At 37.6% G+C, this 144,179-nt stretch overlaps 5 protein-coding genes and 1 long non-coding RNA gene across 8 annotated transcripts; 2 read left to right on the top strand and 4 right to left on the bottom strand.

Annotated features, from left to right (window-relative positions):
• Window positions 1-69,132: 69,132 nt before the first annotated feature.
• On the bottom strand, window positions 69,133-70,551 carry LOC122017376. Its single transcript, XR_006121331.1, has 3 exons — window positions 69,957-70,551; window positions 69,432-69,582; window positions 69,133-69,342 (listed from the first exon to the last, which is right to left on the bottom strand). It is a non-coding gene; the product is annotated as an uncharacterized LOC122017376 (long non-coding RNA).
• A 1,797-nt stretch (window positions 70,552-72,348) lies between these two features.
• LOC121988767 lies at window positions 72,349-78,177 on the top strand. 3 transcript variants are annotated; one of them, XM_042542396.1, is made up of 4 exons: window positions 72,349-72,595; window positions 72,970-74,694; window positions 75,798-75,863; window positions 76,842-78,177. In XM_042542396.1, exons 2-3 carry the CDS (start codon window positions 73,203-73,205, stop codon window positions 75,827-75,829), a joined length of 1,524 nt encoding a protein of 507 aa, XP_042398330.1. In that variant the 5' UTR covers window positions 72,349-72,595; window positions 72,970-73,202; the 3' UTR covers window positions 75,830-75,863; window positions 76,842-78,177. The 3 variants fall into 3 exon arrangements, with proteins under 3 accessions (XP_042398330.1, XP_042398319.1, XP_042398311.1); XM_042542385.1 differs by lacking the exon at window positions 76,842-78,177 and having other exon boundaries at window positions 72,350-72,595; window positions 75,798-75,912; XM_042542377.1 differs by lacking the exons at window positions 75,798-75,863; window positions 76,842-78,177 and having other exon boundaries at window positions 72,350-72,595; window positions 72,970-74,960.
• Window positions 78,178-80,535: 2,358 nt separating this feature from the next.
• LOC121988759 (transcription factor MYB59-like) lies at window positions 80,536-81,731 on the top strand. The gene is made up of 3 exons (XM_042542364.1): window positions 80,536-80,780; window positions 80,905-81,034; window positions 81,146-81,731. Exons 1-3 carry the CDS (start codon window positions 80,672-80,674, stop codon window positions 81,534-81,536), a joined length of 630 nt encoding a protein of 209 aa, XP_042398298.1. The 5' UTR covers window positions 80,536-80,671; the 3' UTR covers window positions 81,537-81,731.
• A 19,148-nt stretch (window positions 81,732-100,879) lies between these two features.
• On the bottom strand, window positions 100,880-117,421 carry LOC121988750 (sulfate transporter 4.1, chloroplastic-like). The gene is made up of 17 exons (XM_042542354.1): window positions 116,998-117,421; window positions 116,256-116,304; window positions 115,971-116,172; window positions 115,667-115,835; window positions 113,737-113,802; window positions 113,531-113,638; window positions 111,783-111,890; window positions 111,637-111,702; window positions 110,246-110,306; window positions 109,995-110,122; window positions 105,218-105,259; window positions 104,464-104,580; window positions 103,523-103,574; window positions 102,333-102,471; window positions 102,113-102,201; window positions 101,465-101,541; window positions 100,880-101,376 (listed from the first exon to the last, which is right to left on the bottom strand). Exons 1-17 carry the CDS (start codon window positions 117,298-117,300, stop codon window positions 101,086-101,088), a joined length of 2,067 nt encoding a protein of 688 aa, XP_042398288.1. The 5' UTR covers window positions 117,301-117,421; the 3' UTR covers window positions 100,880-101,085.
• Window positions 117,422-119,313: 1,892 nt separating this feature from the next.
• LOC121988741 (ruvB-like protein 1) lies at window positions 119,314-128,644 on the bottom strand. The gene is made up of 12 exons (XM_042542342.1): window positions 128,441-128,644; window positions 128,003-128,191; window positions 127,487-127,618; window positions 127,189-127,338; window positions 126,643-126,798; window positions 121,652-121,786; window positions 121,463-121,528; window positions 121,277-121,383; window positions 120,739-120,838; window positions 120,536-120,627; window positions 119,703-119,772; window positions 119,314-119,621 (listed from the first exon to the last, which is right to left on the bottom strand). The coding sequence occupies exons 1-12, from the start codon at window positions 128,519-128,521 to the stop codon at window positions 119,532-119,534; spliced, it is 1,368 nt and encodes a 455-aa protein (XP_042398276.1). The 5' UTR covers window positions 128,522-128,644; the 3' UTR covers window positions 119,314-119,531.
• Window positions 128,645-130,639: 1,995 nt separating this feature from the next.
• LOC122017291 (probable membrane-associated kinase regulator 4) lies at window positions 130,640-131,986 on the bottom strand. The gene is made up of 2 exons (XM_042574896.1): window positions 131,865-131,986; window positions 130,640-131,658 (listed from the first exon to the last, which is right to left on the bottom strand). The coding sequence occupies exons 1-2, from the start codon at window positions 131,932-131,934 to the stop codon at window positions 130,859-130,861; spliced, it is 870 nt and encodes a 289-aa protein (XP_042430830.1). The 5' UTR covers window positions 131,935-131,986; the 3' UTR covers window positions 130,640-130,858.
• Window positions 131,987-144,179: the final 12,193 nt, after the last annotated feature.

The following is a 144,179-nucleotide window of genomic DNA, read 5'->3' as shown; positions in this document are numbered from 1 at the left end:
ATCAGTTTTCTTGAGTTGTCTGCACGCTCCAATCAGCAACACCCTTTTTGGTCAGAAACCCAAAATGAACTACTTCAGGTTGCTGTTCTCATGCGGCGTGGAGTGTTTCTTGGGCGACGACAGCAAGAAAAGGAGAGTTGTGAAGAATCTCAGTGGCTGGCATGGAGGAGACAACCGGCGTGCAGATTAGGGTAGAGAGAAAGGGAAACGGGGGTCACCGAAACAGACTCGGCGGCAGCACGATCGAATCTAGGGCACGGCTGGGATGCTCGGCTGGGCTCGTTTTGGGGCGTCGGTGAGGTGGCGGAGCAAAGTGGCGCCGTCAGGTGGTTTGTGCCGGCAGAGGGAGAGAAAAAGAAGGAGTGGAGGCTCGGTCAGGTTGTGAACCCAACCTAGGGCTCAGGAAATCGGCCAAATCAGGCGGCGATGGCTAGCCCGGCAGTGGCTCGTGCTCGCCGGCGCTTGTGCAGGGACAGAGGAGAAGGGAGAAGGGAAGAAGTAGAAGGAGAAGTGGCGATCGGGTTGGCTTGGGAGAAGACAACCGCAGGTTCGGCGAGGATGGGGAAAAGGAACGGGAAAAAGAAATAAAAGAAAAGGAAAAGAATTTAAAAAGGAAAATAAAACATTTCCTCAATTATATGGGTAACCTAAACAGACTTTCCCGGGGCCCAGTTTTTCATCCCCGTAAACTCGCACATAAGGTCTCCGAAAAATTCCCGAAAAATGTCCAAAAATTCCGGAAAATTCCCTTATTCATAATCGCATATTTCCGGTATTTTACATGATGTGACAGTTACCTCTTAAAATTTGACGGCCCAAATTAAGCCTCACTTTCCTAAACCCTTGATCAGACAACTATGATTAACCGCCGACTAAGCATTGAAGGCGCCTTCCATGAGTATGGAGGGCGCCCTCGACCTAGCCAAACTAGCCATTTGCAGTGGATAAAGTTTTGTCCACTGCGCCACGCTGGAGGCGCCTTCCAAGTCCTTTGGAGGTGCCCTCAAACTTCGGATGAGATTTCTCAGGGGCTATAAAAAGACCCCTGGACCTAGAAAATTAATAACAACTTGAGAACAACTACTGTAATCATTTCCTAATCTTGTCTAAGTTTTTCAAAGAGTGTAAGAGGCTTCTCCGCCTACAGAGAAGTAGATTTTTCTAGTAGAGCTTTGTAACTGTCTTGAATTAACAACCACCTAGGTTGTAACCAAGTCAAATCTGTTTGTCTCTTCTTTTTATTAGTTGTTCATTTTTGATATTATAACTATTGTGATAGTGCTACTAATCTTAGTTGGAAAAATAGAGAAAGGTTTTATTTTTCTTTTACAGATGTTGCGCCCTTTGACAGGCCATCACCACGCCAACACAGTCAACCATTCATTCAACTCCAATGTCCCAATCTAAGGGCTAGGCCAACTCAGAGCAGATTGGCTCAAGTTCACACAGGCATGTGACGACCATCCTTAGATTACCGACTGACGAATGATGGTACCCCGATGCCAAGCAGCCACACGTGCCTAAACATAAGATAAGGATTTAGGGTTTGCTTGCCCAGACCTAGGCAAAAGCCAGAGATAGGGCAGCTTCCATCCCTCTGGCTGAGTTGGTCGATCAGTTCAGCTAAAATTCTATGGGGGTAAGTGAGTGCTCCTTTCTGAATGGTTATATCTTCTGCTCGGCTTATCTTGAGCTCTTTCTTTGGGCATTAGTTTTGGGTGGATAGCCTGGCCCTGTGCCAAAGGTTAGCTCAGTTGGACCACGAGATCAAGCAGGCACAAACAACGGGCGATGATGCAGGTGCTTCCCAAGTCTTGATCAAGCACCTAACGGCGGTGGTGATGCAACTAAAGGAAGACTTGGAGAAGCAATCCAAGCAACTCCTCATATCCAAGCGGGCCTTGACTGTGGAGAAGGATAAAACCACGATCAGACCGTCAAGCTTGAGAAGCTTAGAAAACAAGCCCACAACTTTGAGGAGAAGATTAGCTCAACCAATGCTCGGAAGCTCAGAGCCATCGAGGACCTTCACATCAAGAATAAGGAAGCTCGAGCCCTATCGAAGAAGTTGGAGGAGGCAGAGGCAACCTTGGCCGTAGAGAAAGTTGGCTGCACGGCCGAGCAAGCGAGCCACAAACTCCAGCTCAGCAGTTCAAAAGAACAATTGGCAAGAAGGGCGCCGAGATGCTAGCAATAAAGGCCAAACTTGCTAAGTACAAGGAGGAAGAGCTCGGCCGATTGGAAACCTATAAGGTGGAGTACCTTTGCTCCCGGGATTTCAACCAGATGCTGATCGATCAGACCCTCTAACTATTCAGTTATGGCATTGATGGGACCCTTCGACAACCAAAGGAGGGTGGCTTTCTTGCGGCGGAGGTCCCGACAGCATTCATCAGGAGGGAGAAGATTGTGGAAACACTCCCTAATGATGTAGTTGTCGATCAAGCGTAGTTTTCTCTTTATTTTGTCAATAACTTCTTATAAATACTAAGTTTAACTCGATGCATGCTTGTTCTATGTTTTAGAATTCTCGCTCTATGGATGCGCTAACTTTTACCTTTCATCTTCGAGACTTAGCTTCTTCGACCCACTTAGTGTGAGAGCACAGCTCACTTATAACTCGACCGAATGGCACGAGAGTCTGGGACATTTAGCGCAAGGGGTTTGGTCGCTTATAACTCGGTCAAACAACGTAAGAGTCTGGAAGTATGAGAGCACATGCTTACTTATAACTCAGCCGAATGACATGAGAGTCTGGAGGCGTGAGAACATGCTCACTTATAACTTGGCTAAATGACATGAGAGTCTGGGACACTTCGTGTGAGGGCTTTGCTCACTTCTAACTCGGCCGAATGGCACAAGTCTGAAGACGTGAGAGTATGCTCACTTATAACTCATCTGAACGACATGAGAGTCTGGGATACTTGGTGCAAGGGCTTTACTCGCTTATAACTCGATCGAACAATAGGAGAGTCTGGAAACGTGAGAGCATGCTCACTTATAACTCAACCGAATGGCACAAGAGTCTGAGGGCACTAGGCACGAGGGCTTTGCTCACTTATAACTCGGTCAAACAGCACGAGAATCTAGATACGTGAGAGCATGCTTACTTATAATTCGGTCGAATGACATGAGAGTCTGGAGGGATAAGAGCATGCTTACTTATAACTCGACTGAATGGCACGAGAGTCTAGGACACTTAGCGCGAGGGATTTGCTCGCTTATAACTCAGCTAAACGGCGCGAGAGTCTGAGACACTTAGCGCGAGGACTATACTCGCTTATAACCGTCCAAATGGCACGAGAGTCTAGAGGTGTGAGAGCATGCTCACTTATAATTCGGCCAAATGACACGAGAGTCTATGAAACTTAGCGCGAGGGATTTTCTCGCTTATAACTAGGCCAAATGGCATAAGAGTCTAGGGACGTGAGAACATGCTCACTTATAACTCAGTCGAACGACACGAGAATCTGAAGGCATGAAAGCATGCTCACTTATAATTTGGTCGAATGACACAAGAGTCTGAGACACTTAGTGCGAGGGCTTTGCTCGCTTATGACTCGACCGAACAACCGAGAGTCTGGAAGCGTGAGAGCATGCTCACTTATAACTCGGCTGAACGACATGAGAGTCTAGGACACTTGGTGCGAGGGCTTTGCTCGCTTATAACTCGGTCGAACAGAATTGTGCGAGGGCTTTATTCACTTATAACTTGGCCGAATGGCATGAGAGTCTGGAAGCATGATAGCATGCTCACTTATAACTTGACCGAATGGAACGAGAGTCTAGGACACTTAGTGAGAGAGTTTTGCTCGTTTATAGCTCGGTCAAACGACGCAAGAGTCTGGAACACTTAGTAATTTTTCATTGAAATTTTCCTGTATTTATAGAACAAATATTTTTACAATTTACATAAATTCAATCATAAACTTACTACCCGGCCTGATAAGGCTCTTGATGGTTTGCGCTCTAAGACCGATCCAGATTCCTTCCATTCTCATCTTGCATATAATAAGATCCTGAGCTGAGCTTCTGTATTACTTTATACAGTCTGCACCATAGGGCCTCTAGCTTGTTGATGTCACCGATCGGCTTGATTATTTTCCATACCAAATCACCGACCTGAAATGATCTTGGAATAACCCTTCTGTTATAGTTTTACTTCATTCTCTGCCGGTATGCTATCAGCCGAGCAACTGCTTTATCTCTGATTTCTTCTATTAAGTTTAGCTCCATTAAACGTCGCTCAAAATGTTCTTCATCATACAGCCACCTCCGATCGAACCCCACTCCTATTTTGACTAGCACTACTGCTTCTCTTCCATACACCAAGTGGAATGGAGTTATGTTGATGGCCTCTCTGGGAGTAGTTCGATATGCCCATAGCACACTTGATAGCTCATCGACCCAACTTCCTCTAAGATGGTCGAGTCGAGTTCTGAGTCCTTTAATGATTTCTCTACTCGTAACTTCCGCCTAGCCATTGCTGTATGAATAGGCCATTGAAGTGAAGACTTATAGAATGTCATAACTGGCACACCATTCTTTAAGTCTCTGTACTTGAAATTGCCTTTCGTTATCAAAAACGAGCTCGTGAGGAATGTCAAACTAACACATGATATTTTTCCATAAAAATTTGATAACCATTTTCTTGGTTATCTTGGCAAGCAATTCACCCTCCACCCATTTAGAGTAGTCCATAACTACAAGAAAAAAAATTTCTCTGACTGGTTGCCATGGGAAAAGGTCTAACAATATCCATGCCCCACTAGTCGAACATTCAAGAGACAATGGATTCCTTCAGCTCTTCGATAGGTTGGTGAGATATGTTCTAGTGTCTCTGACATGATAGGCAAGTTGCTACTATCCGAGCGTCATCTACTTGCAAGGTAGGCCAAAAATACCCAGTCAATAAGATTTTCTAGGCTAGTGAATGACCGCTCGGGTGACTATCACAGGATTCTTGGTGTACTTTGTTAGGATGTATACTAAAAGTCTAGCTTTTTGTATGAACATTTATTTTAAATAAGAATCACATTGGTCAAATATCTGCATTTATGTTAAATGTAGTTGTCCATTTAATTTATATTGTAGATAACATGGTGTGTGGTGTTACACAGAAGATCATGTTATCAATTCCTTATAAATTATAAATAGTAGCTCACAACCAAGATGGATTGGGACAAACCATTGGAATGGTTGTAGTGTAATTTGGTATTAGTTTATCTTGACTATAAAATTACGCTAGTACACTATGAGTGTATTAAGCAGGACCATTTAAGGTTGTTCTTTTATACTGACTGCATAAAAGAACAGGACCTCTGTTATTATGGAAGTGTGTGCTCTTAATGTTAGTTAGAGTCCTAGAGCCAATCATTTGATGATTGTATGGACTCATGTATATCATATTCTTGTATATTAATAAAGGCTTTTGTTTGGTTATTATACTTATTTATATTAGTGCCAAATAGATTAAGTATAATAGCGTCCTTGAGTAGAAGGTTCATACCTATATCAATCGATTAGTTGAATCGATAGTGAGATGATATAGGGAACACTACTCTAAATCATTCCTAGTCGAGTATTAGCATTCAGGGACAATGTTAATACAATAAGACTAGCATGTAGGTCAGCTCGATGACTTGATCTCACAAGTCATGGATATAGAGATATCAAGCTGACACATAGGTATGCATTAGAGAATGTATACTGAATGACCCGCCATGAGAAAGTATCATGGATCGTTATATGAGTGTCATATACTTTCTCATGTGGCTATTAGTATGACTATTAGTCCTTAGACCTGAAGTCACCATGGATCCCTACATAAGGAGTTATGTACTTTGGTTTCGTCAAACGTCACCCGTAATTGGGTGGACTATAAAGGCGATTACTGGGTATATAACGAATTATGTAGAGGGATGTGAGTGATGTAGATGAGATCTATTCCTCCCATATGACGGGAGCGACATCGGTATTCTTGATAGAGTGAGACCACTAAGTGCATGGCCATGCCCAAATGAGTCAACATTAGATGTTGAGCTCATTTGATCGAGTGAGTCTACTTGGAGTTCAAGATTTAGATTGATTAGAGGATGACACGGTCTATGCCTCACATTGATCAATCTAGATGTCTAGGATAGAAGGACACTTGTCATTATTTTGTGAGTAGTCACAATTGGTAGTCACGAGGTGATGTCGGATCTCGACATTCTTGTAACTTGGGTAGTAATGATGTGTTGCTAGATACCGCTCATTACTTATGCTCCTAAATGGGTTTAGGGCATTGCCAATGTTACAAGAACCTATAGGGTCACGCACTTAGGACAATTAGGTGGAGATTAGGTTCATATGATGAACCAAGAGGATTAGATTCATTTGATGAATCAAATTGGATTAACAGTAATCCTAATTGGGCTAACTTGAGTTCGACTCAAGTTGATTCATGTGTTAAATGAGTCTAATTTAGATTATGACTCATTGAATCAATTTAATTTAATGAATTAGATTCATTATATTAAGTTGGCTCGAATCAAATGGTTGGATTAGATCCACCATGGTAGAGATTGAGTCAAGTTTGACTTGACATGAGAAGGAAGACCAAAGGTCAATTTTGACTTGACCTTTTGCCACCTCATTGGTGAGTTGGCATTAGGTGGACCAATAATGATGTTCCACATCATCATGGGTGCCACCTCATGGAAGTGACAAAGTCACTCTCTTAATGGTTTCATATTAATTGCAATTAATGCAATTAATGTGATTTTATGATTTCATATTAATTGCAATTAATGCAATTAATGTGAAATTTGAAATGTGGCCGGCCACTTTGTTTTGGGTGAAGAAATTCATTTTTCATTCACTTGTGTGCATCTTCCTCCTTCTCCCTCTCAAGCTCTCCCTCTCCCTCTCCTCCCTTGGCCGAACCACATAGGTGCTAGCACACCTTGGTTTTTGGTCATCTCCATCTAGTGTGTCCGTGTGGATACTTCTAGAGGACCGGCACTTGACGGTCTTGAGATCCGGCATCATTTGGACGAGCGGGAACGCGAAGGGCATCGCTACAAGGGTAAACACTTTTTCTCGTAGATCTAAGTAGTAGATCAGTTTTTGAACTCGTACAAGAAATAGTTTTTCGAATTTTGTATACGAATCTTTGCACGGATCTACGGCTTTGGGTCCTTCGGGGTTTCTGCGATGCGAAAAAACGGTTTTCGCGGCCCGAAGAACCCAACAGTGGTATCAGAGCCACGTGCAAAGACTTGTACGAGTTAGTTTTTGGTTTTTGGAAAACAAAACTTCTGTGATTTTCTGTAAAAAAGTTCAATTTTTATGTTTTTATGGGTAATTTTTCCTTATAGGCGAAGCACAAGTGTCTCGGCACTTGTAGGCTTCGGCTATCGGGAAGAATTTTCCCAAACGGCTTCGTTTCGACCCAAAATCTTTTGGGACAGCGGACTCGGGTGCCTTTAGATCGCAACGGAGAAACTCACGATGGTTAGATCGTGGGTAGGGGCGCTGCCCCTAACCCCGCAAGGGGATTTGCTCCGCGATCGCACCCGAAATCGCTAAAAACGAACCCGTCGGGAAGATTTTTCCGAAACGGTAATGTCTCGGCCCAAATCGTTTTGGGACAGCGGGTTTAGGCGCTGTTGGATCGCAAAGGAACCCTCACAATGGTTAGATCGCGGGTAGGGGCGCTGCCCCTGGGCCCCGCAAGGGGATCCGTTCCGCGATTGCGCCCGAAACCGCTAAACGGGACCGCCGGGAAATTTTACTTGTAAAATTGTAAAAAAATTATTTTTAAAATTACAGAAAATAAGAAAATATTTAATTTTGAATTATATATATTAATTTTGTGATAGTCATGGCCCAAAACCCAATATGATTGGTTGTGTTGTAATTCATAATACGGCCTGCGTGCCGTGATGTGTTTTAGCGTGTTGTATTTATTTTATTATTCGCGACCTGCGCGTCGTGCCTCGTCTTTTATTCTTGTTGTAAATTAGATTTAGACTCGAATGTAACTCGAGTTTCAAATTGTAATGTATAAATTGGAGCGGTGGAGGGTCCACACGAGACGGAGTTCCGAGGCGGGCACGAGCAACACAAGGTGGTCAAAGGGAGGAGCTTGGAGAAGCTGTTGACCCTAGGTTGACCATTCGATCTTCTCATTGGCTTGAGAAGATCGTAGTAGGGCCATGACTAAATCACAAATAGATTAATTAATTAATTATTATGTATCTGATGCATGTTTAATAGTTAATTAATTAATTAGTGCCTTAACGATTAGATTAGATCTAAGTCGTGCACATGATGCACCCTTGCGATTAGATTAGATCTAAGTTGTGCACAAGATGCATCCTTCTCGATTAGATTAGATCTAGATCGAACCAACTCTAAATGCCTAACCGTGCCGTGATACCTATCACTACCTCGATCACATGTATTGTTGAATCTGCCAAAGCAGAGCAATACATATTATCTTGGTAGGGTACGGAGGGACAATCTTGGTCCCGCCTATCAACGCATGGGTGAATACAAACTCAATTAGATTGAGTATTCCTAGTTACTCGGTTGGATCGAGTCAACTATAGGCATTATTCCAACGGTTGGAAAAGTTAGGTCAAAATCACATCTATATTAACTCTCGGGCGTATTAGCCAAAGCTAACTCGAGTTTTAATATAAATGCGGATATTGATTCTATAAACAAGAGTTGCATAGAGATGTAATTGGTAATCGTTACCTACCGATCATACTAAGCCTTGGGCGTATTAGCCAAAGCTAACTCAAGGGTTAGTATGATGTGGATCTTGTCCCACAAGAATTATAGAATTCAGTGGGAGCATCGTTTAATTAAAGGCCTAATTAAATGATTTTAAAGAATATGATATTTATTTCTGCAAATTTTCTGTTGTAGATAACCATGACGTCGAACACGAATTCCTTCTCCCTGCGATCTGTCCTTGAGAAGGACAAGCTCAACAGAGCAAATTTCCTGGACTGGTACAGGAACTTGAGAATAGTTCTCACCCAGGAGCGTAAGCTGTACGTTCTGGAGCAGCCCATTCCGGAGGCTCCTCCTGCCAATGCCCCGCGAGTCGACAAAGATGCTTATAAGAAGCATCAAGACGACGCATTAGATGTGTCCTGTCTAATGCTCGCGACCATGAACTCAGAGCTTCAGAAGCAACATGAGTTGATGGGTGCTTACGATATGGTTGAGCATCTTCGCCAACTATATCAGGGACAAGCGAGGCATGAGAGATTTGAGATCTCGAAGGCACTGTTTCAGTGCAAGATGTCAGACGGGGCTCCTGTAGGTCCTTATGTACTCAAGATGATTGGGTACATAGAGAACCTACAAAGACTGGGGTTCCCACTTGGCCAAGAGCTAGCCACTGACTTGATCTTGCAGTCCTTGCCAGATAGCTATAGTCAATTCGTTCTGAACTATAACATGAACGAGATTGACAAGCCACTGCCCGAGCTACTTAGTATGTTACGAACTGCTGAGATTAACCTTAAGAAGGTTAAGCCCATTCTGATGGTCCAGAAGCACAAGGGCAAGGGCAAGCCCAAAGGTAAGGGAAAGTCCCAAACCAAGGGCAAAGGCAAGGCACTGAAGCCTAAAGGAGGGGTCGCCAAGGATGCTACCTGCTTCCACTGCACTGGAAGAGGAACTGCAAGGTATACTTGGAGGATCTTAAGAAGAAGCGAAGTGAGACTTCCACTTCAGGTATATATGTTATAGAAGTCAATCTATCTATTTCTACATCATGGGTATTAGATACTGGATGTGCTTCTCACATTTGTACTGATGTGCAGGCGCTGAGAAATAGCAGAGCATTGGCAAAGGGCGAGGTGGACCTACGAGTAGGCAATGGAGCACGGGTTGCTACTGTTGCTGTAGGAACTTATCAGCTATCTCTGCCCTCTGAGCTTGTACTAGATTTAGATGATTGTTGTTATGTGCCTGCTCTTACTAAGAACATAGTTTCAGTTTCTTGTTTAGACAAGAAAGGATACTCTTTTATAATAAAAGACAAATGTTGTTCTGTTTATTTAAAAGATATGTTCTATTGTAGTGCACCACTAATAAACGGACTCTATATTCTAGACCTTGAGAGCCCTATCTATAACATTAGTACCAAGAGGTTCAAGTCAAATGACATGAACCAAACCTACCTCTGGCACTGTCGCTTAGGTAATATAAATGACAAGCGCTTATCCCAGCTCCATAAGGATGGTTTGCTGCACTCATTTGATTTAGAATCATATGAGATATGCGAGTCATGCCTACGAGGCAAGATGACCAAGACGCCCTTTAGTGGGCATAGCGAGAGAGCAACTGATTTGTTAGGACTCATACATAGTGATGTATGTGGCCCTTTCAATGTTGCTGCTAGAGGCGGTTATAGGTACTTCATCACATTTACTGATGATTTCAGTAGATACGGTTATGTGTACTTGATGACACATAAGTCGGAATCCTTTGAAAAGTTCAAAGAATTCAAGAATGAAGTACAGAACCAGCTTGGCAAGAGTATTAAGATACTTCGATCCGATCGAGGTGGAGAATACTTAAGCCATGAGTTTCGTGACTATTTAGCTGAGTGTGGGATTCTATCCCAACTCACTCCTCCTGGAACACCACAATGGAATGGTGTGTCCGAAAGGAGGAATCGTACCCTATTAGATATGGTACGATCTATGATGAGTCACACAGATCTTCCAACATTTCTATGGGGATATGCTCTAGACACGGCAGCTTTCATACTCAACCGAGTTCCATCAAAGGCCGTGATAAAGACACCATATAGGATATGGACTGGGAGAGATGCCCAGGTGTCTTTCATGAGGATTTGGGGTTGTGAGGCTTACGTTCGACGTCAAGTCTCAGACAAGTTAGGACCCAAATCCGACAAGTGCTATTTCATTGGATATCCCAAGGAAACTAAGGGATATTACTTCTACATTCCCAGTCAGCACAAGGTAGTTGTGGCAAAGACTGGGGTCTTTCTAGAAAGGGACTTTGTTTCTAGAAAGACTAGTGGGAGTACCTTTGATCTTGAAGAAGTTCAAGATGCGAACGATAGCACTGGAGCCTCGATGGAAGTTGAACTGGAACCACAAAGTGTTGTGGATGATGTTGTTCCACAAGGAGTTGAGGAACAACAACCATTTCAAGTAGACATACCTCTTCGCAGGTCTGATAGGGTACGTCGTCAGCCTGAGAGATATTCATTTCTCGTGTCTGACCATGATGATGTTGTGCTCATAGAGGATGAGCCTAACACCTATCAGGAAGTTGTGATGAGACCAGATTCTGAGATATGGCGGATGGATATCAAAAACCGCATTTCTGAATGGAAACATACTCGAGGATATGTACATAACACAACCTGAGGGTTTTTGTAGTTCCACAGCCATAGGATCTATCATGTATGTCATGTTATGTACTAGACCTGATGTCTCGTATGCTATGAGCATGACGAGCAGATACCAGTCAGATCCAGGTGAAAGTCACTGGATAGCGGTCAAGAATATTCTTAAGTACTTGAGAAGGACTAAAGAATATTTCTTGATATATGGAGGCGATGATGAGCTAGCTGTAAAGAGTTACAGTGATGCTAGCTTCCAGACCGACCAGGATGATTAAAAAAAAAAAAAATCGCAGTCGAGGTTCGTGTTTTGCTTGAATGGTAGTGCTATGAGCTGGCAGAGTTCACAGCAGTTCTACAACGTTTCCATCTCATTCGAGAGATTATCGATAGAGGAGATGTGAAGATTTGCGGAGTACCTACAGAGGCTAACATTGCAGATCCCTTGACCAAGGCTTTGGCACAGAGAAAGCATGATAGTCACACTAGGTCTTTAGGCTTTAGAGCTTATACTGATTGGCACTAGTGCTAGTGGGAGATTGTTAGTTAGAGCCCTAGAGCCAATCATTTGATGATTGTATGGACTCATGTATATCATATTCTTGTATATTAATAAAGGCTTTTGTTTGGTTATTATACTTATTTATATTAGTGCCAAATAGATTAAGTATAATAGCGTCCTTGAGTAGAAGGTTCATACCTATATCAATCGATTAGTTGAATCGATAGTGAGATGATATAGGGAACACTACTCTAAATCATTCCTAGTCGAGTATTAGCATTCAGGGACAATGTTAATACAATAAGACTAGCATGTAGGTCAGCTCGATGACTTGATCTCACAAGTCATGGATATAGAGATATCAAGCTGACACATGGGTATGCATTAGAGAATGTATACTGAATGACCCGCCATGAGAAAGTATCATGGATCGTTATATGAGTGTCATATACTTTCTCATGTGGCTATTAGTATGACTATTAGTTCTTAGACCTGAAGTCACCATGGATCCCTACATAAGGAGTTATGTACTTTAGTTTCGTCAAACGTCACCCGTAACTGGGTGGACTATAAAGGCGATTACTGGGTATATAACGAATTATGTAGAGGGATGTGAGTGATGTAGATGGGATCTATCCCTCCCATATGACAGGAGCGACATCGGTATTCTTGATAGAGTGAGACCACTAAGTGCATGGCCATGCCCAAATGAGTCAACATTAGATGTTGAGCTCATTTGATCGAGTGAGTCTACTTGGAGTTCAAGATTTAGATTGATTAGAGGATGACACGGTCTATGCCTCACATTGATCAATCTAGATGTCTAGGATAGAAGGACACTTGTCATTATTTTGTGAGTAGTCACAATTGGTAGTCACGAGGTGATGTCGGATCTCGACATTCTTGTAACTTGGGTAGTAATGATGTGTTGCTAGATACCGCTCATTACTTATGCTCCTAAATGGGTTTAGGGCATTGCCAACGTTACAAGAACCTATAGGGTCACGCACTTAGGACAATTAGGTGGAGATTAGGTTCATATGATGAACCAAGAGGATTAGATTCATTTGATGAATCAAATTGGATTAAGAGTAATCCTAATTGGGCTAACTTGAGTTCGACTCAAGTTGATTCATGTGTTAAATGAGTCTAATTTAGATTATGACTCATTGAATCAATTTAATTTAATGAATTAGATTCATTATATTAAGTTGGCTCGAATCAAATGGTTGGATTAGATCCACCATGGTAGAGATTGAGTCAAGTTTGACTTGACATGAGAAGGAAGACCAAAGGTCAATTTTGACTTGACCTTTTGCCACCTCATTGGTGAGTTGGCATTAGGTGGACCAATAATGATGTTCCACATCGTCATGGGTGCCACCTCATGGAAGTGACAAAGCCACTCTCTTAATGGTTTCATATTAATTGCAATTAATGCAATTAATGTGATTTTATGGTTTCATATTAATTGCAATTAATGCAATTAATGTGAAATTTGAAATGTGGCCGGCCACTTTGTTTTGGGTGAAGAAATTCATTTTTCATTCACTTGTGTGCATCTTCCTCCTTCTCCCTCTCAAGCTCTCCCTCTCCCTCTCCTCCCTTGGCCGAACCACATAGGTGCTAGCACACCTTGGTTTTTGGTCATCTCCATCTAGTGTGTCCGTGTGGATACTTCTAGAGGACCGGCACTTGACGGTCTTGAGATCCGGCATCATTTGGACGAGTGGGAACGCGAAGGGCATCGCTACAAGGGTAAACACTTTTTCTCGTAGATCTAAGTAGTAGATCGGTTTTTGAACTCGTACAAGAAATAGTTTTTCGAATTTTGTATACGAATCTTTGCACGGATCTACGGCTTTGGGTCCTTCGGGGTTTCCGCGACGCGAAAAAACGGTTTTCGCGGCCCGAAGAACCCAACACTTAATCCCGATATAATAACTGTTGGTTAGTCCTAGGAAGATCGTACCAGTTCCACTGTACAAAATTTTGTACAAGTGTAGAACCTATTCTAATAACCTATTGTGTTCTTTAGAAATTAAATTCGGGATCGCAAACGGAACTTAACATTATTGATTCCAAATTTAACTTATCTGTTCTTAATGATTTAGACTTGGATCGCAAACGATGCTTAACATTATTGATCCAAATCCACCTATGTTATAAATTCAATTAAATATTAATTTCAGAAATCGGCTTCCAGGTTAAACATGGCGAGGCACAAGGCCTTCTTAGATATGGGAGCAACCACCACTTCCTAGACAAAGCCTTTCAATGAAATCTAATATTTAATTTCCTTATATAACCCTAGGTTTAACCAAAAGGAACAATCGAATCACAAATTTGAAAAACAAAAAAAACACAAACTCGAATCACCAATTCGAAACCTAGAATTATATGTCTCTTGTGTTTGGAATTCATACAAAAAAAACTAGTATGATGCGGAAAATAATTACTAGTTATACCTTTCTTTGTATGCAATGACCTCTTGATCTTCTACCGTATTCCTCTTCTTATCTCGGACGTTGTGTGGGCAACGATCTACCGAGATGAGAACTACCCAAACCCTTCTTCTTCCTCCTTGCAAGTTTCGGCCAAGCTCCTCTCCTTGAGATGAAGAATTTTGGCCACACCACCAAGCTCCAAGGGATGCTAGAAACAAAACCTCCTTTCTCTCCTTCTCCTCCAAGCAAGATCTGGCCACCACCACAAAGCTCCAAGGGATGATGCCGCCGGCCACCACCAAGGAAGAGAGGGAGGAAAATAGAATAGAGTTGTTAGTTTCATGAAGGCACCCCTACCCCCTCTTTTATATTCCTTGGTCTTGGCAAATAAGGAAAAATTAAATAAAATCTTCCTTATTTTCTTTGCCATGAAAAGGAAAATTTAATTGATTAAAACCAATTTCCTTTTCTTAAATATCATGGTCGGCCACCTCATTGCTCCAAGCAAGGAAAGTTTTAACACAAAATTAAAACTTCCTAATTTGTTTCCGGAAATTTTAAAATAAAAATTTCTCTAATAATTTTTCCCTTCATGATTGGTTATAAAAGGAATTTTATAAATTAAAATCTCTCTATTAAAACATCTGGATGATTTCCAAAAAGAAAAGTTATCTTTTAAAATTAAAACTTTCCTCTCAATCTACAAATAAGGAAAGATATCAAATCTTTTCTTAATCTTTTGTAGAAACTTATAAAAGGAAAATTTATAATTTTAAAACTTTCTTTTAAATCATGAATATGGTTACAAAAAAGGAAAGTTTTCTCAAAATTAAAATCTTCCTTTCAATCTACAAATAAGGAAAGATATCAAATATTTTCTTAATCTTTTGTAGAAAGCTATAAAAGGAAATATTTATAATTTTAAACTCTCTTTTAAAACCATGGAATCCACATAAGAAAATTTTAAAAAAATTAAAATCCTTTTAATTTGATGTGGCCGGCCAAACCAAGCTTGGGTTCAAGCTAGGGTCGGCCACACAACTTAGCTCATCCTATTTGCTTGGCCGGCCCAAGCTTTGGTTCCAAGCTTGCTTGGCCGGCCACCTTAGGATATGTATAAAGGTGGGTATAGGTGAGTATAATACTTTATAAATAAGAGGCTACGATAGGGACCGAGAGGAGGAATTAGTTTTGGTCTCCCGATGAAATTAAGCTTCCCGTGTTCGCCCCGAACACCCAACTTAATTTCATCAATAATAATTCATATCACTAAAGAATTATTATTGAACTACCGCACCAATCCCAAATTATATTTTTGAGCTCCTTCTTATTATGAGTGTGTTAGTCTCACTGTGTTTAAGATGTCGAATGTCCACTAATTAATTGAGTTACTGACAACTCACTTTAATTAATATCTTAGTCCAAGAGTAGTACCACTCAACCTTATTGTCATGTCGGACTAAGTCCACCTGCAGGGTTTAACATGACAATCCTTATGAGCTCCTCTTGGGGGCATTTTCAACCTAGATTACTAGGACACAGTTTCCTTCTATAATCAACAACACATACTATAAGTAATATCATTTCCCAACTTATCGAGTCTTTTGATTTATCGAGCTAAATCTCACCCTTTGATAAATTAAAGAAATAAATACTAAATATATGTGCTTGTTATTATATTAGGATTAAGAGCACACACTTCTATAATAACTAAGGTCTTGTTCTTTTATTAAGTCGGTATAAAAAGAACTTACCTTAAATGGTCCTGCTCAATACACTTAGAGTGTACTAGTATAATTTATTAGGCAAGATAAACCAATAACTAATTACACTACGACTATTCCAATGGTTTGTTCCTTTCCATCTTAGTCGTGAGCAACTGTTTATAATTTATAAAGAACTGATAACATTATCTTCTGTGTGTGACACCACACACCATGTTATCTACAATATAAATTAATTGAGCAACTACACTTAGCATATAAATGTAGACATTTGACCAATGTGATTCTTATTTCTAAAATAAATGTTTACAAAAGCTAGGCTTTTAGTATACACTCTAACAAAAACAAGCGCATATACTTAGTATTTATTTCTTTAATTTTTCAATGGGTGAGATTTATTCAGTTGGATCAATAGGCCCGATAAGTTAGGAAATAATATTATTTATATGGTGTGTTGTTGATTATAGAAGGAAATTGTGTCCTAGTAATCTAGGTTGATGATGTCCCCTTGAGGAGCTCATAAGGATTATCATGTAAACCCTGCAGGTGGACCTAGTCCAGCATGGCAATGAAGTTGAGTGGTACTACTCTTGGAGCTAGATGTTAATTAAGTGAGTGTCAGTAACTCATTTGATTAATGGACATTCGATATCTTAAACACAGGGAGATTAACGCACTCATAATAAGAAGGAGTTCATAATGTAATATGGGATTGGTGCGGTAGTTCAATAATAACTCTTTAGTTGTATGAGTTATTATTGATGAACTTGAGTTGGATGTTCGGGGTGAATGCAGGAAGCTCAAGCTTATCAAAGACCAAAACCAATTCCTCCTCTCGATCCCTGTTGTAGCCTCTATAAATCCTTGTATCCATCAAATCCATTTCTTACCCAAGTAATGGGTCGGACACATCCTTGCTTGGAGCAAGGGGACCGGCCAAGCATCAACTTGGAGTCCAAGAGGTGGGCGGCCAAACCATGCTTGGTGTCCAAGCATGGGGTTGGCCACACCACTAAGATTAAAGGGAGATTTTATTTTGTTAAAATCTTTCCTTTTGTAATCATTCATGAAGGGATTTAAAATAGAAATTTTAATTTTAAAATTTCCTTTTATAGCCATCCTCATGGTTTTAAAAGAGAGTTTTAAAATTTTAAAACCTTTCCTTTTATAGCTATCTACAAAAGATTAAAGAGAGATTTTAATTTTGTTAAAATCCTTCCTTATTTGTAAATATATATAATGTTTAAAAGAGAGATTTTAATTTTTGATAAAACTTTTCTTTTTTGTAACCATAATTTAAAAGGAGAAGTTTTAATTAATCTTTCCTTTTTTGTAGTTGTCTATATGTTTTAAAAGAGAGAGATTAATTTTAAAACTTTCCTTTATTACCATGTACAATAGGAAATTTAGAAAAGAGAGATTTTAATTGTTGTTAAAATTCCCTTTTTTAAAGGGAGGCCACAAATAAGGAAGTTTTAATTATTTTTAAAATTTTCCTTTTTTTGCCATGACCAAGGATTATAAAAGAGAAGGAGAGGGTGCCTCATGTTACACACAACCTAAGCCTTGCCTCCTCTCTTCTCTTCCTTGTGGTCGACCCTATCCCTTCCTCTTCTCACTTTGTTTCTTCTCTTAGGCCAGCGACACTATCTTCTTCTCTTCCTTTTCTTCTTTCTAAAGTCGGCACCTATCTCATCTTGGTGGCCGAAACTTGAAAATAAAAGAAGAGATCCTTGGTGGCCGGTTGTTTAGAGGGGAAGAAGAAGAAGGAGGAAATTTCCTATTTTGACATCCCTTGGTGGCTCGAGTTTCTTGGAGGAAAAGAAGTGGTTCAGGTGGAGTTAGCTTGGTGGATCGTCACCCACACGATGCCCAAGAGAAGGAGAGGAATACAACAGAAGATCAAGAGGTCTTTAGCTACAAAGAAATGTATAACTAATTAATGGTTTCCGCTTTGAATTAATTAGTTAGTTTTTTTTGCATGGATTCTGAAACACCAACACAAGTGGCTAGCGATTTTATGTTTCAATTTTGTGCTATCGATTTTGTATTTCAATTTTACGTTTCGATCTTGTGTTTCTATTGTGGTTTCTGTAGTTAAACCTAGGGTTACTGTAAGAAGTTAAATATTCAATTTCTTTGAAAGGTTTTGTCTAGGAAGTGGTGGATGATCTCATAACCAAGAAGGCCTAGTGTCTCACCATGTTTAACCTGGAATCCAATCTTTGAAATAGATATTTAATCAACTTCTGTAATATGGTTTAACTTAGGAAGATCACATCGGTTAAACTTGAAGTAAAAATGTTAAGTATCGTTTCCAATCCAAGTTTAACTTCTGAAGAGCAACTTGGATTAATAATGTTAAGCATCGTTTGTAATCCAAGTTTAACTTCAGTAGAGCACATGGGTAGCTAGGTTAAGTTTTGTTCTTGTACAAATTTTTGTATAGGGGAAACAAAATGGAATCCAAGTGTAGCAACCAACAATTGGTATCAGAGCTAGGTGTTTGCCTCTGTGTGTTTGGTTTTCTGTTAATTATGCACTTTTCATACATAAGTTTAGGTAGGATAATAGTAGGATGTGCAAATAGATTAACTCTGTGGTTACAAACTCCAACTATTATGGCCTATTGTGATTGTGTGTAATTGGACCCTCGGACATGTCGAGGACATTTTATATGTGTGCATGATTGTAATTATTAAATACAGCAGGAGTTGTATTAGTTATTAGGATTTTACATTCTGCTCGATCTAGATTACATGTGCATTCTTTCGTGGAATATAGGATCGATAAATATAAAATTTTATTTTTATCGCGAATCGTATCCATGCGAGGCGTGGTACTGATTGAGCACCAGAGGCACATCGGAAAAGGAAGTATGATGGGCGCGATGACATAAACCCTTTGGTGGCGGCTAGGGTTGGTGGCATACGGAGGACAACATTGGATGAGGTCATAATAGTTTGAAAATTATTTTTCTTATTTATTGCCTTTTATGCTGTGTGTGCTTGTGTTTTGTGTGTTTGTGTGCATGTTAAAATTTCTCGTTCTAAATAACTAAGTGGGAGAGGAATTTAATTAAATTCTACGGTCTCCATTACTGGTTTGTAAGTGATGCATTCAAACTTACGTGTTGGCTCTGAGTGCCTTCCTCCACATCGGATGAGTTTGTTTGCGGATCACTAGATCAAACTTCCTTAATGGATGATTATAGGAAATTATTTAGGATGTGTGTGATCTTCTCCATCCAAAGGGGCACAATCCTATTTAGTGGGCTTAGTATCAAGTAATGGTATACACTTAGGCGCATTTAATATATCCTCCCCATCAGAGTCACTGCTATTATTTGTGTGACCGAAGAAAAACCAACTATTAATTTGTCATAGAGCTAGGTAAAACCCCCTCTTACAAATGATTGAATTTGTATACGTTCACACTATCGTGGCATACAAAATTTATTGTGTTTGAGGTAATTTTATTTGCTATAAAGCTAGGTTGACTAAATAAAATTAATGAGTAAAGCCTCCTCTTACAAATGATTGAATTTGTATACGTCCACACTATCGTGGCATACAAAATTCACGATGTTTGAGGTAATTTTATTTGTCATAAAGTTAGGTTGACAAGATAATTAATGGGTAAAACCCTCCTCTTACAAATGTTTGAATTTGTATACGTCCACACTATCGTGGCATACAAAATTCACGATGTTTGAGGTGTTGGTGAATTTAAATGATATTGTTTGAGGAATCAATATTATTTTAAATTCTAAAGTTTTGACCAAATATTTGATCAAAGACAGACCAACTATTAATTTTATTTGTCATAAAGATAGGTTGTCAAGATAATAAAATTAATAAAACCTTCTCTTACAAATGTTTGAATGTGTATACGTCCACACTAACGTGGCATACAAAATTCACGGTGTTTTGAGGTGTTGGTAAATTTAAATGATATTGAGGAATCAATATTATTTTAAGGTCTTGACCAAATATTTTGTGATTTTTAGGATTTCAAATGACTTTTAATCCCCTAGCTGTTATACACTTACAAGTCCCAATTATATTGATTGGAAACAAAAAGTAGACTGTCCTCGCAAAATTGAGCACAATAAAGGTGTATCTTATTCATTAGTTGTTGAAACATGTTTAGTGGTGTTATCTACCGGTTCCTGGTGTGTAGATACGAGAGTCACTGATCATGTCTGTAATTCATTACAGGAGTTCCAGGAAACCTGACAACTACATGAAGGGGAAATCACCGTAAGCATAGGCAATGCTACGAAAGTTGCGGCTGTTGTAGTGGGAGATGTTTATTTATCTTTTGATAGGACTAAACCATTGATTTTGAGAAATTACCTTTATGTACTAAGTTTTAGAAAGAATTTGATTTCAGTTTCTAAATTATTTAAGGATTGATATTCTATTTCTTTTGATGACAAAGTGGTTGTCAAGAAAAATAGGGAGATTGCCTGTTCTGGTACATTGGTTGGCAGTTTGTATACTCTAAATCTAATAACTCCCATGATGCAACAAATGGAAATAACACATCTTCTAATTCTAATAAGAGAAAGCAACCTTCGAAAATGAACCAAACATATCTTTGTCATCTAAGGTTAGGTCATATTAACTTGAGTAGGATTCAAAGGTTAATAGCCGATGGACTTTTGAGTTCATTGGTGGTGGAAAACTTTCCAACCTGCGAGTCTTGCTTGGAAGAAAAAATAACCAAGATGACCTTTTAAGGTTAAGGGGTATAGAGCCAAAGATGTGTTGGAATTGGTTCATTCTGATTTGTGTGGACCTATGACTATCCAGGCAAGAGGTGGTTTCGAATATTTCGTCTCTTTTATAGAGGGCAATTCGAGATACGGGTACATTTACTTGATGCGCCACAAGTCTAAGTGCTTTGATAAGTTCAAAGAGTACAAGGATGATGTGGAGAAACGTCATGGTAAAAGTATCAAGACACTACGGTCTGATCGTGGTGGCGAGTACCTCTTAGGAGAGTTTAGGAGTTAATTATCAGAGGCCGGGATTCAATCGCAATTGTCTGTACCTAGTATACCCCAATAGAATGGTGTGGAAGAACGGAGGAATATGACTCTTATGAAAATGGTTAGATCAATGATGAGTTATTCAGAATTACCAAATTCATTTTGGGGATATGCTTTGGAAACGACAGTGAACATAGTACCTTCTAAAGTCAGTACCCTCTATTCCCATAGAATTATGGAATGGGTATAAGCCTAGTCTGAAGCATATTCAGATTTGAGGTAGTCCAGCACATGTGCTAAAGGGAGACACTGATAAGTTAGAATTACGAACAGAAGTTCGCTTGTTTGTGGGTTATCCTAGAAGAACGAAAGGTGGTTTATTTTATAGTCCTAAAGATCAGAAGGTCATTAATAGTACCAATGCCTAATTTTTAGAAGAATACTATGTAATGAACCACAAGCCCATGTGTAAAATTGTTCTTGAGAAAATAAGAGAAGACACGTCTATTTTAGTACCAACAGTATGAGATGAGATACCACAAGAAACTGCAACACATGTCACAAATGGTGCACAATTACAAGCAGTGCCACGTCATAGTGGGAGGGTTGTTCGGCAACCTGATAGATTCATGTTTTTAGGAGAGTCTTCGGACTTGATCCCTGATGAACATGAACCTGATCCCTGCACATATGATGAAGCACTCCAAGAAAAAGATGCAGCATCTTAGCAAAGTGCATTGAACTCTGAGATAGAATCTATGTATTCTAATCAGGTCTGGGAGCTTGTAGAATTACCAAATGGAGTAAAAGACATTGGCCATAAATGGGTCTGCAAAAGAAAAGGAGGGATAGACGGGAAGGTGGAAACTTTCAAAGCAAGGCTTGTTGCAAAAGGGTATACTCAGAAAGAGGGAATCGATTATGACGAAACATTTTCGCCGGTGGCCATGGTTAAGTCTATCAGGATTCTTTTATCTATTGATACTCATATGGATTATGAGATTTGAAAAATGGATGCCAAGACAGCTTTCCTTAATGGAAGTCTTGAAGAAAACATCCATATGAAGCAACCAGAGGGATTCATTGCGAAGGGCAAAGAGCATCTTGTATGTAAGCTCAATTAGTCTATTTATGGACTAAAGCAAGCTTCGAGATCTTGGAACATCCAGTTTAATGAAGTTATCCAGTCTTATGGATTCATTCAGTGTCTAGATGAGCCTTGTATATACAAGAAAAGTGGCGGAAACATGGTGGTATTTCTTGTACTATACGTAGATGATATTTTGCTCATTGGCAACAATGTCAAAGTGTTGTCAGACGTAAGGGTATGGTTGTCCAAGCAGTTTGATATGAAGGACTTGGGAGAATATAGACATATTCTTAGGATCAAAGTAATAAAGGATCGCAAGAAAAGAATGTCGTCCTTATCCCAAGCTTCATACATCGATATTATCCTAGCTCATTTTAGCATACAAAACTCCAAGAAAGGTTTCCTACCTTTTTCGGCATGGAGTACCTTTATCTAAAAGAGATGTCTCCTAAGACATCAAAGGAGATAGAGGGCATGAAGGTAGTTCCTTATGCTTCGACTGTAGGGAGCCTAATGTATGCGATGTTATGTACGAGACCGGATATCTGTTTTATCGTGAATATAGTTAGCAGATATTAAAGTAGCCCAAGACAAGGACATTGGACTGCCGTAAAGCATATATTGAAGTACCTGAGAAGGACTAGAGATTATATGCTAGTTTACCAGGCAGATGATTTTCACACTGTGGGTTACACGGATTCTGACTTCCAATCAGATAGGGACAATAGTAAGTCTACCTCGGGGTATGTGTTTACTTTGGGAGGTGGAGCCATAATATGGAGGAGTGTTAAGCAGAAATATGTTTCGGACTCCACCATGGAAGCTAAGTGACAGCCTCTGAGGCAGCCAAAGAAGTTGTATGGCTCAGAAACTTATTGACGGACTTAGATGTGATTCCTGGTTTGCCCAAAATTATCATCGTGATAATAGTGGTGCAGTAACAAACTTGAAGGAACCACGAGCCCATAAGGCAAGTAAACACATTAAGTGCAAGTACCACCCGATACGAGACATCGTAAAACGAGGAGAAGTTGTTGTCGCCAAGATTGCATCAGCAGATAACCTAGATCCTTTCACTAAGGCCCTTCTGGTGAGAGCTTTTGATGGGCATGTTGAGGGGATGAGAATCAGATGTATGACAACATATATGGCAGCATAATCTTTTAGTATAAATGGGAGATTGTTAGGATGTATACTAAAACCCTAGCTTTTTGTATGAACATTTATATTAAATAAGAATCACATTGGTCAAATTTCTATATTTATATTAAATGTAGTTGTCCATTTAATTTATATTGTAGATAACATGGTGTGTGGTGTTACACAGAAGATCATGTTATCAATTCCTTATAAATTATAAATAGTAGCTCACAACCAAGATGGATTGAGACAAACCATTGGAATGGTTGTATTGTAATTTGGTATTAGTTTATCTTGACTATAAAATTACACTAGTACACTATGAGTGTATTGAGCAGGACCATTTGAGGTTGTTCTTTTATACTGACTGCATAAAAGAATAGGACCTCTATTATTATGGAAGTGTGTGCTCTTAATCCTGATATAATAACAAGCACATATACTTAGTATTTATTTCTTTAATTTATCAATGGGTGAGATTTATTCAGTTTGATCAATAGGCCTGATAAGTTGAGAAATAATATTATTTATATGGTGTGTTGTTGATTATAGAAGGAAACTGTGTCCTAGTAATCTAGGTTGATGATGTCCCCTTGAAGAGCTCATAAGGATTGTCATGTAAACCCTGCAGGTGGACCTAGTCCGACATGACAATGAAGTTGAGTGGTACTACTCTTGGAGATAGATATTAATTAAGTGAGTGTCAGTAACTCATTTGATTAATGGGCATTCGATATCTTAAACACAGGGAGATTAACGTACACATAATAAGAAGGAGCCCGTAATGTAATATGAGTATGAGTTATTATTGATGAACTTGAGTTGGGCGTTCGGGGCGAACACAGGAAGCTCAAGCTTATCGGAGACCAAAACTAATTCCTCCTCTCGGCCCCTGTTGTAGCCTCTATAAATCCTTGTATCCACCAAATCCATTTCTTACCCAAGTAATGGGTCGGGCACATCCTTACTTGGAGCAAGGGGACCGACCAAGCATCAACTTGGAGTCCAAGAGGTGGTTGGCCAAACCATGCTTGGTGTCCAAGCATGGGGTCGACCACACCACTAAGATTAAAGGGAGATTTTATTTTGTTAAAATCTTTCCTTTTGTAGCCATTCATGAAGGGATTTAAAAGAGAAATTTTAATTTTAAAATTTCCTTTTATAGTCATCCTCATGGTTTCAAAAGAGAGTTTTAAAATTTTAAAATCTTTCCTTTTATAGCTATCTACAAAATATTAAAGAGAGATTTTAATTTTGTTAAAATCCTTCCTTATTTGTAGATATCTATAATGTTTAAAAGAGATATTTTAATTTTTGATAAAACTTTCCTTTTTTGTAACCATGATTTGAAAGGAGAAGTTTTAATTAATCTTTCCTTTTTTTGTAGTTGTCTACATGTTTTAAAAGAGAGAGATTAATTTTAAAACTTTCCTTTATTGCCATGTACAATAGGAAATTTAAAAAAGAGAGATTTTGATTGTTGTTAAAATTTCCTTTTTTTAAAGGGAGGCCACAAATAAAGAAGTTTTAATTATGTTTAAAACTTTCCTTTTTTTGACATGACCAAGGATTATAAAAGAGAAGGAGAGGGTGCCTCATGTTACACACAACCTAAGCCTTGCCGCCTCTCTTCTCTTCCTTGTGGCCGACCCTATCCCTTCCTCTTCTCACTTTGTTTCTTCTCTTAGGCCGGCGGCACCATCTTCTTCTCTTCCTTTTCTTCTTTCTAAAGTCGGCACCTATCTCATCTTGGTGGCCAAAACTTGAAAAGAAAAGAAGAGATCCTTGGTGGCCGGTTGTTTAGAGGGGAAGAAGAAGAAGAAGGAAATTTCCTATTTTGGCATCCCTTGGTGGCTCGAGTTTCTTGGAGGAAAAGAAGTGGTTCGGGTGGAGTTAGCTTGGTAGATCGTCGCCCACACGACGTCTAAGAGAAGGAGAGGAATACAACAGAAGATCAAGAGGTCTTTAGCTACAAAGAAAGGTATAACTAATTAATGGTTTCCGCTTCGAATTAATTAGTTAGTTTTTTTGCATGGATTCTAAAACACCAACAAAAGAGGCTAGTGATTTTATGTTTCAATTTCGTGCTATCGATTTTGTATTTCAATTTTATGTTTCGATCTTGTGTTTCTATTGTGGTCTCTGTAGTTAAACCTAGGGTTACTGTAAGAAGTTAAATATCCAATTTCTTTGAAAGGCTTTGTCTAGGAAGTGGTGGATAATCCCATAACCAAGAAGGCCTAGTGTCTCGTCATGTTTAATCTGGAAACTAATCTTTGAAATAGATATTTAATCAAATTCTGTAATATGGTTTAACTTAGGAAGATCACATCGGTTAAACTTAGAGTAAAAATGTTAAGTATCATTTCCAATCCAAGTTTAACTTCTGAAGAGCAACTTGGATTAATAATATTAAGCATCGTTTACAATCCAAGTTTAACTTCAGTAGAGCACATGGGTAGCTAAGTTAAGTTCTGTGCTTGTACAAATTTTGTACAGGGGAAACAGAACAGAATCCAAATGTAGCAACCAACATACTTCTTGCAAGATATATTGAATGTTTTCTAATCTAATACATTTGAGCAATGGCTTTGAGAAAGCTCTCTTGTATAAGTGATCTCCTATTAATGTGAACCGCCCAGCTCTCTTTTTTATCAGCCGAGCCTACTCCTAGTAGTCTGGCATGTTGCCTGATCAGAGGAACTCAATCAAAGGCGTCCTCCAATCACTTGGTGCTCTAATTTTAACCGCTCTCTCGATATGGGCTACTAACATCACCTACTCGATCGGCTTGTCCAGCGCTACTAGGCTCAAAGAACTCGCTAGCTTGGCTAGCTTGTCTACATATTGGTTATCCACCCAGGGATCTTTTGCACGATTACCTCTTGGAATCCTGCCTTTGACTTTTCGAAAGCCTCGGTATATAATTTCAATATGGCATTATTTATTTGAAAGTACCTGAAAGTTACTCGGCTGCCAGTTGGGAATCCAAGTGGATAAGAACCCGTGTGGCTCCCACATGCTTGGCTGCTTGCAGATCGGCAATCAAAGTCTTATATTCTGCCTCATTATTTATGGTCTGATAGTCCAACCAAACCAACAGTTGCATTCTGTTTTAACGTGGTAATATTAAGAGTGTGCCCACTCCATTGCCCTACCGAGTGGAAGATCCATCCACATAGACTCTCTATATTTCCTCTAGCTCGGGGTTTTGTATATTTCCATCACAAAATCGACTAAGACTTGTGCTTTGATAGCCGATCTAGGTTGGTACTAAATATCAAACTCGTTTAATTCCGTTGTCTACTTGATCAGTCGTTCGGATGCCTCAAGGTTGAGAAGAACTTGGCCTAGCATACAGTTAGTTAATATGATTATAGGATGAGAGAGGAAGTATGGGCATAACTTCTGAGCGGCCAAGACTAGTACGTAAGCTAATTTCTCAAGACAGGTATAGCGGCATTCAGCATCTTTTAATAAATGGTTCAGGAAATGCACCAACTGTTGTTCATGGTCGTCCTACCACACCATTGCTGACCTGATGGTCCGCTCTATGGAAGACAAGTATATCCAAAGCGCTAGCCGGCGATTGGCTTTGCAAGTATAGGTAAAGATAATAAATAAACTTTGAGCCCTTCCAATGTCTCATCGCATTTGGCGTCCTATTGGAATTTAGTGGCTCAGCGTAAAATCTTCAAAAATGGCTTTCTCTGATCAAATGATTTGGAGATGAATATTGACAAGGTCGTAATTCATCCAGTCAAACGTTGAACTTCCTATAGATTGTTTGGAGGGGGCATGTCTTGGAGTGCTTTCACCTTACTAGGATTTGCTTCGATTCCCCGCTCGGTTACAATGTATCCGAGGAATCTTCCGCATTTGGCTCTAAACAAGCATTTGTAGGGGTTCAGCTTAACTCCGTATTTTCTTAAGGTTTGGCATGTCTCCATGATATCTACACAAAGATTAGTAGCCCGGAGATATTTTATTAATATGTCATCAACATATACCTCCATATTCTGACCGATCTGCCGCTAGAACACCTTGTTTATAAGTCTCTGATATGTCGCCCCAGCATTCTTTAGTCCAAACGTCATGACATTATAGCAGTAAGTCCCATTGGCCATGGTGAAACTGGCTTTTTCTTGCTCCTCCTTGGTGAGCTGCTCCTAATGATACCCTTGATATGCATCTAGCATGAATATCAACTCGTAGCTGGTAGTAGAGTCCACCACTTGATCGATGTGTGACAATGAGTAGTAGTCTTTAGAGCAAGCCTTGTTTAGGTCTCTAAAATCAATGCACTTGTTCCCTGGCTTGGATACAACACAACGTTGGCCAGCCAACTCAAAAATTGTACCTCCTTGATATGTCTAGCCTTGAGCATCTTTTCCACCTCCGCTAAGATGATTTAATTCTGCTCTGCCTCGAAGTCCTTTTCTTCTGCTTGACCGACCGAGACATGTAGCTCATGTTGCGCTATTGATGGGGAGATACCTGGGAACTCGTGAGTCATCCATATGAATACATCGTGATTCTATTTTAAGCAGGCTACTAGCTCGGACTTCTTCTCAAGGCTCAGGTAGGCTACGATGAAAGTGGTGGTGTCCGGTTAGCTAGGATGAATTTGTACTTCTTCCTTTTCTTCATAGACCAGACCCGGGCAGCCTCCCAAATTGTGTTAATCTCAAGTCACTGAGCTTTCCGAGCAGCTCACGGCTTGGCTCTTACTACTTCCACATAGCATTTGCGCACCACCAATTGATCGCCTTTGACTTCACCGACCAAGTCATCAACTAGAAACTTGATCTTCTGGAAAAATGTAGAGACGACGGCTCGAAATTTATTCAGCGCCAACCGGCCAAGAATTGTATTGTACGCGAAAGGCACACCCACCATGATGAAGTTCGACCGGCGATTCCTCATGAGGGGTTCTTCCCCCAGAGATATGGCCAACCGAACTTGCCCGATCAATAATACTTCGTTACCTGTGAAGCTGTACAATGACATTGTCATGGGTTGGAGTTCACTTCAATCGATCTGAAACTAATCAAATGTCTTCTTGAAGATAATATTGATCGAGCTACCTGTGTCAATGAAGGTTCAGTTGATGTTGTAGTTAGCAATCACGACCTTGATAATTAAGGCATCATCGTGAGGGACCTCCACTTCCTCCAAATCTCAGGGACCGAAACTAATTTCCGATCCTTGTTCTTTTTCTTCGCTGCATTCGACCACATGGATTTCCATCCTCATGGCATATGACTTCCAAGCCTGATTAGAATCAATGTTGGTCGGGCCTCCCGCTATCATGCCGATGTCACTTTGGGCAGCATTGTCGTGATTCTCTTCCTCCAGGCTTAACAGGCGTGGCCGCTCGATAGGTACTCGAGCAGGTCTCTGATTATCTCTCTGCTCTGGTTGTGGTCGGTGCTGCTCAACAGATGCTTGGAAGTGATCATGTTGTCTGTCCAATACGCGGTAATGATGGCGATCGATTGAGGGTGATCAATGACAGATTTCTTGGGGAATCGATCAGCGCAGCTTTGGGCTAAGATGGTAACAATCTTTCGTGTTATGAGTTGTTGAGCGGTGATAAGAGCAGAAGAACTAGTTCACTATCAGAGCTTAGCGAATTTTATCTGCTCGGCCTCCACATTCTGGACAGCATAGGCTCGGGGCTCCTAATGTTACTGTGTCATGCCCGCTCGAGGCCCTTTTTGTGGTGGATGGGCATGGGCCACTCGGCATTCTGGGATAGTCGTCATCTTAGGAATCACTTCTTTTTTCTGACCTAACTAGACCTCCTCAATGTTGATGTACTTCGTGGCCCACCTAAGCAGATGATTGAAGTCTCTTGGAGGCTTCTTGATAAGTGAGCAAAAGAAATCGTTATCTGTAAGCCCTTGGGAAAAGATACTTACCAAGATTTCATGAGTGGCTGATGAGACGTCCATGGTCACTTGATTGAATCTCTTAATGTATGCTCATAAGGATTTCTTAGACCCTTGTTTGATCACGAATAGGTTCACATTCATCTTCTAATAATGGCAACTGCTAGCAAAATGCTGAAGAAACGCCGCTTAGAAATCTTTGAAGCTGTAGATGGAGTCGATCGTCAAGCATTTAAGCCACCTCTAAGCCAATCCAGAGAGCATGGTAAGGAACACTCCACACTTGACTCCGTCAGTGTATTGATAGAGTGTGGCTATGTTGTTGAACTTGACTAGATGGTCCTCGAGGTCAGTTTACCTTATATACTCTCCGATCATCAGAGGTCTATGATGAAGGATCCATAGAAAGCGATAGAGGGGGTGAATATCGCACGTTAAAAATTCTTTCTTTTCGTATCGTAAAAACAAGAGCAGTGCAGCGAAAAATGAAATACACGTTTCAATTACTTGGTTCGGAGTCTAGTTCGACTCCTACTCCAAGACCCACGATCCTTGATCGCACCGTTGAGCAATCTACTAAAACTCTTCTTTCTGAAATCCTTCGGAGAGAAGCAATTCGTATAGATACAAAGTATAAGATAGTAACAATCTACTACCTTATTTTAATCTAAGTACAATGCAAGCTAATAAATAATAATTATACCCAACAAAAAATATCGATGAAGTTTGTCGACATTGTGTTGGAGTAGTAGCTTGCTTGAAGGTGCATTGCAGAATAGTAGCATGAACAGATCCTTTGCACAGAGGTGAATTGAAAACTGATAATAAGCCTCAGACCTCGAGCTTCACTTTTATAAGAATCGTCACCGTTTGGTCGACTGATCCTCTGGTTCGGTCGACCAAACGCGCTTTCTTCCTTCTTCGCTGAGATTCGATCTTCGGGCATTGATGACATTTAATGGTTCGATCGACCGATCACTTGTTCGGTCGACTGAATAGTGAATTTCCTGTTCACCGAGATTCACACTTAATGTTGCTTTAATGAGATGATCTTTCGGTCCATCGATCCTCTAGTTAGGTCAACCGATCATCCAGGTTTCCTTCTCTTCTTTGGCTCGGTCAGATTTATGCCACATCATCAAGGTTCGATTGACCGATCTGCTGGTTCGATCGACCGATCGCTGGTTCGATCGACCAATCATACTTTGATCGCTCTCTGCTCTGAACTAGTCTCTGATATGAGTTAGCCTTGTTCGGTCGACCGATCCTCTGGTTTGGTCGACTGATCAAGTTGTTCTCTGTAAAACAAAGTTAGACTCTATATTCAGGCAAAACAGAGGTTAGCGTAGTAATATAATAAGATGCATGAGTAGTAATAGACAGTAAGAATGTCTTGATCTCAACTTGGAAACCTTTCCAGGTTCTTCAATTAGATCAATGACCTAGGGTTTATTCCTCTCTGGAACACGTCCTCACTATCGCTCTTCTCCAGTTACTTACCTCAACCTACCTGCCAAGCATTGGTCCTCCAGACCTATTTGGACTTTGCCCTTAGCAACAGATCGGCCCACCAGGACTTTTCCTCGATTTTCGGTCCTCCAAATCTATCGAGCTACCCTGCCAAGTGTCGTGTCCTCTCGCCTCACTTGGACTTTCTACCTGGCTTCCACGATCTGCTAAGACTTTCTCCAGGTTGAGTAAACAGTCTGTACACTCGGTCAACTTGTTAGATCACAACAAGATTTAACTTGAACCTTTAATAATATCAAAACTTAGGTTCGATTCTGATGCGCCCTGCACCAACAGTATGAAGTGTGGTGGCAACTGATCGTCGAGGATTTCTTGGGAGAACTGCTCGTTGATCCACTCGGGGGAGTCATCGAGTCATAGTGCTTTGCGTTTCCGCGTATTGCGGACGGTCACATTCTCGGAAGATGATCCTTGCATCCTTTCAATTCGGCTATGCTCTTCCGAGTGAGTGTGGAATAATGCCTTGTGGTACAAGATAAATGTGTTTGGTGCTTGCTAGAAGGTGCCAGTCGATTAGTGGTTCGGCTTACGGCTAGCAGAGTCTTCCACTCGGGTTCTTTGGTCGGCTCACTAGCCTGTCGTCGATATGGCTAGGTCGTTTGACGCTCGACGGTCGGCTACCATCTCCTATTGTTACTGCACCATCTTTGCAGCTCGAACATTTATTAGTATCTCTAATTCTTTTTGGGTTAACGTCGCGGTGGTGAATCGTTCAACGTCTTCCATCTTCACGTTTAGATGCAGGTGAACTTCCCATAGACGACGCCAAATATTATCCTGTCCGAAAGATGAGAAGATGGTTGGCTGAGAACATATCTCTGGACTGAATGAAGACTCTATGGTGGCTCTGATGCTGACTAGAAGAAAACTCTGCTTTGTCCTACAAAACTAAGAGCATTAGTATCAGGCCAGGGAAGAGATCCCCGACGTTGGCCCTCCGACGCTCAAGTCAGTGATCCGTGTATGAGGAGAAGAACAGTAGGTAAACTGTAGCAAAGAGCGTGTTCAAATATGAAGCATCACATACCTCGACCTATGAATGAAGACCCCCTTTTATAGTACCACTGTAGCGTATGTGCATGCATTCTAAAGTATATGCACATTTTTCAAAGTATCCTAGAACAAGATAACTCGAAAAGTGTCTCTAACACCTTTCCTTAAACCAGCATGTAAATCTCTGATGTGACAGGCTAGAAGCTTCCAAAGTATGATTTACCTGCGAGATATTCCCTGTCCTTTTCGGCATAAACTTCCATAAAAGTACAACATGATAGCTGTACAAGTTCTTCTGTAAGACAATTGGTCTCTGACCGGTCGGGAGGACACTTGTTCAGTCTTTTAGGGTGTAGCAATTGACTCAATGCTCACTCAACATATCCCTAGAATTGAGCAAACGAACATTGAGCCCTGTCAGCCTTGAGGCCCGATCGACCTCGACTGCAAATCAAGGAATTCACTATTTATTGATGAGGATAGCTTGCTGGTCCCAAGTCACTGTGTTAAATCCGACCAAGTTGGATGCCCGACCGAACATTCATGTTCGACCGGCCGTGTAATCCGATCGGGCATCCCATAGTGTTACCGGTACCTTAAGGCCTCCTATTAACTTTTAATGCCACGTCAGCCGGTCTCCACTACTTTGACCCACTTTTGGGGGCCCATCTTCATCATCATATCAATATCTAAACGAGAGCAAGGCCATTACATGGAAGTTTGTGAATAATCATGAGATTTTAATAGAAGGATTTTTTTTTTTCCCATCAAAAGTATTAGTGACACTACCTCATTGAATTTGAAAAAAGAGATATCAATTGTTCTTGTTTCTCATGACCTCCAAGTTAAGAAAATCAGAAGCTAAGGATATGATGGTGCAAACAATATGCGAGGTGCATAGAATGGGCTATGGACACTGTTTCTCAGATATTGGCCCTATGCATACTATGTTCGTCGTTATATTTTATTTGCTACTACAATGCCAATAGTCGATTGTTGGCACCCAACAATCGACTACTAATATAGCAAAACATCCTAAACTTAGTTACTGTAATTGCTGGAACCTCAAGGTTATTTTGATGTGATCAAACAAGTTAAGTTAGGTCCTGTTGGTTTTTTATCCTTGTGTCTAAGTGTACAAGAGCTTAGGAGCACAGGAAGTCAAGCGGAAGACGCGGCTAGCGAGAAGGACGGCACAGGAGAGAGCTGACTGGCTTGGTGTGTCTGAGGGACGAGGCACCGCGGAAGAGTACACTGGTGGACAAAAAGAACGTGCGCGACATTCGAGGGACGAGAAACCAGAACAGAAGTCTCCTCGAGGAGAAGGCTGAAATTGGGTTCGGGTGTGTTGGTTGGTCCTAGGAATATCATACCGGTTCCACTGTACAAAAATTTTGTACAAGTGTCGAACCTTTCCTAACAACCTATTGTGTTCTTTAGAAATTAAATTCAGAATCGCAAACGGAACTTAACATTATTGATTTCAAATTTAACTTATCTGTTCTTAGTGGTTTAGACTTGGATTGCAAACGATGCTTAACATTATTGATCCAAATCTACTCATGTTACAAATTCAATTAAATATTAATTTCAGAAATCGGCTTCCAGGTTAAACATGGCGAGCCACAAGGCCTTCTTGGATATGGGAGCAACCACCACTTCCTAGACAAAGCCTTTCAATGAAATCTAATATTTAATTTCCTTATATAACCCTAGGTTTAACCAAAAGGAACAATCAAATCATAAATTCAAAAAACAAAAAAAAAACACAAACTCAAATCATAAATTCGAAACCTAGAATTATATGCCTCTTGTGTTTGGAATTCATACAAAGAAAAACTAGCATGATGCGGAAAATAATTACTAGTTATACCTTTCTTTGTAAGCAACAACCTCTTGATCTTCTACCGTATTCCTCTACTTATCTCGAACATCGTGTGGGTGATGATCTACCGAAACGAGAACCACCCAAGGTAGCTCCTTCTTCTTGTGAGTTTCGGCCACCACAAGTATTCCAAGAATAGATGAGGTTCGGTCACACCACCAAGCTCCAAGGGATGCTAGAAACAAAACCTCCTTTCTCTCCTTCTCCAAGCAAAATCCGGCCACCAACAAGCTCCTTGAGAGTTGATGCCGCCGGCCACCAATAAATAAGAAAAGGAGGAGAGGAAGAAGATGAGAAGGGTCGGCCACCAACCAAAGAAATATAAGAGAGGAAAACTAGAACATAAGTTGTGAGGTGAGGCACCTCTACCCTCTCTTGTATATTCCTTGGTCTTGGCAAATAAGGAAAGTTTTATAAAAACTTCCTTATTCTCTTTGCCATTGAAAGAAAATTTAAACAATTTCCTTTCCTTAATCAATGTGGTCGGCCACCTCTCATCCTTCAAGCAAGGAAAGTTTTAACACAAAATTAAAACTTCCTAATTTGTTTTCAGAAATTTTTAAAATAAAAATTTCTCTTAAAAAATTCCCTTCATGGTTGGTCATAAAAAGAAACTTTTATAAATTAAAATCTCTCTATCAAAACATGTGGATGATTTACAAAAAGAAAAGTTTTCTCTAAAATTAAAATCTCCTTTCAATCTACAAATAAGGAAAGATATCAAAATCTTTTCTTAATCTTTTGTAGAAACTATAAAAGGAAAAATTTAATTTTAAAACTCTCTTTTAAAATCATGAACATGGTTTCATAAAAGGAAAGTTTTATCAAAAATTAAAATCTTCCTTTCAACTACAAATAAGGAAAGATTTCAAACATTTCACTTAATCTTTTGTAGAAAGATATAAAAGGAAAGATTTAAATTTTAAACTCTCTTTTAAAACCATGGAATCCACATAAGAAAAATTTTAAAAACTAAAATCTTTTTAATTTTATTGTGGTCGACCCACCTAGCTTGAGTTCAAGCTAGGGTCGACCACACTTCATTCCATCCAAGCCTTTATTGTTGGTGCGGGAAGCATCCGACGATCGAACTTGTGTTTTGATAATGGCAAAGGATTCAAAGTTAAGGTGTTTTGTTTTCTAACAAGTCTACTTGAGGATTTCAGGAAAGTCCTAGCTGCGGTTAGGCAAAAGAAAAAAACCCTAGGGGGTGGTAACTCTAGGTCATAGGGGGTAGTAACCCTATGCAGAAAGCCTCGGTAGGTCGACGTCTTCAGGCAAAAGTCCTAGGGGTGGTAACCCTAGGTGGAAAGTCCTGGTGTCGCGAACCAGGTGAAAGACTGGACTGGCAGGGAAGCGGATGTCCAGCAGAAAGTCCGGAAGCGTCGAGTGCTGAGCAAAAGTCCAGTCGATCTGGAGGATCGATTGACATCAGGTAAATCTCCTGAGTGGAGTAGGTGAGGACGCGTTCCCCGTAGAAGGAACTGTAGGCGTCAGGTCGACCTAGGGTTTCCGGTTGAAAATCCGAAGTCAGACCCGGACAGTCCGGAGACTGTCTTAAACATTCTTTATTATCCATACTGTTATTTTGTGCTAACTTTGTGTTGCAGGATGTTGTTTGGGACTAACATGTCTTGCAGGTACAAAATAACGAAGATTTGCCTCGGATGAACAGTGTCCGAGGCGCCTCCATGGGGCTTGGAGGCGCCTCGGGTTCAAAATCCTGAGCTGGCGCGAGGAGCAGGCTTAAGGCGCCTTGGAGGGGTTTAAGGCGCCTTGAATGCTTGGAGGCGCCTTGAATGGGTTTAAGGCGCCTTCAGGTCGCGGCAGTCAAAGGATTATCCCAGCGAGCAGAACGGGATAAAATTCAGGCTTAAGGCGCCTTGAAAGGGTTTAAGGCAGCTTGAACACTGTTTATAAAGGGGGTTCGACCAGCAGCTCAAGGCAATGAATTCCAAGTCTTCTTTCTTCAACGTGCTGCTCCGAAAGACTCCCGGAAGTGCTGCTACAAGTCTACGACGGCCCAGAGCTCCAAGATTCCTCTTTTTCGTCGTCGGTATAGATTTCTTTTATCACATCTCTTGTAATACTTAGTCTGTAATAATCGAGCTTATAGTTGTTGCCCACCGGAAGCGATCAAGGATCGCGGGCCTTCGAGTAGGAGTCGCCTTAGGCTCCGAACGAAGTAAAATCGACCTGTGTTCTTGTGTGCTTGCTTTTATTCCGCTGCTTTATTTACTCTAACGCTGTTTGCGATCCCGATACATACGAAATAGCCACAAGCGCTATTCACCCCCCCCTCTAGCGCGGTCTCGATCCAACAATTGGTATCAGAGCGGGGTTGTTTTGAATTGGTGCAACCACCATTCAAAACGTTTTTTTTCGTGGTATTTTGTTTCGGAGTCAATTAGAAATTAGCTAATTAGCTAAAGTTCTAATTTTTTTTGTGTTGCTCAAAGTTGGTTAATACCACCTGAGCTCGTTATTTTTTTTCCTCCCGCACTACTAATCCAAGACACAGTCTTGGAATAGATCTTTTTGTCTTTTTTCTTATTTAGGTCTAAAATGACTCAACAAGAGGGATATAGCACTGTTCGTCCCCCACTATTTTCCGGAGAAGACTTCAGATATTGGAAGGGGCGAATGGAGATATATCTAAAGATCCAGTTCGACATCTGGATGATCGTCAAGACAGGACTGCAACTACCAACTGATACGGACGGTAAGCCTACATCCTGTGAGAACTGGGAGTCAGCCTTCATCAAAAAGGTGGAAGCCGACGCCAAAGCTACCTGCACCATTCAGTGCGGTCTTACCAAGGAGGAGCTCAACAGAGTCGGCCCCTTTTCAACCGCGAAGGAACTCTGGGAAAAACTGATCGAACTTCACGAGGGCACCTCGGAAACCAAGGTAAGTAACCATGATTTGTTACTTAATAAACTATACAATTTAAAAATGCAGGAAGGCGAGACGGCAAGTTCGTTACACGCTCGAATTCAAGATATTCTGAATTCCCTTCATGGAATCGGGCAGAAGGTAGAAAACAGAGACATAATAAGGTATCCTCTTAACTCGTTTCCAAGGAGTACATTGTGGGCATCAATGGTAGATGCCTACAAGGTCTCCAAAGACTTATCTTCTTTAAAGTTAGACGAGTTATTTTCTGAATTTGAACTTCATGAACAAACTAATGCACAGCCATCCGAGAAGGGTATTGCTTTGGTTGCAGGTACGAGTCGAACACGGGAATCAAGAGTACGGCGAAAAATTGAATCGGAATTAGAAGACGAATCCGACTCAGAAGATTCAGAGGATGAACTGACCAGCGAACTCGTGAACCTTGTGAAGAAGCTCTACAAGAAGAAGAAGGGCTTCAACAAGAAAGATCTGAAGAAGGCAGTTCAGTCCAGGGAGGCCCAATCGAACTCAAAAGTAAAATTCGAAGTCACTTGTTACGGGTGCAACCAGAAGGGGCATATCAAAGCCAACTGTCCCAACCAAAAGGAGGCCAAAAAGCAAAGAAGAAAAAAGGCCCTAAAAGCAACTTGGGATGAATCTTCTTCAGAGGACGACGACGATGAACTTGATCAAACAAGTCTACTCGCACTGATGGCCCGGGACCAGATCATCGAGAGCGAGTCAGAAGCCGAGTCCGAGCAAAGCCACGGATCCGCATCCGTTTCAGAAGGGCCAGAATCCAATGTAAGTATTCCAAGGCTTAACAATTTATTAATTACTTACTTCGCAAACTAGCTAAATCAAACCTTAGGATTAAATCACTTCTAAAGGAAGTAGCTGTCCTTAGAGAAGTGCCAAACACTAATTCCTTACTTGATCAAGTTCAAACTGGAAATTCAACTCAAGTTCAAAAACTTGAGGAAGAAAACTCTAGCTTGAAAATTCAGGTAAAAGACTTAAAAAATATGTTAGAACGGTTTTCTCTGGGATCCAAGAATTTGGACCTAATTCTTGGAACACAAAGAGCCGTCTACAACAAAACTGGACTGGGATATAAAAGTAAAAAGAAATATAGATCTTATTTATCCTTAATAAACAAACAGGGTAGTAAACTAGTCCAAGCATGGGTCCCCGAGTCTAAATTAATCAATCAAGTTGAACTTGGCCAATACTGGGTTCCGAAGGATCAAATACACTACCTCGATAGATCAAATCGAGGCTATGATCCAGGGAAAGTTAAAAGGAAAACGATCTTAAAAACTTGAAATTAAATTATAAATTTAAAATTCAAAATTCAAAATCAAATTAAAAATTTGAAATTAAATTATAAATTTAAAATTCAAAATCAATTTAAAAATTCGAAATTAAAATTATAAATTTAAAATTCAAAATTAAAATTATAAATTTAAAATTCAAAATTCAAAATTCAAAATCAATTTAAAAATTCTAAATTAAATTATAAATTTAAAATTCAAAATTCAAAATCAAATAAAAAAATTCGAAATTAAAATTATAAATTTAAAATTCAAAATTCAAAATCAAATTAAAAATTCGAAATTAAAATTATAAATTTAAAATTCAAAATTCAAAATCAATTTAAAAATTCGAAATTAAATTATAAATTTAAAATTCAAAATTTGAAATCAAATTAAATTATAAACTTAAAATTCAAAAATAGATGGCGGATCCAAACTAGCTGGCACCTCCAACTGAACTACCCGACAGGGTAACTGAATCTAATTTACCCGAAATGGGTAAAACAAGAATAGATTACCCGGTAGGGTAATTTAGGCTAGTTTGAGAACGGGTTGAGTTTAACTTGAACCACAGTACCGGTGAAGTTTTTGGATGATAGTACGTTAGGGAAACTTGGGCATCGCATGTCTGGGAAGATATGGCTTCGACCTGGTGCATTTGGCCAAGTGGAACTGACCGAAGCTACCCTTAAATGGATCCTAACTAGTTAGACCAAGGATTAGTATTAAGTTCAATGGGTAGGACTATTTAGAAAACCTCGAAGGCATGGTTACTTTAATGAGCTCCGGGTGACTCACCATAGCCCAGAAGTTTATCCAAAGAATGCTTACTTGTTGAACCCAAAGCTAAACCTGAATCTAACACAAAGTTAAACCAGACCCTTAAATTCAACAATTCATCTCACAACAATTATAGGATTCCCTGATTGACAATCTAGATCGGGTGAGATGACTAATAAATTAAAATTAAATTAATTAAATTATTTTAACTTTAAAATTATTTTAAAAACTTAAATTTTAAAATTATTTTATAAACTTAAATTTTAAAATTATTTTAAAAACTTAAATTTCAAAATTATTTTAAAAACTTAAATTTCAAAATTATTTTAAAATTATTTTATAAAATTAAATTTCAAAATTATTTTAAAAACTTATTTCAAAATTATTTTAAACTTAAATTTCAAAAACTTAAATTTCAAAATTATTTTAAAAACTTATTTCAAAATTATTTTAAACTTATTTCAAAATTATTATAAACTTAAATTTCAAAATTATTTTAAAAACTTATTTCAAAATTACTTTAAACTTAAATTTCATAAATTTCAAAATTATTTTAAAAACTAATTTCAAAATTATTTTCAAAAACTTAAATTTCAAAATTATTTTAAAAACTTATTTCAAAATTATTTTAAACTTAAATTTCAAAAACTTAAATTTCAAAATTATTTTAACTTATTTCAAAATTATTTTAAACTTAAATTTCAAAATTATTTTAAACTTAAATTTCAAAAACTTAAATTTCAAAATTATTTTTAAAACTTATTTCAAAATTATTTTAAACTTAAATTTCAAAATTATTTTAAAAACTTAAATTTCAAAATTATTTTAAAAACTTAAATTTCAAAATTATTTTAAAAACTTAAATTTCAAAATTATTTTATAAACTTAAATTTCAAAATTATTTTAATTTTTAAACTCAATAAACATAAGTGTTTGCTAAATTACCTTGAATACAATAGAATAGAAAATCTAAGTAGTCTACTTCAATCACACTATCTTTAAATCCATTAAAAAGAAACAAATTCAACTACTTCATGTGTAGGAATTGGATCAATGGATGTTGGATAGTGGATGCTCCAGACATATGACTGAAGATAAGTTGAAGTTTACCAAACTCAAGTACAAGAGTCTAGGATCAGTTGCATTCGGCAACAACGGTAAACTTAAAGTAATCGGAAAAGGTAATATTGAACTTAGTTCCGATTTCATTATTCGAAATGTTTTATTGGTTGAAAATTTTAACTTTAATTTACTAAGTATAAGTCAATTGTGTGACGGCGGATACCTAGTCAATTTTGATAAATCTGGATGTCTAGTTAAAAATATTGAAAACCCAGAAATTAAACTTAAAGGACTTAGGAAAAATAACATCTACACAATTGACTTATCAACATCCTCAATAAAGTGTCTCCTGACACAACAAGAGGAAATCCAACTGTGGCACAGAAGGCTGGGTCACACTCACACTAGACTCATTTCAAAAATGAGTCAAAATGGTCTAGTTAGAGGTTTGCCCAAATTAAAATTTATTGAAAACTCAATTTGTGATGCATGTCAAAAAGGAAAACAAACCAAGTCAACCCACAAGTCAACCAACCTAGAAAGATCCAACACCATACTTGAGTTCCTTCACCTTGATCTATTTAGTAATTTCTAAAACCAATATTGCTTAGTAATAATCACTAAACAAGAACCAATATTGCTTAGTAATAATCGATGACTACTCTAGGTACACTTGGGTAAAATTTCTAAAAACAAAAGATGAAACCTATGAGATATTTAGTAATTTTTGCAACTTAACGGAAAATGAAAAAGATACTAAAATTAAAAGAATAAGAAGTGATCACGGAGGGGAATTTGAAAATCATAGGTTTACCCAATTTTGTAAAATAAATGGATACCAACATGAATTTTCATGTCCTAGAACCCCCCAGCAAAATGGACTAGTGGAACGTAAAAATAGAACATTACAAGAAGCAGCTAGGACTATGTTAAACGAATATCACTTAAATCATCAATTTTGGGCTGAAGCAATAAATACTGCAAATTATATTCAAAACAGAATTTTAATTAATAAATTTCACAATAAAACACCATATGAACTCTACTATCATAAAATTCCCAATCTAAACTATCTAAAAGTATTTGGGTGTAAAGTTCACATTTTAAATACTAAAGATTACTTAGGAAAATTTACACCCAAGTCTAACCAAGGAATATTCTTAGGATACTCCTCTACCAGTAGGGCCTTTAGAGTATATAATCAAAATACATCAAAAGTTGAAGAAACAACTAATGTAATATTTGATGAAGAAAACAGCTTACCTTATATAAATGAGAATATTGACATTAATCCAAGAGCTATAGACGATGATGAAATCCAACCTAATCTTAATGAGTCAGAAGAACCAGTTTCTGACTCACAGATAAGACCAACTAGAGTAAGCACCTCTCACCCACCTGACCAAATTTTGGGTGACCCAAACCTAGGAGTCAGAACTAGATCATCCTATAGAAACATTAGCCAGATTGCCCTTATTTCTAAAATTGAACCTAAGACTATAGAAGAAGCCCTGCCTGATCCAGACTGGATCATTGCAATGCAAGAAGAATTAGTCCAATTTGAGAGAAACCAAGTCTGGGACCTTGTACCTAAACCCGTAGATAAATCAATAATAGACACCAAATGGGTATTTAGGAACAAGTTGGATGATCACGGTGATATAATAAGAAACAAAGCAAGGTTAGTAGCCAAAGGGTTTAGTCAAGTCGAAGGCTTAGACTATGATGAAACCTATGCTCCAGTAGCTAGACTCGAGTCCATTAGGATGTTATTAGCCTATGCAGCAAATAAAGGATTCAAATTGTACCAAATGGACGTTAAGTCAGCCTTTTTAAATGGTTTTATCAAGGAAGAGGTCTACGTAAGCCAACCTCTAGGGTTTGAAGACATAGACTACCCTAATTACGTATTTAAATTAAAAAAGGCACTATATGGACTAAAACAAGCCCCTAGAGCATGATATGAAAGATTATCTAATTACTTAATATCCAAAGAATTTAACCAAGGACAAATCGATCCGACTTTGTTCGTGAAAACTATAGAAAAAGACATTTTTATAGCCCAAATCTATGTTGACGACATAATCTTTGGCTCAACTAATTCAAAATTCTTAAAAGAATTTGTCAAATTAATGGAAAGTGAATTTGAAATGAGTATGGTTGGAGAACTCAATTTCTTCTTAGACTTACAAATTAAACAAACTAAAGATGGAATCTACATTTATCAAACTAAATATGCTAAAGAATTAATTAAAAAATTCTGTATGGAAAATTCAAAAATTATAAATACTCCAATGGCAACCAACATAAACATTGACTCTGACCCTGAAGGAAAACTAGTTGACCCAAAATACTATAGGAGTGCCATAGGTAGCTTACTTTACCTAACTGCAAGTTGACCCGACATATTGTTTGCAGTAGTATGTGTGCAAGATATCAATCCTATGCAAAAGAGTCACACCTATCATACGTTAAAAGAATACTTAGGTATATTAAAGGAACTCTAAATGTAGGACTTTGGTATCCAAGAACTTGCACCTTTGACCTTTATGGCTATTCTGATTCAGACTATGTCGAATGCAAGTTAGACAGAATAAGTACAAGTGGTAGCTGCTAGATTCTAGGTCAGTGCCTAGTAAGTTGGTCAAGCAGAAAGCAACATTGTGTTGTTCTATCCACCACAGAAGCTGAATACATAGCTCTAGGAGAATGTGCATCTCAACTGCTGTGGATGATGCATACGTTAAAAGACTATCAACTAGAGTATAAACATACACAAATCTTTATTGATAATATCAGCTCAATTAATCTCACCAAGAATCCTATTCACCACTCCAGGACTAAACATATAGAGGTAAAACACCACTTTGTAAGGGATCATGTAGCTAAAGGTGAAATTGCACTCAACCACGTTGAGTCCAAATCAAATCTAGCTGACATCTTTACATAACCCTTACCTGAACTTGAGTTCAGTGCACTTAGAAGACAAATAGGAATGTGTTGGGTAGAGTAGGTGTCTCATTTTGTTGTCTTGTTCTTTCAAATTCTAGAAAAATTAATTTGTAAAATTCCCAATTTCCTAGATTGTTTAAAAAATTGAAATAGCCTAGGCTTTCCCCCTAGAAATCATGTTCCCCTAGAATTAAGCCAGAGCATCTCACAAGCACCTAGGTATACCTTGATTGTGATTGAAAAACATAGGACGGCGTGAGATGCATAGGGTATAGCCTGGACTCAAGAATGCTTATATTTGTGCATCAATATGAGTCTGGGCGTTAAATACGCAATATACATTAATCAAGTTAAGTCCTCCAGCTCTAGTCAAGTCTATCTGGACCAAAGTAACTTAACTTGACTAACCAAGTGAAAGCTATTGTCCTATAGGCAATAAGCAAGTAACTAAAGGTTAGACAGTTGGTAGAGGATACTCAATTTCTTAGTTAAAGATGTTTTGCTCTTTAGGGCTCTGATACCTAGTAAATCAATCTAGTGAACATGACTCATGCTTGGACTCAAGGACCAACTAAATTTAAATGAATAACCTTGTCCTAAAACTTAACTATTATTTAAGCTAAGTTCCAATCTTAACTTTCAAACCCTGTTGAACTTAGCTAACCTATTGAACTTACTAATTTCCTGTACAATTTTTTTTCAAAGACTAACAAACAATTTTTTCACTAACTTTTTAAATCTATCAAAGCGATACACTCCCCAACAGGTTTATAATGTTTTTCAAGTATCTATTATTGCCCATTTTTGATATATGGCAAAGGGGGAGAGTAGCAAATTAAAATTTAAAAATTCAAATTAATAGTTAAGGGGGAGCAAAAGTTAAGGGGGAGCAAAGGTTAAGGGGGAGCGTATAGGTTACTTTAGCAAATTTGCTTTGATCATCTTTGTTCATCTATACTTAGCAGATTTTCCTGTGTTAAAAATATTTATCTATTCGTTTGTTTTCTTAACTTTAAATTTGAGTTGTCATAATCAAAAAGGGGGAGATTGTTGGTGCGGGAAGCATCCGACGATCGAACTTGTGTTTTGATAATGGCAAAGGATTCAAAGTTAAGGTGTTTTGTTTTCTAACAAGTCTACTTGAGGATTTCAGGAAAGTCCTAGCTGCGGTTAGACAAAGGGAAAAAACCCTAGGGGGTGGTAACTCTAGGTCATAGGGGGTGGTAACCCTATGCGGAAAGTCTCGGTAGGTCGACGTCTGCAGGCAAAAGTCCTAGGGGGTGGTAACCCTAGGTGGAAAGTCCTAGTGTCGCGAACCAGGTGAAAGACTGGACTGGCCGGGAAGCGGATGTCCAGCAGAAAGTCCGGAAGCGTCGAGTGCTGAGCAAAAGTCCAGTCGATCTGGAGGATCGACTGGCATCAGGTAAATCTCCTGAGTGGAGTAGGTGAGGACGCGTTCCCCGTAGAGGGAACTGTAGGCGTCGGGTCGACCTAGGGTTTCCGGTTGGAAATCCGAAGTCAGACCCAGACAGTCCGAAGACTGTCTTAAACATTCTTTATTATCCATATTGTTATTTTGTGCTAACTTTGTGTTGCAAGATATTGTTTGGGACTAACATGTCTTGCAGGTACAAAATAACGAAGATTTGCCTCGGATGAACAGTGTCCGAGGCGCCACCATGGGGCTTGGAGGCTCCTCGGGTTCAAAATCCTGAGCTGGCGCGAGGAGCAGGCTTAAGGCACCTTGAATGCTTGGAGGCGCCTTGAATGAGTTTAAGGCGCCTTCAGGTTACGGCAGTCAAAGGATTATCCCAGCGAGCAGAACGGGATAAAATTCAGGCTTAAGGCGCCTTGAAAGGGTTTAAGGCAGCTTGAACACTGTTTATAAAGGGGGTTCGACCAGCAGCTCAAGGCAATGAATTCCAAGTCTTCTTTCTTCAATGTGCTGCTCCGAAAGACTCCCGGAAGTGCTGCTACAAGTCTACGACGGCCCAGAGCTCCAAGATTCCTCTTTTTCGTCGTCGGTATAGATTTCTTTTATCGCATCTCTTGTAATACTTAGTCTGTAATAATTTTGCTTATAGTTGTTGCCCACCGGAAGCGATCAAGGATCGCGGGCCTTCGAGTAAGAGTCGCCTTAGGCTCCGAACGAAGTAAAATCGACCTGTGTTCTTGTGTGCTTGCTTTTATTCCGCTGCTTTATTTACTCTAACGCTGTTTGCGATCCCGATACGTACGAAATAGCCACAAGCGCTATTCACCCCCCCCCCCCTCTAGCGCGGTCTTGATCCAACATTTATGTGGCCGGCCCTTGCTTGGGCTTCAAGCATGGCTTGGCCGGCCACCTAGGATAGGTAAGAAGGTGGGTATGGGTGAGTATAATACTTTATAATTAAGAGGCTACGATAGGGGCCGAGAGGAGGAATTGGTTTTGGTCTCCCGATGAAATTAAGCTTCCCGTGTTCGCCCCGAACACCCAACTTAATTTCATCAATGATAATTCATACCACTAAAGAATTATTATTGAACTACCGTACCAATCTCAAATTACATTTTGGGCTCCTTCTCATTATGAGTATATTAGTCTCCTTGTGTTTAAGATATAAAATGTCCACTAATTAAATGAGTTACTGACAACTCACTTAATTAATATTTAACTCCAATAGTAGTACCACTCAACTTCATTATCATGTCGGACTAAGTCCACCTGCAAGGTTTAACATGACAATCCTTATGAGCTCCTCTTGGGGACATTATCAACCTAGATTTTTAGGACACAGTTTCCTTCTATAATCAACAACGCACACTATAAGTAATATCATTTCCCAACTTATCGGGCATTTTGATTTATCGAGGTAAATCTCACCCATTGATAAGTCAAAGAAATAAATACTAAATATATGTGCTTGTTATTATATTAGAATTAAGAGCACACACTTCCATAATAACTAAGGTTTAGTTCTTTTATTAAGTCAGTATAAAAAGAACTTACCTTAAATGGCGTTACTCAATACACTCAGAGTGTACTAGTGTAATTCTATAGTTAAGATAAACTAATACCAAATTACACTACGACTATTCCAATAGTTTGTTCCTATCCATCTTAGTCGTGAGCTACTGTTTATAATTTATAAAGAACCGATAACATGATCTTCTGTGTGTGACACCACACACTATGTTATCTACAATATAAATTAATTGAACACTACACTTAGCTTATAAATGTAGATATTTGACCAATATGATTATTATTTCTAAGTAAATGTTTATACAAAAAGCTAGGCTTTTAGTATACATTCCAACAGGGTGAGCCTTATTTCGGTTGGCCGAAATCACCCAAGCTAGTGGAGCCAGAGCGGAAGACCCGGACTGAGGCGAGCAGCACCAAAGCAGAGAGCCCGGACCAAAAAAAGTCAACTTTGTTGACTTGAAGGGTCCGGGCGCCCGGAGTGATTTCGGGCGCCTAGAACCCGATTCTATCTAGATCACATTTGATCGCGATCTGTTGCAGAGGGGATAAAATTATATCCCCCTCCAAACGGCTGGAACCCTTCCAGGTGCCCCGACCAAGGCTATATTAAGGCTATAAATATAGCCTTGGTCCAAGAAGCTAAAAACAATAAGCATTCTTGCAACAACACTTGTACATGCTCTAGTTTTCATTTAGCTTCTATTTTTTTATGCTTACACTGCTGTAAAGAGGCTTCTCCGCCAGAAGGAGAGTTAGTGCATTTCACTTCCTTGGATTAACAACCTCGTCGGGTGTAACCAAGTAAATTCAGGTGTCTCTTTCTTTTTAGTTCATTTTCTATCTTTATACAAGTATTCTTTTAAGTCCGAGAAGGGTTTGTCTTTATTTTTGTAGAGCTATTCAACCCCCTTCTAGCCGGCCCAATGGTCCCAATAAGTAGTATCAGAGCTAGAACATTTCAGGAGGACTAACCGCCGATCAAAGCAAAGACGATGGTCGGACCAAGCATATGCCCGCCGGAGTTCGAGGGGGAGTTTTTTAGCTGGAAAAAGCGAATGCATGTATTCTTTAAAATTGACTTTGAATTACTTTTAATAATGAAGTTTGGTTTTATAGCACCTGAAGGTAAGGAAGAATACCAGTGGACGAAGAAAGAGCAGACCGACTACGTGGCAAATGACAAAGCAGAATTCCATCTGTTGAGCATCCTTCCGCCACAAGAAGTCAACCGAATCGATACCTACAACTCAGCAAAGGAGCTTTGGGAGAAGTTCCTTGAGCTACACGAAGGGACATCCGAGGCCAAGCTCACGAGACAAGACTTACTCCGCAACCCGCTAACAAACCTATGGCTTGAAGAAGATGAAACGATTGCACATCTTCACTCGAGAACTAAGGAGCTCATCACCGGACTTTCGAATCTCTGAGAAAAGGTAAGTAATCGAGATTCGCTAAGGTACGCTCTTAATGCATTCCCTAGGAATACCAAATGGACATCATTAGTAGATGCCTTCTATATCTCTAAGGACTTAGAATCTATTACCTTAGAAGAATTCTTTTCAACTTTTGAAGTGCATGAATCGAGATGTGCAGGTATGAAGGAGTCGAAGCACAACATCGCCCTCAAGGTAACAAGAGACGAACATGAGTCAGAATCTTCTCTCGATGACAAGGAAAAGGTGATGATAGTAAGACGTTTTAAAAGGTTATGTAATTCAAGAAAAACTAACCATCCGCAGGGTAGAAAGAAAAGGACAATTAGATGCTACCACAGTAACGAAGAAGGGCACGTCAAAGACAACTGCCCGAAGCTAAGAAATAAGGACAAAGATAAAGGAAAGAAGCTTGTCCAAACGAACAAGTACAAAACTCTAAAAATGACTTGGGATGATACGTCATTCGAATCGGAAGTCGAGGCTTTCTTCGGACTTGCATTAATGGCAAGTCATCAAGAAGATGATCACGAAGCAAGCTAGTCTGAAATGAGCATCGAGAGCATCGATGAAGGGGGAGCTACATCGGAAGAAAGAAGTAATTCAGGGGGAGCTATGGATAACGAGGTCGACAAGGTAAGTCAGGTACGATCTCTCCCACCTGACAAGTTGTTTAAGTTTGTAAAATTAGTAAACAAAGATTGTTGCAAACTTGAAAAAGAAATTAAAATTTTAAAATTAATTTTAGCAAAATCTTGCCCATTAGAAGAGTTTGACAAAATAAAATTAGAAAATGATATTTTGTAAAAAGAAATAAGTAACTTGAAAAACCATGCATGTTCATATAATACAAGTTTTAGAAAATTCAATAACCTAAATTGGTATTTTAGATATCACAAAGGATAAATTAGAAATATTTCAAAGAAATATGTCCCTAAGAAATACCTAATCAATCTAGTTGGCTAGAACCTATATTGGGCTCCCAAGTCTTGTCTAACTTGAACCTTATTTAGACTTAGAGCTTTCAGCGAGAAAATTAAACGTTTAATTTTCTTATGCGGCTTTATCTAGAAGTGGTTGATGATCCAATAACTAAAAAGGCCTAGTGCCTCGCCGTAGTTGGAAGTCAAATATTGAAATAAAATATTTAATTGACTAACTGATAAAGTGTTAAACTAAAATTAGATAATGTTTTAAAAAGTTTTCCAAACATTTTTTTCTCTACTCGGAAATTTCTTTAAAAAAATAGTTACTAAATTTGGGGGGGGGGGGGGATCCTCAAAATTTTTACAAATTTGGTTAACTTAAAAAAAAATTGTAAATTTGTTTAACTTAGGATTTTTTTTACTGGTAAAACATAAGAATTTTTTTTATTTTATAAATCTTGCTTTACCCAACTTTATTTTTACAGTGCATAATTTTTTTAAAAATTTTTCTGCTTGAAATTTTCTTACTTAGAAATTTTTTTCTGCAACACATAAAATATTCTAAAAATTAGTGCCAGATTTTTTTCAAAAACTTTTCTAAAGTTTTCCAAAATTATTATCCTTAGATTTTTCATGGTACCTCATTTTTATGTGATTAAAGGGGGAGAAGGAAAAGATTAAGTCTAGGAGAGGTAGATTTTCAAATTAAATAATTTTTTAAAATTTTTGTACTTTATTACAGAATTTTTTATTTTAACTTTATGTTTGTTTACTCTAGCTTAACTTGGGTTGCTCACATCAAAAAAGGAGAGATTGTTGGAACCCCAAGGTTATTTTGATGTGATCAAAAAAGTTAAGTTAGGTCCTGTTGGTTTTTAATCCCTATGTTTAAGTGTGTAAGAGCTTAGGAGCACAAGAAGTCGAGTGGAAGACGCGACTAGCGAGAATGATGGTACGGGAGAGAGTCGACGGACTCGGTGCGTCTGAGGGATGAGGCACCGTGGAAGAGTGCACCGGTTGACGAGAACAACGTGCGCGACGTTCGAGGGACGAGAAACTGGAGCGAAAGCCTACTCGAGGAGAAGGCCAAAATTGGGTTCAGGTGAGCCTTATTTTGGTTGGCAAAAATCACCCAAGCGAGCGGAGCGGGAGCGGAAGACCCGGACCGAGGCGAGCAGCACCGGAGCAGAGAGCCCTGACCGAAAAAGTCAACTTTGTTGACTTTAAGGGTCCGGGCGCCTGGACCCATTCCGGGAGCCCGGAACCCGATTCTATCCAGATCACGTTTGATCATGATCCGTTGCGGAGGGGATAAAGTCTTATCCCCCTCCAAGCGCTTGGAACCCTTCCAAGCGCCCCAACCAAGGCTATAAATATAGCATTGGTCCAAGATGCTAAAAACAACAAGTATTCTTGTAACAACACTTGTACACCGTTTAGTTTTCATTTAGCTTCTAATTTTTTGTGCTTACACTGTTGTAAAGAGGCTTCTCCGCCAGAAGGAGAGTTAGTGCATTTCACTTCCTTGGATTAACAACCTCCCCGGTTGTAACCAAGTAAATTCAGGTGTCTCCTTCTTTTTAGTTCAGTTTCTATATTTATACGAGTGTTCTTTTAAGTCTGAGAAGGGTTTGTCTTTATTTTTGCAGGGCTATTCAATCCCCCTTCTAGCCGGCCCAATGGTCCCAACAGTAATAAACCCCAAAGTTACTGTAACAATACTATAGAAAACCATAAAACACCTCAAATCCTAATTTCGAGGTTTATAGTCCATCAATCGATCGCTACACCATATCAATGAATTAATACTATTGTTTCAGTTTTACCGAAGATGAATTCTTGTCTTGTCTGGTATTCAATTAACCTCAACCTACCAAGATTTCATTTGTGCAACATTTGGTCGACCCTAATAAGTCTGGACTTCATGTGTCAAGCATTCGTTACCCTTGACCTATCAGAACTTCTCCTATGTTAAATATCTAGTCTTTCTTGCAATGTTTGGACTTCTACACTCACTATATTATCCGATTTTTCGTGACTTGGTAAGACTTTCCATATTTGCTTAACATCTAGTCTCTCCGGCCATTTAGGGCGTTCATCCACATTGCAAGTGTCCTGTTAAACTTGATCTAATTGGTTTTCTCTTCTCATACCAAATGTCTGATTTTTCATAACCCAAATATTCGGTCAACTGTGATCCACTTGAACTTTCGTCAGCTCTGATCACTAATATTCGATCAACCATGACTCTATTAGATTTTTTTTCTTATCAACTCTTTATTGGACTTTCAACTACCAAATATCCGGTCAACAATAATTCACTTGGACTTTTTACTTCTTGTAAATATCTAATTAATCTTAACTTACTTAATTCTTAATCAACCAACTAACATATTAATTAGGCATCTAAATCTAACTTGAGTCAAGAGGGATAGAACGGACCCAAATCAGTATATCATTAGGTTATTCTTGAAGTATGATAATTGATTTAAAAATTTTCTAAGTCTGCATGCGCAATTTCATAAATTCCCGTAAAATTAAAGTTCCCAAACTGTGTTGGATCTTGTTTATTACAATTATCAAAAACATTTTGTTATTAAATTAATAAAACAACATCTCAACCGTCCTAATCTATTTTTATTTTTAAAAATATTCTTATTTTTTAGGATATTATAAAAACTAATTAGTAATCATAATGGTACAACATACTAGTAGTTATCATCTCATAGCTATTATATAGTTATATTGATTTCATAACTACTATTATGGAAAAAGGCGAATACGTTCGTTCCCAGCGCCCCCGTTAATCTCTCCCAAGTTCAACACGGAGGAGGTAAATCACGGACGACTACTAGCCTTTGGAATAGTGACTAGTACATAAAAGAGATATTTACCTCAACTTTATTGAGATTCATAACTACTATTGTTATATATAATTATAATAGTATAATTCCATAATTAATACTATTGCACAAGTATGGAACTATAATCTTGTAAATTTTACAATATAATGCTAATCAAGCAGAAATAAATTATTATATTATAACAGTTATGATCCATGTATTATTCATATAGTTAACAAAGAAACACTACTAATAAACTTTGTTTATATTGTAGCAATTATAAATGGTACAATTATTAGTGTTTATGAGATTTGAAATATCTATATTGTAATAGCTATAATTACGTAGCTATAACAACAGCGCAATAAATAATAGTATTTTTTTAAAATAAAAATATATATTGAGAAAGATTGAGATATTATTTTGATAATAAACTCTTTTAATTTTTGCTACGTACATGCATTTTATTGAACATAATTTTATTAAAATAAGATAAAAAGTTTTTAAAAAAAACGTCTTTTAAAATTTCTAATTAATTATGTAAATTGAATTAAGAGTTTTAAAAAAATATTATTTTTATCTTAACTATGAGATGTAGTTGTACTATATTAGACTAAATATATTTTAAAAAACTCAAGAAAAAAATAATAAGGCTAACAGAATATCATCATGTAAATTTAAAATTTTAAATATAAACACCTTTTATTAGACAAAATAGCTATTAACGAAAATCACTATATCTTTGAGAAAGTTGGGGATTAATTTTAAGCTTAAAATTAAAGATGACCTCAATTATATCTTTGACATGTTAATGTAATCATCATGCATATATAATTTTTCTACCATATTTACAAGGCCATAAACTTTACTTCATATTTTTCATGAATATCGATGAGAAAAAAATACCAACTTTTATGAATATGAATGATAATATCAATAAAGATATTTTATTTTTATCATCTTTCACATTATTATCCATTTAAAACTAAGAGATTGTGTAGAACTGAAAATGCTCAAACTTCTTGATTAGTAATACTTACATTTCAATTCTTATTTTGTTTTGGCTATTATATAGTCTCATAATTTTCTCCATCAATGATGACACCACAAATATTGTTCTTAACATTATTGAAGGCTACTTGACCCTTATTATTTTCAAATAATTAATTAATAATTTTTTAAAACAATCATGCACCATCCTTTTTCACGCAAAATAATTTTTTTTATACAAATTAGCATATTAAGATGAATGTAGTTATATACATAAAATCAAGGAATATGGAATAATTAGCCTACACATCCTTTCGATCAAGGAATATGGAATAATTAGCCTACACATCCTTTCGATGTACACTCTTGAGCGATCCTCACATGTTCGAATGCTCAGAAGCACTCTTGGGTACTCCAATTCAGTTTTGAAAATCAAGCACCCGAACATGTATGTATATATCCTATGCGTTGTAGAGTGCAAAATTATATGTGTAAGATGATCTACGTTTTTATTTTGTTTTTATTTTTTTTAATTTTGGATTTAAAAATATTATGCACCCTAAATATTATATCCTAAATCCCAAATTATAAATCCTACATACTAAAAAAAATACATACCCCTAAGAACTATATCTTAAACACTAAACCCTAAATCTAAAATCATAAATCCTAATCCTAAAGCTTAAAAAAAAATCAAAACAAAAAAAAAATTATGCACCTTGAATACTATGTACTATATACCCTGTGAGGATCTAATTTTTTTTTTTTTATTTTTTTAGCTTGAACACTATAACTCAATCCTTGAACCTAAAGGCAAAATCTAATTGGCTTAACTCCAATCTAAAATAAAAAATAAAAAATAAACTCTCATAACAATTGAGGCGCCTTGAATGGATTGGAGGCACAGGGTTCAAAGATTTAGTTATAGTGTTCAAGCTAAAAGAAATTAAATTGAAAAAAATTTAGATGTCCATGCGGTAGTATATAGTATTTAGGATGCCCAATTTTTTTTGTTTTAATTTTTTTTTTTAAGTTTTGGGTTTAGGTTTTAGGATTTAGAATTTAGGGTTTACTATTTACGGTATAATATTTAGGGTGCATAATTTTTTAAAATAATTTTTAGGATTTAGAATTTAGAATATAATATTTAGGGTTTAGGGATATATATATATATATATAGCATTGTTATGGTACGGACCTTTGGCTGCGGAACGCTGCGGACTACCTTCGTGCAAATTCGCTTCAAATTTTTTTATTAAATACAACTTTTTCTCAATCCACGTCATTCTCCCTCACATCATTCTCCTCGCCGAAAGCCTCTCGCCGCGCCTCCCTCCCCATGAGGGTCTCCCTCGCCGCACAGAGCCTCACCGAGCCTCCCTCCCTTGCTGCAACGAAGTTAGGTTTCCCCCGCTGTGCCCTCTCTCGCCGTGACGAACTAGGTTTTCCGCGTGCGTCCCTCCGTTGTCGTACCAAGCTAGGTTTTCCCTCGCTCACCGATCCGTCGTTCCTGCCGACAAGTTGGTCTCCCTCGTCGCGCCATCGCCTCAACGTGTCAAGTTTTGTGAGTTCATGCGTTGTCGATTTCCTTCTCATTTGATGCATACATCTCAAAAATATAAATTTGGATTATCTATATCAACTTATTTACCATCCAGAAAGTTTTTTACATCTATCTAGTGGTGTTACAAATATATTTTTGTTATTTGTCTTGTCCAACTTGCTCTCTCTATAGATTTCAGATGTCATGAATTTCATAGATGAAATTTTGTAACTTTGTCTTTTTTTGGATGGATATGAGTAACAGAATGAGAAATTGCCCATGAAGATCTCTCTATTTGACTTTTTTCCAAGCCTTTTTTAATTACATTTTTATTTTATGGATAAACATCTATTAGCATATTATTTGGACAGCACGCCTTGGATTAACCCAAACAACTGGTCATATTAAACATTTGTCATTTTAATTGTTGTATCATGATAAATAACATAAGTTATTAGTTGCAGGATAATATGAATAGATTCTATAATGGTTTTTAATATTTCTGGTATCTATCTGCAAGTTACAGTATGTAATATTGTTATAAAAGCACAATATTATGCTAGCTGATTGTGATAAAAACACCACATGTAATTGTGTTTTTAGCCTAAAGCACTCCAGAAAGTTTCAGCCCAAGGACAGGCTATTCTCCCTATCATCAGTTACTTCACCAACGATATGTACCAATTTAAACTTTCTAATAGCTTATTTCTAGTGCAGTAGTTACAACAGGTTAAAGACACTTTAATCCAAGAAACTAATAAAAGGAGAAATTCTTTGAACTCTCTTTGTGCACCATGTTAGAGATGATAAGCTCTATTAATCTAGTTGAATATTACCTAGTATATTGTTATTCCTAGTGATAATAGGTCTTTTTGATCTCTGAATACATAAATCGTAACACCTTTTGATATATACAAAAAAAAAACAATTACAGCTTTCCTCTCAACTCACCATAATTTATAATTGCATGCATCCATATTCAAGCTTATTGCTTTAAATTGAGATTTTCCTCAAGGTACTGTGTAACTAGCTATAATGAAGATGGAGAGAAACAGATATTCAAACTTGTATTTGCTATATTGTTACATTTAAATCTAGCTAAGCAAAATGATTTCCTGGAATTTGATTAATGTAAACATATTAGTCATTTCAAAATTACTGATTGAAGTTCTTCACACGAATTCATTATCCATCCTAGTCAACTAAAGTATCTTTAAATTTTATTTAATTTTTTAAAGAAAAAGGTACTAAAATTTTATTTTGTTTTTAAAATTTTTTGAAGCAAGTTGGAAATCTCAGTCATTTGCCAACTCCTATAGGTAAATGGTAATGTAGACCGACAGAATCATTAACAGATTTGTCATAGTTACATTGACATACCTGAAATTTGTATTAGAATGACTATAGTTGCATGTATTTGTCATATTATATCCAATAATTTTTATAGTTGTCATTGTTTTATTCTCTCATGATATAGTTGGTAATCTGATTTGGATATTTTTTTCTATCAATCAAGTTTAAGGTTTAGTGTATCTGCCAAATTATTTGAAATTTTGAGTTTAAATTGAAATAAGTTGTAGATTTTATTTATTTATCTACTTATTTGTTCTCAAATATATTGTGATATTCCGTAGAAATGGAAGAAAATAGAGTTGATGATCAGGAATATATTCCAAAAGTTGTAGATAATCAAAAGTCAAAAATTGGGATGGAATTCTCATCACTAGATGAGGCATATTCGTTCTATAACAAATATACACGAGAAGTTGGATTTAGTTCAAGGATAAACACAAGCAAGAAAAATAAGATGACAAATGAAGTGGTGTGAAAACAAATTGTATATTTTAAAGAATGGCATACTGATCTAATGCGGAACGCTAAACATGCAAAAAACTGATCAACTAATAAGGGAAAGAGCACGTGGCATAGTTAGAACGGGTTGTAAGTCAAATATTGCACTTGTTAAGAAACAGACCGGACCTAATTGGGTTGTCAGTGACTTCATATAAATCCATAATCATCCACTCTCGACTCCATCAAAGGTACATTTGCTATGCTCACATCGTAATATTTGGCAGCAAAGAAAACATTAACTAAACAGTTTTCAGATGTCAATATATCAACTTGTCAACAAATACGATTATTAGAGATAGAATATGGAGGGCCTGAGGGGGTAGGTTGCACAGAAAGGGATATTAAAAACTTTAAGTAAACCTAAAGAGATAAATAAAAGGGTATTGATACTGAAACACTAATCGAGTTATTTACATCTGAGCAAGAGAAGAATTCATCTTTTTCTTTGATTATGAGACTGATTCAGATAACAAATTTAGTAGGTGTTTTTGGAATGATCATGTATCAAGGAGGGCATACAGTGTATTTCGTGATGTAGTTGTATCTGATACAACATATAACCCAACAAATATGGCTTGATTTTGACACCATTTGTAGGAGTTAATCATCATTATCAGACAATTATTTTTTGTTGTGGGTTTTTAAGTGATGAAAAAACTGAGTCTTTTGCTTGGTTGCTTAAGAAGTTTATAGAAGCTATGTCTAAAGGTCCACCAAATGCTATCATTACTGATCAAGATCCTGCTATGACGAAAGTCATTGCACAAGTTTTCCCTCAAATAGTGCATCGATATTGTTTGTGGCACATACTGAATAAATTTCCAGATAAATTAGACTCTTTGACTTTTCAAAACTATTATCAAAGTATAAAGAATGTCATTGCAAATTCTACAACACTTGATGATTTTGAGAAGTCATGGGAAGATGTTATCAAGTGTGCTAACTTGGAGAAAAATAATTGGTTTTCGTCGATGTATGAATTGCGATACAAGTGGGTACCGGTATATTTTAGGCATGTATTTTGTGCTAGAATGTGAAGTAGTCATATATCTGAAAGCTCGCATTCATTTTTCAAGAGGTATATCTTAAATAAGAACTCATTGATGGATTTTATCACCCGTTTCAATAGGGCACTGAGACACCAAAGATATAATGAGTTAGTTGTGGACCATATTGATATGAATGAGAATCCTAGGATTAAGGCAAACTACCCAATGAAAATTAAAATGATTAAGCTATACATGAAAAAGAAATGGCTGGAGTTTCAAAGTGAACTAAGCGAGAGTCATGGTTATTATGTGCAACAGGCATTTACAGAAGTTGATTCAGTGGTTTACCATGTGATGAAATTTCAAAATTGTTCTTCCTCCAAACCAAGGGTGCTCATACATGACAAACAGAGGGATTTCATATTGTGTAGTTGTACGAAATTTGAGTTTGAGGGCATTCCATGAAAGTGTATATTAGCTTTTTTTCATATCAACCAAGTGTTTCATTGGCCTAATACGTATATACTCAAACGATGGATAAGAGATGAAAAGGTTGGAGCAATATATGCTTTGGGGGAGAAAAATTTCATCGATGATCCAGATCCAAAAAAAAATTTAATGTCGAGACACTCGAGATTATCCTATAAAGCTTCAATATTAAGTGATGATGTATCTTTGACTGATGAGGGAACAAACTTCTTGGATGAACAATTCGATTGTATTTATAACAAAATTCAAGAGATAAACATTTGCAGAACATGTGATGATGGAAATCAAAGGAAGAGATCCATGGATGAGAGTCTCAGTATTATTGATCTTTCTCTAGTAAGAACAAAGGGATGTGGGAAGATATTGAAATCATCAAAGGAGAAGTCAACCTCAAAGTCTAGGATATGTCGTGGATGTGGACATCGAGGTGTGTCACATGACAAGCACAACTGTCCAATTTTATAACAACAGTATGTCTCGATTAATTCTACATTTCTATTATAATTTTACTTGCAAACTCAAATTTATTTTATTATATTTTATAAATATGACGATGTATCAATTGTCAGTTCAACTGAAGATAATCATCATAATAGCATTGACGACACATATGAAACAAATTTGGCAACTATAACTGGTACTATCAAAGTTTCATTTTATTAAATTATAGTTGTTCATTGAGAAAATGAAGTTAATAATTATTTTTATTGTTGCAGATTCTAACAACATGCGCTAGGATGTTTGCAATTATCAATGGTCGATATTCATCTATTTCCTTTGTTTGCACAATTGGAAAGTACATTTCATCTTACTTTTATTAAGCTAGTATAGTAATGCAAATATAATTTCTAACTTGCTCTTTTAAATTTTGTAAATAGCTGGCGTTTCACTTTTTGGTATTTTGTTGTCCAAATATAATTCGGTGGCTTGCTTAAAACTTGTATGTGGTATGACATTTTATCAACTTTGTTTTATTTTGATGTGTTAAAATATTCGAATATCTAATATTCAAGTACTATGCAATTGGAATAATGTTTGATGATTTCAGATAATGCTGGAAAGAATATACTACCTAAATTTCCAGGATTACCGACGGATATTTCCGTAGGTAATCCATCGCTAAAGGGCCTTAACGACCGATTTCCGACGGAAAGCAATCTGTTGCGAGAATATGCGTCAGGACTTATTTTCCCGACGGAAGTTATTTTTCCGTCGGTAGTCTACCGATAGAATTATAATTCCGTCGGTAAACCTACTGGATAGTTGGCGCCCATTTTCCGACGGAAGTAATATTTCCGTCGGAGCAGGGGGACTCTGATAAAAATGTTGTATCGTAAAATACCGACGGAAATGGTATTCCGTCGGTGATTACCGACGGAAATACCAATTCTGTCGGTAAATACCGATGGAAATGGTATTTCCGTCAGTATTTTACGATACGAAAATACCGACGAAATACAGATTCCGTCGGTATTCCGTCAGGAAAATAAAAAAAAAACTGGCAGGTGCTATTTGTATTCCCATTCAACCATGTATACAAATTATATATCCATATAAAACCAATCATACAATCACAGATACAATCACAGTTTATAAATAAACTAACACAATCACAGTTTACATATTCTAACAAACCATATATAGATATAAACAAACTAACACAATCCATAGATCGATATAGAAACAAACACTCCATACATATAAAAACATATAGAAACAACACACTCCATACATATAAAAACATATAGAAATAAACATAATATAAACAAAGCATTTCCGTGCTCAAATATATAAATCCATACCATGATAACAAATACTCCAAAAACAACTAATAGTGTAAAATCCTGCAAAAAGTAAAATATAATAAATTATGATGAGATTGATATCGATGTATAATTCAAAATATTACATAGATGTGTAATGAATTTTACATTTAAAAAAATAAATACCTAGATAGAAAGAAAATGATGATGATGATGATGATGATCGTGCTGAATATGTACACCCTGACGCCTAAAATATATAATAATGTAATATTTAGAATGAGTAGAGTAGAATAAAACAATCAAATATATTTTGCATGTAACTTGTATGATAAATAAAGATCTAAATAGTAGTTGAACAAACCTTGAAACATGTTAATCACCACGGTCTGATGGGTCTTGAGTCTCTTGTGACTCAAGACCATCTGACGTCTGGGTGCGAGCGAAATTTGCCACGATCTCTCGCATACTGGAAAAGAGAGTATCCTGGTCGGTCCTCCTCTTCTCCTCAGCAGCCCTCCACTGATCCATAGAAGCCATCCTCTCATCCATTGACTTCAGTTGAGTGCGCAATTCTTCATTTTCGCGTCTTAATGACTACACCTCACTAGAAGAAGATGAACTAGCACGGCCCCTAGGAGTCCTCAAATGATCAAATGCCACTTTGGCCTGGGAGCCAAGGCCATAGATGTTGGAACCCCAAGGTGTTTTGATGTAATCAAACAAGCTAAGTTAGGTCCTGCGTTGTCTAACCCTTGTGTCTAAGTGTGCAGGAGCTTAGGAACACAGGAAGTCGAGCGGAAGACGCGACTAGTGAGAAGGACGGCACGGGGAGAGAGTCGACGGGCTCAGTGCGTCGGAGGGACGAGGTGACCGCGGAAGAGTACACCGATGGATGAGAAGAACATGCGCGGCGTTCGAGGGACGAGAAACCGGGAAGGAAGACTGCTCGAGGAGAAGGCCGGAACTTGGGTTCGGGTGAGCCCTATTCTGGATGGCCGAGATCACCCAAGCTAGCGGAGCCGGAGCGAACAAGACCCGGACTGAGACGAGCTGAACCGAAGATGAAAAAGTCAACATCTGTTGACTTTGGGCTCCGGGGCGCCCGGAGCCCTCCGGGGCTCCCGGAACCCTTCCGAGCGCCCGGACCTGGATTTTGACCAGGATCGCATCAAACGTGATCTGATCGTTGGGAGATAAAATTTTATCCCCCCCAGGGCACCCGGAACCCCTTCGGGGTGCCCCGACTAGTGCTATAAATATAGCACTGATCTGCATAATTAAATCAGCGAACTTGTAATTCATTTCCTTCTGTGCTTTCTAGTCTTGTGTACTGTCAAAGCTGTAGGAGGCTACTCCGCCCAGAGGAGAATCAGATAGTACGCCATCTTTGCCTTGGATTAGCAATCCTCTGATTGCAAACCAAGTAAACTCTCTTGTGTCTGATCTTTTAATTTAGTCTCTTCTTTTTATTATTACAAGTGTCTGTTAATTAGTTGAATATCCGAGAAAGGTCAGTTAGGGCAATTCACTCCTCCCTTCTTGCCGGCCTCCAAAGGGACCAACAAGTGGTATCAGAGCAAGGCGCTTCAGGAGGACTAACCACCGATCGGAGCAACGAGATGGCCGGACCAAGCATCGTTCCACCAAAATTCAAGGGGGACTTCACAGACTGGAAGCGACATATGGAGGTATTCCTAAGAACTAATTTTGAAATTCGGTCTATTGTGAAGTATGGTTTTGTAGCTCCGATGAATCAAGACGGAGAAGAAAAAGAAGAGAGTCACTGGACAAAGAAGGAGCAGAATGAGTCTGTAGCGAACAGTCATGCGGAATATCACCTACTGAGCGTGTTGCCGCCCCAAGAGGTCAACACCATTGGAAGCTATTCATCTGCTAAAGAATTCTGGGAGAAGTTCCTGGAACTCCACGAAGGCACGTCCGAAGCGAAGCTCGCTAGAAGAGACATCCTCTAGAACAAGCTGATAAACATTCGTCTGGAAAAAGGTGAGAAGGTAGTCAGTCTCCATGCGAAGGTAAAAGAACTGATTACTGGTCTCGAGAACCTCGGAGAAACGGTAACAAATCGGGAAACAATACACTACGCACTCAACGCGTTTCCCAGAACTCCAGTATGAACATCAATCGTCGACGCCTACTATATTTTGAAAGATCTAGAGGTAAGTACTTTAGAAGAACTATTCTCCACTCTTGAATTGCATGAAACCAGGTGTGCAGGAACAAAGGAATCAAGCCAGATGATCGCACTAAACGCAACCAAGAAGGATGAACCCGAGTCAGATTCAGAAGACGATCAGGAAGCATACAGGGTAAGGAACTTTAAAAAGTTTTTTAGATCTAATAAATTCAAAGAAATGCATAATAAAAAGAATCCAAGAAATAGAAGAAGGATGCGTTGCTACCAGTGTCAAAAGGAAGGACACCTAAAAGAATATTGCCCAGAACTAAAGAAGGACAAAGGCAAGATTCCCAAGAAGCACAAGAACCTAAAAGCTACTTGGGACGACACTTCTTCATCTGAGTCCGAGATTCAAGAATATGCCGGGATAGCACTGATGACAAGCTACGAAGGATAAAGTACATCAGAACCCAACATCGATGAAGGGGGAGCGACCTCAGATGGAAGTAGCGAAGCAGGGGGAGATTCAGGCTTCAAGTCTGATATGGTAAGTGAGGTATGCCTCTTACCCCCTGATCAACTTTACTTTGGTATTAAGGCAATGGCTAAATCCATGTATAAATTAGAAAATAAAAATACCAAATTAGAAAATAAAATTTTAGAAACAAAAAGAATTTTGGCAAAATCATGTCTTATAGAGGATTTTGATAAATTGAAAATTGAAAATGAAAAACTAAAAGAAGAAATAGAAATATTGAAAAAATCTAATGGTTCAAATATTTCTACTTTTAGAAATTATAGAGGTTTAAATTGGTATTATAGATTTCATCAAAGTCAAATTAGAAATATATCAAAAGTCTATGTACCTAGGAAATACTTGGTTAATCCTGTAGGTAGGAACCTCTATTGGGTTCCGAAGACATGTTTAACTTGAATTTTAAATTAAACTTAGCATTTTTTTTTCAGCAAGGAAGTTAAACAGATAGTTTCTTTATAAGACTTTGTCTAAGGAAATGGTTGTTGCTCCAATAACCAAGAAGGTCTAGTGCCTCGCCACGACCTGGAAGCCAAGTATCGAAATGAAAAGTTTAATTGGCTAACTGAAAAAAGCATTAATTTAATTCACTTAATGCTTTAAAAGAGTTATTCAATTTGTGTTAGAAAATATTTAAAATTGATTTAAAATTTTTTCTTAGAAATTTTTTATTATAAAAATTGCCTTAGAATTTTTTTTACTTATGGAAATTATTTTTAAGGAAATGTTGAAATAAGTTTCAAACTTAAATTTTAAGAAATTTAAGAAAAAAAAATGTTTTACTTAATTTTTTTTACATTAAATTTTTTCTTCGAAAGAAAAATTCTGAACAGTGTCTTTACATAGACATTTTGCTTAAAAAAAATTTTCCACTTAAGATTATTTTTAGAATTTACCTTAGACTTGTTTATAACCCCAATTTGTATGTGATCAAAGGGGGAGAAGTATGTTAAGTAGTCTAGGGGGAGGTATTTATTGAAATATCTTTGGACTTAATTGCAAATATGTTGTTTTTATTGCATATGTTTACCCTAACTTAACTTGGGTTGCTCACATCAAAAAGGGGGAGATTGTTGGAACCCCAAGGTGTTTTGATGTGATCAACCAACCTAAGTTAGGTCCTGCGTTGTCTAACCCTTGTGTCTAAGTGTGCAGGAGCTTAGGAACACAGGAAGTCGAGCGGAAGACGCGGCTAGAGAGAAGGATGGCACTGGGAGAGAGCCGATGGGCTCGGTGTGTCCGATGGACGAGGTGACCGCGGAAGAATACACCGGTGGACGAGAAGAACGTGCGTGGCGTTCGAGGGACGAGAAACCGGGAAGGAAGGCTGCTCGAGGAGAAGGCCGGAACTTGGGTTCGGGTGAGCCCTATTCCGGATGGCCGAGATCACCCAAGCTAGCGGAGCCGGATCAAATAAGACCCGGACCGAGACGAGCTGAACCGGAGATGAAAAAGTCAACATCTGTTGACTTTGGGCTCCGGGGCGCCCGGACCTGGATTTTGACCAGGATCGCGTCAAACACGATCTGATCGTTGGGGGATAAAATTTTATCCCCCCCCCCAGGGCGCCCGGAACCCCTTCGGGGCGCCCCGACCAGTGCTATAAATATAGCACTGATCTGCACAGTTAAATCAACGAACTTGTAATTCATTTCCTTCTGTGCTTTCTATTCTTGTGTATTGTCAACGCTGTAAGAGGCTACTCCACCCTGAGGAGAATCAGATAGTGCGTCATCTTTGCCTTGGATTAGCAATCCTTTGATTGTAAACCAAGTAAACCCTCTTGTGTCTGATCTTTTAATTTAGTCTCTTCTTTTTATTATTACAAGTGTCTGTTAATTAGTTGAATATCCGAGAAAGGTCAGTTTTATTTTTGTAGGGCAATTCACCCCTCCCCTCTTGCCGGCCTCCAAAGGGACCAACAATAGAGGGTGGAGTTTTTTGTCCTTCCACCAACAACATCATAATATATCTCATTTAACGCGTCGGTGGATAGAGATTGTGACTCCTCTCCCTCTGATGGTGGCTGAGAGACCTGAGCCACTCTTTCTGTCATTTGCTCCTATGTTCAAAATTATAATATTGATCAATATTTAATTTAATAACAATTATTAAAGTTAATCAAAATAAAAATGCATGAACAAATATAATAAAGTTAATAATCTTACGTGTAGGGCCCGAGATCGAGAATCGTTAAATGACCCATCTTTCTTCTTATAGGTCTTCAAAAATACCTCCATGCATGTGGGTTGCCAAGCAAGACCATGCTCCTGCATACACAAATATTTTGGGATATAATTATACATACTAATGTGATAATAAAATAAAAAATTGTTAGAAATTATAGCTTTAAATTAAATTACCAAATCCATTGCATACTCAACAATAGATTTCGATCCTGATGTATGCCGGGTGATTCCGGTGCTCGGGCCACCTGGCTCTGTATTTCTATTAGATTGAGCATTTTCAGCATTTTCTCGCCATCTTTCTGCAGTCCAGGTGGTCGTCCATGCACTCCATGTCATCTTTGAAACATACGCTAGCCTAGTGCCCTTTTTCCTGATATAATACATGAGGTCTCTGTAAAGTTTAGCACAATAACTATTCCATGTAGCTTTAAACTGTTCTTCTTGGCTATCTTCCCATGTATATCTTTTCTGCAATTATAAGTATAGATTTTAGTATACGAAAGGATTAATATATTATTAAATACCAAATATATTAATTTTACTTACTACGAATTCATTGTAATAAAATGTCTTCATCTCCTGGTCTACATGCCTCCATGTAGTACCAGAAGTACCTACTCGTTCTTTAAATTTACTAGTAATATAAGAGGCTACCCGGTGGCCATCAGGAATAAATCTGCAAGGAAAAAAATAGATATGAAAAGTATTGAAGAAACCAATAAACTTGTTTTACTAATAACAAAAATGCATACGTATCTCCGACAACTCTAATAACCTTGTAGCCACAGGGTGCTATTGTCTGCTGCTCAGCCATAATAATATATCTGCACAATAACATAGCATGCATGTACTAGTAATAATATATCTACATAATATATCTACAAACATGCATAACATTAACATTAACATCAGAATACAAAAATATATATACACACATGCAGAACATTAACATTAGCAACACAATACAAAATTATATAGAAAATAATAGTTCAGACATCACATTAGCAACTAATTAATCAACATTAATAGGTTCCAAGTCTTCATCGCTAGACTTTGTTAGTACAAATTCATCTTCACTGTTGGACATCTCTCCATCATCTATCTCCTCATAAGTGACATTAACATCAACAAGTAATTGAGATGCTGATTCAAGTTGTGTATCAATTGAATGTCTCTCCACTTCGTTATTCTGAAATGCATCAATAGCCTGAGTGGTATTCGGCATTTCTATAATCGAGCGAGGCTTCATTCGACAAACAGAAAACTATTCACTGGGTCTTCTTCTCTCTGTAGGGTATTCAAGATAGAAAACCTGTGTTGCTTGTACCTCGAAAATAAAAGGTTCAAACTTGTTGAACCTTTTATTTGCATTAACCTCAACTAAATTATACTTTGGATGTATTCTGGTACCTATTCTTGGGGTAGGATCATACCATGAATATTTAAATAGCACACACCTCTTAATAGGTAATGCAGGATATTCAACTTCTATGATTTCCTCAAGTCTACCATAGTAATCATACTGAGTGTTATTGTTGTCCATAGATCCTTTGACGTAAACACCAAAATTATAGGTTAATCTCCGTGAATCTCGTAGTGGCACGTGGAATTTGAGGCCATTAACATAGAAACCAGAGTAGACCTTTATTTTACGAAGGAGTCCTAATGCAAGATTCATGATCCTATCATTTGTCACATTTGATATTCTATGGTCTTTAACCTACACAATTAGTAGACATTAGAACACTACTTAACACACATAAACTTAAATATTTGATAAAATCTTTAATTTACATATATTTCAATCCATAATGCAAATTCAACCTCTAACTTTTCAACTACGCCATCTGCATCCATTGATGGATTTTGTAGATATAGTTGTTGTTCATATAAGCTGGAAAAGAAGGTAATTTTAAGGTAAATGAGATATCAAGCAACAAATTGAACGGGGGATAATTTTTTAATTAGAGAAGTCAACTTACTTTATGTATGGTTTGACCTCTTTACAATTTAAGAGTATGTATGTTCTTGCAGCATGGTATTCTTCTGAAGTTAAGAATCTAGAAATAGATGCACCCATTGGTTTCCAGGAAACTTAAAAATAGAAAGCACCGAATGGTCTATTGCTTGAGCATCATCATAATTTCTAGGAACCTTGTGATGTCTGGTTTTGACATTATCAGCAAAATAATAGGAGCGGAAAGAAGATGCTTCTTCAACCAGATAAGCATTACATATTGAGCCCTCAACTCTTGCTTTGTTACGAACATTATTCTTTAATTTTTCTCAAAAACCGTTCGAATGGATACATCTATCTATATTGCACAGGACTAGCTATTTGTGTCTCATATGACAAATGTACCGGCAGATGTTCCATTGAATCAAAAAAACTAGGTGGAAATATGCGCTCTAACTTACATAATATAAGAGGAATGTCTATTTCTAGCCGAAGCATATCGTTCATCGTAATACACCTCGCTGTCAAATCTCTAAAAAATAGACTTAATTCTGTGAGAGCTTGCCAAACATTATACGGAAGTAAATCATGGTAAGCTACTGGAATAAGTTTTTGCATGAATACATGACAGTTATGACTCTTCATTCCAAACATCTTTAACCTATTCATATCCACACAATGAGCCATATTTGAGGCATACCCATCTGGGAATTTTACTTTCTTCAACCAACTACATAAAGTCTGCTTCCCGTCTTTGTCTAATGTATAACGAGTCTTTAGAAATTTATTAGTTGTTTCATTTTGATGCAACTCTGGTCTATTTAATAATTCTTTTAATTCTTCACGAGATTTTGCAGTGTCCTTAGTTTTTCCAGGCACATTCATCACAGTGTTAAAGATATTATCAAAGAAATTTTTCTCAACATGCATGACATCTAAATTATGTCGAATGAGTAGATACTTCCAATAGGAGAACTCCCAAAAAATACTCCTTTTTTTCCAACCACACTGGCACATCCTAACAATGTATCTATTTATCTCATCAGAACCAGATTAAGATACTGGTAGAAATCCATAACTATCTATTTGTTCAATGATTTCTTCACCTGATGTATGGAATGCTGGAGGAGGTTTTCTGACTACAACATTTTTTAGGAAATTTTTCTTATTCCGCCTGAAAGGGTGATCAATAGGTAAAAATTTTCGGTGATTATCAACCAGGATACTTTCCGACTACAAGGTAATAAAAAGGCATTAGAATCTGTCATGCAGTGTGGACAAGCTAATTTTCCCACCATGCTCCATCCTGACAACATTGGATATGCTGAAAAATCACTGATCATCCATAATAATGCAGCATGCAATCTAAAATTAGTTTTACTTGCAACATCATAAGTCACTGACCCTACATTACATATATCATTTAATTCTGCAATTAGATGTTGCAAGAAAACATCTATCTTCTCTTTGGTATTGGTTGGACCAGGAATAAGCACAGTAAGAAACATATATTCATCTTTCATGCACATCCAAGATGATAAATTGTATGGTGTTAATATAACTTGTCAGGATGAATATTGTTGTCCCGATTGACCAAATGGTTGAAATTCATCAGCGGAAAGTCTCAATCTCACATTACGTGGTTTCATTGCAAATAAGGGAAATACAGTATCAAGATGTTTCCATGCAGAGGAATCACAAGGATGACACATAATACCTCCTTCATGCTCATGTTCATGATACCACGTCATGTGACAAGCTGTAACGACAGATGCATACAAACATTGTAGTCTAGCAGTTAAAGGAAAATAATACATCACTTTCCAAGCAATATTTTTCTTCTTCTTCCCTGGTATGCGAGTACCATTCTTATAACGAGGGTGAGTACAGATTTTGCATTCACTCAGTTCGTTATCTTCATGCTAAAATATCATGCAGTTATTTACACAACAATCAATCTTCTCTACAGGCAAACCTAAACCTCTAACCAATTTCTTGGTATTGTAAAAATTATCTGTCATTATGTTGTCAGCAAGAAGTAACTTTGACATCAATTGACATATATCATCATAACATCTTTCAGAAAAATGATGTTCTGCTTTCATATTCAATAACCTTGTAGTAGCTGATAATTGCGAGTGACCTGAGGGAATGTCTTCTCACACTTCTCTTTCACTAGCCTTTAACATTTCATATAGTTGCTGATATTCAGGTGCAGGTCTTTCATTTATATTGGAATAATCAACTACGACATTCATTTCATCGTGAACCATTGATTGCATTCCAATATCATAAGTTGATGAGTCATGCGCAGTAAAAGTTGTGCCAAATAATGAACCACTGGAAGGCCCAATTGGTTCATACAAATAAAGTTCTCCGTGACAGTACCAATTGTAGTAATTTGGCACAAAATCATTCCTACATATATGCATTTTTACAGTATCTTCATCACGGAAAGCTCTATTTTGACATTTTTTATGATTGCACGGACACTTTAATTCTGCATCATTCATACATTCTGGATGACTTTTAGCAAAGTTACAAATTCTTCAACTTCAGCAATAAAATCATCTCTAATAAATCCATTTTCTAATCGATTGTACATCCAAGCTTTGTTCATAGACATTTTCACCTAAAACTAATAAATTGAGAATTAGAAATTAGCTTAGATTAACGTACAAACACAAAACAAACAAAAGAACGATATTATGTTACAGATTAATATATGAACATAACATATATCTAAATTAAACAATGCTAAATAATATAAAATACAATAAACTAAATTATACCTGAAGATGTGAAGGTCTACCGGAGAAGAGCAGCAAATGCTATCTGTTTACAAAATAAAAATAATTTAGCACAAAATTTATCAAAAAATTAACAAATAGAAACACGACCGGCACAGACCAGCACAACAGCATCCGACACACCCGTCAACAAGCTGCTGGCGGCATCCGACACAGCTAGGGCTAGCGTTCGGCACAACAGTGTCCGGTATAGCAGCGCCCGACACAGTAATGTCTGGCACAGCAGCCAGGAGGCCGTTGGTGGCCGTCACAGCGGCCAGCAGGGCGCTGGCGGCCACAGAGAGAGGAAGAGACAAACGAGGGGAGAGGTCTTACCAGCGAGATCGGGGAGGAGGAAGGAGTTGTCGCGCGCACGTGGAAAGAAAGGAAAGGGGCTAGGGTTTATTTTAGCCGACTTTACCGACGGAATCTAGATTCTGTCGGTAAAGCTATTTTTTTTTAAAAAAAAAATAAATTACTGACGGAAAGTATTTTTCCGTCGGTGTAGATTTTTTTTAAAAAAAAAATTACACATTACCGACGGAATTAAATATTCCGTCGGTAATGTCTAAAAATTACCGACGGAATTAAAGTTTCCGTCGGTAATTTAGATATTACCGACGGAAGATACTATTTCGTTAGTGATTTCGGATTACTACCGACGGAATATTTTATCCATCCGTAAGTCCGTCGGTAAAGCTGTATTTTTTTATAGAGCATCGATCTATCCTTCCTGCAAGTTTGGCATGTGTTGCGTTATGTCAATGTTGCTCTAGCTGCTGGTTCCATCGTGACAATACTCTGGATGAATGCTATGTTGTATTCACAAAATGAAATTTACAAAGCAACTTTATGTTTTATAAGCACTGTACATATCGAATGAATTTGTTAATGGTTGTGGTAAATTGTAAAGGCTTCTTTCAAGTGTCTGTATTCTGTATAATGTGTTATGTTTTTAATGAATTTCTTTGTTTGCTTGATAACAGAAACAAATAAATTTACTTCAGTCAGAGGAACATAATTTATTTGATAGAAAATTACATAAATGAAAGTCAATTTATTACATAAATGAATTATAACAGATACTTTGTAGTTATAAGTTCATTCTTGCACAACCCCACCAATCAATCACCCACAATCGATGTACTCAGCAACTCCATTAGATATCCTCTATGATTGGACCCAAACAAAAATATGTTACAACTATTATGTTCACTGAGAAGAATATTTTCTGACATTTCCTCTTTAGCAATTATCTTTCTTAGAGGATGATCCATGAAGCTGCAGCAGCAATGAGTTGCTAACGACGCAAATTGAGCTCGATGCCATCAATCCCCTTGTAAAATTGTTTTTAAAAAGAAAATTGACATCGCTTATGATTTTGATAGATCCTGGAGTACTATTTAATCTATGAACATGACTTACCAGAAAGAGATGGTGTCATGACAAAATCATATTTTGGGAGCAAAACGCCTACAGCAATGGGGATGGTGACTACATTGTATGCCACTGCCGATGCCAAGTTTTGGTGAACTCTTGCCATTGTCGCTTTGGCTAGTGATACAGCATCAACTATCTGTAAAATATCATCAGAGTTATATAAGTAGGATGGATTTACAGCCACAAATAGAAAGTTAACAAATCATGATAACTCATCTTATCTAGTCATGTTACTCCCAATTTTTTTTTATTTATACATTTTACACTAGCTGTCAAAACCTCTAAGGTAATCCTCAATCATCTGGATCATTATATATGTGGTCTATTCAAGGATAAAGGAAAGCTATTGTTTGCTTATTGGAATATGTAGTGGATCAGACCATAACAAGAGTGAATCAAGTAATGTTCTTTTGTGTTATCTGATCTGTCATTTAGAAATAAATCATGAGTTTAGGGCTCAAACGTTTTTCCAAATGGATGATTACTGAATAAGATTGGAAGATCTTATACCTGTGAAAGTCTGTAGCCTAAAAGAATAACTGATGCAGCATTAGACGCGACATTGTCTTCAGCAACTCTCACATCCTGCAACTCACTAACAAAGTTTTGGGAAAAAAAAAGTCAAACAGAGAGATCTCCATTGGCAATTTCTCACTCTGTTGCTCCTATCTATACAAAAAAATGAAGTTACAAAATTCCATCTCTGAAATTCATGACATTTGAAATCTATAGAGAGAGCAAGTTGGACAAGGCAAATAACAGAATGAGAAAACCTAGTTTCGTCGCGGCGAGGGAGGGCGTAACGGGAAAACCTAACTTCGTCGCGGCAAGAGAAGAGGCTCAGTGCGGCGAGAGAGACCGTCATGGCGAGGGAGGGCGCAGCGAGTAGAGAGAGCAAGTAGGACAAGACAAATAACATAATGAGAAAACCTAGCTTGGTCGCGGCAACGGAGGGCGCACGGGGGTTGTGTGGGAGACCGTCGCGGTAACGGAGGGGCACACGAGAGCGGCGAGGGAGATCGTCGCGGCAAGGGAGGGAGGCTCGGTGCTGCGAGGGAGACCATTGCGGGGAGGGAGGGCATGGCGAGAGGCTTTCAGTGAGGAGAATGACGCGAGGGAGAATGATGCGGATTGAGAAAAAGTTGTATTTAATAAAAAAAAATTTGACGCGGATTTTCCACGAAGGCAGTCCACAACGTTCAACAGCCAAAGGTCCGTAGCATAACAATTCTATGTATATATATATATATATACACATACAGGAACAACCACGTAGAGCGAGGGAGCTACCGTCATACTTGTTGGCGGTGAACACTAGCTAGAAGTTGGTGAGACTGGAGTTCTCGACCAAGCTCCAGCCCACTCCCATGCCCGAGTTCTGGTCGATGATGAGTGAATCGGTCTCGACCCCAGTCCCCAGCTCAGAGGAGGTTGTCATAGACGATGACGTTGCTGAAGCTGGTGTCAGAGGTGGAGCCCCGACGCTCGATGGCATAGATGACAATGACATCAAGGCCGGACCTAAGAATCCTCTCGTGGTTGTAGAAGTGCAGGTGCATGTAGCCATTGGAGTCACCAGCAACGAAGAACATCAAGGAGAGGAGGAAGAAGTACGAAGTAGGGGTGTAAATGAACCAAACTGCTCATGAGCTATTCGAAACTCGATTCGATAAAAGTTCAGTTGAGCTCATTTAATGAGACTCGTTAAGATAAACAAAGCAAGCTCAAACTTCACAATATTTGGTTCGTTGACTCGTAAACATGTTCATTAAGCTCATGAATCAACTTTTAAATAAAAAAATAATAATTTTAATATTGAATTTATAAATTTTACACTTACGTAACATATAGACAAATATATTAAATTTATTTATTAGAATAAAATTATAAATTTTAATAAGAATATTATAATTTTCTCTAAATATATAATTTAGTTTTTAATGAATATTTAAATTTATAATTTATATTTATTAAACTCGTTTAAACTCGATAAAAGTTCGAATAAATTCCTGAGCTATGAATATATTCGTTAAATAAAACTCAAATTCGGCTCAATTATAAACAAATTAAATTCATATATTAAAGAGTTTGACTCGACTCGACTTGACTTAATACGAGGGAACTGAGGTAGCTTCCATTAATTTATGAATTCTGGTGCAATAGTAACGTATTGCAAAGCTTATGAATGGGATTTGAGGTTTGTGTTTGGATATTGGCAGAGGTGCCCGCATGGCTATGTATATAGAGTCGTGCTGTGTGCTTTCTTAATGTAAGGGAGACGGTCAAGGTCGTCTCTTGTTAATCGTCTGACATTGAATTTAATGTCTCTATTTGGTCAAAAGTTGACCTAGTGGCCATATCTTTTCGACCATCAATGAACATGGCACTGTCTGTGATCCGCTGTAGCAGGTCGGATACGGTACTAATCTATACATGCATGTTTGTCAGCGTAACACGCTCAAACGAATACAAACGTACGATCGATCCATTTACCTGATGCGCTATGTCCGACGTAACCGATGACGTGAGCATATGTTATTTGGCATGGGCCTAAGCTCCGTTAATTCTGGCCCATATCCGCTTCGGCCGGATTTCGCAAATGATAAAAAAAATATTGGAAAATATAAAAAAAATTAAATAAAAATCTAAAAAAATGAAAAATAGAAAATTAAGGACGACTTTTAATTTTGGGGCAATTTAAAATTTTCTAAGTTGAGAAATAGTTAAATATTATAGCTATCCATATTTTTAGCAATTAATTAATCTGAAGAAACCTAAAATAGACCTGTTTCACAATTCCTTAAGCATACGGAATTAAAAAAAACGCGTTCCTCCTTCCTTTTTTTTCACAGAAAACCCCTCGTATTTCGTTTTTCTCCCTTCAAAATTTGCCGACTTGGGGTCGAAAGGCTCATCCGGTGGAGGGATGATCTCAGGAACAGTTGTTAATAAGAAGGGCGGGTCACCTCACGTCTCGATCCGCCTCCGGACGCCGCCCTTGGGATCGTTGCCCTCTTTTCTAGCTTTCCGAATCGGTTGACGTTCTCCAACGGAAGGCCGAAATCGAGAGCAATGGTGGACTTGAGGCTTACGAGGGGCTTCATCTTCTTCGAATTGGAACCCTAGCAATCTTGTTTTCGACCCAGAAGGTGATCTTGGAACGATGCCTGATAAAAAAAATTTTCTTCCCTTTTCTTTCTTTTCTTGTCCTGGGACAATAAAATTGTTGCTTAATCTCATAACTTTTGTGGGTTGTTTTCTCTCTTATGGATGTCGTGCGGTCGTCATCTTTTTGGATATACTGTTGCATCTGCTCGTGTTTCTGGCGCTTTCTAGTTTGGAGAGAGGTTGATTTAATTTATACGGCTTATGTTTGGCTGGATGCGAAGGAAACCGATTGTTGTAGATCTGAATTTGATTTCCAAAACTCTTTTTTTATATATATACATACTCGGTTTTTCATAGTTAGCCTTTGAGCTTTTCAAACATTTTTGTTTGAAAAATGTGTCTTTGCCTTATGCAGGTGATGTTTTACTGGGGTTTTGGTTCTTTGCATTATCTCGGTGGCATTGGTGTGTTGGTGGCGTAATATATGGAATGGATCTGTAGATGTCTTCTGTGGGATGCATTCATTGACTGCGGAGGAACTGGAAACCCACCCATCGGGTAACAGGAAGAGGAGGAGGAGGAGGAGGAGGAGGTGATTGTAGAACTTAATAAATAAAAAGAAAGAAAAGAAAAAGGGAAAAAGAAGAGATGGGAGAAGATCTTCTTACCGCTCTATCCATTGAGAATCATCACCCCTCCACTCTCTTGTCGATGGAGCCGTCTGGTGGTCTGTTGTCCTCTTTGTCCCATGATGATTCTGATTGTGAGCTCTCGATCCAACGCCATCAGAATGTACTTTCTGGTGCTCCCGACATTAATCTTCCCCTTTCTGCAGAGCGATCTCCTATTCAGCAATCTTGGAACTCAGACTCTAGTGACATCTTTGATGTTGGCCTTGGGTCGCAGATTTTTGATACGGAAACAACTATCCACATTCCCAAGGTCACTAGTGCCCGCAAGTGCACCAAGCGAGGGGACAATATCTGGGGTGCTTGGTTTTTCTTTAGCTTCTATTTCAAGCCTGTGTTTTTGGAGAAATCCAAGAGCAAGGTCACTTGGGATGCCAAGGGGGTAAATGGCTTTGATAAATCTGATGTTCGTCATGATGTATTCCTGGTGCAGCATGACATGGAGAACATGTATATGTGGGCATTCAAAGAGAGGCCAGAGAATGCACTTGGGAAGATGCAACTACGGAGCTATATGAATGGGCATTCCCGTCTCGGTGAACCTCAGTTCCCATTTGGTGTTGATAGGGGCTTTGTTCGATCGCATAGGATGCAGCGCAAGCATTATCGGGGACTGTCAAACCCTCAATGTGTCCATGGAATTGAGGTTGTTTCTTCACCCAATTTGATGGCTATTTGTGAAGTGGACAGAAAGAAGTGGATGGAACTCACAGGCAAAGAATTTAATTTCTCAATCCCACCTGAGGCCAGTGATTTTGAGGAATGGAGGAATTTGCAGACCAATGAATTCAAGCCTGAGAAACCTCTTCCTCTGTCAAAGATCTCTTTGCTTCCCCATCCTAAGAAGTTGCTGAATGGATCAAATTTGAATTTGTCTTCCCAGATCAATCATTCTAATTGTGATGTTGTAGACCTTTCACCTGTTTGTCGTAAGCGCAGGACAGATATATTCCCCCGTGTAATGGAGGAGGATGTGTGTTTTCCTACAAACTCACATACTGAGAAGGGTCAGGATATGGATATGCACCTGATTGAGCCTTCGTGGTTGAATGAATTTACTGGTGTGATGAGGCTTGCTCATGGCCCTGTAACTGCTGCAAAGACAATATATGAAGATGACGAGGGATATTTGATAATGGTGAGTTTGTCATTTGCTGATCAACAAAGTGTGAAGCTTTCTTGGAGGAACAATCTCATGCATGGTATATTGAAGATAATCTGTGTCAGTACAGCCAGAATGCCATATATAAAAAGGCTCGACAGGACTTTCAAACTGTCTGACCCTTCCCTGGAGCATTGCCCTCCTGGGGAATTTGTAAGGGAAATAACATTGCCAACACGTATTCCTGAAGATGCGAAGCTGGAAGCATACTACGACGAGGCTAGTGCTTTGCTTGAGATTATGGTTCCAAAGCACCCAGTTGGACCTGAAGAACATGAAGTCCATGTTTGTATGCGCCCCCCTCACCTTGGGCCTAGTGATATTATTTTAACTTGAATAGTAGGAATAGGTGTTTGATTGTGGCAGATTTCCTTTATTTGATAATTTCTGTAGTGAAAATTTTCTTGTTTTTTGCTTGTTAGGTGTATAATGTGCTTATTGTTGCTTCTTCATTCAAGTTGTCTAGTAGTGGAAACTCACTAAAACTTAAAAACTAAGATTGAGATTCAAATATGTAGTTATGAACTGGACATAAATTTAAATATTCTTTCTTTATGCTATTCCATTTTCCTGTCTTGGAGTTTCTATTTTGGTCTAAATAAAATAGTTAACAAAGGGAATCTCTGGGGTGTGGAAGCGTGTTGGTTTTCTTTCTGAAATTTTATGCACTCTAGCTATTAAAATGTGTGCTATTCTGGCACTAATGATTTTCGTGTTTTTTTATTAAATTATCATCCTTTATCAGTTCTGATCATGTTAGTAGCTACCAGATAAACAAGATGTTTGTTTATGAATTATTGTGAAATTCTTGAATACCAAGATAAAATTAATAGTTTTGTGTTGCTTCTTTGTTGCTTGGTTTAAATTTGGTTATTTTATTTGTGCTGAGCAGCATCTGCACTTGCAACAAGCTCCTTCTGGACCGTACATATGGTAGAGACATGTGAGGCAGGCCTATTTGGTTTTGGCAATAGACCTACTGATATTATTGAATTGAATGGCTTTGTAGTGCACATTCTCATGTTATCTACTGACTGTTGTCATTCTATTTTGGGTTGCCATTTTTTTTTGCAGTATTACCTGCACCATGAAGGGGAGCTTGGCGCAACGGTAAAGTTGTTGCCATGTGACCAAAAGGTCATGGGTTCGAATCCTGGAAACAGCCTCTTGCAAAAAGCAAGGTAAGGCTGCGTACAATGGATCCTTCCCCGGGACCCCGCATGGCGGGAGCTTCGTGCACCGGGCTACCCTTTTTTTTTTTTTTTTAATTACCTGCACCATGAAACTGATACTTCATGTAGTAACATACGGTGTCATTTCCATTATAGTAAAATGTTTATTTCTATGGAATTCTAGATTTATAGTTATTGTTTTGGTTTGCCAAATTTGCAGGTCAGCTTGGAGTTCATGGTCACCCTGATTGAATATGACCTAATGATAATACAGTTGTCTGCTTAGGTATACTGTTGTGCTATCTTCTTGAGTTTCCTAATCTTTATATTTCTCATGTCTTTTATGTATTTTTTGCACATTGTCATCATCATTGTTTTAGAATGTGACTGTTTTGTATTGTGTTAAATGCTGAGAAATTAGGTTTAGCGGAACTATTTGTCACATAAACAACGGATTTAACTAGCACTTCTGTTACTGCATGTTAAGGTTTTCTTGATGCGCATACCTCCTAATGGCAAGCACCCACTTTGCACGTCTACACACCAGGCACTTGGACAATATACTGGGATTGAATTGACCACCTCAGGAATTAAGATTGAAGTTGTTTACAAACTGACTTATGCCAATGGCCCGACCTTGTGGCCTCATCAAATTGGATTACAATCAATCCTCTAAACATCAGGTTGCTCCAAAAGTTTCTCCTTTTTCTCATGCTTTCCTCTGCATGGCAGTTCTGCACTATTGTAATTCCTCTATAAACATAGGCAAGAGTTTCCCGCACTTGAAATCAATTACTGCCAGACGTTCCCTGGCAATGAGGCACTTCTTACTTCCAAAGGACAAATATCTTATCTACTATAACTACTGACACTGTGGAGGAATCAATCTACACATGCAATATTATTATTGTGAAATTGCCTCTATATAACTTTGTCTTTTTTCTGAACTACTAATCATCCGTCAGATGCTTAATATATATATATATATATATATATATATATATATAAAATTAAAACCTAAATCCTTCCTTTCCTGGTTGAGCTAGAGATTTAGAGATATTATTATATACACATATAATATTAATGGAGAGGTGATTTGACATGTGAAGTGGATGAAACGGTATGCCATGTTAGCAAATAATGAATGTTTAATAGAATTTTAACGGTTTGATAAATTTGTTTATTTTAATAAAGTAGATGATAGAATAGTTAATTTTAAAATGTCTAGACCTAAAGTTTAATTCAATTGACTTTTTATTTGCAGGTAAACAAGTTAAGTGGAATGCAATTATAGCATTAAAACTCTTTTAAAATGATCTCAATCTGCTTTAAAGCATGTTGAAGTGTGTTAGATGTGAGTATGGTACGGTATGAAATGAAAATTGTTCTATTCCCTAAGCCCTAAACCCTAAGACTGAAACTACTACATGTAGGTTGTACATTAGATCTTGCTAAGTGGATGCATTTGTGATCCATGTTTTTTTTTTTGAAAACTAAAATATTGAAATTATGTATGACATCATATGTGCCGAAATACCAAGTCAACGTCCATCATGGAATATACTAAACTAACCAATCTATGCAATCGATATAAATAAAGTTTACGCCTATCATCTGTTAATTATCTTAATCATTCTAGGAACACTACACTTTCATATTATCATTGCATAAGAATCTAAGGGATACATATAACACACAAAGAATCAATGTTGTCATCATCATTAAACTATGAACATAACTTTTATATAATAATTAACAAAATACTACAAAACACATAATATGTAATAATGCATATTAACCAATTGCTGCAATCTTTATACCTGAAAAATAGCATGCTCTAAGCAATACATTAGGGAAGACTAGTTCAATCAAATCAATATTAACTTGGACATGGCTTGTATTTTAACATCTAGAGACAGTTTAGCTGCATTAACTTTATGCGTTCACAAGTAAATGAAATGTGGTTTCTCATTACAAAAAAAAATTATGCTACCACACAAGTGGTCTATGTGAAACTTTTTTTAAAACCAATGATAACACCACCTTTGCAACATGCAAAGGTCTACGTGGGTTCATATTATGTTTCTATCAACAAAATCTATTAAAATTAATTATATTGGCATTTAGTATCAGATTTTTACAAATCATCTCAACTGACAACAACTATGCAGTTCATATTCTACTGCATAATTCATGAATATTTTAGAGGTCTTCAATGGGAAATAATAGTAGTGGAAGGTTATTAAATAGTTTTGTACTGTTTGATGATCATAAACTGCATATGTGGAGCAAACAAGACGCACTGGATGAGTTCTTATATGATATGAGACGTGTTCCTAAGAATCTGCGAAGGTCTGTTATGTACACATTTTTGTAACTGGACTCATGGAAGGCTATTATCCTTTTCCAAAGTGCTTGATGGACTGAATTGATCACATTGCCTAAAAAGACCTGAGATGTGTTCTTTGGAGGTTGGAGAATCCTACTGTCGTCTTATTCTTCCTTGGAGGTTGAAGTGTCCTATTATAGTCTTATTTTTGTTGGATTCATGAAAGACCATTAGTTATTTTGTCCTTCCAAAATAAATTGATAGATAAAAATTGCTTATATTTCCAACTAGCTCCGAATTGTGTTTTTTAGTGCTCGGGGAGTGCTAGTGTGATCTTATCATCTGTGTCTTGAAAGGCCATTAAGTATTCCCCCTTAAGTAGTTTGATGGATCAAAATTGTTCATATTTTTAAAACAAACCGTGTGATGTGTTCTTTGGAGTTTAGTGATCCCTATTGTGATTCCATGTTTTGTTGTTGGGAGTCCTAAAAAACCTATTCCGAGCAGCTTGATGGACTAAAACTGCACATGCTTTACTAACAAGGTCTTCTGTTTCTTAGAGGCTGGGTTGTTTCTGGAGTTTAAAAAGTTTATCAAATAGTTCTGAGCAAAACATAAATCTGCTTTTTTTTTTCTTTCTTTTTTTTTTTTTTTCTAAACTAGCTTTGAAATGAATCCATCAGAGCATGGAGAATCTTTACTGTCGTATCATTTATGCTCAAACACAGGCAACATTATGTTTCTCCTGTTGTCTTTGTAGTATTAATAATTATGTATATTGGTGTGGTTAAAATAGAAGACATTTGCTTGAGTGTTAGACATGCCAAACAATCTGAATCCGAGACGTGCTATTGTCAACATGTTTGAGTGTTGGCGAATTCCAAGTCACCATATTTAAGGGATTCACCAATCCACCCATGGTAGAGGCTTTGAGAGATCCCGGTTATGAGATGGCATAGCTCAGTTGTTGGTTGTGGACCTTCCTACTAGAAAGAAGAAGACCCAATTGGGAGGGATTTAATTTGGTCATAATTGTCCAATTCAGATAAGGTCCTTTTCTGATGTTTTTATGGTAATTAATTGCAATCAATAATGTTCTGAAACAAATTGTCTTAAAATTTACAACAGGAGATATTCAGTCAATATTCAGTCTGAATACGTTGTAGACTATTCATTTTTACAGAGATTTGCTATGGTAAGTTCTGTAATAGGGATGAGCTACTTTTATCCTGCTGCAAATCGATCTATTTGTGGTGGTGTTCTTGTCATTGTGCAGAGAATTTGACAACCTTCTCTCCAGATTCATGAATTGTGCTTCAGTTTTATCCAGTAACTGAATCAGGGTAAAGATGTCTACTTATAAGATTAACAACTGTACTAAGGGTTGCTTATAATCCTTTTCTGTACTGTAGATTCCTTTGCATAAAACTTAAATGAGATAATAAAATATCAAGAACTTGAAGTTGCTTCTGGAAATCGTACGTCTTTCACCTCGCTAAACTAGTTTTTGACTTTCTGCCCTTGTTGGTATTTAATTTAATACATATATTATAAATTAAATAATTACACCTGCTTAAGCTTTATAAAAATTATATAATTTTATTTTTTTTTAAAAAATATATATATATATATATATATAAATAAAATAAAATATTTACTTGAAATAAATTAATGCATTTAATTGATTTGAATGATGGCGCTTATTATAAATAGTAATAATTATTAAATTAAATAAAAATATTTTCTAACACAAACAGCTAATATATATATATCGGATTGAGGGACTCCAATCTAATTTTATCCTATTGGCTGTAGCACTAGTGGATTGAACGAAAATAATGCACAGCACAAACACAATATTAGAATGTTAATGCACTTAATATATGAACAAAAACAGTGAATATGATTGCCTCCGGTGATACACGTAGTATTGCTATAATAATTAACGCGTGCGAAATGTATTGCAGGTTATCTGATCTCATATAAGGATCATTATATTGAGAGAAGTCTGGTATGATTTACCTCCCTTTTATATCACATGTAATAGTCCTGAAAGCATCCTACGGTGAGGATTATCATCTTTACTTTTAAAAAAAAAACAATGAATATGAGGCTCCGAGCAATGGTATAGCGGTAAAGCGCTTTTTTAATTTATCAAAGACGAAGTTTTCTTTATGAATGATTCATCTAAGAACAGTGGATTGATAGACCGTCCACTATGAGCGTTTCCTATTATTCTAGTGATCAGTGAAAAACTTCCGTGGGATAAAATTAATTATCATCAGAATTAATCGGCGTAATTTGAATACTTGATGTCAATTAAAAAAAGAATGAATATAAGGTCTTCATGGACTAGCCAAGTTGATATTTTGGATGGTAGATTGGTACATGAGAGTAGGGATCGAAAGGGAACAATCTCTTGAGATAAAATTCCTTTCATATAAAGAGGTTGCTCGGTCGCTATGATTTACTATTTTCATTTCGTTATAAGGTCGACGATGGACCCGGGATATTAATCAGTCAATTCTGCGGGCACCCAATTGCATCATTGCCACCACTACCTCCTTTAAATAAGACTGCAGAGTTGCGCGCCACATCAAACCATGTTTTACGCACAAGGCTAGTGCGGTATCGCTGCTGCAGTCCCCTAGTCCTTACATCATCAGCAGCAGCAGCAGAGCAGCAGCAGGAGCGGAAGAAAGAGGGATCGAGAGAGCTGGAGGAGGAGAGACCGAGCTCACAAGCACATACACAATTCGCCAAAGATGGCGGTTATGCGAAAGGGCCCCTGGATCGAGCAAGAAGACCTTCAACTGGTACGCTTCGTGGACTTATTCGGTGACCGTCGTTGGGATTTCATAGCCAAAGTCTCAGGTTTGAGGGGGGATTAAGGCTAGCTAGGTGGGTTATCCACTGGTGTTGCTGCCTCCGCCATGCTCCCATGCTAATTAACCCTTTTTCCTCCCGCCTCTCTTCTTCCCGTTGACTTTCGCTGTAGGTCTGAATCGGACCGGGAAGAGTTGCCGGCTCCGCTGGGTCAACTACCTCCACCCCGACCTCAAGCACGGCCGCATCACCCCTCAAGAAGAGCGCCTCATTCTCGAACTCCACTCGCGATGGGGAAACAGGCACACATATATATATATATATATAACTCAATATCTCTGTTTTTCAATTTTAAGAATTTATTGTCAAAATTTTTCCTTGTCGCGGTGAAATTGACATTCCGTGAAATCCAGGTGGGCGAGAATTGCCCGGAGGCTGCCGGGTCGCACCGACAACGAGATAAAGAACTACTGGAGAACGCACACGAGGAAGAAGAAGAAGAAGGCCCAGGAACGGAGCCGGAAGCTGGCAGCGGCATCATCCGTGGACCGCTCCGTCAGCCTCAGCGAAGCCGCGTCGCCGGAAGTTGAAGCCGTTCGTGAACTCGACGGCGGAGTAACTGCATGGTTCGAGGAGACTAACGACGGCTGGTACGTGGATCAACTCTGCAGTAATATTTCTCTTCCTGACCCCTCCGTGAGCTTCGGCGAGGAATTCGAGACGTCAATGATGCCTTCTCCTGCGTGGGAGTACGGCCCGTACTCTCTGTGGAAGATCGACGATGACGACGACTCAAAATCATAGATCGTAGCAAGTTACTCAAACATCGTGTAAAATTGTTAGCCTTGCTTAATTGTGTGATGCAACTTTAAAGTTCATCAGGTTGCTGTGATTCTTGCGAAGAAGAAGAAAACAAACTGTACTTGTTTTGTGTTTTATATTTCAGAATGTTTTCTCTTTAATTTCAGTGTTTCATGTGTCATATATAGCAAAAGCATATATTCTTACTGTAAAGCAATCTGTAGTGGTGTGTAATTGAACGGCCTGTTCTTATCCATGCTGGATGAGAAAGCATTTGCATCAAATCAGAATAACTTTGAAATGATGGCAGGGAGGGAATGCATATATACCATCCTGTATTTCCCAGTGAAAAAGAATGTTAAAAAGGCTCAATCTGTGAACTACAATTGATTCTTTTTAAAGGCAGAATATATCAAGGCTTCAATCAATGGAATCTTGATAATGATGATCAGAGTTAGTAGTGCCCATCTTTGTAGCTTACCAAATTTGACTATTTTCTTTTTTCTTTTAAAAGTAAAGAATTTATTGGCTATGATTCATTTGTCACACAGTTGATGAAGATGGAAAATCTAGTATCAGGCAAGATTAGGATTTGGTCGATTACTTTTTAAAGTTAAGAGTTACGAGTTGCTACAGTGGTAATATAAATTAATCCGCTAGCAATTGGTAGATGGTGCTTTTTTATTTTTGTTTTTCCTTTTTTTGTGGTGATCTCTACTGTTGACTGTTCTATTCTGAGGTTTAGTACTCTTTTCTCCTTTTCGATCTCCTAAATTAAATATTAAGATAATGCTCCACCACAATTTGTGGTGATGCGCCCTCTCAGTAAAGAAATTGCAATGACCTTTTATCGGTGTATTTGTGAGTCATAGTTGATGATACGCTAAATCATGCATGCAAGATGGCCAGCCGCCACTTGCTTGCGAAATTGATGGACGATGAGGAGTACCGCACAATCTAGCAAGAGCCGATCTCTGTCTCCTCCCCGTGCAGAGAGTCCATGCTAAAGCTCCAAAGAGCCGGCATGGCATTACGAGATCCAATTCACATTCAGGCCGGGAAGGGCAAAAGATTTCTTGCATCCTCTTATTCGTTAAAAGGTGAAATCTATCGTCTTGATGACTCTCTACGACTGCTCCACATCATTAGAAGGAAGTAAATCAAAAAATCAAACTTAACCATCACATGAAAGTAATTCCTCGATCTTTATAGGAATTCTCAATTCTACAAACCTGTATAACCAACTTAACTATACCCGGCCTCATGCTTCCTCCGTCAAACACTTGGATCAGCTTGATATCTTTGTGTCGAATTCACGGATTAGCTTCGACGCCAAATGTGGGTGTTTAAACGCCAGTGTCTCCACGTTCTAGAGTTTGGAGGGAGAAATCAGGCTTTTGGGAATGCTATTGATACAGGGAGTAATCAGGGTGTCATATGGTTAGGAAAAGGTCAACAAGTCTTGTGGAGATGACAGTCAAAGTTATCTCGACTCAACGCTGAATCCAACTCTGTGTCAATCTCGATTCCAGATCACCTCAACTAATTGGAGCAGCATCTCCGTTGGCTAGCAACTAAGGCGATAAACTATTATTCACTGAAGATACGGACAACGTAGTCATAATTCTCCTAAAGATGTGGGAAAGACTGTCATTTAGTCCAGAAGAGATGAGCAATGTATATGTAATAAACAAAAGAGAAAAAAAAAAAAAGTAATTGCTTTCTTATAATTGATATTAGCATAGGCTAACAAACTTATTTATACATATGATCAAATAATTATATAAAAAAATATTATGATATATATGATAACATATTACGGTACTTATGATAATAATAAATATAAAAATAATGATAAAGATAGTTGTGATTGCAATCCAAACATAGTAAACCATCAATAATTGAAATCAATTTATGATTCTATCCGGAACATAATAAATCTTCTGATTATTATTCTGAACTGTTATCCTTATCATCATTATCCCCCGATAAATTCAACGAGATGTTCAACACGTTGAATTTGGTTGTCAATCTATGAAACCGTTGTCGGGATAACGGTTTGGTGAAGATGTCAACAATTTGATCCTCTGTAGAGATGTATGAGACTGATAATTGTTTAGCTGCTACATGTTCCCATACAAAGTAAAATCTATCTCAACATGCTTTGTGGGAGCATGAAAAATTGGATTTGCAGTAAGATATGTTACTCCAATATTATTACATCATATCTTAGGTATAATATTAGTAGAAAGATGTATTTCTGAGAGAAGGGATTGAAGTCAAATGATTTCAGACATTACATTAGCAACTTCTTTATATTCAGCTTCGATACTAGATAGAGATATAATAGGTTGCTTTTTAGAATGTCAAGAGATAAGATTTCGTCCAAGAAATATTGTATACCCTCCAGTAGAATGTCTGTCTTCAGGCGAGTCGGCCCAATCTGCATCACTAAATGCATTCAACTCCCGTGAGGAATGTCGATATAAAAAGAGACCATGAAGAATAGAGCCTTTGAGATAACAAAGGATCCTCTTAACTCCTTCCCAATGTTATTTAGTGGGAGAGTGCATATATTAACAAGCTCGATTGACGGCAAAAGATATGTCAGGACGTGTGATAGTGACATATTGTAAGGCTTTAACAATATATACTCTGATATATTTGAGAATCGGCTAAAGCAGGAGATGATGAATGTGCAGAAAAGTTGCCTACAACAATCGGTGTTGAGACAAGACATGCACCATCCATCTTAGCCCGTAGAAGGATTCCAATAATGTATTTGCTTTGTGAAAGGAGACAACCATCTAGATTTGAGAAAGTTCAATGCCAAGAAAGAAACGGATTGTACTAAGATATCTAATAGGAAATTCTTGATTAAGAAGATGAAGTAGAGAAGTGATGCCTTCTTGATTGATGCGGTGATTAGGCGGGGCCCCACCTTGCTGTCGCGTGTAAGTCAGAGTCAAGATGGCCAACGGGTGGATGTTGCTGGCCGATCGAGCGAGTTATACACTGATCGAGGGTTGAGCACCGACCCATCATCTTGGGAACAGGAAGTAATCAAATTGACGCTCAAGGGACGCATAAGAGCCAAGCTGAGCGGCTCCCCTGCTCGGCCTAACAGCAGACTTGACATCAGCTGGGCACGCAAACAGTTGTTGGGATCGATGATCGCGGCTAGAGAGGGGGGGTGTGAATAGCCGACCCCAAATCGTTCGTTTCTTTCTACAAGTCGAGTTAGCGCAGCGGAAATAAAACGAATAGAAACGAAAGCGGAGAATAGCAAACCTCAAACTCGTCGATGTAACGAGGTTCGGAGATGAAACTCCTACTCCTCGGCGTGTCCGTAAGGTGGACGAATCCGATCAATCCGTCGGTGGATGAGACCCCGGAGAACCGGCTAATGTAACACTCCTTCTGGGTGGAGAAACCTCGCCACAATGTTTTGCAAAAGCAATACAGGAGTAGAAAGCAGCAAGAAGCAAAATACAATACAAATGTATAAAACACCTTCGCTTACTTGCCTTCTCTTCGACTGGATGAAGCAGCAGCTTCACAAGACGCCTACAACAGCAGGAACCAGCCGATGAAGCTCACACGAAGCTTCAAGCAGAAGCGAGCTCAGCAAAGCTCAAATCACAGCAGTGAAGAAGAAGAAGCAGAAGCTTCGGACAAGAAGAAGAGCAATCGAGAGAGTGTTAGTCCACTGTAGAAGCCCTCAGCCTCTTTTATACTTGCATCCACCTGCGAAGAAGAAGCCAGAAGACAGCAGAAGACAGAAGACCGTTGTGAGCCAACGGATAGTTCTGGACCGATCAGGCTGAAGCCTGATCGGTCCAGGGCACCTCTGATCGGTCCTGGGGACCGATCAGGCCCCAGTCTGATCGGTCCCCGGACCGATCCCACCTCTCTGTAAGAGAGGTGGCTGCGTCTCTGATCGATCGTGGAGACCGATCAGACTCCCTGCTGATCGGTCCCCAGACTGATCAGTTCACTCACAGAAAGTTGGCTCAACTCCTCTGATCGGTCTCCAGACCGATCAGATGACTTACAGAACCCTTCTGTTTGTTATCTGATCGGTCACCAGACCGATCAGATACTCAGGCGTATCGCTGGATCGGTCACCAGACCGATCCAGGTTTAGAGCTCCAGCCCTAAACCCTAAATGGTCCTGAGAACGAGCTACCGAGCCCTCTCTTGACCTAGTCCGGAGAACGAGCTACCGAGCCCTCTCCGACTTCGTCAGGTCCAGAGAACGAGCTACCGAGCCCTCTCTGACCACAATCCGGAGAACAAGCTACCGAGCCCTCTCTGACTTTCCGTGCCAAGTCTCCAACTTGGTCTTCTCCGTGCCAAGTCTCCCTGCTTGGACTTTTCACCAGATGTCTGGTCAACCTTGACCCATCTGGATTTCCCTTGCCTGGCTTCACTCACCAGGACTTCCAAACTGCCTAGCTTCACTCACTAGGTCTTTCCCCTGCCTGGCTTCACTCACCAGGTCTTCCCAACTGCCTAGCTTCACTCATCAGGACTTTCTCCAACTGCCTGGCTTCACTTACCAGGACTTTCCGAACTGCCTAACATCCCAGTTAGGACTTCCCAGTCAAGTATCCGGTCAACCTTGACCTACTTGGCTCTTCTTCATCCAACCTGATCAGACCCTGATCAGTATCTCTCCGCATGGACAACTGCACTTGCATTGTCCATGTCTACACGTCTTTCTGTATTGTCAAACATCTAAACCATGACCAAGGTTTATGCTTGGTCAACTAGGTCAACCTTGACCTACTGGAAATTGCACCAACAACAGTGAGATACTCGCCAAGCATGTGAACGGGGGACTTCATGCCGAGCGGCTATCCCACTCAGCCCGACGGTAGATGACACGGATCGAGGACTTTCAGCCGAGCGGCTCTCCCGCTCGGCGCGACAGTGGACTTTTAGTCGAACGGTTATCCCACTCGGCATGGCAGCAGATAACGCAGGGATATCATAATTCTGGACAAGCGATCATTCCGCTCGGCCAAGCAACAGACACGGCGGGAAATCTTTTGACATTCTTTTGGGAGCTAGTGCCGCTGACAGGCGGCATGGTCAGACAGAGGATCGTACGGCGGAAGCTTCCACTGTCACTTCAGATATATGCTCGGCCCGTTAAGGTACTATATCAGGGACACTTTATTGACATGTCTTTTTAGGGAAAGCTTGAGAACACGTGACCGCTTTAAGAAGCGTGCACACGCGCTACAGGAGCCCTATATAAAGGGGGTCTAGGCATCAATAGAGGTATGCTTTTCTCGTTATTTCTACTGTTGTGCTACAGTTCTCACTTCTTCTTGCTCCGCCGGAGACTGACTTGAGTGTCAAAGGGTCATCATCGGGGGCCCCTTCCCTGGCTCAGTACTGACGCTGCTTGTGTTGCAGGTGGGAGCGAAGTCCACCAGAGGTTAGCAAGAGCGCCACGTCCCTAGCATCCATCTCTTCGACTTTCGGACAGGATCATTGATTATTACCAGTTAGAAGAATATCATCCACATGAATAAGAAGAAAAAGCATAGAGTCGACATTGTACTTATAAAATAAAGAGGAACCAATTTTTGAGCCAGATAACTCTTGAGTGTGTAGCCAACTAGAGAGATGATGAAACCATACACGAGGTGCTTGTTGAAGATCATATAATTATTTCTTCAACTAACAAACATGTGTTGAAAGTTGTGGATGAATAAACTCAAGCGGCTGCTCCATATATACAATTTTCTCAAGATGACCATGAAGAAAGGCATTGAAAATTTCTAATTGACGTATTGGCTAGTTGGAGTTAATAATTATAGATAGTAATCATCTTACAGTTATAATCTTAATAACCGAATTGAATGTATCATTAAAGTCAATACCTGATTGTTGATTGAATCCTTTTGCCACAAGATGAGCTTTATATCGCTCAAGAGAGCCATCAACACGATACTTGAGACAGAAGACCCATTTGGAACCCATAATATTCATGGAGGCAATGCGAGGAACTAAGCACCAAGTCCCATTGCTAAGGAGAGTATCAAATTCTGTAGTCATTGCAGCATGCCAATTTGGATCCTTAATAGCCTATGTAAGCATGTAGGTCCGATAGATTTTGGAGAGACCACCAGAGCCCTTGGAAGGGGATATCGAGTGGCATTTAGTGGACATCGTGCATAGATATCACTCAAGGGAAGTGTGCGCCGAGGAACATCTTCATCAAAACCACTTGTCGCAGAAGGCAAGGGGCTAGGCTGGGAATGCGAAGATGTGATATGTGGAGTATCCAAGGAAGGAAGTGTTGGTCCCTTGTGACCGGCTATAGGGGAGTGAATAGCCTAAAATCAAAAACAAATACCTTTCTCGAATTTTATAGCTTATTTAGCATGAACACTTGTACAAAAAAAATAGTAAGTAAATTAAAAGAAGAGAGGCACAGAGATTTTACTTGGTTTGCAATCAGAAAATTGCTAATCCAATACGTTAAAAATCCACTAAAGTCTCCTTCAGGTGAAGAAGTCTCTTACAGCAGTCAAAACATACAATTACAAAGCTAAACTCAAATAGAATTGACTTAAAGTGTTATATTTAGCTTCTAGGATCAAGGCTGTATGTATAGCCTTGATCGGAGCGCCTGAAAGTGTTTCATGCCCCTGGACATGGATATAATTTTATCTGTGTCACACCAGATCGTGACAATGTGCATTTCGGTAAGTTTTTTGGTTCGGGCCCTTGGACCTAGTCCGTGCACCCAAATCTGGCTAAACCAGCCCACGACCGTGGGCTCATACCCTTGGCGCCTTGGCTGCCCCGGGTGATCCGAGAACCTGAATCAAGGTCAACTCGGAGTTGACTTCCTGTCCGAGTCTTTTGCTCCAGGTGATTTCAGTCATCCGGAATAGGGCTCACCCAAACCCCTTTTCTTGCCTTCTCGAGCAGTCTTCCCCTCCGGCTTCTCGTCCCTTGAAATCATCATGTGTTTCCTTCTCGTCCACCAGTGTACGCTTTCGCAGCATCTCATCCCTCAGACACACCGAGCCTGTCGACTCTCTTGTGTGTCGTCCTTCTCGTTAGCTACATCTTTCGCTCGACTTTCTATGCTCCTAAGTTCCTGCATACTTAGACAAAGGGCATCAAAACATAACAGGATATAACTTGACTTGGTTGATTAAATTAAAACTACCACGCGGTACTTACAATCTCCCCCTTTTTGATGTAAGCAACCCCAAGTTAAGTTAGGGTAAACCAAAAATAAATAGTAATAGAAATGACAAGTACATATTTTGCATCTAAGAAAAAAATATACAAAAATTAATGTACCCTCCCCCTAGACTTAATCTCTTTGTACAAAAATGTACAAAGATTTACTTTCACTAAATTTTTCTTAAAAATGGTTTCTAACCTCAAATAATCATAAGAAATTTTCTGATAATGGAATAGAGGAAGTATTTTTACAAAAAAAAAATGAACTTTCAAAAATTTAATTTTCAAGAATTTTGAAAATTTACATTTGGATAAATAATTCATAGAAAATTCACCAATGATCAAAAAATTTTAAAAATATTTTCTTAGATAAAGAAAATGATAAAGTTTCATAGAAAAATAAATTTTGTAATAAAAAGCACTACAAGATATTTTTAAATTGAAAAAAAAATTGTTAAAAAACATTCATAGAAAAATAATACAATAGTCAAAAAAATTAAAATTTTTTCCAGATGAGTAATGAAATTTTCTTTCTCGAAAAAATTAAATTCTAATATAATTTCTAACAGAAATCATGCAAAGAAATTTATTTGATAATTCTAAGCAAATAAAAAGTATGATATACAAAATATTTAATTTATGCATGATTTTGGAACCCAAAATAGGTTCCTTCCAACCGGGTTAATTAAAAAAAATTTAAGAATGTGCTTTGGTCACAATTTTCTAATTTAGTCCTGATGATATCTAAAATGTTAATTTAATCTATTATAATTTTGAGCTTGTTGAACATGTGAACATACAAGATTTTTTATTTCTATTTTCCATTTTTATCTTATCGAAATCCTCTAATCGATAAGACGTTGCTAAAGTTCCTTTTAACTCATTATTTCCTTTTAATAATTTTTTATTTTTTAATTCTAATTTACAATAACTTTTTGACAACATTTTTATAAATTTAAATAATTTATCTGGAGGCAGAGATTGTACCTGACTTACCTTGTCGATCTCAGATGTTCTCTCTGAAGAGTTGCTTTCCTCATTGCTCCCCCTTCATCGATACTCTTGATGTTCATTTCTGATGAGCTTGCTTTATGACCTTCTTCGTGACTTGACATTAGTGCAAGTCCGGCGTAGGCTTCAATTATTTATTTTGTTGAAGTTTCATCCCATGTCACCTTTAGGTTCTTGTGTCTTTTCTCAGTCGACTTTTTGTCATTTTCCTTGTCCTTATTCTTATTCTTCAGTTTTGGACAGTTATCCTTAACGTGCTCTTCTTCATTGCAGTGGTAGTATCTTACCTTTCTTTTCCTTCTATTACCTTACACTTGATTAAACCTATTAGTTTTAATATTTTTTTTTTGAATTTTCTTATCATAAAGACTGTTTCATCATCATCAAGAGTCATTTTGGATTCTGATTCGTCCATTTTTTCCCTTAAGGTAATGTCGTGCTTGGGCTCTTTCTTCAGATCTGTACATCTAGTTTCATGCATTTCAAGTGTAGAAAATAATTCTTCTAATATACTTACTTATAGATCCTTAGATATGTAATAAGCATCTACTAAGGTTAACCATTCAGGATTCCTGGGAAATGCATTAAGCGCGTACCTTAGCAAATCTTAATTGGTTACTTTTTCTTCGAAATTCATGAGTCCGGTGATGAGTTCCTTGATCCTTGAGTGAAGGTGTGCTACGATTTTGCCTTCTTCTAGTCGAAGGTTGTTGATCTAGTTCTGAAGTAGGTCTCGTCTCACGAGTTTGGTTTCGGACGTACCTTCATGTAGCTCTAAGAACTTCTCCCAAAGCTCCTTTACTGATTCATAGACGCTGATTCTGTTGACTTCTTACAGAGGTAACACGCTCAGTAGATCGAATTCGGCTCATCCATTTGCTACGGAATATGCTTTCTCCTTCTTAGTCCATTGGTATTCTTCTTTATCTTTTGGAACTATAAAACCATATTTTAATATTAGTAATAAATCAAAATCTATTTTGAAGAATACATCCATCTTTCTTTTCTAAATTACAAACTCCCCCTCGAAGTTCGAAGTGTAGATACTTGGTCCACCATTTCTTGTGCTTTGGTCGACGGTTAGTCCTTCTGAAGCATCCTCGCTGTGATACTACTTGTTGGTCTCTTGCAGCCGGCTAGAGGGGGTGAATAGCCTGAAATCAAAAACTAATACCTTTCTCGAACTTTACAACTTATTTAACATAAATACTTGTACAAAAAATAGTAAGAAAATTAAAAGAAGAGAGGCACACAGATTTTACTTGGTTTACAATCAGAAGATTGCTAATCCAAGACGTTGAAAGAAAAATAAAGTCTCCTTCAGGCGGAAAATCCTCTTATAGCAGACAAAGCACATAATTACAAAGCTAAACTCAAATAGAATTGATTTCAAGTGGTGTATTTGTTGGACTGTGTTGGCCGGCTAGAAGGGGGGTTGAATAGCCCTGTAAAAATAAAAAAACAACCTTTCTCGATCTTTCAAATAAACACTTGCATAAATACAGTAAACAAATAAAACAGGAAAGAAGAGACAAAGGGGTTTTACTTGGTTACAACCGGGAGGTTGTTAATCCAAGGAAATTGAAGCGCACTAACTATCTCCTTTAGGTGGAGAAGCCTCTTACAGCATTTAAGCACAATAAATAAAGAAGCTAAACTACAAATTAAGTGCACAAGTGTTGGAAATTCTAATTACTTGTCTATTGTCTAGCTTCTGGACCAAGGCTGTATTTATAGCCTTGGTCGGGCGCCTGGAAGGGTTCCAAGCGCCTGGGAGGAGATAAAACTTTATCCCCGATGCAACGGTCAGCGTCCACGTCATTCTGGATAGAATCAGCATTCCGAGCGCCCGAAATGGTTCCAAGCGCCTCGGACTATTCCGGGCGCCCCAGGTGGGGAAAGTCAACCTCGTTGACTTTTTCAACCTGGGTCTTCTGCTCCAGCTCCGTTCGCCTCGGTCCGGGTCTTCCACTCGCTTGGGTGATCTCGCCCATCTGGAATAAGGTTCACCCGAACCCAACTTCCGGCCTTCTCGAGCAGCCTTCCGCTCCGGCTTCTCGTCCCTCGGAAACGTCGTGTGCTTCCTTCTCGTCCGCTAGCGTACTTATCCGCAGCTCTTCGTCCCTTAGACGCACCGAGCCCGTCGGCTCTCTCCCGTGCTGACCTTCTCGCTAGCTGCGTCTCTTGCTCCCCGAGCAATCTTCCGCTCCGGATTCTCGTCCCTCGGAACCAGCGCACACTTCCTTCTCATCCGCCGGGGTACTCTTCCGCGGCACCTCGTCCCTCGGACGCATTGAGCCCGTCGGCTCTCTCCCCATGTTGTCCTTCTTGCTAACCACGTCTTTCGCTCAACTTCCTGTGCTCCTAAGTTCCTGTACACTTAGACACAGGGTTAAAATACGATAAAACCTAACTTAACTTGTTGATCACATCAAAACAACCTTAGGGCTTCAACAGTATTTAGCTTCTGGGATTAGGAATGTATTTATAGCCCTGATCGGGGCGTCTAGAAGGGTCCCAGATGCCTAAACGTGGATAGAATTTTATATGCATCGTACCGGATAGAGACAGTGTGCATTTCGATAAGTTTTCTGCTCTAGACGCCCGGATCGGGCTGAACTGGCCCGCAACCGTGATCTCACACCCGAGGTGCCTTGGCTGCACTGGGTGATCCGAGCACCCTGACCAGGGTCAACTCTACCTGTACAGGTCTTCTGCTCCGAGTGATTTTGGTCATCCAGAATATGGCTCACCCGAACCCCTTTTCTAGCCTTCTCGAGCAGTCTTCCTCTCCGGCTTCTCGTCCCTCCGAATCGCCTCATGTTTCCTTCTTGTCTGCCAGTGTACTCTTCCGTAGTATCTCGTCCCTCGGACGCACCGAGCCCGTCGACTCTCTCTCGTGTCATCCTTCTCGCTAGTTGCGTCTTTCACTCGACTTCTTGTGCTTCAAAGTTCCTGCATACTTAGACATAGGGTATCAAAATATAACATAACCTAACTTGACTTGGTTGATCACATCAAAACTACCATGGGGTACTTACAGAAAGCAAATTATCCTCATGATTGGATGATGTGTTAAAAGGATCAAAAGGGGATGCCTCAAAGAGTAGCGGAGATGGAGCTGGACCCAAAATACCATTACCTCGAATATCATTTTCCGATAGAGGAGATAGATTTTGTATGCTTGTTGTAAGGGTGGGTGGTACCAAATATATGCTACTTGTCTTGGGAGGAGAGGATGAGCATGCTACTAAGAAAGGGAAGAGAGACTCATCAAAAATAACATACCGAAATATATAAATCTGCCCGGTCGGTATATGTAAGCAACGATACCCATGATGCAAATTGCTATAACTAATGAAAACACACTGTTGTGAACGAGAGTCTACTTTATGTTTAGAGTATGGACGTAACCATGGATAACATGTGCAGCCAAAGACTCGAAGAAAAGTATAGTCAGGAGTTCGATTATAAATCTTCTCTAGTGGACACTTTTGGTCAACCAAGTGAGTGGGAAGCTGATTTATGAGGTAAATTACAGTGCTAACTGTTTCATCCTAAAATTTTCGAGGAACAGATACATGATTAAGAAGAGCTAAGGATGTTTCCACTATATATAGATGTTTTCTTTCTGCGGACTATTTTGTTCAGGGATATGGAGACAAGAGACTCGATGAAGAATTCCACAAGAAAAAAGATGACGATGAAGAGCTTGATACTCACCTCCCTAATCAGAATAAAAAGTAAGTATTTTATGACCAAAATAACGCTCAACTTGGTTTTGAAAACGACAAAATATGTCACGTAAATCAGACTTTCGTTTCATAGGATAGAGGCAAGTAAATTTGCTAAAATGGTTAATGAAAGTGACATAATAAGAAATCTTGATTTGATAGGATATGTGCGAGACCCTAAATATCAGAATAAATTATTTCAAGTGGAAAATTAGAAATATGATTAGATGGAGAGAAAGGTAACTTGTGACTCTTGGCTTCTAAGCATGCCTTACATAAATGAGGTGATGAGGTATATGAAGTAGGTAAACCAAATTGATTTATAATTTGTTGAACAATACAAAAAGAAGGATGACCAAAATGAGTATGCCAAACTGGTTTATTAGTCTGTTCACAAATAAAAGCCTTAAAGGAAGGACATTGAAGATAGTAGAGATCATTTTTAATCTTGTCATGAAGTAAAATTGTATAGTCGTTCTATCTTTTACAAGACAATGATCAGGATGAAATTCAAAGAAAACATTGTTACCAAGACTAAATTGACGTATAGAAAGTAAGTTTTTAGTAATAGTCAGAGCATGATAAATATTGTGCATGTGAAAAGTTTGATTAGATGACTGAAAATAAATGTTTCCATAGTTAACAATTTGTAAACCTGAGTCATCGCCTACCTGTACCATATCTGAGCCACAATAGGGTAAGATTTCTATAATGATGCAATGGACTAGCATGACATGATGAGTTGCTCCAATATCAAGATATCATCCCATAGGTGAAGATTTTGTGAATAAAAGGATGTCAGAATAAATTTATGGTATAACTTACATTGTTACAGACTTACTGGAAAATAAATAGGAGAAGTTCGCTCCTCTATTGATACGAAGAAATCCGGAAACAAATCTACTATAATAAACTTGGTCGGCACCGTGAAGGAGATGCTATGATGTTATTACTGTTGGTGGAAAACAGGAAGGACTACAGAAGAGAAGATCTCCTATAATAAAGCTAATTGCTGTTGAGAGGAGTTAGGATTGCTTGCTGCTGGGAAAAAGGGAGCCTTTTTTTTCTTCCTTCGTGAGCAACAGAGAACTGCAAAGAGAGAAAATAGAGGAGATTTGGAAAAGAAAAAAAAAGCAAAACAAAATACATGTGGGGGAAATTTAGAATAAAAAAGTAGAGAGAAGGACAATTGGGAAGAAAAGAGAAATAGAGGAAAAATAATAGAACCAGTGGAACGAGGAAGAAGCGAAGGATTACAATTCTGATACCATGATAAATAAATATGTAATAAACAAAATAGAGAAAAAAAGTAATTAATTTCTTATTGATATTAGCATAGGCTAACAAACTTATTAATACATATGGTTAAATAATTATATGAAAAGTATTATGATATATATGGTAACATATTATGATATCTATGATAATAATAAATATAAAAATAATAATAAATATGGGTACGATTGCAATCCAAACATAGTAAGTCATCAATAATTGAAATCAATTTCTGATTCTATCTGGAACATGATAAATCTTCTGATTATTACTGCTATCCTTGTCATCATTAAACAGCCATTTATTTTTGAAAATATGGATAACGCCAGCATGAATCTCTGAGCACGTGGAGCATGGTCGCAATTCTATAAAAAAAATAGCTTAATTCTATGGGCATAGGTACGCGCATATACGTATCCACAAACCCTAGACTACTATTCTTCTTTCTTTCTCCTCTATTGGAGACTTACTTGAGCGTCGGAGTGACTACGTAGAGGAACCTTTGGTCGTCATTCTAACAATCTCCTTCTCATTTTCTCCCATTCATGCTCCTGCGAGTCTCTTCACAAGTCCTAATTGTTGCTAAGCGATTGACGACCAAGTCAACACCTACGCCTACTCATCGGTGACTCATTTGTCGACGTTCTCAGGCAAGATCAAATTAGCATCATCTGTAGGATCATTGAGTTAAAACCTGAACTAAGATGTTAAGATGGATGACACTGGCAGACCTAACGTCATCGCCATGGCAAAGGAGGATTTTGACAAGTTGGTTGTTATGACAGTGTATCCAGTGTTGCAAAGACAGTCTCAACAATCAACACCGATTGTGCCCAACCCTCCAACTAGACCCAACCCCAGCTCAGAACCACCGGTTCAATGTTTTGAAACTACCAGTTTTGACGGTTCGGAACCGCCGGTTTGACAGTTCTTAGGAGGTCAACCCTTAATCTTAACCTTAATCGTCCAAGATAGTTATAGTTCACATTTCATAATAGTCGGTTCACTGTTCATGCATGGTTCATCATGATTCACGGTTCATTCACATGCAGTTTATCAAGGTTCGCCACAGTTCAAGATTATTTATTTAAAAAATAAAAATATAAATTCATAATAAAAACGGGTTTGCACTTATTTAAGTTTTCTATGTATCTCCTTAGGTATAAGGAATCAAAGTCCACGTAATTTTTTTACCTTTTTATTGTTTTACCTTATAAAGTAATGTTGTTACTTACTTCCATTTCCTGTTCCCGTAGTATTTGTTCTTTCGATATCAAATTCTTTGACTTCGTCATTTGAAAGTTGCATTTCTTTGATTCTTTTTTCGACTCTAGTCCAATCATCGAGTAATGCTTAGACTTCCAATAAGTCAAGAGTCAAAGTCGATCGTTGTCCATCAAATATGTTACCATCAGCACTAAACATCTATTCCACAGTAACTATTAATACTAGAAAAACTAAAATTTATTTAGCGATCATTGAGAGGGCATGAAAGTTTTAAGTATTCTGTGAACACCACTTTAGGATAGTGAATTCTACTTCACTATTTACTTCATTAAAATCAAAAGAAGTTATAAAATAATTCTCAAATTCTTATGTGAAACTTGAGGATTCTCGTGGGCGTTTCATTTATTCTTTTAATAAGATTTATGTTTTTGTAAGTTTTAAATTATTACTACTAATATTTTTTGCTCAGAAATATTAGGGTTTAATTCAACTTCTAACATATTCCCTTAAACTTGAATCTTCCATACTCCAAGCATGAACCACAATCTTTAAAAATCATTAAATTTGAGTGGCTTTATAAAAATATCAGCAACTTGATCCAAAGTCTTCACACACTCAAGTTCAACTTCTTTCTTTGCAATATATTCTCGAATAAAATGATATCTTGTGTCAATATGCTTGCTACGTACATGAAACATCGGATTCTTTCCTAAACTTTGAGCTAACTTATTATCAATCATGATTCTTATAGCATCTTCTTGCTCCAAATGAAGTTCCTTTAACAATCTTCTCAACCATATAACATGACAAATGTAAGAAGTAGCTACAACATACTCTGCTTCACAATTGGAAAGTGTCACAATAGTTTGCTTTTTTAAACTCCACAAAATTACATTATTTCCTAAAAAGAATATATAAAACTAGTTATGATTTTTTATATCATCAATGTATCCCGCAAAATCACTATCACAATAGCCCGTCAACTTGTAGTTGCTAGAGGATGAATAAATAATACCATAATCAAGAGTGCCTATAATATAACAAAGTATCCTCTTAGCTGCCAACATATTATCAAATTCAGTTGGATTCTTCATAAATCGACTCACAACTCCAACTATAAATAAAATGTTAGGTCGTGTACAAGTCAAGTATCTCAAGCTCCCAATAAGACTTCTAAAAGCAGTTGAATCAATCTTATTTTCTCCTTTCTTCACTTCAGATAGTTGCACTCCAAATTTCATAAGGGTATTAACTGGTTTGCAATTGAACATATTGAACTTCTTAAAAACCTCTTTCACATAACTTTCTTGTAAAATAGAAGTTTCATCCTCCATTACTTTACTTGGATTCCCAAGAAATATGTTATGAGTCTCATGGCAGTCATCTCAAATTCATGACTCATGGCTATCTTGAATTCTTCAATCATTTTTTAATTACTTCCTATAAATATGAGATCATTCATATAAATGCAAATAAGTAAGAAACCCCCTAATCTAGTTCTTTCATATAGAGTGCATACTCATGGGTGCACCTCAAGAAATTATCTTTTTGCAAATACTTATTAAGTCGATTGTTCTAAGCTCTTAGCGTCGGTTTAAGACCATAAAGTACCTTCTTTAGCTTCAAAACCTTGTCTTCATGCCCCTTAATCCAATAGGTTGCTCAATGTAAACATATTCATTAAAATAATCATTAAAATAGGTAGATATAATATCTAATTGATAAATTTTCCCATGATTTCGAATGGCAAGAGATATCAACAAGCGAATTGTCTCCAATCAAGCTATCAGAGCAAGAAATACCTCATCATAATCAATACCTTATTTTTGCTTGTAACCTAGATATAATATCTAATTGATAAATTTTCCCATGATTTCGAATGGCAAGAGATATCAACAAGCGAATTGTCTCCAATCAAGCTATCAGAGCAAGAAATACCTCATCATAATCAATACCTTATTTTTGCTTGTAACCTTTGGTAACAAGTTATGTTTTATATCTTTCTACTTCTTCATTGGCATTTTTCTTTATCTTGTACACTCATTTGACTCCAATAGTATCATGGTCTTTTAGAATAGATACTAACTCCCAAGTATCATTCTTCACAATGGCTTGCATTTCTTCATCCCCGGCTCCTCTCCATTTCTCATCCTCTTTTACTTCTTCAAATCTCAAATGGTCAACATTTGCAAGTAAATAAAACAAACTCATTTCATCAATCGCATGAGTTTCATTATAGATGTCATCAAGATTTTAATATTTTGGTATCTTTTCTCTCGAAGATAATCTCAATGTGATTGATAACTTAGGTGCATGTGGAGTTGTTGGTGGAGTAGATTCCTCTTGGACTTCTTGTTCCACGTCAAAGTAAGGAAGAAAATCATAAAACCCTTCTTCTTCCTTAGAGCTCCAATCCCATAATGCATCTTCATTAAATTATACATCTCTGCTAATCGCAATTCTTCCTTTGTATAGATTGTACAACTTGTACCCCTTGGAATTTTCATCATATCAAATGGAAATAAGTTTCTAACTTCGATCATCAACCTTGGATCTTTCTTGTTCAAGGACATGTGAAAATGTAATGGATCCAAATACTCGTAGATGTGATATAGTTAGTTTCCACTCACTCCATGCTTCTTGAGATGTTACATTCTTCAAGCTCTTTGTTAGAGATCGATTTGAAAGATACACAGCACATGCCACAGCTTTAGCCCAAAACTCCTTACTCATGTCTTTAGACTTTAACAGACTCCTTGTCATATTAAGTATTGTCATATTCTTCCTTTCAGCAACTTCATTTTGCTGGGGTGATCTTAGAACTGTGAAAAGATAACGAATTTCATCCAACTCACAAAAGTTGTTAAATTCATTAAATGTAAATTCACCACCCCTATCAATTCTTAATGCTTAAATTTGATATCTATTTTTTTTTTTAACAACAGCTTTAAACTTTGTGAATGTACCAAATACCTCAAATTTTTACTTCGAAAAATAAACCCATGTCTTTGTATTGAAATCATCAATAAAGAGCACAAAGTAATAGCTTTTACCAAGAGATTCGAGCTTGATAGGACCACAAACATAAGCATGGACAAGTTGGAGTGGTTTGGTTTCTCTTGAAATGGATTGCTTTGGAAAACTTTTTCTTGGATGCTTGCCTAGTAAGCATGCTTTACAAAATTGATCAAGGTGATCAATTTTTGGAATCCCTTTCACCATCTTGTGATCTCCCAAAGCTTTGAGTCCATCAAAATTCAAATGGCCAAACCTCATATGCCAAATTCATGATGAATCCTGGATACATGTCTTCAAGCACATAGGTCCAGAATTCTTCAAGTCCAATAAGAACATCCTATTCTTAGTCATAGACACCTTAGCAACGAAGTTAGAATCTTAATCTCATGGTTAAAGTATACAATCATTCATATGAATCTTGTAATTTCTTTCCAAAAGTTGACCAATACTTAAGATGTTACTAGTCAATTTTGAAACATAATAAACACCACAAAGTACTTTATGAACATCATTCTTTGTTTCAAGAAGAATTGTACCTTTACCTTCAATTTTTCACCTTTGTGTTGTCTCCAAAGATGACAAAGTATTTATTGTTTGTATCAAGCTCCACAAATTTACTTTTATCACCTGTCATATGATTGCTAGCTTCATTATTAAGGTACCATGTGTTTACTTTTCTAATAAAGTCCTCCTTAAGTGTAAAAAAATAAGGAGTACTCTGCATCATCTTCCTTGTTCTCCATTTGCCTCTTCATCTTCCATGTTTGATTGATACTCCCAAGCATAATGTCCAAACTTGTGACAAGCATAACATTCAATTTGAGATTTGTTTCTTCTATCATCATACCTCACATAGTTACCTCTTCCTCTTCTACTTCCACAACATCTTGCAAATGTTTGATTTCTTTTATGAAACTACAAAGGTTGCTCATCTCTCCATTGACCACAGCCATGTACTGAACCTCGGCCTCTACCTTGTCTTTGGCCTCGACTTCTACTAGAACCACCTCCTTTGGTATTCAAATTGGTCTTTGCTTGTAACACATGTTTTGATCGTTCTTGCTTTCCATGGTTCATCCTTTCTTCATGAACCTATAATGATTTGTTTAATTCATCAACAGTCATGATCTCCAAATCTTTGGACTCTTCAATTGCAACAATAATATGATTAAACTTTATGCTAAGAAAACATAGTACCTTCTCAATTACTTGAACATCAGTGACAACTTCTCCAAGTCTCTTCATTTGATTGATAATAGTAAAAACTCTTATAAAATAATTGAAGATATGTTCACTCTTCATAAAGAGTGATTCAAACTCAGCTCTTAGAGTTTGAAGTCTACCTTCTTTACCTTGTTTGCTCCCATAACATAGTTGTGAAGTGTCTCCCACGCTCTCTTTGATGTTGTCTCATTAGCTATTTTCGCGAACATGTCTTCATCCAAACCTTGATGGAGGATGTAAGAGCACCTTGATCTCTCTTTCATTCTTTCTCCAAAGCATCCTTTTGGTTTTGAGGTAGAGTTGTCACATCTAAGGGCTCTTTAAAACTATTTTCAACGATATCTCATACTCCTTGGGATCCAAGAATAGCCTTCATTCTAAGTGACCAATTCTTATAATTGAGTTTGGTAAGTTGGGGATATTGGAAAAAAAAGATTTTGATATCATTGACTCTTATACTACTTTGTTGAAAAGTGATGAACTCTCAAAAACTTTTTAGGAAAAAAAAATGAGTTATACTATCATGACTTTATATTGAAAAAAATAAAAATACTTATCTTACAACTTCGCATTTATATATATATATATATATATATATATACACACAAACTCAAAAGCCATTTATGATCCCCGCAGATAGAACTCAAAACCGATTTTTATTAAATGGTATAATAAAATCAATCATATTTATCATCCCGTTTACATTTCCGTATACAATATAAAATAAAATGCCCAATTCACTGAGGGAAAGACAATAGTTGCTCGGGAGAAAAAATAAAAATAAAATAAAATAGGGGGATAAATCGCTGCGCAATTAAATAGAATTTGACTACTTCCAATTTACACTAGACAACTTCATTGTGGAGCAATAGTGGTTCTTCAGCTGGAGTCGCGACATTCGGCTTCCGTTTCCATAGACTCTCCACAAAGCTGGACTGTCTCTTTGGGTCTGAGTTGGTGTAGTTGGTGTTGTCTGAGACTTTGGGTGTGGATGGATTCATGTTCTGTACGTGCTGAAGGCAAACCTGCACAGCATCATGCACTCTAACAAAGAACCATTCCACGCCGATCAGCTCTATGACTCTCGACCGGGACAGTAGAAGATGAACTCCTTGGTTTGGATTGGCAATGGCGATCTGAGAAGGAAACCTTAAATAATGAATGAACTTTTGTAGTAATACAAAATGATGTTTTTGATAACAAATTATGATATGGTTTAGTAACCTGGATGCCTCTTGACTTGTACTCCTGATGCAAGTCCTTCAGAGTTTGAATTGCACTTGAGTCGATATGTGTAACAGCTGCAAAGGTTTATGGTTTGTTATATGAGATGATGGTAATTGACAGTGGCATGTGAATACACATTTTCCCTTCCTCATGCCATAAGTCAAACTATGAACCGCATCTCTGTTACCTTGAAAAAGCATCTCAAGCATTCTTTAATACTAAATGTAAGAAATAAGAGTATAAACTATAGTTTCCATCCATCAATTACTTTAGAGTTTAGGGGAGAGAGACTCATAAAGTTGCATAAGGAACTGCATCTATCTTTATCACTTTTCTTCCTTCCTGTCATATATTCCAAGTAAATAAGCCTTTGATGGTAACTTTCTTATTCCCTTCGAGACATTTGAAGTCCATAATTAGTGTGTGGACTTGAGTCATTCAATGATACTGATTGAATAGGAAAGAAAATTGTCCAGGCATATAAAATTATTTGGTCGAGAAGATAGAGAATATTAGTAGCAAATTAAGTTATTTAGAATTTTTGGAATAGCTAGATGGAGTGGTAAGGCTGATGGTGAATTGGCAATTATGCTTAATTATTATGAAAACAAAAGCAACGGTTCATGTATAGATGAGAGATCTTACGTGACATTTCAAGGATGATGAAATATATTCGTCCGACATCCGATCCACGTTTTGTGCTACCGTCAACATTTAGCTCATATTCACGTAATCTGGAAAAAGGTTGAATAATAATAAAAATTGTACTAAAATTTTTAGAGAGACTATGAGAAACAGAAGGCTAACTCCTTTCTGAAATTAACTTTTCTTGCAATTATAAATCTGAAAGAAAACTGGATCTCACCTGTCTTTAATATAACTTATATTTGCAAAATAGATTGGTGCGTCAATACGGATAACAACAATACCATTATACGTGTATGCTTCAGGGTATTGTACAACATTTCTATATACAGTGGTTCCAGGAAGACGTCCCAGTACAGCTGAAATAAAATACAACATATTAAGTACAAGTACTTGTAGGTTGTAGCTACTTGTTAAGTCAATGCTTATATGGATTATTAGTTTAAAATCAAGTGGTTGCAACCATACTTATGTTTAACTAAACCTTATAGAGCTAGCATTATCCTACCTCGCAAGATGTTGGATTGAAATTAGCAAGACCAGATTAGTTAGTTACTGTGATGAAGAACAGCACTAGATTTAAGTGGGGAGAGAAGGGAGAGAGGGAAGAGGGGAAATTGGGAAGGGAAAAAAGGTTCATATATTCCAAAACATAAAATATAACCTGGTTCAGTACAATTAAAGCCTTCATGTCAGCTTATTCCTAAAAAACATACTTAAAATTACTAAACTACTCTAAGCAACTACACTAAAAGACAACGTGCACAACGTAGCATACAAACAACTAAACTAAATTTCTGGTTCGCATAATTAAATCAATCTGGTTAAATCCAAAGCACGCTTAACCTAACATCATTATCTTTAGGGCCAGGTAAACCATTTAAAATTTCAAAAACAGTAGAGTAGTATGTTATTAACAGCCATTTTTTTAAAGCAAAAAAAAAGGTGTCCAAGGCAAAGTGATTTCCATAAGCCATGGATAACTCATGAAGATACTGCAAGTCTAAGAACCTGACCGAAAACCAAATAAACAATTACAAAATAGATTAATATTAACTTCAAAAAAGCAAATCTGCACAAGAAGTGGGTATATAAGCAATCAATAAACTGTGAAACATTCAGCAGATGCAAAGGTAATTTACAGCCTATCAATATCCATGTAACTTCTGAATATATAGCGAAACAAACAAAGCAGTGAATGAAAAAGTGATTCCTGTGTACCAAGACCAAATGCAAAACACCTATAGACGCTAAACCAGAATGTGTTTTAAATGAATGCCTGATTCTTCAATAGGAAGTAGATGAACATAACTAATAGGTAGCTAGTTCCTCGCAGTGTACGATTTATAAGTATGAAACAGAGCCACAATATACAGAAGCACAAGTAATTAATTCAAAAATAAAACTCACCTATATGAGGATTTGCAGATTCGTAGATTACAAATGCAAGTGAGAAACCAACCTACAAAACATCAACTGTACTCAGTAGACATATTTCAGAACTTTTTTGTGTAAACTGCACTAATATGGACCATATGGTGATGGAATATTTAAGTCCTCAAACATATTAGGATGTTAGGGATAGGATGACATTAACCAACCACTATCTTAGGGGACTAATGACAGAAATCAGTTTTCATGTAAATCTATGGTATTAGGACTAGGAACGTAGAAAAGTTAGAAAGTAACTTCATGTTTAAGATAGGATGGCAAATATCACCTTTGACATCTAGTCACTCTTGGGCTTATTTTAGATGTTAACAACTAGCATTGTAAATTGTTAATGATTTACAAGAACCAGAGAATCTCTTGTTGAGTCAAAAAATAAGACAAAATTCTATTTTGGACAAACCAACAGTAAATTAATCTTTCAGATCATGTAGAATACATATTTTGCAAACACCATAATCTATCATTAACAATGCAGTACAGCTCTGACAAATCTAGTATTATTACCTTCCATTCTATGAGGTATTATTGGAGTTTCAGTTTGTGCTTTGGAACTGGTTCAATGACTAGGCATGCACAGACCGTTATCAACACTTAGAAATGAATTTGTTTCACTCACACTGAATCAGATGCATGGTTTAACCAGAAGAAGTCATAGAAGTTACAAAATGATTTTTAAGTAACTATAAAACCAATAGTTACTATGGGATTCAGAAAATCCTGTATAATGGATTACATATATGAGAAAAAGTAATCAAACTATGTAATTATACAAAAGCTAAAACATGAATTGTGTATCTAAATAAACCAGATTTTAAAGATATGCCTGTATTCATATAAATCAGAGTTTAGAGAAATTGTCTACACTTGGATAAGCAGTGGAAAAATATAATAATACTCACCCCAACAAGAACGCCAATCTCAATGCTAAAGAATAATGTTATAATGAATGTAATCGACCAGAGACTAAAATCTTTCTTATCTACACGCCACAAGAAAATAGCTTCTTCATAATCCACCTAAAAAATATATATAAGTATGAATAATTCATTATAAATTTAAGCATTGGATGAATACTGAAGGTAGAGATATAGCCTACTAAGAATTATGTATGACTCTATGAGGCATGCATAAATTGTTAAAGATGACTCAGAATAGCAGTTAGACAAACCAATATTGTGACAACATTATTGTAACATAGTGGAGCATACAAGATTTCAACAGGTCATAAAAAGAACCAAACGAACATTCATAAAAATTAACTCATTCTAGGATGTTCTTAAAGCCCTAAGTTTCTACTTAAGCCACTACTTATTGGAACCTAATGAAAAACAAAGTTGGTTGGCAGGAGTCCATGATGCAGGAAGTTATAAAGAAAAGGTTCTAGTCTAGCAATACAAATACCTGCAAATGTCAATAAATGCATCACAATATGCCACAAAGTGTTGCTAGTCATCTATGTTCATCTGGGAGTATTCTCCTCAGTTAAATTAAAGATTGAATGTAGAATGTGAAAGCAACACTAGTTAAAAGATGATAATATGTTGAAGAAGGCAAAACCAACAAGACCACATAATTACCGGCCATTCAAATGAAATGGTACATGCTAATGATTTAAGGGAAAAAACATGAATAATATACAAATATTATTCTTACTAGTCCCATGACAGCGGATATCACGATGGCAGCCAAAGCACACTGAAAAATAAGGACAAAAGGTTATGGTAAGCAAGAATATTCCCTAATGAAAAGTGCACAACCAATACAAGGTGCAACTTAATGCATTTGATGCAGAAATTTCAACATTTATCAAATACAAGAATTGCCTATTTTCCTCTAAACAATAACAAATATACAATCAACGAAATGATATAAGCATTGGAAAATTATTCATTTGGTTGAGCAAAATGTCCATTCTGTTAAGCACATCATTCTTTAAACAAATTTCTACTGCTGACAACTTTAGAAAGATCTGTGACATGATCAAAACCAATTCCTTGAAAATTTTATGATTTCGTTCTAGGTATAAAGCAACAAATGCAGGGTATCAAAGCCCAACAATTTACCAAAGATAATTAGAAGCAAAATAAGGCAGATTGTTTTATGTTTGTTCTAATAGCAATAGCCGGAGAGATCCTATCTATGCACCATCAGAAAGAGAATAATGAAAAAATAAGAAATTCACAAAAAAATGAAAATGAATAGGTACTTACTCTGACTATTGTAGCATATCATTTAACTCATACATCAGCCATATACTTTTTCTGTTCAATCAAGCTTACCATCGTAAGCAAGCTTATCTAGACCTAAAATCAGACTCAAGATAAAACTTTGCATAAAGACTAGGAGCATCCTCAAAATGATTAGCATAATTTCAACTGATCATCCTAATTATATGTCTGAAAAGGTGTCAAATACAAAAAAATACTCATTGAACTTTTTCAAGACTTGTGGAAATGAATAAAATTATGACTACCATCCTTACCAGTTTCTCAAGCCTTTTTTTTACAACAATCAATTATATCCATTGCACAGATTACATTCAGTCACCAACATCTTCCTGAATATTTGAAAAGCTTGTACACAGGTAATCTGTCTAAGGATTAAAAAAGTTTCTCAGTTTTATTTGGTATTACTTGAGTTTCTTTAGATCTTAGACTTTACAAAATGTCTGTCCATCACTTTGCAAGGTGACGAATCTACCATCCAATTTCTTTGTTATTCGACAGATGGCAATATTTTTCTTTTCATACAAAAAGAACAAAACTCTTCTTTGGAGGTTTTCTACCTCATATCATGCAATTGAAAAACTCAGAATTGAGATCTCTATAAAACTAGATATCAATGGGGACAACCTGAATCTAAAGATTTTGAAACAACACTGATACAATAATAAACAAGCATGGATCATACAACAACAACAACCAAGCCTTTTCCCACTAGGTGGGGTCGGCTATATGAATCATTTTACGCCATTGAGCTCTATCTCCTATTATATCATCATCTATATTTAAATAAATTTTATCTTGTTTTATTGTTGCTAACCAAGTCTTTTATAGTCTTCCTCTTCCTCGTTTGATATGCATGTTTATCATAGTTTCACATGCCTAACTGGAGCATTTATTGGTCGTCTAAGTACATGTCCGTACCACCTTAAACGTGTCTCTCGGAGTTTGTCCTCAATAGATGCAACTCCGACTTTCTCTCTAATGCTCTCATTCCTTATTTTGTCCATCTTCGTATGTCCACACATCCACCTTAACATCCTCATCTCTGCAACTCTCATCTTACGGTTTTATAGAACTTACCTTTAAGTTTAAGAGGTACTTTACGGTCCAACGCTCCCCTCCATTTCACCCATCCCGCTTGTATTCTATGTAAGACGTCTCTCTCAATCCCTCCATCATTTTGTAAAATGATCCTAAATATTTAAATCTCTCGCCCGGATAACTCGTCCTCTCCTATCTTAACAATTGTTTCATTACTTCTAATATTGCTAAACTTAAATTCCATATATTCTGTTTTAATCTACTAAGCTTAAAACCTTTTCCTTCTAGTGTTTCCTCCAAGATTCTAGCTTAGCATTTACTCCTTCACGATTTCATCTACCAAAATAATATCATCTCAAAACAACATGCACCATTAAAAGATAGGGACTTAGGGTTGATCCTCGATGTAACCCTATCTTTATTGAAATGCTTCATCACTCCGTATTCTAGTCGTTACATCCTCATACATATCCTTAATTAGTTCAATATACGCTAACACCTCTCTTTCTAAAATTCTCCATATAATTTCTCTTGGGACTCTATCATGCTTTTTCTAAGTCAATGAATACCATGTGTAGATCTTGTTTTGTTCCCGATATTTTCAATTAATTGTCGAAGGAGATGTATAGCTTCTATCGACCTTCCAAGCATGAACCCAAATGATTTTCACATGGTCTCCTTCCTTAATCTTTTTCTATTACTTTTCCCAAAGTTTCATAATGACTCATTAGTTTAATACCCCTATAGTTTGCACAATTTTGTATGTCTCCCTTTATACAAGGAACTAGAGTACTTATCCTCCATTGATCAGGCATTCTTTTCGTTTTCAATATCATGTTAAATAATTTTGTAAGTCATTCAATACCTTGTTTCCCTAAGCACTTCCATACCTCTATCGGAATATCATCTGGTCCAACGGCTTTTCCATTGTGCATCTCATTTAAAGTTTGTTTTACTTCTGATGTTTAAATTCTACGATAAAAATTAAAATTTTTATGCTCATTTGACCTAATTAAATTACCTAAGTTAAGTTGGTCACCTAAACCTTCATTAAAAAGTTGATGAAAATACCTCTTCTACCGCTCTTTTATTTCTCCATGATTTACTAATACCCTATTACATTCATCTTTAATACATTTTATTTGGCTAAGATCTCTTGTTTTCCTTTCTCTCACTTTAGCTATTTTATAAATGTCTCTTTCCCCTTCTTTTGTATCCAATTTTTGATATAAACATTCAAAAGTTTCATTTTTTGCTTCACTCACTACTTTTTTAGCTTCTTTCTTGGCTATTGTATATTTTTTTAAGTTTTCTTCGCTCTTACAAATATATAATTTCTTATAAGCTATTCGTTTTTCCTTCACTTTCTCTTGTACTTTCTCATTCCACCACCAAGATTCTTTACTTAGTGGTGCATGTCCCTTTGACTCACCGAGTACACTCTTAGCTACTATTTTCAACTTTGATACCATCTTATCCCATGTTGTATTAGAGTCATCGTATATTTCACCTAATGCTTGTACTTCTACCTTCTCCTTAAATATATTTTGTTTTTCATCCTTTAACTTCCACCACTTAATTCTAGGAATTGTATATATTTTCTTTCTATTATACTATGTTTGAGGCATATATCCAACACTACTACCCTATGTTGGGTAGTTAAGCTTTCTCCAGGGATGACTTTGCAATCTTTACAAATCTTTCTATCCTTCTTCCTAACCATAAGAAAGTCAATTTGCAATTTATTATTCTCACTTTTGAATGTGACTAAGTGTTCTTCTCTTTTCTTAAAAAACGTATTAGCTAATATAAGGTTATATGCTATCGCAAAATCTAATATAGTTTTCCCTTCCTCATTCCTCGTTCCAAATCCATAACTCCCATGTACTCTCTCATATTCCTCATTTTTCACTCCGACGTGTCCATTTAGATCACCTCCTATTAAAATCATTTCATTTGGTGGAATATTTTGTAATATTTCATCTAAGTCCTCCCAAAACCTTGATTTGGTAGCTTCATCTAATCCTACTTGTGGTGCATATACGCTAATTATGTTCATAGTTTCTTTTGCCACTATTATCTTAAGGGCTATAATTCTATCCCCTTTTCTAACTACTCCTACAACTTCATCCTTTAACAAATTATCTACAATGATACCCACTCCATTTCTTGCTTTACTCTTTCCAGTGTACCATAACTTAAAACCCGAGTTCTCTATCATCTTTGCCTTCTCGCCTATCCATTTTTTCTCTTGTACACACAACATACTAATTTTTCTCCTAATCATCATATCTACTACCTCCATTGATTTACCAGTGAGAGTTCCTATATTCCATGTTCTAAATCTTAGATTATTAATTTTCCTATCATATTTGTTCTTATCTAACCTATGGTGTGAGAACTTTTGCCTATTTAACACTACACCCAAGTTCTCATGGAGATGTAGCGGTCCTTGCTAAGACGTTACAGTCGGACCCTGTAACGCGAACTCTTGCATATTTATCACTACACCCGAGTTCTGGAGATGTAGCGGTCCTTGCCGAGACTTTACAGTCGGACCCTGCAACGCGTTCCTTCCGGGAAACAACCTAGCATTAGCACAATAGTTTAATGGATTCATTCATTGAATATTTGTCATAATTTGACGCTGGCTGGCAACCTAAAACAACCCTCCTCCTTTATCCGGGCTTGGGACCGGCCATGACCGGTCATCATGGGCGGAGTTTAAACAAGCATGGATCATAAACTAGAAAAATGCAATTCAAAAATGAATAGAGGTAAAGTACTACAGGGAGGAAGTTAGTCAGCAAGTCAATTTAGTTTTGGTACAAACTGTTACATGTTCTTTCAGTTATACATCCTTTTCTACTAACAAATATCTCCTTCAAAAGAACCCAAGCAAATCAAAATGCTCCAGTTGCTTCCTAATCAAGAAATACAACCCCAAATATATTTTTTTTTTATATTTTGGACAAATTAGAGCTACTGTTCCATTATAGTTAAAAATTCTCCAAGAACAAATTAGCTTGGGCAAAAACCTTCACGGTATGAGTACTTGTTGTTCTGTTGGTCATGCACCAGATGAAATAATTTATTTATTGTTCTTGTTGTAAAATGTAAACAACAGCAGAGATGATAGAGGTAGCTCTATGAAACTGCCATACCTGAGGGATCTCAGTGAAAAGTGGTGTCATAAATAAAAGAGCACATGACATTATAATTCCCATTACAATTCCAGATAACCCGGTTTGGGCACCACTCTCATTATTCACAGCTGACCTAGAAAAAGAACCTGTACAAATTTCTGAAATTTAATTCAACAAAAACAAGACTGTGTAATTTCATTGATATTAAACATATGGTAGGGAACAATGTCATCTATGCCAGTTTGTTAGGGAAGAAAAGTGTATCTTACCTGTTGAAGGGTATGAGGAGAAGAAAGACCCACAAATATTTGCCACACCAAGACCAAACAACTGCAAGAAAAAAGTAGATTATGCATGAATAATGAAGCAATGTATTTTGTAGCTACACTTGAAGCTTCTAAATTACTTGAAAAAAATATATTTCAAATGCAACTTAGCAATGACAAAAAAAACAAACACTACAAAATGTAGGTGGTGGTTGATAAAAGAAAATATAATTTCCACATAAGTAGTCAGTGATGATAAGTTTAGAAGTTATTATAAATGATTCTTACTTTAAATAAGCTTTTCTCCTTCTATTGATACATAAATAACCCAAAAAATTTCAAGTTACATGGACTTGCTTGCTCCAAATCTATATTCTCTGAGATCAATACTCTTAGTCTTATTGTAAGTCTTTTTCAACTGCCTACGCCGACCTTGAAGGTAAGCATCTGTAACAAAAAAAAGGGAGACAAAAGAAAGTGCATCTAGCCAAGGTTTAAATTTGTTGGTTTCAGTACAGGGAACGGTCTTGTTTTAGCGTCTACTTGCATTGACACACACTACTGTTCAGCAAGGGTCACACTATGTTGACCTACTCTTCTTTGTTTTTCACTACTTCTTTCTTTTGCTTCCTCCTATGTTTCTGCCCTGTTCCTCATCTTCTTAAGCCTCATCTCTCTTCTCCTTACTCTATGTTGTCTCTTTCCCTAAGCCAAGAGAGGATGAAGAGAAGACAAAGAAAAAAAGGAGAGGAAGAATACTTTCTCTGAAGGTAGCTCATGTGCCCTTCCAACCACTGTCGGAGTCATTCTTCCCAGTACATGGCAAGTTAGGCACTCATGTGATATGGGGTGATGCAAGGCTGGTATAGTATAGCATGGGTTAGCCATGAAACATCTGATGTTAACAATTAGGAATTTTCCCATTAGTGGAAATGGCAGTATTTGTTTCCAAAACACTTCACTTCATGCTCATTTCTTACATCTTCCAATTATTCCAATCTGTCTTTTTGCATAATAATAGCACTCTAGGAGATCTAGCCTTTCTGTGGCTTATGTTACATGACAATTAGTAACTAATTTTAAATCATAACTATTCTGGAAATGATCATCCAAGGTTAACCCCACAAATGAAAGAGTTACATTCAGGATCAACTTGTCATTTAAATTGAACTACCCACCCTCCTATATTTAGTTAAACCAATAAGATTATATTGCTTGTTAATATATCATGAAGGCCGGATAACAATGCAAAGCAGCAATGTATTAGCAATTATTAGCATGAAGAAGAGATTGTTCTAGAAAGTATATAGTTGTCAAAGATCTTGAAATTCATTACAATGTGTCATGTGCAACTAATGAAAGTAGGCTTCATTGTTAATTTTCCAAAACATCACCTCTTGATTTGAATCTAGATCATATCCATTTTTCACAGCCAAGGCTTTAGCAATGCCCACAGATTCCTGATTTGCATTGTGACATTAGTTTTAAATAAAGGCATAATATAACTGGGAGGACAGAAAAGATCTCAAATAGTGTTTACCAAAATGGCCACGCCGGTAATGAGTAATGCAGTTGGAATTAGGGACATTACATTCTCAAATCCTCTAGGAATGGAGAACTTCGGAAGTCCCTGAGGTATATCACCTACCTAATAAAGAGTATGCAATTTATATACCTGTTTGTGATCTCACATTAATCATTTCAAAACATTAAGCTCAATCAGATTGTGCATAGTCAAGAATTACATGAAAGAGACAAAAAGAATCATTAAACTAGTTCCAAGATGCCTTTTCACGGCATAAAATACCTTAAGTTTTTTCTCAAGCTAGTTTAGATGATAAAAATGGATATAAACTAGTAAGTCAAAAGAATATGGAATCTCAAAAGATAACTAAACTGAAGAAAATTAGAGTTTCAATTATTTCAATAAAAATTTTCTGTATCTGTTGAAGTTATAGGTAGTCTTCCTATATGCTTGAACCATTTCAGATGGCCTGTCATAGGGAAATTTGCATGTCTCCTTTTTCTACACAAATCCCTAAGGAATTAGAACTGCCATACTATTACTGGGAAAAAGGAATACTATTACTGAGAGATTAGAAGAATATAGCAAATCAAAATTAAATTTGACTGAAACCTTTGCACAAAAGTTATCTGATTATCTAATTTTGTGCTTATGCAGTCTTTTTTCCCCAAACTATGTAACTTTGTGTTGAAATAAATAAATCATGGTTTAAATTTAAAGTAATGTCAGGCGACACATTTGAAATTTACTGGTCTAGTACCAAAACTTGATGCTAATCAACATAGATAATTTCTCCTATATTGCCCATGCCACCCATTCCAACACTCATAGTCTCTGACATATGTCAAATCTTGTCGAGATTAATTCAACTTTTATCTGAAATTCTTTTTAAAAGTTATCTTAATTGCTATAGTTTTATTTAAAATAAAGTTACTAAATTTAATGGTTCAAGATTAAAGGAGTAGATTTTATCTCAAATCATCCCAGCATGCATTGAAGTAAAATATAATTTTTTAAAAAAATCAATTATCTAAGTGATATAGTCTTATTTTAAAAAATAAACAATTTAAGTGAAAGAATTAAATAAGTAAAATTCATTTGAATTCATTTCATGCTTTAACACATGTCAAAGTGTGTCGAGTATTAGCAAGTAAAATATAAAACATGACGATCAATCTTTTTAGATCAATTTTAAAAGCAAATATCCTAGGTTGAAGCGAATTAAAAAAGAAAAAGTCATCTAAATTCATCTCATCACACCGCAATGCGTGAGAAGTGTGTTGGGTGCCAACATGCTTCAATGTTAAAAGCATATCATTCCAGCCGGAATAAAAACTTAGTGTTAAAAGCAAGCAATTCCAACTCAGGACAAAAATTTAGGCACATAATGATACTTGAAAGTTTGAAATGAATGATTGTGGGTTTCCTGATATCCTTCATCAAATAATACTTTGTTATACAAGGTGCTATTAGCCTTGGTCATTCATATCCAAGTGATCACTTGTAAGCACTACAGCTGATGCATAGAGATAATACCAGGTGCATAAGAAATTAGTCAACTTTGTCTTTTGACAAGATTGCATCCACTTGTATTCTCATAGGCCTAAATTGTCTAAGTTTACAGGGAGTAACTGTAAAAAAACAGATCATTGCACCATTTTAATCTGACTCTAACTTCCATGTTTTTACAACTAGCAACTGAAGTACTATTGCATTTTAGAAAGCTTCAAATGCAAGAAAATTTATGACTTAAGGCACCTTACCACTGAAATTGAATGTGGATGAAATATTTTGACAAAGATTGTGCCAACTATGACTGGTGTAAGTGGGCCAGCTGCTCTCACACTCCTAAATTTCTTGTTTGTTTTCCCCTGCATGTTAAAATTGTATCTGAATGGTTCTGAAATATATTATTGATATGGGCATATTGATTGCTATTAATCAGTAGGTGTCATATAAATTGTACTACCATGTGTTTCATCACAAGCAGAATTACAAGGAAAATAGATCCCATCACGAAGGGCGGCCATGAAAACTGATGATGAAAACAAACAAACAAACATTTCTCAGTGAGTAGAATTTAATGAATTTTTAAAACAAGATAAAAGGAAATTATAACAACAATAATAACAAGTCATGAGCCCCATAATTTGGGTACTCTGTGTAAGGTCAAATCTCTAGAAATATGTGCATCTTTTAGATAACCTATATTTCCCTCAACAGAATTTATAAATGGAGAAAGCAGTAAAAAAGAAATCATACATAAATCAAGAAACAAGCACAGCAGCAGAAAAAAAAAATCAATCAAAAACTGTTAGTGTCAACATGGAGTCAAAACAGCCGCATGATGTAGATGTTTCCTGTAAAATTATGATTTAACTAATGAAAGTACACCAGAAAGATTACAATCTAATTATACCGTTCAATCTGAGCAAAATTACAACAAAATCATAATATCATCCTGAGTCCTGATTACATTAACTATGATGAGCATTTATCACAAAATTTGGTAATCATGATTCTGATTTGTTGGTCTCCAGGGGGAATAAAGTATATCTATAATAATGCGCCAACTATATGAATAATTACTATTGCATGATTTTTATATATTTAAGTGGATGATAACAAACTATATTTTTATACAGATTCACATGATTTTTTCCCAAAGTATTAAAAATGTCTTGAACAAAATTTCTTCTTGTAGCCACTACCAGGTAAATCTTGGCATCTTAAATGGCTTTTGAATTGTTACATAAGCTAACAAATACCATCAAAAAGATAGGCTTCTAAACAAGTCAAAGACGACAAGAATAACAAGAAAACTACAAAAAGGATTTGATACAAAATTACCAAAATAAGTGGAAAAGAGCAATAATTAGGAACGTCTACTATTATTTATAACCAAGAAACTGTAAACTATTGAATTGAATACCAAGGTCAATCTTCAACTTATCATTCTAAATATATTATAGGTTTATTTCATGAAAAAAAGGGGGAAACAACTTGTGTATGTGAAGCAAAACAAATATCAAGGAGTTAAATGGGTGCCAATCCAGGTCAAGGGAAATTATGAAGTTCTGTGTTGAATGTGGAATTTGCTTCATAGAAGCATTTTATTAGCCAATTCATGGAATTCATACTCACAAACTCGCGTGGAACTAAATTTTCATTTGGCATATCACCAGCAACCGCTCAATCAACAACTTTGTTGCATGGAAGAACAATTTGAGTTCAAAAAATGGCATTCAAAATCCATATTTGCCACTAAATATGTATTATTCAATGAAAAAAAAAACGCTTAGATAAACATTTATAGTAAATCTCCCATGCAATGTTAGATGACCTTGAAATCGTTGGTGTAATAAGCAAATGTTTATTCTGATGACTGTTAACAAGTCATCATAATTTGCAATACGTATGTGGATGCCTATGTTTATAGTGATTGCCCAAATAAAAGTAAATAGAGAGATATACTAAATCAGTTGGACACATAATAGTTGAAGTTTCACCTAGTTAAATTCCACCAACTCTTAAATTTTGTTGGCAAAGAAAACAAAAAGGATAAAACAAGAGCAAGGAGAAGGGGTCATAAATATTAACAATCTCTTATCAGCATCAGCCAAACGAATCAAGGATAAAATAAATTCAAAAAACAATAAAGGAGTAAAAAAGACATGGAATGATCAATTATCTTCTTTTGGTTGATTTTGCATTGGCCAAGAAGTTGGATGCATATATAAGAAGACACATATTTCGCAAGTTGTAAATGAGATGATTCACCTGATTAACTGAAGCATCTGGTGATAGTATAATTCTTACGGAACACACATTGCCATATTACTCAACAAGAAAAAAAAATGTGATTTAAGAACAGATAAATCCACAAATGGGATCCTCACTTTACCAGCACCAGCAATTATGCTTTTGACTAGAGGTATTATTTTGCTGCTGAGAACTATAGGGTATCCGAGGAAGTATTTTAACTGGGATAATGCAATTACAATGGCTGAAGCAGTTGTGAAGCCTGATATCACAGAGTGATTAACAAAACGGATCAGCCATCCAAGCCTGTAGAATTACATATGTTAGTATTAATGAAAGCATTCTCTCAATTTCTATTTGGCGGACATGCCGATTTGCAGTCAATGCACACAAGCAATCATGTCCATTTTGCAGATGAAGACAACAGGATAGTTCAGTTACCGTAATAAGCCCATTAAACTTTCAAATACGCCAACCATGAGCGACATTAATATTGCCAGCTCCGTATACAACTTGTCTGAAGGATCAACGATGGGAGTGAGGACGTTGGACACTAAAAGGGAGGTCAAAGCCACCGGACCAACGGCAAGCTGGCGTGACGACCCGAATATGGCATACACAAATACTGGAACGAAACCACCATCTGCATAGAGCATTGTCTTAATAGAATAATTAGTGGACATCAATTGAGAGGAGATACGGTTGTGGTAACTACTGAACACTCACATAGTCCATAGATTGGATGAAGGCCTGCTAACTTTGCGTACGACATCGACTGCCATTTTCAAACAATTGAATCAAATTTACGAACGCTCAAAAGCAAATAGAGAGGAAAATGTCGAATTTCAATTAAGGTTGCCCTTTCGGGGAAAATAACTATAGGGGTGTCAAAAATGAACCCGACCCGACGACCCAACCCGAGTCGACCCGAAAAAAATCAGGTTCGGGTTGGGCATTTTCGGGTTCGGGTCGGGTTCGGGTTGGAGGGTTAAATATTTTCGGGTTGGGTCGGGTCGGGTTCGGGTTGACCCGGGTTGACTTAAATATAGGGTTTTGTGGGGTTTTTTGGGGTTAAATCAAATTTTATTTTAAAAATTTAGATGTTTTTATGTATATTAATATCATGTTTGTATGATAATGATGGAGTATTGAGATAAAAGTGAAGAATTATAGGGAAAATATCCCAAAAAAGTCGTTTTGAATCGGATTTTCGGGTTATATGGGTCGGGTTCGGGTTGATCGGGTTGGTCGGGTTCGGGTTCGGGTTTAGGTGTTTTGGGTTGAAGTCGGGTTCGGGTCGGGTTCGGGTTGGGTTAAAAAAAATAAAAAAAAATCCAACCCGACCCAACCCGACCCGACCCACCCGAATTGACACCCCTAAATAACTATTCGATTTCCAAGAACGAAATGAAGAAAAATCCCCGCCTCGGACGATGTAGAAAGGAACAGCAAGGAAAGAAGATCAAACCTGCGGGACGAGCATGACGCCGACAGTGATACCAGCCATGAGGTCAGCCTGTAGGTATTCCTTTATCCGATACTTCCGCATCCATCGGGTGCAGGGGAGGAGGAGCTCCAGCCAGTCCATAGCGGACATGCCCCGGACCTTGGCCCCCCACCGCCCGTAGACGTCCGCCGACTGCGAGAGAGGGGAGGGCTCCGCGGGATGCTGCAGCGGGATCACCTTCACCGCTCGGCTTCCCCCCTCGCTGCCGAGGCTGCTGGCGCTGGCGACGCGAGTCACCTCCGCGGAGGCAGACGAGCCCTCCATGGCTCGAATTGCTTAGCTCGGACAACAACTGCCCCCAGCTCCTCTTCCCTAACTGCCAGAGACCAAGTCAAATCTCTCTCTCTCTCTCTCTCTCTCTCGTTCGCCCCACACATCCACCAATTGGCGGTCCTCTCCTGCATTTATGGACCACAATTTTGGGGCGTAATCTTAAAATCAACAAACATCCTGCCCTTTTTTGCAAACCACCGATCGTGTCAGACTTGTCCGCCTCATTTCCTCTTTTCCGGGGGGGCACTCCCTCACCCAACATTGCAACCGCCCAACGCGATTCATACTCATGGAAATACAAATAAAAATATAAATTGCATTGCACATTTGCACTTCACAAATTCGAAAACGATATTAATCTGCAATTTTATTTTTTTATAAAAAAAAAGGACAAAATTAAGTTTAAGCTTAGACGCAAATCAAGCAAAAAGGCAATGATGAACTCATTATTAAGGTGATTTGCAAAAGGAAGCAGTTGAGTTGCTTGTTAGGTGAACAATGAACAACTTCGCACATCTCACTCAGGTTCCTTTCGAGTGGAAGCAGACTGATGCAAGGCCAAAAGCTTCAACTGCTAGTACAGGGATTGAAAGTGGCATGGTGCGAGAGAAAACTCTTTGAGCTCTGTGAAAATCTTGAGCTAAAATATTAATAATTTAAACTGGCACGAAACTTATTGTAAGAAATATTTGGACTTGAAAAATTCGGCATTAGACAGGAAAGTTTGAATAAAAAACATGTCATTTCGAGGAGCGCGTAGAGCCCCAGCAGGGAAAGAAAACAAAAATAGCTGTGATTTAAAAGGCCAAAAACTAGCTTGCAAATAACGGAAACAGAAGGGCCTAACTAAAATTTTGGCATCCACGTGACGCTCGCAGAACCGGCAGGGGTCGGCCGAATTGGGTAACTACTGTTTTGGAGAGTTGGGGAATATAAATGATCTGAGGGTCGTCCTCATTTGGATTTAAAATGTATCCAGATCGAGCCGCGTCCCCTGGACGGGAAAATGGACCAGATTCGTTAGAAGGGAACTCCGTATTATTGATTGAATCACCACTGGAAGTAATGAATGCGAGTTACGAAACATACCATCTGTGCCGTATTTAACGAATCACCTGCACTTACCGTTTCTAATTACCTAAATCGTCCCTTGTATATTTTATATGTACAAAAAGCAAATATATATAATATTTTTTTATTTAATTATCACCAAAAGAGTGTTTCATTTTGAAAAAAAAAATATATTAAAAAATATTTAATCTCCATCTTTAGAGCTATACAGATTCTGGAAGTAGTTAATCGAGAGGTTTTTTTTTTAAATTTCATGATCAAAGATCCTGAACTCGTTCCGATCTCCAAATTGGACATTGTCTGGGAATAAGAATGTCCATTTTATTTGGTCCGACTAAAAAAATCTGAAACAAATTTACTTTTTAATTTGGTTAAACAGGTTTACTTGAAATACAATTAAGTTAGAGCATTTGTTACAGGAAAGGATGAAGTTATCAGCGAGCCAGGTAATTTTAACGTAAAGCATTAGATAAATTTTTACTCTAACTTGAAGTATGAAACAATTTTGAATAGATTTTAATGATTATATATTTAGAATTTTAATTATAAGCATGAAATTTATCATATTAGCGCTATAAAAAATTGTTTTATTAAAAAATACTATACCAATTCAATTTAACTTGAATTTAACTGAGATAGATGGACAATTTCAGATTGTATTAGCTTAATTTATAAACTTATTTAGTTTGAATCAATTTCTGAACGATAAACCAAAGTCAATTTATACAGATTCGAGTTAGTTTAGATTAATTTAATTAGATTGTAAAGCTCTCATCGTCCATGTGTTTCTGTTTTGGAAAAACGACAAAATTTACTTGAAGATATGATCCATGACACAGGTGATACACCACCACCTTTTTTTTTTTCTTTGATGCAGTTTCTCCTACTATCTCTGTAATAGTTACAAAAGTCCAAATGCAGTTTCTACATGTCTGATATGAGATCAAAAACAAATATCACTATGAAATCAGAATTTCTCACATGAACAACAAGATGGTGTATTTCTTGATGCGCACACCTCAAGATGTCGTCTAGATGAAGCAAAGTCTATGTTTCGTTCATACTACAAACCAAACGGCGTTAGAAACTAGGCATCTCTGTCTCTTCAAAGAAAAGACAATACCTGAGCTATCAAGGGGGGATATATCTAATCAGGTAATGTATCTTTCTTGCTGCTCCTGAAGAAGCCTTGCAGAAGACTTAGCATCCAGATACAGAGTAGTTACTTCAACGAGATCAGCCTGCAAAAGTTGCGAGGGGGTTATTAGAGTGAAACTACAAGTAAATGACTGATAGTGAGGCTATAATGTAGGCCTTCTTACCTTGCAAATCCTGTCCCTTCCATTAGTTTTGGCCACAATGCTTGCAGGGGATAACAGCTGGATTGCATGCCTGAATAAGTTGGTAGTTCAGTTAGTCTTATAAAATACAGATGGGAAACATAAGTGATAGTGCAACGGAATGGCATGCACAAGAAGCACCGTACCAAGGATTTGCCAAATGCCTTGAAATAAAATTAAAAGAAAAAAACAGAAACCAAAGAGAGATTCAATTTCAATATTGAAGCACGCTCCAAACTATCGATATTCAGCATATTGGGGCGTTCAAATATTCTTGCCGAATCATATTCAGCTGTTTTGGTCATGTCACTCATCTAGAATGATGAAGAGAACGAAATAAATGCACAAAAAAGATCCAGCATATCAATTTATGAAGTGCTACAAAGAAAGGGGAAAGAATAAAAGAAAGGAAAAAAGAGAACAAATCAAAGAAGGTGAACAAAGACAACAAAGAAGCTTGAAATTTATTTCAATATATAAATCCAAATATTCACCATTGTAATATAAATAATACCAAATATTGGGGAAACAAATGTAAACATGACAAGAAATTAAGTTTTACCGGCTCATTACTTTTTACTTCATTATTTTAAATGAGAAGAAAAAGGAAGTAAAACATAAGTTGTACGGTTGTGTTGGCAAAATCCTTCAACGTAAATGATTGTGAAGTGCAAGGAACCAGGAAAAGAGCATCCACATAATTGAAGACTATAGAACAGATGATATATTTATATTAAAACTACACATTGGTGCTCTGCTATTCCAATAAGCATCATGCACACTAAGTATAGGAAAAAGGAATACATTATATATACCTTAATGATGCTTGTTGGCCAATCTCCCCTAAGTAAGCTAGACTGTCTTCATCTATATCAATCTCTTCAACCTGAGCTCGAATAGCCAATATCTGTTCCAGATCACAAGCAATTGGAAATTGAAAAGGATAAACAAGTTTAGTCCTCATCTTATGGCTATGTATAACGTCATTTTATGGCATTATGGAAGCAGATATAAAAACCTGGATCATTTCAGTGAGACCATAAGTGTCTGTCCTTATAATGACCAGTCGATCTAGCAAATCTACAGGAATGCCATGTGGACTAGTCATGTCAGTGCCCCTGAGCACAAGTAGAATCATAACAAATCAGAATGAGGCACTATAAAGGCCTAACGACATGAAAGGCCAAATGGCTAGGAAGGAAAAGTCTAAAAAACAACAGTGAGCATTCAAGGACATGATGGAAATTCATAAAATATATTTAAAAAAAAAACAGCCCGGTGCACAAAGCTCCCGCCATGCGGGATCCCGGGGAAAGATCCATTATACGCAGTTTTACCTTGCAAAGCAAGAGGTTGTTTCCAGGATCCGAAAAATATATAAATAAAAAAAATGTAAATCAAAATTCACAAATTCAGAGAAAATGTGTCATTCTACATCAATATTCTCTCAATTAGTCAACAGTCATATAGGTCCTTATTCACCATAATAATAAGCCAAAGTTGGACTTGATGTTTTTTCCTTTTTTTACATCTACCTACTCAGTATGTTCTCATACCTGACAGTACATATTCCTCTGTTGGTAGCAAAAATCACTATAGGTGATATTGTGCTCTCCAGAGCACGATTTAAGTAAGAAAAGCATTCAATGTCTAGCATGTGAACCTGCACAAGAATTGCAATATTTCAGATGAAAAAACTCAAGTCTAAGCAGCTGAGATCCCAAAAATGCAGAAGCAACTACCTCATCAATAAACAGCACACCAGGAACAAGCTCTGCTATGCCTTCATCAATATATTTATTAACAACCTGAACAACAAAAGTTTTAAATTCAGTTATTATTAAACATATCACCATATTAAAAGACATTAGGGAAAAGTTTATATGAATAAAAGGTAGGAAGCACAATATAAGAGTGTCATAAATAGAAACCTTATTAATTTCTTGTCGCAGTTTGTCAGTGATTTCAGTTTTACGAGGCTTCATCATCTGGCCCATAAGGGATAATATATCCTGTCCTCCTTGTGGACGAGCATTTGCAGCATCAAGATCATGTAGTGTAACATCCTAGGAAACCATTAGAAAGAGTTATGCACTTGCTATCATCATGCTTGCATGACCTACTTCTAGAAATGAAACCACAAAATAGATGAAATCATTCATTGTGAATAACTGTGCTGCCATGACCATTAGAGTACATCATGTCTAGCAGTATGCAGTTAGCAAGGCCCTTACAACCCAATTACCACTACATAGTATTTGCAGTTACAAATAATTACCGTCAAAATATCCTCTTCAGAGATGTTCTGAAACAATAAAGGCTACATTGGATTCAAGCATTGCATGCAATAGGCCATAAATATCCAGGTCTGGTCAATGCTTATTTATTTTTGTTGCAGTTAGCAAGGCCCTTACAACCCAATTACCACTACATAGTATTTGCAGTTACAAATAATTACCGTCAAAATATCCTCTTAAGAGGTGTTCTGAAACAATTAAGGCTACATTGGCTTGAAGCAAGTGATCTGAAAACTTGGTCATAAATATTCAGGTCATAAATATTCAGGTCTGGTAAATGCTTATTTATTTTTGTTGTGAAATCATTGATGTAAAACTTGGTTCTCTCCCTATCTTATGAATCTACATCTAAGTGATCTGAAAAAGATAGCATAATTAATTCAGAGAGTAGACAGTAGAACAGGGAGTTTCGAGTGAAACCAAGAGTATGGCACAAGATCGACAGGCAGTTGCAAGCAGGTAGAGCAGCAGATGACAGCGTGGTCAGGTGTGTTGTTAACTAACCCTATGCAAAGACCAGGATACAGAGAGGGAGAAGAAGATGAGAGCGTGGAAGTTAGCAAAAGTCATTAGGATGCGTTTGGTTGGGGGTTATTCTTGATAACTTTGGTTATTCATCTAAGATTATCAACGAAAACCCTCTTTAGCTTAGGTAATCGATGATTCCCGAGTAATGTTCCATGCCCGACACGTCAGCAAAAGAGGCATGCAACCCAGAATCGAAAAACCTCATAAAACTGAGATTTTTCTTGATTCCGGGGTTAACGAAATTTTTTTGCCCAAAATACCCTCGAATAAGACAAAAATGTGATAAAAAAAGAAAAATGTGATAAAAAAGAAAAATGTAAGAAAAAATATAAAATATATAAAAAATAAAATAAAATTTTTAAAAAAATAAAATAAAATTGTAAAAAACATTAAAAAAAATTTAAAGCTAGAAAAAAACGTAAAAAAAATAAAAAATGGAGAAAAAATAAAAAACATAAAATTTTAAAAATGTAAAAAATAATAAAAACCCCGTAAAAAATATATAAAAATAAAAAAAGTAGAAAAAAACACAAAAACATAAAAATAAAAAATAAAAAATAGGAAAAAAACGTAAAAAAAATAAAAAATGTAAAAAAAATTTAAAAATTTAAAAAAAATGGAAAAACGAAAAAAATTTGAAAAACAAAAAAAATTAAAAAAATTAAAAAACAGAAAAAAATTTAAAAAAAACTGAAAAGAAATAAAAAAACACATAAAAATAAAGAAAAATGTGGGAAAAAAAAACTTAGAGTTTAAAAGATATATATGGTTGATTTTGTAACTAAGGATAATATAGTAAAATATTAAATTAGATTATTCATTAAAACCTTCAAACAAATAAGTTTTTGTTGCATTACCTACATTGAACCAAATAACATTTGGTTATGTTTTATTCTCCATAACCTCAATTATGTGATTACTTGATAATCACATAAACAAGATTATATATGATAACTTGAATCAAACGTACCCTTAGAGTAATTGAATTCTTGTGTGGTTATGCAGGGGGGCATGCAACTATAGCCTTGTGTAAATGTTAAGAGATTTAGGGTTGTTCATTATATGGTAATTTTGAACGTATGGCAATTATACATATGTTGTGAATTGTAGAAGAGATATTATATGGTTTTATTATTTTGACTTGAGCTTGTGTTTTATTATTGAGTTACAAGAGACATAACATATTTTAAGTATGCTAGAGTTAAAAACACATTTTTGTAATGTATGTATGGGCAAAATAGAGAAAAGGTTGTGTATAGCTGAGAAGGAATTGTGGTTTCCATTATAAACGAATATTGTAGTCAAAATTATAACAGATACAAAAATCTATTAACTCAAGTTTAGCTTAGACCTCATTTGAAGAAGTTAGCTGAAGGAAGCTGGGTAAAGGAGAGTTTGGTCTAGTTGGACGATGGAACTGGCTAAGTATGGTAGAATTGCTTGGAATTCAATCAAAGTGCATTAGGTTTGACCAAGTGACAACCAGTTTGACCAAGGTAAAATTGAAGTGCAGTCACATTCAATGACTGGGATTGAATTAGCACTAGATTGTGAGATAAGGCGAATCAGGATTAATAGCTCCAGAATTGGCAAATTCTTAGATGATTGATCCAAAGTGGCCATTGATCCAAAGTGGCCGGTAGTTTTTGCCCAGAAATAGCCTAGGTCACAGAGGTACTATAACAACTTTCTCTCGCAAAGTCTCATTCCACATGACTCTGGCTCCCTTTTTATGGGCCACAAAATATGTGCCCTGCCAATGGCAGCACTTCAGGTAGCTTAGTGCTCAGATGGATGCCGAATGTTTTTTTGGTGGACTTTAACTATTCACGCTCTTAACAAGCCATGTATCTCCTTCTAACTCGTTGCCCCTAAGACACACAGATTAACCCATGTTCATACTTTTGAACGCCTCAATTCACATGTGTTGTCCATCTAGTGGCTCATAGAATTAGTGGCAATTTACCCATACCAGTTACCTCCTCACATAAATTTTAATGAAGTGTTTTTGCGTCACAGCCTCAATTGAGACACAATCTTCTATAATTATTGTCATTGTTTAGTCACGACCTTACTTAACTTCTTTCTTCCTTTTAATGGCAATGTCATCTATATAAAACATTCCTAATTAAACAAATTTCGGCTGCAGAAGTTCTCTACCCAAATTTTCTTTCAGTTAATTTTTTACCAGAGTATTTTTTCACCACCTTAATAAGCATTTGCTGTTCTTATTCTTTTTCACCACATCCTTGCTTTAATTATTTACATAGAGTTTCATTTTCACATGCACTACACAACATGCACACCCCTTCCATGTGCCTGATTTTAAATCCAAAAGTTGCTCTTGCTCTACTCTCCAACTGAGATCACCTCAGCCAAACTAAACCCTATATTTATCTTGAATTCGATCTCAGCTAAACTGAACCTAACTCAGCCAACTTGCACTATCCAATTCTCCCAAATTCATTTTGTTGGAACAGCAAACGCCAATTCTGGTTCTTTTCTGCATCCAAAATCAATTGAAGCGAAAAATATTCATACAGGAGAAAACAGCTTCAAATGGGACATGTTTTATGGCAGACCTTCCACAATAACTAAATCCAAGCTTGAAAAGATTAGAAGCAGATTCATACGGGAGCAAAAAGCTTCAAATGGGACAAGTTTTATAGCAGACCTTCCACATTAACTAAATCCAAGCTTGAAAAGATTAGAATCAAGTGCTGTATTCTAAAATTGCATGACGTTAGACCCTCATTCCCTCTTCATCTCCATATCTTACAACTACTAAACAACTAGGATGCAAGCATTAGCCAATTTGCTCTCAATTCTTAGGAATCTAAGTGACTAAGAGAATATTCTGCCATGGGTATGGCGTCTACTTCACTCAGGGATGCCACGTCTCACCAGAACAGGATGGAAAATAAAAGGAATAGGAATGTCTATCAAGAAATCAACACGGGTGATTCACCATGATTCATTGCTCGGCATCCTCCTGGGACTCAATGTAGAGGAATAGTGTGATGCAAAAAAAAATTGTCAGAACATATTTGCACCCCACTTAAGACCTACTGTGAAGAAAACCTCATAACAACATGACTCTGAGGCTCCTCCATTATGATCCCTATACAAAGTTGCCATTTTGCCATGTCCAACTTGTTTTTATGATACTACCTTTTCATGTAGATATGGATGTCAATACAACAAATCTATAAAGGTGAAAATTACTTCAGTAGTAACAAATATTGACCAAAAAAAATTAGTAACAAAATGTCCCGGTAATGTATAGCATATTATGGAGAAAATTAACAGATTATTTAAATGTGGCATGATCAATAAAACTAACTTTATAACATTATACTATTTTTGTTAATTATTGAAGTGACATTTAATGTTTCTATTATTATGTCAATTTTTCATATTCTTCAATTCTATGATATAATATCTTTAATAATTTTACTAATTTATGTACTATTTTTAAGAAATATTTTACTGTAATGCAGGATAGATGTAAAAAAAATCATTTACTTTCTGGATGGAAGACAAACTCCGAAATCTAATTGACAGCGAGGGCATTTTTTTATCATATAAGTGAATACTTGGCTAAAAGTAGCTTCCCTCCAATATCTCTTCTTGTCTATTTCCTTTTGATTCTCTTCCCATATGAACAGAATAGCACTTCTTTTCAAAATAAAAAAAAAAAAATCTCTGGTTACTCCCCTGAGAATGATCAAAATTTATCATACAGATTGGCAAGCATGCTGATTGATGGCTGCTTCTGGAGATGGCAAAAGAATTCGAGAAGATCATAAAACCAAATCATTTTATTAGCCAAATTATAGCAGAACAGTACTGGATACTATATTTTAAATGATTCTAAAATAGACAAAGATGTAAAACTAATTAGCCATTGGCAATGTGAATGTCAACATTAAAACCCAAGCATTCTGAATGACATACAGTGTGGATATTAGTCTATGTAAATGATATCCATATAGAAGACATTCATTTTTCAGTCTCAAGATTACAAAATAAGGAACTACATGTCGACTCATGTATAGTCAGCATAAAAATGGGTTGAGAGACTAGTAATGAAGTACCTGTACTATCTCTTTTTTTTTATGAACTTCCCCTTTAGGAATAGGAACATACTCTTCCGCCTCGAGATCATATTCTGTAGCAAAAGCATCACATCTACCTACTCTTTTTACTGCACCACTATTTGCTTCAATGTAGATAACATCACCAACAGAAACCTGCAAAGAAGTTAAAATAACAAGAAACTCAAATGAATGACAAATATAATCTTGGATAGCATGTATGATGACAGAATGATAAAGGAACCACTTAAGATATAGAGGAAATAGAATGTCTTGAACTATCTAAAATATGCCTTATTATGATGAAATAGAATACGACGGGATTTGAAGTTAATTTCCACATCTTTAAGCAGTAAAAGAGTCTCCTTAATAGGAAAAAAAAATTGAAGAAGCTCGCATTTTCTGAACTATAATTATAGTGAAAAGGAACATTGTTTCATGAAATAACTAGAGAAGAGACAAAAGAACAATATATTCACAACATTCTTTTATAAAATTGCTAGAGAAAGGATAGAAGAAAATTCATTCCAAAAAACACTATATTACCTTTTCTTTTATCAAAGCATCATAAATAGTTGGATCTAACTTCAGCTGTTTGGTTCCCTTAACAGTCTTTAACCCAATGATTACATGACTAATGCTTTGCCCATACCCACCAGTTAAATTATCACTCTCTTCTGGCGAAAGTTCTGTTACCTGAAACAAGGATAAGATTGTCAAACAAGAAATAAAGACGAATTACAAATAAGAATTTGCAGTAAAGGAAAAACCCAAAGAAATTAGAGAATCCATTATCCTAAGGAACCAAGTTGAAAATTATGGTGTCAAAATTAGTGAGCAGCACCTCTCCTTCATAAACTTCCTTGGTTTCTTTAATTCGAAGACCAATAGCCCTTCTAAAATTCTCCATAAGAACCTCAGTTTTCTTGACCTCGGATGAGTACACTTCTGATCCAACCATAGGGCAAAAGGGAACCTAAAAAATCACGTTCAGTAAAAGAACAACATAAACCCTAAAAAAATGAAAGGGTTACTTAACTAACACAAACCATATCCAACATGAGTGTTTCCAAGATGCAAAAATTAGTAAAGATATCTCACTGACTATCTAATTGTGTTTCTAATTGGCATCAAAAACAGTCACATTTGAAGGCCCTAAGAGTATCACAAATTTCATATTATGATATTCCATTATAGACGCCATAAAACTGTATATCAATACTAAATGTGAAAATTGACCATTAGTTTGGTATAGTATTCTGAATCAAGGCAAACTATAGTTAATTTATAAATTATAACCTGACGTGGAAATTCCATGATGGTTCATGAGGAATAGGAAAAGATTAGCAGCGGAGAATACCTTGCTCCCAAGCTCCTGAGAAATGCCTAGAGATAGGGCAGTTTTGCCAGTGCTAGGAGGCCCAGCAAGCAGAAGTGCTCTTCCAGCCATCTTCTTCTGCCTTATCATATCCACCACAATGCCCGCTGCCTCTCTAGCAGCCACCTGCCCGACGAACCCCGCAGCCAAAGGAATTGCATTTCCGGAAGCCTAACAGGCATTAAGATATCAATATAAACACCATGTTTCGATCTTTCCGCCAATATTTAAGCAGGAAAAAGACATGCAAGAGTAACTTCACTTAGCAAGACTACTCCTCCTACCAGATTCCGCAGTCGACCAACCAAAGGCGTAAAGTCGAAATCAGAAAAACTAAAAGTAAGAAACCCTAGAGCCTAAAAACCGGAACTAAGAACTAGAACAAGAAACAAAAGAGAGATTGAGATGCTAGAATAATACATCGAGGCCGAGGCCTTTGATGTGGGTGTGGGTAGCGATGCGCTGCTTCCTCGAGGTGGATTGGACCTCGTCGATCTTCATTTAGTTGCTGCTGCTGCTTCGCGTAGCTTGGGGTCGCCTCTTGTCAGGGGTACAAAGAGCGCGCGGCTTGGACCGAGCGAGGTATTGAAATTCTAGTGATGCCCTACAAATTTGCACGACAAATGGAGTGGAATTCCACCGAGAGAGATAAATAAACACTTCATGTCGATTGGGCCAAGGTAGCGCATTCCGACCCTCTTAGCCCGGCCCAGCATGCCCGAGCTCCAGCACGAGGAGAGAGACAGTGCCAGACTCGAGTCCGCCAAGCCTGATACAATCCATGATGAGCATTTGTTATATTCGATATGATCCTCTATGTTACTCTTTTTTTACTACTTGGATGCCAATTTTTAAGGCTTCTTTAATGGTTAAAATCTTATAAAATCTTTTTTTAGTCTTTTACGATCAAAAATACCACACTACACCTTTTTATTTTTTTATTTAATATTTCTAATACGATGCATAAAGGTAGGATTGGGTCAAGGGGGCATAGAGTTAAAGAGACGTGGTAATTAGAAGTTAATACAACGTAGTAATCAGATGTTAAGAAGATGTAGCGCCCCACATAGAAGTAGTCAGGGTCGTTGCCCAACTAATACTTGGTCAGGAGTCCCAGACCAGCAATTTAGATGGGTTACCTGGGCAAAAGACCCAGATCAGGAATTCAGGATGAATGCTCAGTCGGGATGCTCAGGTCAGAGTCACTCGGGCAAAAAGCCCCGATCAGGAATTCAGAATAGATACTTGTGCAAAGAGCCCAGGTCAGGAGTTCAAGATGAATGCGCGGTCAAGATGTGCAGGTCAGGAACTCCTACAGGTTACTCGAATGAGAGGTCCAAGTCAAGAATGTGAACCAGTCGGGATGCTCAGGTCAAGAAGTCAGATTAATAACATCAGGAATAAGAAAGAAGGGGAAGGAACCATCTCTACTGGTTGGGGTTTCTCGCAGCAAACTCATATACACTAACCTGATGCTCCTGGTCGGGATATGACAGACTACTCAGATGTACCCCCGGTCTGGCTTGGAGATCGCTAACTGTCAGAAGTTCTCTTGTTCTCGCTCGATCAGCAAAATGACAACAGAGTCAGAGAATCATAACCACCTGTCATAAAATATCTGCTGTGTGTCAGGGTATATTCTAACGATTTGTGATCAGTTAATAGCATAACCTTCCTCCGATCTATGGGAAGATGTCAAGTGTCACCCACCGCCAGACAGCGTCTGACATCCGACATTCCCTGACACTTGCCAGAAGCCCTTAGTATGCATGGTCATATAAAAAGGGGTACCCTCTCCCTGACACAGGTACGCTTACTCACTTTTTCGCATCGGTCTCCTACTTTCTGCAATCTTTACTGTTCTTCTGGGGAAAAAGTATCTGACTTAAGCGTCGGAGGGCTTGCTCCGGGGACTTTTTCTCTTGTTCTTGGTCCCTAACGTGGAGGGTGCTCGTCTGAGTGTGCACAGAGAACCCCCGCTTCTTCATCCTCGTCATCACCCCCCGTCAACAGCTCGTGGAACTTGCCCGTGCAACATTGTACTCGTGGAAAGTCTCCCTCGCCTTCCGTCAGTGCTAGCGACAGTATAATCGACCTCCATCTGACTCAGATTCCGAATAGGATCAATTTCTATATATAATTTTCATCATTAATTTATATCCTCACATATATAATTAATTTTGAGGTAAAAGAGGACTTTAAAATTTAACTACCGTTCTTAAACTACAAAATTCATCTCCACAATGATTAAAACTCTTTTCATTTTACAAACCTCTCTGAACTAAAATATTTACCTTCCTTAATAAAGTTAAATATTCGTTGTAGCAGGGCCAAAAGCAACCATATCGTCGAATGGTTAGGAAATCTTCTTCCTTGTTCACCAGCCGTGGGGCACCTTCTTTCTTTGACTTTAATCATTCCAACTCTTTCAGGGACATGTTTGCTTGATTTCTGGTTTAATTATATTGATCTGCTACTTTCTAACCAAGGAATCAGAATATTGTCCTCGAGTGAGCTCAGCCAATGATTTTTCAAAGCAAATCGTCTCAAAAGCAGGTTGTAGGCTAGTGCTGTCCTGATTAAACACTTTCTATATTTTATTTATACTGATCATTTAATCATATCAAACACTTTCTTCGATATTGAGCAACTACCTTGAATCAGATGGAAACTAGCTACACTCCGTAATTCAATATTTCAATGACTAAAGTTCGAAATCCTTAAGATTATTGTAAATCTGTTTTGATTTCAAAACAGACAGACACACAAAGTCATAGTGCAATTCCAGTATTTTCTCACGTTCATTTTATTGCGTCCTAGCTAGATCATTCACGTTCTTCACAATCCATCCGGCGCAATCTTTGCGACGTTAAGCAAACAAAATCCAACATCGCTCGAGCTCTTCCTCGAGGAATCCTTCTGTTGAGACTTCTTGCAGTGCGCAATTGCTCCCTTGATCGACGTCTCCGCGTCGGAGTTCACGCTGCTGCTCCTCTTCAGCACCGCCGAATTCACGCTCGAGAAGGACGAGGAGGACTCGGACCAGTTGCGCGATGAGGAGCTCCAAGACTTGCTCGGCGATTGCCAGATACTCGAACTGGAAAAGGACCGCCTGTGATCCTGCTCCTGTTTTTCCGTGGCTTTCCCTTTTCTCTTCGAGCCCTCCTTGACTTTAGAGAGCCAAGATTTGTGGAGCAGAGACTTGAGATATGCTTTGGAAACTAATGCGGCAGCTTCTTTAATGTACTTGAGCTTCTGGCTCCACGACCTCTTGGACTGCGGTCGGATGAGCTCTTCCTGCCGGCAGTCATGGAAGAAGAAGTCCTCGAGGCCGATCTCTCCGCCGACGAAGCAAGCGGCGGCGGCGGCTGGGGAGGCATTGCACGACATATACGGGGTTGAGCCGGCGCTTGCTCTGGGGGTTCTCGTGGCCTTCTTCTCCTCAATCTGATCGTGTATCAGGCGGAGAGGAAGTAGCTTGCCCTTGTAGAAGAGCTCGTCGGCAGGGGATGCCTTGTGTAGATTGGAATTCATTTGGAATTGGAATTCGATCAGCGAAGAAGATTTGAATTCCAGGTCAATGTAGCCTTCTTCTGCCATTGATGGATCATCTATTGCCATGGAAGAAGCCTTGGATTCTGAGTTACAAGAGTTATAAACAGCCTTTATAGATAGCCAACTGGAAGATTACAAGAGTGTTAACAAATAGCTAGCAAAATCATGAACACTTTGTCTCACCCACTAAGCTTGAAGAAATAATCATTATTCGAATTCTTAATAGATTTAGTTGGAAACACTTATTAATACCTTAATTTAAAGCTGGAGAATGGGCCATCAAACCTACCGTTGATTGCCTGTGAATGATTTGTTGTCGATCGGCTACTGCATGGATAAAAAGGCAATGTATCCCACATCAGATATTGGCAAACAAGCAGGCCAAACCTGCTGCGATTGAATTGAATAGCCTGACTTAATAGGAAATCTGGAATCACATTCTGTTTAACAAGTGGCAACCTTAACCTCGAAGTAGCTAGCGTCGATGATAAAAGAATAGAATTCATCAGCCGCTGTTTTTTACTTTCTACGTGGGCTGAGGTGACTTGCATGGGAGACGGCTGTGCTTGCTTTCCGATGGCAGCCATGATGGCGTCTGATTAGTGAAAAAGATAGCAGAAAGCACACTCGATATATGGAGAGAAAAGCAGTGCGCAAACTTTGGGCTCGAGGAAAGAAAAGAAGCTAATGTGAGAAAAAGAGCCTCGGCCGAAAGAGTACGAGTCGAGCCCAGTATTCCAGTTCTCTTTAGTTTGGATGATTACGCAGGATGATCTCTACGAGTTTTCAAATCTCCATACCACGCTGAAGGCATGATGAAAACACCAATTACCTTTTATGATCCGGATATAGGGAATGGCATGGGAGTAATTAAGGAGAAGGAGGAGGGCATTTTTGTCATTTCGCCTTTAGGGTTTTTGGGCTTAAAAGAGCACGGTTCGTGCTCTTAGGGGGGGGGGGGGGGGCGGCACGTGTGGGGAGGAGGCCGCCGCCAGTGGGTTTTTTCCCCTTTCTCGTCGGCGCCGAAGCCTGCCACCGGTTGCCCCTCTCCTCCATCTCATGTCCTCAGGCCTCCTCAAGCAGACCCTCACCCTCTCGACGGCCAGCGGCCGGACCTCATGCTTTCCTCATCCTCGACCGTTGAGCTCCACGCCGGCCTCGCTGCGACGCACGGCTAGCGTCTCAGGCAGGGTCCAGGCTATCTTTCCCTTTCCTCCCTCTCCTCCTGCCTGCAGACACCTCCGGCGGAGGGCGCTGCTGCTCTTTCTCCACGCCAGCAGCGCCTCGGATCCTAGTCAGCGACGCCCCTAGTGGGCACCGCCTCTGGCGGTTCTCGCTGTCCCAGCTGCAGTAGCCGCCGTTGGCGGCAATCGCCGCCCTTAGCGCTGCCTTCGGCAGCTACTGCCCTAGCCGCCTTGGGCGGTCAGCGCCTCTGGCGCCCAGCGCTGCCACCTCCGGATGCCACTGTCGCAGTCGCCTCCGGCGACCAGCATCCCCCACAGCTAGCTCTGGCATCCCGACAGTCCGCATCGACGTCTGTACATTTGTTGTCTCCACTGCTTTTGGCGTAGATCCGTCCCTCCGTGGTGATATGGACATCCATTGGGTTTTATTCTGCATCTTTATTATGATTATGAGCTATCTGTGCTATCCGGTCTGCGTGCCGCGTATCAGCCTATGAGCCATTATGTCTCGGCTTACATGCCGCCTTGTGGATACATGGCACACCGGACTCCACGTCGCTGCTCCTACATCCAGCTCCGTTACTGATTCATATCCATCCTTCCGGCGGGACCGTGACGACTCAATCAGCATCCGATCAGCTCCTCCATCCATCCGAGGGCGCCCCCCCTGGGCCAGGGTACGTTCTCATACTCGGTATCTGTACATTTTATTGCTATATTATTATGCGGTTACTTATATATATGTGGGATTCGCCTCGAGCACCGAGGTACCAGAGGCCGGGGCGACCCGGTCGCTGGATGCAGGTACAGTTGACCGGAGGAGGACTTCTGACGATCTGGTCAACGTAGAGGACAGCTCATCAACCGGGTCATGGGGATGCGGTCAACCTTCCAGACACGTCACACCGGCAGGTTCGTCTTCTCAGCTTCCCGACAGAAACACTTTAGATCACATCTCTGTTTTTTGATTTGGGGTGTCTGTTTTGAAAAGAGCCTCGGCTGAAAGAGTATACGCGATTGCTGCCTTCGACGCATGTCACCGCCCTCCGATCCGCCGCCCCTAGCGACGCCGCCTAGCTTCCAGACTATCCGCGCTGTCGTATGCAACCGACACCACCATCCGGGCCATCCGTGTTGCCATATGTTATCGATCTTTGTGTTGTTGTTGTGTTCAGGCCTTCAAGCCATGCAATCTGAGATCTATTGTCATGTTTTGCTTTGCGTGCCACTATTTTTGACTTTCTGGCCACTGTTATGTTTCGACATCTGTGTCATTGTTTCTAACCTTCACACTATTGTCATGTATCGGCCTGCATGTCGTTGTTTCTGACCTACGTGCCATTGTTTTCGGCCTTCGCGCCTTCCAACCTGTGTGCTGTTGTTTCCGGCCTTAGAGCCATTGCTATATTTCGACTTGCGAGCTATTATTATGTTCCAATCGCTAGATCCCTCTGTCCCATCCTCCGACTCTGTGTCATCCTCTGACTCTGTGCCATCCTCCAGTTTTGTGTTATCCTTTGGCTTCATGCCGCCTCCGACTCTGTGCCGCCTCTAGCTTTGTGTCATCACCTCCGACTCTGTGCCGCCTCCGGCCCACTCTTACAGGCTTGGTAAGCTTTTTTATATTCTTCATTACTGTACTATTTACCTGCTTCATATACTCCGTTGGAACCTGACTTCAGCGTCAAAGTGGATATGCCCGGACCACCCCCGACCTCCATTCTAATCCCCTCCGTCGCTCTTCTACAACCCACAGGCTCTTCAGACGATTCGATTCCCCTTGTGGTGCACAATGACACTCTTTTATAGCTTCGCAAACAACTCATTCACACGGTTCGATTCCCCTTACGACGCACGGCGACACTCTTCTATAGCTTCATAGACATCTCTGATGGCCCCACTATCCTCCAACTCACAGGGACTTGGTCAACATAGCGGATAGTTCAACCTCACAGTCTTCCTGGTCATGCCGACTTTGTCAACGTTCTAGACAACTCACCGGTGACTTGTCCTTCGAGGGGTCTCGGCACAGGATCAATTGCTATTTCACTTAATTTATCATTAGCATAACAAAGAAACATAATCATATAATTTAATAACTATCCTTATCAAACAATTCAAAAATAAATAACAAAGAAAATTGATAGCAAACAAATAACATACTTGACTAGCAAATAAAAATATGAATATATGAAAAATTAATACTATATATTTTTCTAACACTTAAATTCGTAATCGAAGAGATTAAGCAAGAAGACTTCACCTCAATCAAAAGGTGTTTATTGTGGAGCGTTGGTAAAGCGATGATATTGGCTTTGGCAGCAAACAATGGTGGTGTTGCCAACAATTGTGTATGGAGACAACAATGTGGGTGGCAGTGGCAACGACGTGTATATGGAGGATTTTCATGACAAAATTCAGTTAGGGAAAAAAAACTAAGAAAATGATTAAAGGAGGAAGAAAACATAACAAAAGAGTGAAAAAAACACAGGAGATAGGAAAAAACCACGGGAGAGAGAAAAGATTGTAAAAGGTGAAATCGCTTGCCCCAGTGTTTCGTCGCACCCAACTCAAGGCTATCACGAGGGAGGTAAATCATGGTAGCCGAGAGGGCAAGTGATGGGTGGGGACATAGGGTTCGAAGATTTACGCCCCAACATCCATGTGGTTCGACCCCGCACTCTCAGCTGCAAACGTAACCACCACTTACCATCTCGGATAACCCCGTGGGGTAATAAGTATTTTTTTAAAAAATAAGAAAATAAATTTTGGATATAAAAAATAAAGATAAATAAATGAATAGTGGAATCCACAAATAATGAGTATTAATGTTAAAATAAATATGAGTGTGTTAATAAAAGCGATGTGTTAATATAATGAGTATGTGACATGTGAGCTCTATGCATTTTGAAGAGGTGGTATATATTAATGTTCAAATTAATATGGATACCTAAAAGGGTGGCCCGGTAGATGGTTTCCAAAGAAAATGAGATGAGATTTTGAAATATATTTCATGAGAACTATTGAAGTGAGCTAGTGGAAGCATCAACAATGTTATGACATTGTGCAGAATCATAATGAACCACTCTCTCCAAGTTCATTTGGGGTTCGTTAGTGACTCTAATCCTATTTGCACTTAAAACAACATTAAGTTGCTATGGGAAAAAAAAAGATGTATTAGAAAAATCAAATGGCTAATAATCCTATTATTTTGATCTGTAATATGGATTACCGACCAAAATAATTTTGTCAAGATTTGACTAGTAATCTATGTTGGGTCACTTCGGGAGCTAAAGGAGGGGTGAATAGCTTGTCTCGCTTCGATAATTATGATTTGAAGTGGAATAGACTCGAAGCAAGCTCCTCCAATGCTAACAAGATGAATTTACTTGGTATCCACCTCAAACGAGATAACTAATCAAAGGATCCGGCCCTCTCTTACACATACACTATCAAAACACTCTTTCTCGAAAACACTTCAGAGATGAAAAAGTCTCGTGCAAGCTCTCAATACAACAAGAAGAAAAGAGAAGCAAATACAATAGAAATCTTATAAGATTTACACAAATGAAACCTTAGCTAGCTTCTCTTTCTTGCTTGAAAACGCCTCTTGACCTTGGAAATGCAGTGGCACTTATCTTCAAGAAACTTCAAGGACTGGCAGTGATGATCTGAGCTCGGGCTGATAACAACTAGTTTTTCAACCTTAAGTAGTGACTTCTCTAATCGCTTAAGGGTTCTTAATCGATTAATCAAATTGATTAAGAACCTTTCTATTCGATCCCTAGAAACCCCGTAAGTGATTAAGTCTCTCTACTTAATCGCTTACCAAACATTCTGTTTCCTTACAGAATAGAGCTTAATTGATTAAGCCCTACTAAATCGCTTAAGGTAAGTGATTCAGCTCCCTTCCGTTTCTTGATATTCAGAGCCATAAGCGATTAAGACAACAACTTAATCACTTAACACACAGTGTAATCGATTAACCTAATCGATTACCAAACTCTAACTTCCAAACCTAACTCTAGGGTGTTAGAGTGTATACTAAAAGTCTAGATTTTGTATAAACATTTATTTAGAAATAAAGAATCACAATGGTCAAATACCTACATTTATTTGTTAAGTGTAGTTGTTCAATTAATTTATATTGTAGATAACATGGTGTTGGGGTTGCAAGGTTACAAACATAATCCCATATTGAAAGTACATGGAAAAGATCATGGGTTTATAAGAAAAAGATATCTCCATTGGCATGAGGCCTTTTGGGGAGAGCCCAAGAGCAAAACAATGAGGGCTTAGGCCCAAAGTGGACAATATCATGCAATTGTGGAGATATCTAAATTCTTTTCGATCCTACAAGTGGTATCAGAGCCCGGACTGCCAGAAGGTTTAACCACCGACTGTGCACAAGAGCTATGGTCTGATTGAACCATGTGAGTACAATATTGACCTCGAACAAAGAAAGTGGGGGCTCCTATGTTCGGATCAAGAGGACCAGACATCAGGCAGGAAGTCCTAGTAGGTCGGGTGGACCGAGGGGCAGGAAGTCCTAGTTGCGGCTAGGTAAGGAAGTCCTAGTAGGTCGGGTAGACCGAGGGGCAGGAAGTCCTAGTAGGTCGGGTAGTCCGAGGGGCAGGAAGTCCTAGTAAGTCGAGTAGACCGAGGGGCAGGAAGACTTGGTGGGTCGAGGATCGAACGTGGGAAGCTCATGGTCCTTTGTTTGAGGGGGGGATTGTTGGGGTTGCAAGGTTGCAAACATAGTCCCATATTGAAAGACATAGTCCCATATTGAAAGCACATGGAAAAGATCATGGGTTTATAAGAAAAAGATATCTCCATTGGCATGAGGCCTTTTGGGTAGAGCCCAAGAGCAAAACTATGAGGGCTTAGGCCCAAAGTGGACAATATCATGTCATTGTGGAGATATCTAAATTCTTTTCGATCCTACACATGGTGTGTGGTGTCACACACAGAATATCATGTTATCAGTTACTTATAAATTATAAACAGTTGCTCACAACTAAGATGGTAAGGAACAAACCATTAGAATAGTCGTAGTGTAATTAGGTATTAGTTTATCTTAACTAATAAATTACATTAGTACACTCAAGTGTATTGAGTAGGACCATTTTAGGTAAGTTCTTTTTATACTGACTTGATAAAAGATTTAGACCTTAGTTATTATGGAAGTGTGTGCTCTTAATCCTAATATAATAACAAACGCATATATTTAGTATTTATTTCTTTAACTTATCAATGGGTGAGATTTAGCTCGATAAATCAATAAGTCCGATAAGTTGGGAAATGATATTACTTATAGTGTGTGTTGTTGATTATAGAAGAAAATTGTGTCCTAGTAATCTAGGTTGAGAATGTCTCCAAGAGGAGCTCATAAGGATTGTCATGTTAAACCCTGCAGGTGGACTTAGTCCGACATGACGATGAGGTTGAGCAGGGTCGTCTTAAGGTTCCACGAGTTCCTAGGCAAAAAAAAAATTAATCTTTAATAATGTTTTTTAAAAAAATAAATTTTTCTTTATTCTTTTTTATTCAGACTTGGAATCGATAACGGCGGATTTATTTTTAAAAATAAACTAGATTTAAAAATTCATGTCGTGTAATTTTAATTTGATGATATTTCAAAGTTTGACTATTATCGACACAAATATATAAAAAAAATCTGATGCAATTGCTAATAATTTAGATTTGGGTTCATAGTTAGAGCCGTCAATTTGGGTTGGGCCCGTCGGGTTGGCCCGTCCCGTCAAACAATTTAAGCGGGTTGGGTTGAAATTTTATCAACCCAAGTCCGCCGTGTGCCGACCCGCCTAGGCCCGCGACCCGCGCGGGTCGGCCCGCTCGGGCTTGGGTTGACCCGTGGGTTGAAAAACACATGTAAGCTAAGTTTTAGGCCAATTTATTATCTCTCTTTGTTATAATTTTGAAATAAAAATAGTACTTTTCATCCAACATAAGTAGTCGTTTGTGTTCATTTATATTTAAAATACATGTTTATGTATACATTTAATTGTAGAAAACTTTTTCGAAGTAAAATGTTGAAGATATGAATTTTTTTTTTAAAATTTTTGATGGGTCCGCGGGTTGGCCCGCCAAACCCGCAACCCGCCTTAGAATGAGTTTGGTTGGAAATTTCCCAACCCGCCAAGTTTGCGGATTGGCCCGCCCCGCCCCGCCAAATGGTTAGCCCGTCACGGGTCGACCCGCCCCGTCACGGGTTGACCCGTTTGACAGCTCTATTCATAGTCCATTCCTTCCATAATTAAAAAAAAAAAGTAAAAAGAATATTACTGAGTAAAATAGGAGAAGGATGCCTTCTTAGAGAACATGAAAGAGGAAAAAATACATAGAACATTAATGAGAGAATGAGTAGATGTTCAACTAATTATAAAATGAGACGAAAGAAAAGAAATTAGATGTAAGGTCTTATATAGTTATATTATAACTTTAGGATTAGAGAATATAATAATTATAATTAATATGTAATTAAATATAGTTGTCATTGGAATTAATTGAAGAGCACAGTGGAAATTGAAATAAAATAGAATCAAGTAAAATCGTTGCATTGGAATCAATGCAAAATCTGAAGCAAAATCTAGAGAGCACTAAATAGAAATCGAAGCAAGTCAAATTAAAGCAAAATATGTCATTAGAACGGAAATTGAAACAAGTCAAATTAAAGCAAAATATGTATGCATGCGTGCATAATGCAGCTTGGGACTGCACAGTATATCTTTTAAATGCAAATATTATATATTAAATATATTTATTTATTTTTAACTAATAATGTGCCTTAATTTTTTAGGGGCCCTAGGCATAGACCTTAATGGCCTATGCCTTGAGTCGGACCTGAGGTTGAGTGATACTACTCTTGGACAAAGATATTAATTAAGTGAGTTGTCAGTAACTCATTTAATTAGTGGGCATTCGACATCTTAAACACAGGGAGACTAACACACTCATAATAAGAAGGAGCCCAAAATGTAATTTGGGATTGGTGCGGTAGTTCAATAATAATTCTTTAGTGGTATGAATTATTATTGATGAAGTTAAGTTGTGTGTTCGGGGCGAACATGGGAAGCTTAATTTCATCGGGAGATCAAAATCAATTCTTCCTCTCGGTCCCTATCGTAGCCTCTTGATATAGAGATTTATACCTACCATATACCCACTTCTTACCCACCTTTATACCCATCCTATTGGGGTCGGCAAAGCAAGCTTGGAACCCAAGCTTGGGCCGACCAAGTAAATAGGATGAGTTGAGTTGGTGTGGTCGGCCCTAGCTTGAACCCAAGCTTGGTGTGGCCGGCCACATCATATTAAAAGAGATTTTATTTTTAATCTTTTCTTAATGTGGATATCATGGTTTTAAAAAAGAGTTTAAAATTTAAATCTTTCCTTTTATAGCTTTATACAAAAGATTAAGAAAAAATTTGAAATCTTTCCTTATTTGTAGATTGAAAGATGGATTTTAATTTTAAGAAAACTATCCTTTTTTAACCATGTTCATGATTTAAAAGAGAGTTTAAAAATTAAATATTTCTTTTATAAGTTTAAGAAAAGATTTGATATCTTTCCTTATTTGTAGATTGAAAGGAGTTTTTAATTTTTAGAGATAACTTTCCTTTTTTGAAATCATCCATATGTTTAAAAGAAAATTTTTAATTTATAAAATTTCCTTTTTACAACCCACCATCAAGGGAAAAATTATTGGAGAAATTTTATTTTTAAAATTTCTGGAAATAAATAAGGGAGTTTTAATTTTGTTTAAAACTTATCTAGTTTTGGAAGCTCTTAAGGTGGCTGGCCACTTTAATAAGAGAAAATAAAATTGATTTTTATCAATTATTTTTTTATTTTTCATGGCAAAGAAAATAGAAAGTCTTATTAAAACTTTCTTTATTTGCCAAGGCCAAGGATTATAAAAGAGGAGGTAGAGGTGCCTTCATGACTAGTGAACTCTATTCTTTTTCTTCCTCTCTTTTCTTCCTTGGTGTGGCCGGCCCTAGAGGTTTTCCCTCTCCTCTTCTCTTCTTCTTTAGTGGTCGGTTTCATCTTCTCTTGGAGCTCTTATTGATGGACGGTTCTAGCTATGAGAAGAAGGAGAGAAAGGAGGATTTGTTTCTAGCATCCCTTGGAGCTTGGTGGTGGTGGTCGGACCTCCACTTCTCTTGGAGAATTGTGGTGGCCGAATCTTGCTTGGAGAAGAAGGTGGCTTAGGTGGATTCTCATCTCGGTAGATCGTTGCCCACACAACGTTCAGGATAAGAAGAGGAATACGGTGGAAGATCAAGAGGTTATTTGCTTACAAAGAAAGGTATAACTAGTAATTGTTTTCCGCATCATACTAGTTTTCTTTGTATAGTTATTTTTGGAAATACTAAACACAAGAGGCATATGATTCTAGAGTTTTCGAATTTGTTTCGAATTTGTGTTTCTTTTGTTTTATTTTTCGAATTTGTGATTTGATTGTTCTTTTTGGTTAAACCTAGAGTTATATAAGGAAATTGAATATTAGCTTTCCTTAAAAGGCTTTGTCTAGGCGGTGGTGGATGCTCCCATACCCAAGAAGGTCATGTGCCTCGCCATGCAGTCCTGGAAGCCAATTTTGAAAATTAATATTTAATTTAATTTATAACATAGGTTGATTTGGATCAATAATGTTAAGTTCCGCTTGTGATCCAAGTCTAAACCATTAAGAACAGATAAGTTAAATTTGGAATCAATAATGTTAAGTTCCATTTGCTATTCCTAATTTAACTTCTAAAGAACATAATGGGTTGTTTAGAAAAAGGTTCGACACTTGTACAAATTTTTGTACAGTGGAACCGGTACGATTCTCCTAGGACCAACCAACATAGGGTTCCTTTCACCCAACATCCGATCAATTGTGACATGTTAGGACTTCTTCATCAAGTGTCTGGTCAATCATTTGACACACTTGGATTTTTCTCTTTGTGCCAAATGTTTGATCAATCCTTTGACCCCACTTGAACTTTTCTCCTTGTGCTAAGTGTCCGGTTAACCTTGACCCACTTAGACTTTCAACCTCGTGCCAAGTGTCCGATCCTCCATAACCCACTTGGACTTCTAAACACCAGATGTCTGGTCAACCTTAATCCACCTGGATTTTTCACATGGATGACTTCACTCACCAGGGCTTTTCATCACCTAGCTTCACTCACTAAGATTTTCAAACTGTCCGGCTTCACTTACTAGGATATTCATATCAAGTGTCCAGTCAACATTGACCTACTTGGATTTTCTTCTTTTGTCAACCTTCCAACTAGTCTTGTCCTTGCCTAACCCCCAGTTAGGACTTCCCAATCAAGTATTCGGTCAATTTTGACCTGCTTGACTCTTCTTTACATCGAACCCTACTTGAATCTTCTTCACATCGAACTGGTTAACCTTGACTAATCTCCCCAAATAGATAATTACACATGCAGTCTCCATATATTATCAAACATCAAAATTCAAACAGCAAGACTCAAGGTTAGTCAAACTGGTCAACCTTGAGGTAGACAAATTACACCAATAATCTATAGTCGGTAAATATCGTATTTCAATCATTATTTTAGCCGGTATTACTAACCACATTAAAATTTTTGGTCAAATTTAACTTTAGCCATTAAACATTTTAAAATTACTTGCCACATCTAAGTTTGACGAGTAAAACTTAAATATTACACTTAGATCTAACTTGACTACTAAAAAATTAAATATTATCGGTCGAATTTAACTTTAACTAGTAAAGAATTATATATTACTAGTTAAATTTAACTTTGGTCAATAAAAAATTAAAATTACCAGCCAAAATAAATTTTGGCTAGTAATTTTAAATGTTTATAGTCAAATTCAATTTGAACCGAAATTTTTTGCTAATAATCTAATGCAGGAGTAGGGGTGTCGAATTGAACCAAATAATATGAAAGTATTGATATTTAAGTCGAGCGTCTTATGAACAATCGAATAAAATATTATAGGTTCGAATTCAGCTCGAAAAAATTATCGAGCATGTTTGAGTTCGACTCAAATTAGATAATTTCAAATATGAATCAAAAAAAAATTCAAGTAAGCTCAAAAAGTTGGCGAACATGTTTGATTCATTTGCACCCCTATACAAGAGGATCTGAATAATTTTCATACTATTTTTAGCATTTTTAAAATTTTTTAGTATTTAAGATATTTTTCATAATTTTATTCTTTTTGTATTTTTAGATTTTGAGTCCATTTAAGGATTTTAAAATTATGAATCTGTTATAAATTTTTCTTTTCTATTAGAATTTTTTTCATTTCTTTATAAGTTAGAATTTTAAATTTATATAAATGTTTTATTAGTTGATGTTTAGGATAAAGTTTTTTTTGTTTAATAATATTTTAGGCACTGCCATTTATTTTTTTATTTCCTAGTATTCCTCTTCGAATCAACAAGTTATAGAAGATTACTTCTAGAATTCGTACGTGAATTGACGGATTCAATAACTTGTAGGGTAATCACTATCCCGCCTAACTCTTATACCAACTAACACCGAGCGAGATAATGATTATCCTGTGAACTGAAGAGAAGGAGGATATGTGGAGAAAACAAAAAGATAAATCGAAAAGAAAGAAAGAAAAAATGTCATCCTCTAGATTTTACCAAAAAAGAAAATTTTATTCAATAACAAAAGGCAATCGCTATCCTGCCTGGCATCAATTGGTATCAGAGATGGAGATCCTATGAATGGTCATCATGGTCATGATTATGGTCATGATAGGCAAGTTCTGACTGAGAAAGTTTTGTACTGTAATCATAGCACCCAAGACGAGATATTTGAAGATCTACAGAGATAAAACCATATAAGACGGCATGATGCATTGCACATCCCATGCATCTTCCATATACCGAGAATAATATAATTGATCTTCCTCTGAAACATCGGGTGTAGGCTCTTTTAGTGGTTCATCTTTGAGCACGTAAATTTTTTTCTCGTGTCTTAAGACAATTTTCAGTTTCCTATACCAATCCAAGTAGTTGGAATTTATGAGGGTATTCTCTTTCTCGAGAATGCTTCACAATAATAATGTACCTATGTTTACCATCTAAAATTTAAAGCAGAGTTTTAGTATTTGTAGAATATAGTCCAATAGCTCCCACTATTAAAATCGGGAATTGGTTGATAACAATTCCTATAGGACCGAAACTCTGAATCATATAGTATACACACAATTGAGTTGTACTTACATGCTATATTCATCAAGTATATCTTAACTTGTCAATCATAAATCTATGCGACTTTTGGTATATTCTTATTGAATCTTATATTCTTAACACTTACCCCTCAAATCAATTGACCTTAGTTGAGCTAAACAAGTCAATAAATTAGAGTTAAGTTGATTCGTTAATAATTATAATAAAT

The sequence above is a fragment of the Zingiber officinale genome, chromosome 1B (assembly GCF_018446385.1).
Source record: "Zingiber officinale cultivar Zhangliang chromosome 1B, Zo_v1.1, whole genome shotgun sequence".
NCBI classification, from domain to species: Eukaryota; Viridiplantae; Streptophyta; class Magnoliopsida; order Zingiberales; family Zingiberaceae; genus Zingiber; species Zingiber officinale.
This window is presented reverse-complemented; position numbering and strand designations above follow the sequence as displayed.

Coding starts and splice junctions, on each gene's coding strand:
- LOC121988741 (XM_042542342.1), bottom strand. CDS start 128,521: ATGAAGATCGACGAGGTCCAATCCACCTCGAGGAAGCAGCGCATCGCT. Junction 121,787..126,642: donor AAAAAAAAGAGATAGTACAG/GTACTTCATTAC, acceptor ATGGTTTCCTAG/GATGTTACACTACATGATCT. Junction 120,628..120,738: donor GTCTCACTGAAATGATCCAG/GTTTTTATATCT, acceptor GATCTGGAACAG/ATATTGGCTATTCGAGCTCA.
- LOC121988767 (XM_042542377.1), top strand. CDS start 73,203: ATGGGAGAAGATCTTCTTACCGCTCTATCCATTGAGAATCATCACCCC.
- LOC121988759 (XM_042542364.1), top strand. CDS start 80,672: ATGGCGGTTATGCGAAAGGGCCCCTGGATCGAGCAAGAAGACCTTCAA. Junction 80,781..80,904: donor TTTCATAGCCAAAGTCTCAG/GTTTGAGGGGGG, acceptor CTTTCGCTGTAG/GTCTGAATCGGACCGGGAAG. Junction 81,035..81,145: donor CACTCGCGATGGGGAAACAG/GCACACATATAT, acceptor CGTGAAATCCAG/GTGGGCGAGAATTGCCCGGA.
- LOC122017291 (XM_042574896.1), bottom strand. CDS start 131,934: ATGTGGGATACATTGCCTTTTTATCCATGCAGTAGCCGATCGACAACA. Junction 131,659..131,864: donor TCATTCACAGGCAATCAACG/GTAGGTTTGATG, acceptor CTTGTAACTCAG/AATCCAAGGCTTCTTCCATG.
- LOC121988750 (XM_042542354.1), bottom strand. CDS start 117,300: ATGGAGGGCTCGTCTGCCTCCGCGGAGGTGACTCGCGTCGCCAGCGCC. Junction 105,260..109,994: donor TTTTCACTGAGATCCCTCAG/GTATGGCAGTTT, acceptor CTTATTTTTCAG/TGTGCTTTGGCTGCCATCGT. Junction 102,202..102,332: donor ATAAGTTATATTAAAGACAG/GTGAGATCCAGT, acceptor ACCTTTTTCCAG/ATTACGTGAATATGAGCTAA.